Raw genomic sequence first — 120,816 nt, forward strand, 5'->3', positions numbered from 1 at the left:
TTCTTCTTGAGTTTGATCAATTCCGGAACAGTAACAGGTCACTCATTACTCGTTGTTAGGAACATCCGCCTGTAGACATAACACCAAGGAGTGTAACTGCATTAATTGTACATACTGTTCACTAGACTCGGAGAATAATCATTGATACCATTTGTTATGAGCGCCACGGAGATTTGCATGACAAGATCTTATATCACAGTACTAGTAGTGAGCAAAAGATGATACATCTCAATTCGTAGTATGAATACATCAACCGCAGGAGTCAAAGTCAAAGTCGATACAAGCAATTACAGGTACTGAGCCAGCCTAGCTTTGATGCATCTCTTGTAGCTTTCCCATTGCATCTGTAACTTTGGGGAGTTCTTGATCGTCACTTCAATGTAATCATCAGTTTGTTGTACAACTCTGTGGAAGTTGCGCTCGATGATTCAACATCAGCAGATATGTTGTACCTGATCCTCTCCAAGCCACTATAAACTGCAACAGCAGCGGCGCTAGCAAGACTATCGAGTTCTTCTAGGTACCAGAAGAGATTGAGCTCACAAACAGTGCCCAAGATAACATGGAGCACGACCTTGTTTTCAAGGAAGTGCCATTCGTTGTCCGTACCCAGTCCCATGAGACACTTGGGAGGGAAGATCCGATTGTCGAGGAGATCTGTAATTATAACTTCCTGGTACATGTGTTTGGAGGCATCTGACCATATTGAAAGATGTAGGTCGAATCCATCGAGGACTAAATTGCATGCGTATTTTCTGCATATTTGCAGGATGTCTTTGCACGACTCAGACAAGGTCATGTACAGCGAGCCGGAGTTGTGTGATGCCCATGCAATTCCCTGCTCTATTGACACATAAACAAAATGTTAGTCAAGAAAAAAACGATACTTACTTTCACCCATTGCTTCCTTGGCTGCCTCCTGGAGCTTCTCATCAACCAACTTCACTCTATCTGCCTCCTCCGTAAAGGCAGCCAAATTGACCACATGTTTCAGTATCTTTCTCTATGCAGACTTCATAATCCGGTGGTGGACCTTGTTTTTATCGTCAAACCAAAGATCAGGTCGTGCCAAGCGCTTAACACCACGCTGGCATTTTGTTAGTGAGTAATTGTTTGAAAATATGACTATTCACCTTCCTTCCTCGCCGGTCATTTGGTCCCTGATAATAGCGAAACATCAACTCATCTTCAGGGTTTACTGCACCCATGACAGGCTTTTCAAGAGACTTGTCAGTTGAAATCCGATGGTAGAAACACATCTGGAACGGGCTCTCAAGAACCCTCATCTTGAACACCTGGAGGTAATAACACATTGCCCTTGATGGAAAGGGTTGGAGGCTCAAATTGAGGGAGGAAGGTGCTGAGGTTTAATGGAGGATAGCGTGGTTGCACAGATATGATGTGAGAATACGCGAGTGGAGAAGGATCAAACTCTGCAACAACATCGCGTATCTCTGGCGCTAGGTCGCCTGGAGGGTGAATAAACATGGGAGGGCCAATATTTCCATAGAGCCGATGGTTGGCGGGTTGCTGGTCATAGCCAAGGAGATGAGGTGGGATCTGTACTTGAGGGTAACTAGGTATGTGCCACGGCATTGGCTCTACTGCCACAGCTGCATATGGATTGGTGGAGGGATCATAGAAATTGATGTTGTGGTTGATCGGGACATTGGTAGGGGGGAGCAGATGGGTCTGATGCGATGTAGAACTAGAGGCTTGGGCCTGTCCATCATGCTGGTGACCGTAGTACTCGGGCTGTGATAGCGAAGGCTGCAATAGTACAGAGTCATTGTATGCATTTTCTGAACTATTCAAGTTGTGATCAATGTAGATCTCCGAGTCTGCCAGCGGTTGGCTAGTAAAAGTCTGCATGAGAAAACGGTTAGAAAACAAGTTGAGTTACGCCGATGCACGTGAACTAAATCTGAGCAGTAATACTTACTGTGACTAGTAACAATATGATTTGACTGCGATAGGAAAGTTGTCGTTTTACGACATGGGCGAACTCATTTTGCAAAACAACGAGCAGCAATGAGGTGCGTGCTTTAAACCCAATGGGGTGATCTTGAGCAGAATTAAATATTCAACCTTACTGTTAGGGAGGATGTTGTCTGAGAAGCATACCTGTAATGTTGCCGCCAATATCATTCTCCATGCAAGGCAGTCAGATGTAAAACTACCGTTAATTCACATTTGCCAAATAAGGCATTCAGCCATGCTTCTAATAAGAGTGAAGGGTACAAACCAGTAATCACAAAGTGATCGTGGAGCAAGGTTCTAGGTTCGAACCTTCAATGTGGCCTCAGACGTACAAACTAGTACAGTCCGCAAACATGTGCCAATTGATGAGGCTCATTGATATCGATCAGTCATCAGACATCAATCTTTGGGCTTACGAAGGGTCTAAACTTCAGGTAAAACCCAGACTGAATATTGAATAATGAGTGCTAATAGTAATAGTGAGGACTTGGTGAGCATGAATGATGCGATCAGGGCCCGGGAACCAAGAACCGAGTGACTGCAAACTCACTGCAGTAGGTGTCACGTGACATGCTATGTGTCAGTCTCGCAATAATCATATTATTTAATTTCAACATTTCAATTACCTAGGACCAAGCTCTGAGTCCCTAACCCCTACTCAATATCAGTTTATTTCTCCATTTTATTTGCTGTTTGAACAATAATTGATAAGCGATGAAATAAACTGAAATTGTTGGCAAGACATCGGAGTAAACTGAGTCTGATTGTATGCAAGCCGCCGAAGTGCAAAGACTTCTGAGTCACGGTCATTACTGGAATGAAGTCTAAGATGTGACAGCAGAAGTTGTCACTTAAGCTGGAACCACTGCATACATCCCATTGTCAGTGGTCCAAAGCCACCAATGCAGATGAAATGGCAACAAGTTGATCCCTAGAGTCATTCAATACCTCTGCCAGTGAGTCAGCGAATGCAACTTGCAAAAGTTCCTAGGAGGCTCATTGTGAATTGAAGTTCTTGCTGTCCAAGTCAGCACTGACGTTGTCGATGTACTAAGTTATCGCGTGTCATCGAATGATGAGTTATATTACAAGGTGTTCCTTCACAGTAGTGTCATCATAAACATCGCCAGGTTGAGTCCATTGATAAAAAAAGATTCATCCACTGTGATAAAAAGGTAAGTGACAATGAGGAATTTGCTACTAGGTCCATCCTGGCAAAAAGTACATACAAGTACTACTGATTTGAAGTGTCTTGGGTGTGCAAGTGTCTTCATCGATATCTATAGAAATACATCATTGTAATGATGACATGACTCTATGGAAATCAAATACTGACTTGTCATGAGTGGTACTGGGGCTGTCTCTAATACAATGTGATGGACTATCTGAGTCCTCAGCAGACAGCTTGACCGGCAGCCTCTGCATGATGTGATCTCTCATGAGATCAAGTTGAGCATCAGTCTCTCGAAGAGATGTCTTGTTAGATTGGCTCGCTGTATTGAGATATTGAGCATCATCCGCAACATGAGTCAGCGACTGCTTGGTAATAAGTGTTTTCAATAGCGCTTGAGCATGTTGCTCCGCTCTATGGAACTCCATGTTTGTTTCGGCATATAAAGACATAAGGAGAGTGCGCAGCCTGTTCGTTTCCTCGAGTTCCCAGTACGTCATGAAGAGACGCATACATTGGCATTCACGGACTGCTTCCTTGTAATGAACGACATAGCGGCAAGATGTAGGGCTAAGTCCATCCATGTGCCTTAGAAGGACATCATCTGTCTAAAAATTTGATGCATATAATGAAAGTTTTGTACATTTTGAGATCAGAGAGGCCTACCTTGCTGTCGGGAGCTTCTGAACAATGGTCACTGGCAGGTCTGCCCAGTAGGTTATCAAAAGTATGACTGTCTTGAAAGCAGGGTGGCTGGCAGTAAGGGTGGAAAGAATGATGGTGACCATTGCTATGATGTTTTGCACGACTTAAAGACCACAATTCGATCTTTGAAGGTGTGCTAGTAACGTGACAATATGCGCCGCCTGAAGACTTGGAATCAGGAGTTAAAGGAAAGCTGTTGTCAGGATCGGTCTCTGAGACTGTGCTTGTCACTGTCACTGGTGTATTAGTATATTTAACATCTTACTATGAGTAATCATACCTCTGGATGAAAAGGGAGAGCTCGGAGGACTTGAGTTGGAAACGTAACAAGGGTGTTGAGGAGGTGTAGATAGTAGCCCTGGTGTGATACATGTAGTTTGGGACAAGTTCATTTTTCAATCCTGAGGGTGAATACTAGACTATGGGGGGAGTTCACCAGTAAGCGATAAATAACCATTCGGACTTTCAAAGACCTGCACTGGAGTTTTAGGTTCTTTTCCCTGCTTTTCTGGGAACTTCCATCTTGACATGAACTTCAATTAAATCAGCCGGGAACAAAGGAAGTTGTGATACACCCCATACAGGTGATTACCACATTTGGTTTTGGCAGGGATTGAAAACCCACCAGACAAGGCTGTCCCGTGTGAATGGTAACACATGGAAGCAACCCTGGTCCCTGGAGGAGGAGACATTGTCATTGGACCCTCACTAGTATGATACTCACTACTATCAATTTAGGAGGAGTGGATGCTTTTCTCTGGTCTTTTGAACATTGGGGCACTGCTGAGAATACAGGACAGAATACCACCTGCACGTGGGCATGGTTGATGAAACTGAGCCAACAATGATTACACCTGTGCTCTGAGTCTGACTCGCTTCAATTATATAAGCAAAACCTCATGTCTGGGTCAGTTCAATTTGAGTTCAATGCGTGTCAGTTCTTTCTGCAGTCAGGCTCATACTTAGACTTTGAAGTGCGGCGCAATGTGCTGTTGTGAAATCCTTTGGACAGGATTTCTCTTATTTCTTCTGATGGTAGCCTGCAATTCTCTGGGTTGCTCTTGGAAAAGGACAACAGACAACTGCGGACTCACAAGACATCGCACATCCTGTCACTTCTACAAGAGAACTAGTTCTCTTGCAAGCTGGAGGAGACAAGATCATGCAAAAGAGGCTATCATTTCGAATTTGGATCTGAGGCTTTGCAGAACAGTGAGTAGCTTTAGGTTTACTTCGAAATAGAATATTCAATTTGTGTTAAATTTAGGGAATATCTTCTGTTCGATATGTGAGGGACCGGCCGATTTTCAAACCAATTATCTCTCATAGACTTCTCGGGTCAGTGTCCTCATGTAGTACCTTGAGTGTTGCAGAATTGCAACACCATTCTGATGCAGAGAACCAACAAGGTAATGTAATTGCTATGGAGATGGATGGTGATTCAGGAAACATGGGGGAATATACTCATTCAGGTTTGTGTCTCACTTGCAGACTCCCCTTAACTCCAAGCAACTTGAAAGTATTCCTATTGATGTTGACTTGGAGATAGAGAATGTGGAGCCTGAATTGAACACCTCAAATTATCGTAATGGTCTAGGTTGGTATTTCTTGAGTAGCGACCATTTTATCAATGAGTTGATATTTTACAGAGAAAACTAGACTACCAATGAGAAGAATCCCGAGAGCTTTCCGCAACGTTGAGCCTTCACAAGATGACCTCCACTACTTGGATGGTGCTAACATCCCACCAGTTCAAAGCTCAGATTCATTGCCTGCTCAATCTAGGATTCGACGAGTCCTTCTAACATTAAGGGACACTCTACAGACTGCGTACAACTCAGTCAGTCTCTGTCGACTGTATCCTCGTCATCCCTCCTTCGAGCCAGATCATGTGATCTTATCCTCCTTACTTGCAAGGACGTCTCCAATGGTTAGCCAACTTGAAGGAAGCGACGATCAACAAAAGGTTTCTCCACCTCCTTATCCCTTTCCTAATATGACGGTCCATAGACTTATGTCTTGGATGAATTCCGGGAGTGCACTGTTATCCGAAATTAAAGTCTCACACTTGGTCAAGGACGTGATACTGGCGGAAGACTTTGATCCTAAGCACCTTGAAAACTTCTCCATGAAGCGAAGCTTGCGAGAGCTAGATAGAGATGAGAATGGGAAAAAAGTAACCTTTCCTGATGATTGGATTGAGACTGACATTACCATCAACATTCCGACAAAGTCGAAGGAGGACGGCCTTCAGCCCTATATGATTCCTGGATTCCACTACTGCCCTCTTGTTGAAGTGATATGTGCCGCATTCGCAGATGTTCAAGCTCGGGTGTTTCACCTCCTACCTTCCAAACGGCTTTGGAAAGACCCTTTGGATGACCACGAAGAGAGGATATTCGATGAGTTATACACCTCTGATGCATGGTTGGAGGCTCAGGACCACATTAAGAAGCTGCCCAGGGAGCATGGATGCTCACTGGAGCGCATCATCGCCGGCATGATGCTCTTTTCTGACACCACACATCTGGCAAACTTTGGGACCGCTAAAGCTTGGCCATTATACTTGTATTTCGGAAATCTGACCAAGTATGCAAGGTCGTCACCCAAATCAGGGGCTTGCCATCTAGCAGGATTCTTGCTGTCAGTGAGTTTTCCTTGCATTCAACACACTCGTCTTCTGTTGATCAAGTCAGCTTCCCGATAGCGTGAAAGATATTCTTAGTAATCTATCTCGCATATCAAAGACCAGCATAGCATCCCTTCAAGCCTACTGCTGCAGAGAGTTGTTTCATTCCTGCTGGGAAATCCTGTTGGACAAGGACTTCATTCACGCATATCATCATGGCATCGTCCTTAAATGTGCTGACAGAATATGGCAGAGGGTCTTTCCTCGAATCTTCACATATTCTGCAGATTATCCTGAAAAGTATGTTCCTCTGAATACCTATTTTGAGACTGCTCAATCACTGTTGATTTACAGGGTTTTAATTGCAACCATTAAGGACATGGAGTTGTGCCCTTGCCCCCGCTGTCTTGCGCCAAAAAACTCATTTAGTTTTCTCGGGCTTGTGAAAGATATGAAAATTCAAGTGACAAATCTTCGGGTATATACTTTGGCAAAGGTTGTGAAGGCTCATGAATTTATTTACAATGGAAGCACGGTCGACGGCGTAAAGGTAGAACATAGTCTTGGTGAGGGCTCCTGGGTGCCCATCCTGGTGAGTGCAACTGTGCTTCCTTATCTCATATGAATTAACTGCACGTCATATACTGCAGAATCAGTTTGCCGAAAGGCTTGGACCGCTTGGCCTTGATGCATTTGGCATGCTAGTGGTCGATTTCATGCACGAGTGCGAACTCGGCACCTGGAAGGTGCTACTCATACACCTTATCAGGTTGCTCTATGCCATCCCTGGCGGGAGTCAGTTGGTATCAACCCTGGATGGCAGGTATGGAGATTTCATGTAGCGCTACCACCTACTAACTAGTAGTCTAATCCTGATTCTCTATAGATTTTGACAGATCCCCACTTTTGGTAATGGGGTGATCCGCAAGTTCTCAAACAACACCTCTGAGATGAAGAGGTTAGCGGAGCGCGACTTTGAAGATATACTTGATTCCTCAGGAAGAGGTGTAAGTTCGCTTCGCCATGGAAAGTCGCTTGCACGTCCTGGAGGGGAGCTAGATGATTGGGAAGAATACTACATCGGGATGTAAGTGTGAATATTCCTTATCCCTTGTGCCATAATTCTCACGATTTTGAGCCAGATTCATTGATAGAGATATGTTTATGCGCTATACCCCTTTGAGTGTTGGTCATTCAGTCATGCTTCGAAGGATCGCATGGGATGTTTTTGGTACAGATTCACTGACACGGACAGGGACCGAAGCCATGGACGTTGTAGATGAGGAGGACCTGGATGATAACGGTGAGGGTTTTCAGGAATGTGACTATCAACAAGAAGACTGCAGTGACGAGGATGACGCCTCGGAATGTGATGATGAAGTTGGTGATGAGGATGTGGACTCAGATGGAATGGACAGTGAGGAGCATTATGATGACGATGAGGATGAAGAGTTGGAATTTTCTTTCTAAAAAAATGCCTTTCTCAGATTCTATCACTTGAGTTGAATTTATTGTACAAATAATCCGCTCGCAGATTTTAAGAGCAATATACTACGAGAAGCAAATGACCTGATGTAACGACAGGGAAATTAGGACCCTCTCCTTGCGGACTAATGCAGTGGTAAAATGTTCAAATCAGCATGACCCACAGTGACTGAGTCGGACTGGTGGACAGAAGCTCTCCCACGCCCAGCGCCATCAACCTCTTGCAAAATGTCAAAGCTTATCATGATTCTATTCATAGGCCAACTGCGACGTCTAGTTGATTCACATGAAAGGCGTTTTCTGTTGCAAGGTCATAAATAAGCTTCTAGTTAAAACATAAAAAAATCAAAATAAGAACACTCACAAAACATATTAAGTTGATGCTATCAATCCTCACAGGCAGCGATGACAGATGAACTTGCAGTGTTTCAAGAGACTACTTGATATGGGTTTGAATCATAGTATCATGATTTAACACTGACCTCTATACTTGCGGTCTGTAAAGTCAAACAATGTTCACGATTCAAATGTACAACCACATGCGTGTTTCTTCATTGCAGAACACACCAGCCGGGAACAGGCCATTTGGCATGCTGCGCAGGAACAGCACACCCCAAAAGGGCCAGAATGAGTACTTTGCAATGCGGCGCATGACCTGAATGAAGAACAGAATGACATTGGCCATTCAAAATTTAAAGGCAAGGAGGGTAGCGATGTGTGGGAAGAACAAAATAGGAAAGGGATTGAGCCGGCAGAGTCAGGAACTGGCGCGTGAGTGGTGCTACGATGTTATTAACTTGCGTGCTAATTTAGTCTTCATGACCAATGCGAACACCACTTTCCGAGAGAAAGCCTTAAATAGTCATATAATCCATAACATAATTTTTGAAGAATGAGAATGGTCGACAAGGGGGACACACTTATGCTACCATATGTTACCGACCATCACACTACAACATCACAACCTTATCATGAACTGCTAATAATCTGGATTTGCAGACATGAATGGCTATGTACCAACAACTCAGATTTATCTCAGTATATATTGCCATATTTACTAGAAGCAGAATTATATCCTTCTATATTTACCATGGGTACAATATCATGGACTCATCAATTCACTGATGTGGAACTGGGGCGCAGCGGCATTTCTGCTTGGATTATAGGAATGGAAATACCAATCATTTGTACCAGATGAAATCTGTTGATACAGGCATATAAATTGCATCATATGAGTGAGGTGAATTGGTGACACCAGAGTCTAGCAAAGCGCCGTAACTCATCATTGCAAGACAAGAACTTTGTATCACAGGTTCTTAAAGATGGATGTCTAGATTTTTACTATGGAAATGACAAAAAAGCATTGAAGTTGACAGAGGAATTTCAACACTCAATTCCCATCAATGGCCTTCTCATAGCCATGATTGTATGATTATTTTAATTCATTTATTTCCACTGCTGATCAGTTCCCATAGGTGAAGGGCGTTCTGAGTGGTTTCTGCAACACCAGTACAAACAAAGTCCTAGATCTCTCTGCTGATAAATGCAGATCCAATTTCAACTTCCTATGAAAATCCATGGATACATTGATCAATATTCCTGAGCATCATCAAGAGCTGGAAGAGATTTTGGAGGAATGGGCCGAGTTTAGAATGATGAGGGTTCACAATGGTTCAGACAGCAGCTCAGCCGAAGAGGATGTCAACATCATTATATAGTGCTTTAATAATAGTTGTTGAGTTTACCGCAAGTCTCAGACACGTCCATCGAAGTACAACCAAACTCAGGTGTACAGGGAACCCATAGATAATGTGTAGTGTACAAAAAATGTAAACTAATCTTATATACTACTGCGAAATACACTTCAGTCAACCACTTGAAAAGACCTCTTAGGTCTATTTGTTTGTGGATAGCAAATGACCTAGTAGGTGTGTTTTAGGATGGTATTCCCAGTATTTTACCCTATGTACTGGGATGTCCCGGTCCACACTGAAGCAGGTATCTGGGCCATCCCAAGGACCTATTTTTGATCCTTCCTAATCCCAACCGGGATCACTCTAGCATGTCTCTGGGATGTCCTGGGGCATTTATTAGGTGGGCTTTCCCATCATAAATAGGAGTGATTGGGGTCCTTTTTCAAACATTTTGATGGCATAAAAATCCACAATTTGTATATTGATAGAAGGAGTAGTACTAGGTATGTGAGGCCAGTACATGCACTTCAGACAAGATTTTGATATTGGACAAAACCTGCAGGAATTCTGGCCCAAAACATTGTCCTGCATCAAGTGGACTTTATTGTATTTTATTAATTGGAATCAATAGACTTGAGCCTGCTGAGGGAGTGGTGGGCAAACACAAAAGAGTGATAGACACACCAAGTGTAGCACTAGTCATCAAGTAATTGCATTGTCTTGCAGGCAACATGCAACAAAATGTGGGAGCTTTACTTGCGAGTCTATCAGAAGGGGGGGTAACAACAGAGAGAATATGGAATAAAATGTGGAAGTTTTACTTGCAAATCTGTCATAAGATGATGGAGGGGGGGGTGCAATGAAGGGGGGGTGGCACAGGGAATATGATATCAAATGTGGGAGTTTTACTTGCAAGTCTGTCGTAAGATGACGGGGGGTGTGCAATGAAGGGGGGTGGCATGGAGAATACAAAATCAAATGTGGGAGTTTTACTTGCAAGTCTATCATAAGATGATGGGGGGTGACATGCAGAATATGGAATTAAATGTGGGAGTTTTACTTGTGAGTCTGTTGTAAGATGATGGGGGGTGTGCAATGAAGGGGGGGTGGCACGGAGAATACAAAATCAAATGTGGGAGTTTTACTTGCAAGTCTGTCATAAGATGATGGGGGGAGGGGGGGTAGTTTCATGTAACTGTTCCTGGCTGGGAATGTTGATAAAATGATAAGCTATCCTCTTGTTTGTGACAGAGTGTTGCGGGTTCAACTCAAGTAGGCCATTATATACAGCTTGAGAGATGAAGTCTATACTTTGAGGATGCATCCTGTATTGTGTGTTTAGGAAGAGGGCATGGTCCTTGAGATGCTTGACCTCAAAGATACTCTTCAGGTCCTGGTATCATCCTGACCATAGGGTGGCAATTGTTTATCATCGCCAATGAAGCAAACCTTTCTAATGGAGGTATGAGAGGTGAAGAGATACATGTAGGCGCCAATCTCAATTTGAGATGATATCTAGAGAGGGCAGGAATAGATAAATATGACTAGCTAATTACACTGGTTGGGCTCTCTTACCTACCTCTCTGGTGTCATCTGGGCTTTCCCGCTGACCCTAACTACACTGGTCGGGCTCTCCCATCTACCTGTCTACTGTCATCTGGGCCTTCCTGCCAACCCTAGTTGCACTGGTCAGGCACTCCCATCTACCTCTCTACAGTAATCTGGGCCTTCCCACTGACCCTACCAACACCATTTGGGCTCTCCCGCCTACCTCTCTACTGTCACCTGGGCCTTCCTGCCAACCGTACCAACACCATTTGGGCTCTCCCGTCTACCTCTCTACTGTCACCTGGGCCTTCCCGCTGACCCTAACTACACTGGTCAGGCTCTCCCAGCTATCTCTCTACTGTCATCTCGGCTCTCCCACCTGTCATTCTATTAGCAACTGGGCCTTCCCACTGACCCTCAAAATGTCACTTTGTTTATCATGTGAAATTGCTAAGGTATATTTGTAAGGTACACATTACACAAAAAGCATTGAATGTCAAACCATGATGTTTTGTGACAACTGAGCAATTATAAACTAATAACAAATAGGTGAAACAATGGCTACACGAAAAGGGAGAGAAAAATGCAAAATTTCAGTTTTCACGCTTCATTGGATGACCAAAATTGAATATGTTCTACAATTTTATGTGCAAGTCATCTTAATGTCACTGCTAGTCACAGTCACATGACATTCGATGCTTTCACAACCTTATTATTATGATGTACCAAAGGTCTACAGGAGTGTGCGTGATACAAAGAGTCATTTCCAATCTATAGATCAACTAGAGTACTACAACATAAATCCAACACGTCTAGTTGGGCTGTTTATCAATGAGTCGTTGACTGCATAGCCATCCTCAATATAATCTACCTCTTCCCCTCTATACTGATCTGCTAATGCAATATCTTCTAAGACATCCATAAGCTCATCATCACCGCAGCCAATGTCAGACTCCCAATCATCTCGATCCTCCCCTACATCATCTTCGTCATCATGGACATCGGGGCACACCACATGTGTCGCATTAGCAAGTTCATTATGTGACAGCGCCCAGCAGTCAGCCATAGGCCACGCACATGAGATGGGACAAACCTTTGTTTGCCACCCGAGTACAAGGTCAATAAACTGTCGAGCACAAAGATTCATGTGATAGAGGATTACATTGTCATCTCCTTTGAAAGTCAGCATAGAGTGTTAGCGAAGCACAAAAGACTTACTTGCATGTGCACAGGCCCTCTGCAGAGCACAGCGCTCAACCTTTACACGCAACTCTTCTTCGTCACATCAGTCAATCTCGAGCACCAGTCTGATCATAGCGCAAGTGACCTCATCAGCTAACCAATCAGGGGGTTCCAGCATGATATCATCAAGTCCAATGTCCTGCCAAATGTCAGCATCAACATCAAGATTGAAGATACCAGCAGGAGAGATAGGGTTAGGCGCTATAGCATTGGAAGGACTGCAGCATTGTCTGATAAGAGCACTGAGATCCGCACATAGGCTATTGTAGGAGGACACGAGTTTTTGTATTGTAAGATTGTGTCGCTGGATTGCAGTGTCGACATGAGAATTAAGCTTATGTTCTGCGACAAGAAAGTACAATCAGTTGAAGTCCATCTGTACAACTCAGAACATAAGTACCATTTACTGCTTGCCTGTATGAGCATTCAAGCTTCTCAATTTCGAACTTGCGCTGTCGAAGTCGTTCGTGAATACGGGTCTTTAAAGCTTAAGCATCTAAATGGACTTGTAGATATACATTGCGATGTAATTGGTCCAGATGGGTGCACTGATTGATGCCAAGCCTTGCCTTCCAGTGGCTCAAAGTGTCCGCGAGTCTCGATCGGTGAGCACGCTCTTCGATGAGACGAAGGTTGAAGTCGACAAGATTGTCGACATTTCCTGTACAAAGTTACATTTCCATGCGTTGCAATGATCCATCAAGCTCAGTGAGAGATTTCTCGATGGAGAGGATTTTCGAGATTTCCTCATCATTGCTTGTCTTCAATCTTCCTGTCAAGATTACACAAATGAATAATATGATTAAATCACCAACATGACACTTACAAGGCAGGGGTCTCGTCTGATGTTCAACCTGTAATTTCCACTGCTGACGGACAGGAGTTTCATCCACTGAAAGCTCACGTAGAGCTTGCATGGCATTACTCTTCTTCTTAGCACAGTTGTTCCACCTCCGGCTCAACCAGCTGCCAAACAAAACAAGGTTTTTGTCATCGAGGTGCTGGACCTGAGTGTCAAGGACAAAAAGTCTCTGATGAAACTGAAAAAGTGGTCAGTAAGTAGGAAATATATAAATTGTAGTCAGAGGTGAATCTACGGTACAACCATGGCAATTGTAATATGACGAGTGGCTATAACCCATATGAAACCATTCTTGAACCAGAGAACACTCACCCCAGAAACGCGTAGCGGAGCAATAAGATGTTTGAGTGCACTCCATAGACGCTCGCAACCTTCTCCATCAGAAAGGCCAAAGCCTTCACACTTGTGAGGATGGTATATGATTTGACAGGCCCATTGGTGGCCGTAAGCATGAAAGACTGATATTGCGAAAGTTATCCGGCGAAGAACATCGTCATCGAGGAGCCGGTACTTGAGACAACTTTGATGAAGTTGACAGCCAATGTCATACAAGAGGCCGACAGTCATCTTGGGAGGGATGTTATCGAAAAGCTTCTTGATCAGGGTGAGAGCATAATGCTGCTTTTCTCCCGCCAATGTCATCTTAACGAGCCATAATACATGATCATGGCGACATAACATGGCCATCACCCCTGTGTCTGCAAAAAATTGGGTGCTAGCCTTTTCACGTTTTTCATCAGCGGCAAAGAAAGATTCACCGCAGCCATCCAGCGCAGAGGTTGGGACTCTCATGCCATTCTCGTAGCCATCCTCCTCCCCTTCTGTGGCTCGCTTTCTCTTGCGACCCCGAGCAGGGGGTCTGCCACAACAAATTTGCACATGGGCGTCCATTGATGTCACCTCGTCATCCGAAAGAAAAACTGATCTGATTGGGTTTGGGGGATCTGGACCTCCACCGTGTTAATCCGACGAACACTTTTGAGTGAAGCACGCGTCAATGCAAATGTGCACATCAGGTATACTATATGTTTTATAATTTATTTAGTTGCTGTTATTGAAGGAGCTTACCTGAGATTAAGTGTTCCACTTTTTCGCCAATCAACCGAGCCAAAACAAATCAGACAGCGAGACCTTAGATAGTCGCTTGGACGTGTTAATCCCTCATTGGATGATGCAGGAAGTGGGCGATAATTGCCAATGAGATTTGACAAGTGATCTTCAGTGCTCATGCAGAGTAAAGAGTACCAATGATAGGCATTACTGAATTGACGGCGAAGATTATCCTACAATAATATTGATCAAGACGACCAAAATTCAATACAGATGCTTGACTAACCTTGGTGGTAAGTTGATACCCACGGTCAGCCAGAAAGACTTCGAGTGTTTCACACCAAGCAGTCGTGTTGGGAGTGATATGCACAAATAAAGTCTTGACAAACTCCAGCAGCTGAAGGTCCACAGTGAGACAAAGGGCAATGGGAGCACAGGCAAAATAACCGCAAGCCAGGAGCTGAAGGGGAGCAGGCGCACAAGTGCAACAATCAATTCGTAGTGTCTCAATATCTACGAGATTATCAGCCAACCAATAGCCCAGGTAATAAGAGAGACATATGATTGAAAAGTATGCAAGTGATCTTGAGAGCCCTCCGCCGACAAGAGGACCTACACTGAAAGGCAGCAACTTTATCTGGCTGCAGTTCAATTCGATTGCGAAGAGAAGTCGATTTGCGCAAGTATGCAAGGTATGGAGCAATCAAGGAAGGAATGACTTTGTTTGTCCAGCGTCGCCACTGATTAATCTTCTTTTGGTGGTTGTTCGAATGGGAGGGCGTGAGTAAGTCGCCATCGGAGATGTAGTGGAGTGAGTTGTAGAAAGATGAGCCTTCCTCCTGATGCTCTAAAAGATCCCCAGCGGATGGTGTATCATGCTGGTCAGCAGAGCCGGCATCACCCAAAGGCTGTTGCTACTGTGACCTTCCTGTGATATTGGGTGATTGTTGTGTGAGGTATTTTCTTCTGGGAAGTACAAGTAGTGGGGGGGCTATATGAAGGTGAAAATTGCTGCTTTTCTGTGGTCGCCGCCTCCTCTTCACCATTGAAGAAGTGACGAGTCTGTGCTGTCCATTGTGAGGCGGTTGAGTAGACGGCCCAGCGATAGGAATGGATAAGACCATGACGAGACAACCAAAGGCAAGCATGAAGCCTGCACTGAGGTCAGTGTCGACACGAAGTCAACCACCGAATGCTAGGAGGAACTTGAAGTCCCAAACTTGCGTCGAAAAGGAAGATGATAAAGTGGGCGAATAGGTCGATCAACCTTCGGAGTGGATGAGTGCTAGAAAATGTGAAGAAAGGATCTCTATACCTGTTCATGTGCACTCTGTTCTGTGAAACCAAGATGTTAGCTAGTATGCGGAAAATAAACTTCAATCCCTAGGGATAGGGTGTTTGTCCGTGATAAAGTCCACTTATGACCGAAACAACATTGGTAACATATGATGGTATACAAACCGTTGACTGATTGTGGTATATTAATTGCAACAGATAAAGGGTATGCAACACCAAGATCTACGCGACTGAATACAGGAGATGAGGTACAATAGGCGGATGGCCAGTATTGTCGAAATAAGACTGAACGTAAAAGACACAACATTCCTTCATCCTCTTCCATAAATTGTGCTCACGTCCGGTGTGATTGAGAGGCTGCTTGAGGGACTCGGGAAAGTGCTCCCATGTCGACAATACCTTGCGAAAACTTTCGAAGTACGGTAAAGCAGCATCAAAAGATGGTGCATTGAGTCCGTCGTTTTCTTGAGGGAAGTCCTTGTTCCAAACTCTCAACAACTTCGATGGGAAAATGCTACAAAGAAGTTCCATCCTTTCCTTCCTTGCTTCGTTGTCCTTACGTGCATTGCGCCCAAGATGTTCATCAAGGTCGAGAAGTTCATACCAGAAACCTTGTTCACAGATTTCATACATAATTTGGTGCACAAGATCTGCAGGGGGATTGTCGAGAGTGGAAATAGCTATGTCCTTCCCGTGCCAATGAACATTTGATGCTCCTGACAAGGCCCGCAGTGCCGTAACCTCCTTTTGAAAGAGGGCAGCAGTAGCTGCTTTCGACTTGCTAGTCTTGCTGGACATCTGTGTGTCCAGAGGACCCTGATCATGCTGAGAAATTGAGAAATTGCACCAGTTCTGGGCATGAGGAAGAGGTCGAGGGTTTTCTTCATAGACACGTTCTAGCCAGGTTGGACGGCAAGCCAGCCAGTTGGCAAGGTACTTCATTAATGATTGCGGGGAAAGAACATTGACAAACAATCCCAGATCGGGAAGCAAGTAACCGTCATCCATTTTGTCCCTGGGATGCTTGATGCGGATGAATTCTTTCTTCGCTCCCTGAAAAGCTGTCTTGAAGAAAGAATTCATTGGTGGCATGTAAGGGTGATCAATATCAGACCACTTGTCACGGCCGGATACAGCTCTGTTCTGACAGGGAGCAGTGGCATCGTCTGAGGAATGAATGAGAAACAGCGGCCATAAAAGAAGACTGATGAACTTACATGGCGCAAGCTTTGCCTTTGCCTTCCCTTTGTCTATGCGAGCCTTCTCCACCAATGACTCCTTCACGCCAAGTTGTTCAACTTGGGGTTTTGGAACGGGCAGCTTCTCAAAGTCAGAGTACAGCTGATGAATGGCCTCATGGCGCTGGCGGTTGCTAGGACATCTGGCAATGATATCGAATGGTTGGGCAAAATTTTTGACGGGATGGTGGTACATGCCGATGACGAGGTCATTGGGTGGTGTGAATGAAACAACTTTGATGATGTTTATATTGGATTGAATTAGTCTGGCATCGTGAATAAGCCAGACAGGAACTCCAGCAGCGTGCACCTTCGTGGCAATAGCGACATCTTGAGTGAAACAACCCATCCATTTAGAATTAACATTATGTGTGGTGTCGACGAAACGCATGCGGGGCTCAATGATTTTGTAGTAATCTAGAAGTGCCCAGATATTGAGAAAGCGACGCTGATATTCAGCAATGACCATGACAATGTCGCGCCAGGCCATGGCTTGCTGGAAGTGCTCATATACAGCATGCATCGCATGTACCCACCCAATAACATGATCCTCTTTGTGCATCCTTGTGAGCTTGTACCTGCTGACCCGCTTGTTTGCCTTCTCGTACAATCACTTGAGATGGTCAAGGATGTCTGTCTTGAGCTGACCAACAAGATTATCGGGTGCAAGGGGCACAAAGTCACTTGTGAAAGCTGGCCTGAACCATGCATATGTCATGCTCGAGTCGTCCATGTAGGCTTCCTGATGTGGGATTGCGAAACTTCGAGCGTACAAGTCATTGTACATCTGTGGCCACTGAAAGGGATCTATGGCCCAGTATCTGCCATCTGCTCGTGCTTGAATTATGTCAGATTCATTGTCGAAGGATTGGGGAATGAATTTCATGTTGGTAGTGGTGATGACTCGGTGCCCATATGTAGCCACACAGAATGCATCAGTAGCAGTGAGATAACCTGGACGGACATGGTCAGTCAAAGACAGTATAGGTGCAGAGATGACAAAATGCACGGTCACCATTGCACATGAATGGTTTGAAGACAGGGATGGACATAGTGGTGGATCCAGAAATGGAGGCACTGAGAATGAGAAATCACACAGCGACTCGAAGTCACTGACGATTTAAATGCTACCATGAAGGCAGAGTAGGACGGTCTTGAGAGATATTGAAAAGAAATCTGAATGAAGGCATGATGTCAGTAATTATAGCGTAATCTAATAGTGATTACACTTACAGAGTCTTGAGCAAGTGAGTATTGAGCAAATAGAGTCTGGTTAGAGGCTGGATGTCAGTCGCAATAGTGTGATCAGATAGAGTACATATGCTTACCCACAACGGCCAACAGCACAGTCTTGAGCGAGATTGGAAGTTCTTGGAAATGTCAATCTAGCTGGATGCTGAATGTCAGTAATTATAGTGTAATCATACCAATTATGCTTACTGCGAAGGCCTACAACAGTCTTTAGTGCAATTGAGAGAGATCTTGTAGAATGTCTGGGTGTCAGTAACAGTGTGAAAAAGAAACAGTCAAGAAAACTAAAATGGTTGAAGACAATAGTTACGGTTGAAGACGGTTAAGATGATTCTGGCTGTGGGTGACAATGCTGCAGGAAGAAGACAAGATGCTGCTGGCGGATGACAAGATGCAGCCAGTGGAAGGCAAGATACTCAGGCCAGTGGAAGAACTGCCGACCGAAGTCTAAGCAATCAATAGCAGCAAGCAACACAAAGTTGCTGCTCACAGGGCATCTACCATGAAGGCAGACTATAGAGGGCATGAAACGGTGATGGAGGGGGAAGTTGGGTGGTGAGCGATGAGCGAAGCAAGCTGAGGATGAAAGACTGAAGGATAATCTGAAGTCCAGAATTGTGGGAAAGCCCTTACTTAGTCTGGGAGAGCCCATCCTATTTTGGCAATTTTACCAAGTCTCATTGAACTTCACCATCATTCCTTATTCCTTCGGAATCTTTCATGACTCCTCATCATCTGCCCCCATCTCCTAAATCGTTTGGTCTGCCTTTGAGGCAGACAAACTTTGCCTGGGTGACTTCGCGTCATCCAGCACTACCTGGCTGTCTGACTATGAGTCAGATGGTCCTACCTGCCTCATGGCCTCAACACCAAACCTTCAACACAGCATCACTTCGCCCATTAGGGTTTCTGTCCATCTATCCTCTACAAAGGTGCATATCCAGTCATCTTATTCTAATTCATCGTCTGCAGGAATTTTCAATGCCTCAAATATTTCGTATTGTAACTACCAATCAGTACGTCCTCCCCACATTCTACTTCATTACAATTGACATATTCTACTTACAACAGATATAAAACTTGGGTTATGCAAAAGCTGGGATCTGCTAACTAGACTTGTTCGGCAAGTGGGGAAGGAGAACTCAAGTAAGCATGATCTTCTTACTCTCTGCACTTCACACTAGCTAACACGATAATTAGCAGTGAGATCCACAAAGTAGACTGCCGTATGTAATTGTAAGCATACCTTTTTGGACACGCTGGAGGATATCGTTGATGCTGACCATGCGATTACCAGTTCTGCGAGTGGCCTGGAGTCTTATGCCTACTTTGTCCTCTTTGCTGCCGTAGCTATGACGCCATGGCGACAATCTTATGAAGAAGTTTATGCCTTGCCATCCCCATTCATTGAAGATGCACGTATTCGCTCTGTCACTCGTCTGGATCCTAGCTTTGTTAATGTGGACCATCAGACAGTATGTGTTCATTTGCACTGAATATTGCATTATTCTGATGACATTTCAATCTAACTCCTTTTGTGTGTTGATTGGGTGGATTATAGTTGTTAATTTTTTTTTGTATTGGCCCCTTGCATTCAGTTAAAAACCGCAATGTACATGTATTTCTACAAGGAATATTTCTTCTTCTGACTCACAATCAGCTTTATCTTTTTTACACTCTTCCATCGTCCTGTTAAGACTTTGTGTTTTGCGAGCTGCCTGCTTTTAACATTCATCTTAAAAGCACCCCTTTTCTCAGTATATACAGTTCAATGGCACCCTCCACCAGAACCAAAGCCCATCATGGTGCAACTACTACTGGCACTACAGGCCCCACAGTGTCTGACAGCTCTGTCATGTGCACACGCAGTGGTATCGCTATCAACCCCCCTACCGACCAAGATAATGAATGCAAAAGACATACTATCCATCAGCTCTCTCTTGTTCTGGATAACCCTAACTGCCCAAAACCTCATCCTCTGGCCTGACGTACCTCGAGCATGACCTTCGAAGACTATGTCCAGATCCTTGCCCGCCCTTGCAAACCAAAAGTAAAACCTACAGTTGACTCAGTTCTTTCTGATACCCAGTTGAAAAGCAACTGTGCCCCAGGTATTGATCTATGGTATTTGCCAAAACAACCAATGCTAACCCTTTTCATAGCTGCCTCTGCCACCGATGACGAAGATGATGGCATGGGCGACATTGGCAATAATGATGACCACGACAAAAACCCTAACGAAGGCAATGACCAGGCTGATGAAGACAAGGAAAAGGAAGGCGAGGATGAGGAAAACAAGGATAGAGAAAATCAGGACTCCGGATGTGCAAAGACTTCACCAGGTATATCATATTTCATTTAATCTACAGTTGTGAAGGCTGATGGGTGTTTGATCACAAAGACAACTTAGAAAGTGACAACAATGCCAAGGATACCAATGAAGAACCTGACGATGATGAGAATAACGAGGACCGAGGATGCACAAAGACTTTGCCAGGTTTGTACTCTCTAATTTTCCTCTTGGTGGGGAAGGCTGACAGTTACATATTCTACGCAGTCAGGAGACTTTGGGCCCGAAAGGTCAAGATGGTCAACTACAATTTCGATGACAGTTCTCCGACCTTTTCGTCGGACAGCAGCTACACCTCTTCCCATGCAAAACGAGAACACCCCGCAAGATCTAATCAAGTTTCTGCCCATGAGTCAGATGCAGACGAAGACCTCAACCACGACAGTCCATCTTCACCGCCTGCTAAGCGCAGGAAGACATCTTCAGCAGTCAATACTACCTCAGCCAACACCACTCGCTCGACAACCATTGGCAACAAGCATTCAGTTGACGACCACACTCCTGCTGGCATAGTTATTGGCCCTACACCAGACAACGAGCCCACTGAGAATGAAGAAGAACTCCCAGGCAATCTAAAGTGAGGCAGGCTATGTCAGGAGGGCATTGACGAGGCTCAGGAACTTGGACACAAAACAGCAGAAGAAGCTCAGGTCATTGGCGTCAAGTACGGCAAGTCTGCACGTGCTATTCTTATTGAGGCTGGCCTATCTATCAAGCATTCATGATCAGAGTCTGATTGGAATGCCCACCAACGCTGATTCATGGATAATAACCCTCGCAATGATAAAGAATGTCAGTCCCCGTTTCTATTGTGTAAATGGTACTAACTCGAGAGTCTCAGCTATTGTCGACTGGAAAGAACGTCAACGCACACATTATCATGTGATGGGCAAGGATAACGAACAGTGGGACACAATTCGAAAATATAGCATCACTGGCGGCAATATTGATCAATCGCGTGCCAAGACCATCTTGTCAATGAGGGAGGACATCGCAAGAAAGGTACATTTACTCATTTACTTATTCTGCATTGTAACTAATGCCTCAATATAGTTGTCTACTTATTCTCACCTTGAAGGAGTCGAGGCCATTGGTTGTATATTTGACACCACACAAGATGAGGCTGCTCAACAGGTGTCAGGCTTCGTTGCAGGCTCCGACCTCATAGTCAAGTTAATTAATGAGCATCAACTGGACACTCGTGCTATTTTAGATTGGGTCGTGATGGCAACAAAGTGTGTCCTATCCTTCTGGACTTCCTTCCTCCTGACATGTCTACAGAGCGAAAGGCTACAATATATCCATTCCGCAATTTATGGGGGGAGTAGGGGCTTATGAAATCCTACTTTCTAAGCCGAACTGAGGCTCCTTGCGACCGTTACAGGAGGATATGGCCAATCATGGTACTTGAGAAAACCTGTGAGTACTCGAGTTTTTCAACATTAAACAATTTACCGAAGTCTGCTCAGATAGCGAAGTTTGGCTATCGACGCAAAGCAGTCCAGTGGTGAAAGCTTCTTGACTATGCTTTTCAGTACAAGTTCATGATCAAGAACTGGCGTGATGACATTACCCCCATTGGTCCTAAATTCAACCCTCATAACCTCAGTTCACAGCATCTCAAGCTGCTTGTCATCCCTTTCATCAAGTGCAAAGCACATTCCTATTACAAGGCGGAACTCCAGACCGAAGCTGAGAACTTGTTTGAGATAGAGAAAAAGAAGTCAAAGGGCAAGCGCAGAGGCCAGGAGCACACTGTGGAGGATGTCATGAGTGAATTAGATGTTGATGCACCTGAGATCGAGTTCGCAGCTTGGCCAGATGGTATGTAATCTCCAGGTTTTTATCATACTTTCCTTGTCTGATGTGAACTGTTCAAGAATGTCTCAAGCAGCTCAGTGACGAGGTACCAGAGATGTTTGACATCCCCTTGGTGACTAGTACCTTGGATGTTGTGCTGCGCAAGCTGGCTGACTCAGCGAAATTCAAGGCATCTATCCCTGAGGATATGTTGGTGGTTCATGAAGCACATTCACATGGTCCCATTCCCTCGACTGCAGAAATGCTGCCGGGTGGTCATGAATCTTCCTCCCCCACTTTGAGCTCCCCAGCCTTACCCTCGAATCAACATCACACTACAACAGCCATGCCAGTGCGTCACCGAGAGGGAAGTCATCCTACTCAGCTGCCAGATCTCTTAGATCATGAATACCACCCTGTTCGGCCTACAACGAGAGGAGAACTCACCGGTGGTGGACCACGACAGGCTAACATGCCATTTAAGGTGAAGAACACTTTGCAGGTAAATATTGCATTACTCCGCCTTCTATCCAATGTTGATGTTTTACAGGTTGAACCTACATTGGTGCGGCGCATGGAGGAGCATCCCACTCGTTCTCATAATGCCACAGACTTGGAGTATGTCTTAACTTCCACGAGTCGCAACAGGTCACACTAACATAATTACTTAGATACGAGCCCTACCCTCATCATGAGGACAGGAATTTCATTGCCTCAAACCGCCGTCAAGAATATTCGCTTTCACCTCCTGTGTACCCAGAGCGAGCTGAGTCCTCTCATGCAAGGTACTATCGGCCCACCTATAGACCGCGCGAGACAACTCCTTCTGCAGATAATGGGGACTATTCTCACCCTCAACATCATTACTCATGCCATCATAATTGGGATGATGACCAAAGTCAGAGGTTTCAAGTAAGGGGGGCTAGTGACACTCATCGTGAAGATGGGCCTCCGAGGTTTTGCTACTGACATTCTTTAGCCAAGAATCACGCTGCCCACTCGTTCGAAACATGACTTTTGCCTTCCTTTGGTTTTCCATACTAGCGCCACAAGTTGTTGTACTTCGTGTACCTCTTTACATCAGTTGCTGTCTCCTGTGTGGATGAAGCTTTGATGTGTCTTTGTATTGTAACTGCTGGAAAAATGTAGGTCATACGTCTGTCTGCTCTTGTTGAACCCTCTGTAATATTACAATGCTATGTGTTCACTGGACTAATCCTGGTGTGATTATATTGTGAATTATCTCGACAGGGCAGTTGGTCATCTCCCACTTAGACTCTTATTTTTCTGCGCAGACAAGCGGGAATACTAAGGGTGCTACGTATATGGTACTGTAAGGCTATAGTAACTATTATTGATAATATATATCTTAGCTTAATCAACAAAGACTTATTGCCAGCAAAAATATGTGCATCATGTGACTTATGAATGTATGCACTGATTTTGAAGGGGAAAAATCTAACTACCTTACAGAAATAAGTTGGGTGCTGCTCTGTGCAGCTGAATTTTTCAGCTGTAAATTTCAAGTTTAGTATTTGTTGGCTGGAGCTCAGCTTGGCAGTGTGTCCTAGATTTGGAGTTAACTGTCTCTGTTCAAGCTATGTGGGCCCTTTGAAAGTCAACTCAATTCGATACCCCTGTGTGACTGTGACATGCTGGGTCAATTTGACATTCCCACACTTAGGCATATGATGTGCAAAAAACCAAATATTTCAACACATCAAATTACAAATTAGGCTGGAGTGTGATAGTAATTTTGTAAGTAGTCAGAATCACATAGTTAAAACTGCTGTGCAAATCTGGGGTTATCACAGAAGCAAATCTCGATTTTATTGTGAAGTCAAATGGTTTCAACACAAGTGCATGTTACATGTCACGACTACCAAATTTCAACAACAACAACAACACCACTGACTTCATGGGTGACAGAAGATACAACTAAATTTGTGCGATGGTAAAGCTATTGATATAGGAATGCCCAGTTACTAATAGAATGACAAATGGGAGAGCCCAAATGGAGTTGGTAGGGTCGGCGAGAAGGCCCAGATGACACCAGAGAGGTAGGTGAGAGAGCCCAACCAGTGTAATTAGCTAGTCATATTTATCTATTCCTGCCCTCTCTAGATATCATCTCAAATTGAGATTGGCGCCTACATGTATCTCTTCACCTCTCATACCTCCATTAGAAAGGTTTGCTTCATTGGCGATGATAAACAATTGCCACCCTATGGTCAGGATGATACCAGGACCTGAAGAGTATCTTTGAGGTCAAGCATCTCAAGGACCATGCCCTCTTCCTAAACACACAATACAGGATGCATCCTCAAAGTATAGACTTCATCTCTCAAGCTGTATATAATGGCCTACTTGAGTTGAACCCGCAACACTCTGTCACAAACAAGAGGATAGCTTATCATTTTATCAACATTCCCAGCCAGGAACAGTTACATGAAACTACCCCCCCTCCCCCCATCATCTTATGACAGACTTGCAAGTAAAACTCCCACATTTGATTTTGTATTCTCCGTGCCACCCCCCCTTCATTGCACACCCCCCATCATCTTACAACAGACTCACAAGTAAAACTCCCACATTTAATTCCATATTCTGCATGTCACCCCCCATCATCTTATGATAGACTTGCAAGTAAAACTCCCACATTTGATTTTGTATTCTCCATGCCACCCCCCTTCATTGCACACCCCCCGTCATCTTATGACAGACTTGCAAGTAAAACTCCCACATTTGATATCATATTCCCTGTGCCACCCCCCCTTCATTGCACCCCCCCCTCCATCATCTTATGACAGATTTGCAAGTAAAACTTCCACATTTTATTCCATATTCTCTCTGTTGTTACCCCCCCTTCTGATAGACTCGCAAGTAAAGCTCCCACATTTTGTTGCATGTTGCCTGCAAGACAATGCAATTACTTGATGACTAGTGCTACACTTGGTGTGTCTATCACTCTTTTGTGTTTGCCCACCACTCCCTCAGCAGGCTCAAGTCTATTGATTCCAATTAATAAAATACAATAAAGTCCACTTGATGCAGGACAATGTTTTGGGCCAGAATTCCTGCAGGTTTTGTCCAATATCAAAATCTTGTCTGAAGTGCATGTACTGGCCTCACATACCTAGTACTACTCCTTCTATCAATATACAAATTGTGGATTTTTATGCCATCAAAATGTTTGAAAAAGGACCCCAATCACTCCTATTTATGATGGGAAAGCCCACCTAATAAATGCCCCAGGACATCCCAGAGACATGCTAGAGTGATCCCGGTTGGGATTAGGAAGGATCAAAAATAGGTCCTTGAGATGGCCCAGATACCTGCTTCAGTGTGGACCGGGACATCCCAGTACATAGGGTAAAATACTGGGAATACCATCCTAAAACACACCTACTAGGTCATTTGCTATCCACAAACAAATAGACCTAAGAGGTCTTTTCAAGTGGTTGACTGAAGTGCGAAATACCTATGCTTTCAGTTGGATAACTACATTACCAGAACTTTACAAATGTTACATAATGCACTGTGCGCTTTGTCAGTATCAAGCTCTAAGTTGCCAGTAAGCTCTAAATCCAACAATAGTCTTCTGAATTGCATCATTGTTGTATAGTCTATCCAATTGTGTCTCATTTGTCAACACTGTTTAGTTTGTCTAGGTCTGTCTACATTGTCCAATCTGTCCAGCGTGTCCACTCTGTGACTATATTAGTGATGGCCAGGTCCAGTTCTGAACTGCGGTTTGAACCTGGACCGTTTCGAACCTGACCAAAGTTCGGTTCAAGGTTTGAGCAATAGGGAGGACCGAACCATTGGTCTGGTCCACGGTTCGAGGACTTACAAAATTGCGGAACCAGTTCTGAACAGGTTCGAACAGGTGGCAAGTCACTTCGCTATTGCATTGTGCAGGGCTCAGTTTTGAACAAATTGTAAGTGTTGGAGCTTTGTCTCTGATTTCCACTGACTTATTTCAATAGTTTGACAAGTACTACATCCCCACCATCTCAGTGTCTGCGGACCCGAATATGGAACAAGTACTAGTTGGATATGGCCAATATGGCCGTTCATGGGTCCTTGCTACTGTGCAAGCCCATCAAGTGTCTGATCGTTGTCTTAATAACCGAGGGTCTTATATAAAGTCGTGTAAATGTAATGACACCACAATTACACTTTGGATAAGACTGCTTGCCAGTCCTCGATTAACACGGTCTACGACTTTTCCTATTTCGTGGTAGATAACGTGTGAGTTCTTGGGAGGCTCGCTAAACTAATCTTTTTATAAAGATCAACCTAGCCGGAGCTTTACTTTTCTTTATTGAAACTCAAATCTCTTGTCTAGGAATAAGCTTCTAGACACGTAATTCAGTTTCTGGAATGTATTTGCCTAGGAAATCTCCTTCTAGGCTCTGGACTTGGATACTGGAACTAGTGAGACGTGGTCTCAAATATATGAAATATGACCAAGATCGCTTGGTCTATGGACACCTGACTGTGAGACAATGGTCTCAAATATACGATATATGTTCAAGATCGCTTGAACAAAGGGGACTATAACTTGACCAAGATCGCTTGGTCTAAGGGACTACTAGTGAGACGTGGTCTCAACAATATGATAGATGACTAAGATCGCTTAGTCAAAGGGCACAGAGCAATGAGACAAAGGGGTCTCAAAGACTATATATATGACCAAGAACACTTGGTCTATGGCACTAATAAGTTTCTAAGGTAAGAAACTTATAATCTCAAGGGAATTCTTTTCCCTGCACTTGTCTCACTTCAAAGGGACTAACTTTGCAAGTGAAATATCTGAGAGGCAGATTGCTACAAATGGGAGATCATATATTTTTGGGGGAGAATGGGCTCTCCTTATATACATTTTGTGTGGGAAAGTAACCTAGGTTCACAAACAATAAAAAATAAGGAGGACCAATCAAAATATTGGGTCAAACCCAAAAAAAGAATAAAATACAAGTGAAAGATGGAGCTATGACATCATTGTGGAGCAGAACATTCTGGAATGTGGAGTAATGACATCAAGAGTGACATCATTGTGGAGCAAAAGATTCCAGAACCTTCCATGAGTGAGTCAGAGTGAGTCATTGTGGAGCAGAATATTCTAGAAGGAAATGACATCATGAATGATGTCATTGTAGAGTAGAATAATCTAGAGCTTGATGACATAATATCTTTCAACAGAATACCTGCAGGAGTATCTGTGGAGTCCTATGACATCATAATGACATCATACCCTATGGGTACAATTTTATGAAGTGTCAGGTGAGTCAAAGCATCCTAATGAAAAAGTAAAGTAAAGAAACACTAGAGAAAAGTAGGTAGCAAAAATAAGACAGTTGGCAGGAATTGAAACACAGTCAAAAAAATAATGCAGTTGGCAGGAATTGAAACACGGTCTTTTTGGATAGGTTTTTTATTGGCTTTGTACTTTTCTCTATGGTTTTCTCTAGCCAAAGTGAATAAGCCAAAGGCAAGGCTATACCTTAACCTTCATTTCCCTTCTCACATCAATTAGGTCTAAATGTGATTCCCATCTCACATTAGACTTTTTCCGTCAAAACGTATTCAGATCATGAAACTTGGGGAAAACTGGAAATATGGACCATGGTTTGAAACCAAGGTATGGGTTGACTAGTCTGAGGACTAAGCTAGCAGACTTTATCTTTTGAGGGTCACCTAGTATTCATGTCCATGCATGATTCCCACATCATGCAGGACATCGTGTGCAGGCTAAGCCTTGTGCTGAACTTACAGCATACTTCCAGAGTTCCCTCGAGCAAACTGAAGATGTTGTAGGTTGGTGGGGTGTAAGTTTTTGTTATCATTGCAAGTCCATTTGTATCTAACCTAGCTTAATTACCGCAGCATCACCAGTCATTATATCCAACACTTTCGCACATGACCAGGGATTATCTGGCTATCCAGGGTAGTAGTACAGCATCAGAACGGGCTTTCTCGAGTGGTGGGCTAACTGGAACAAAACGACGCAACTGTCTCAAGAAGGATGTGTTTGAGAGTTTGCAGCTGCTAAAGAGTGCATATTGCAATGGTCACATCTCAGCTGCTAGTGATGCTGAACAACATCTAGATTCATTGATTGCTGCACTGCGTGATGAAGATGACAAAGATGACAAAGATGGTAAACTAATGTAGTACAAGTTTACCTGTTTGTTCAACTCTTATTCCTACTATCAAGAATCACATTTTTTGACATTTTTTTGTCTTGGTTTGGTTCTTGGCTTGAACCCTCACTGAACCGGAACCGGACCATTATTGGACCAAACTGATGGTTCGGTCCACAGTTTTGTTTACTGAGAGGACCGAACCATAGGTCCGGTTCTTGGTTCTCTGAATTTCCTAGAGAACTGGACCAAACCGGACTTTTCCATCACTAGACTATATGTACAGATTGCAACCCTCTGTTACAAGCTTGTAAAGAGGGGACTTTGTTGTAAATTTGTGCTGTTTGTACAAGCCTGTATAATTGTGTACAATGACCCCCTAGTTTGCTGATGATAGCTTAGAATATAGAATACTGTAGAGATATGCACTTAGGTTCGATCCGATTTGGGTGTGATCAATTGTTCGAAAGTTTGAAGGAGGGTGTGACGTGTGACATTCTGCGCATAGGTTCATTGTGTGTGATGACCGACTGAGTCTTGGATGGTTACAGCTTCATTAAGCAAACATGTTTCTTTCTTTGTATGAGCACAGAGATGCTTGCGCTCAACCTGGAGACTCAGACACTCACCCCATGGAGCTCCATCTGCAAGTTTACTTCCATTTGGCAACATTGGCACATCTTCTTGCTATGTTGCTGCAGAGTCCTGTTAATGTGGATCCAATGTTTGGTGAGCCACAACCTAGCCTACAATGAGGATGTCATCTGAAACTTTTACACCCCTCCCCCAAGTTCACTTTCTTTATCATGTCCAATCTACATGACTTAGATGTTGCCCCAGCAGCCAAAATTCAAGATATTCTATCTATACCTACACAGTTCTCAATCACTCCTTCCAGCAACCTATCTGTTGCTGCATTTCTTCATCTAGACCTGCCTACAGTGTAAGAAACCAATTCATCAGCTATCAGATTCATCTTTTCCAGAAAGTCCCCGATGCTCCAGCTCCTCATGGGCTTCATCTCACGATCTGTTCTACCTCTTCAAACAGCCTCGTGCCTTCATGATCGTGCTAGTGGTGCACTGCAGAATGGACTTAAATCAGTAATCCACCCTTCATTCCCCAATGACCCACTTCCATTGTGGGTCTTGTCATATTGGGTATCAATGTCATATGCCCTTGAGAATCAGTACAACTGGTGTACATCTTATGACTGGGTCTTAGCTAGATTCAATGTTGTTCCTGCTGATAGACCAGAGTTGGAAATCATCAATGAAGTGCTAGATATCTTAGAGAGCCTTCCCTGGGATACCCCTCTTAAGGGATTTGGTGGTCTGACTGATCTGAGAACCACCAAGCTCCGACTACTGTTAGTATCATCTTCAATTCATGGTTGTGTTTTGGACAGTATGATTGCCATAGTGGTCCAATACATGCAAGCATCTGACGACAAAGATCTCCAGTCAGTTTTCATTGAACCCCTCGACTTTGCAAATATACTTCGTCTCAGTGATAAATGGTAGAAGAACTACAAGACGGACAGTGCTTTCAGTCGCTTTCATACCATAGGGTCTGCATTACACGAAGGTACACTCCAATGTGTTCGTTTTCTCATCAACATTGACAATGTTCATTGGGCTATGATTGAGGTCAATACCATCCATCAGAGTATTTCTTATGCCGATGTAGCGATGGTCGCAGTGTTGGGCTCAAAACCACATATTTTCATACTCACATCAATACCAGAAACATATGCACACATGTCCGACGCACTTTTGCACATATCCGAGCCACTCCGTATTGGATCTGGCACATTGGACCTTCGGACATCGCATCGGCCGATCGCACTTCATGCGCACTTGTCCATCCCGTGTCCTGTCCATCCAAACTAGCCTCACTAGGTGCATAGTTATTCCCGTGCACATTTTCTGACCTTTGTACCACGTTATTACATGTCCACAGCACCTCGTGTCTTATTACATAGGACATCGGACCTGAAATATATCACTACTATCTTCACGATTTACTCTTTACACCGACTTGCTTGGCTGGAGCTAGCCTACTGAAGACATCAATGCCATTCATTGTTGGCTGGGCTATTATGGTTTTTGCCAGATTCAATGAGGCAACCACACTTCTGCATGGCGAACAGCTGGACTCTTTCTTGTGTGGTATTGCAGCCATAAACACAATCAAACATGCACTATTTCATGATCTGTTGTTCACTGATGATTAAGATTTTTCACTCCGCATGGGAGAATTTCTTGATCTTGCTTATGATCATCTTGAGGTATGGATATCTTGTACCAAGGGATGCAAAGTTGAGACTAACCAGTATATTTGATATGCTACAGCTCTCAGATTCTGATGAAACTACTCATATTAAGGTAGTGCTGATGTTGAGATACAAGAAATTCAGCCATCCCCCCCAACTCTGCTCACATGTCCTCCGAAGAATAAACTAAAACTTGACCTCTGTGCCACTGATGCAGATCTTAATACGGTGAAGATGAGGAATCTAAACTGTGGTGAAAGTTGGTGCTAAGCTAAACAAACACAGATAGACCCGGATGCGAGTGAAACATCGACCCAAGGGCAGCTGTCTGGGTAAAGGAAAACCTCTCTTATAAAAAGAGGGACACCAAAATAATAATAGGGTAATAGGACTGTAGGACGCATGAAGTGTGAGGCGAGAACAATGCAAGATGCAGTATATGGACGTGCAAGTGTGAAAGGTGAAATGCAAGATGTGCGACGTGAAGGTAGCGCATGTGAGTGAGAGCAAAATACAGAAGAGCAAGCGAGACTAGAGAGGCAAGGCAAGACAACTAATAACACCCCAACTAAGGTTGGCTGATGCTAGGGCGAAATGCGGACAACTAATGTGTGAGACTTAGATAGTCACTGCAAACAACAAGTAAAATTCTCTAGTATCTAAGGACACAGAGAAAGTGGGCAGAAAATTGACCCAGAATATAAGTAATAGAGGGGTATAAGGAAAATAGCTAAGCACCACTAGGCACACAGGTCCAATGTAACAAGCCAAACAGGCTATAAATAGTATGCGAAGTATGTAACAGGATCTCGGTTATGCGCAAAGCGCAAAGCTGAGCATTAGTGATGGAAAACAATTAAATGAAATGGGAATATGATGGGAAAACACACCAATGGACTTCTAATGACATGGAAAGGACGGACAGACAGGTGTGTGGACAATGTGAGTGCAGATGCACAATGCGAACAAATGCAAGAGGCTGTGCATGAAACCTGCGAAATAAAATATGTGCGCTAAAGCGCTAGAAGTATCCTATGGATTAGAGCTGGAGTTTGTAAGGGAAGTGGGAGAATTCAGAGGGAAGTGTCTGTGGAGACACAAGTCTCTACAATGGGTCTATTCAAATTTTTGCCAAAGGTATCGCATGATGAGCATTTGGCACTTGCCTGGAAGCCTTCTGCTCAGGAGCTCAGGGACCAGGAGCAGGGCTATTACTGGAAAAAGTTTGATATTTTTGAAAAGACTGTGCACAAATGAGAAAGGGCAGCTGAGTGGAAGAGACAACAATGAGCTCATGAAAAGGCTGTCAATCAGGTAAGTTTATTCTCATCATTGTGCTTCATGTCTCACATGGTCTGTTGTCAGAGTGTGACCATAGAATATGTTCTTCATGATAATAACCCCCAACCACCATCAGTTAACATTGCCGAGGCTTTGTGTCCACACCGACAACTGCGAAGGTATGCTTGTAACATGCAGAAACACCACTTGGGCCGAAAGCACAAGCAGGAGGATGTAGATGCTGTGCACGTCAATTGGCAGGGCTCTCTTTTATGGCCGACTATTGAAACAGCTGCCCTTTGTGTTGGCTATAAAATGTCACCAGTTGCAATCGAGTGTGAGCTTAAGCAAATGGATCCCACCCGCTTTTGTGGAATTTCCATACAAGTTATAGGAAGGTGGATAGACAATAGTGGGATGTGCCCAGCATGGCATAGCAATGTCCTTGCCTGCACATGAAGGGGCAACCTTCCATTAAAAACCTTGACACCACCAAGTATCCTTTTGAAGTATCCTGATGTTGTGGATATCATCATTGAAGATCTCTGTGCTCTGCACACAGTCGGTGTGGCATTGGACACAATTCATTGCCATGGTATAATCATTGCTCGTCTCACTGCTTCCTGCTCCAAAATATTTGAGGATGCTGCAAAGAATGGCTCACACATTCAATGCACCAAATCTTGGGTAAAGAAATTTGTAGCTTGTACCCTCAATTGGTCATTTCATTGTGCCACTTATGCTGCACAGAAGACCCCTTCCAATGCCAATCAGCTTTGTCTAGACCAATCTTATCAGTTGACTCTGACTATTTGTGACTGCACAATCTTTTATGCTTTCTTCTACGTCAATATCAACCAGACCAACATTGTGTATCAACCTGCAAATACCACCACATATGAAGAAGTCGGTTCCAATCAAGTCGCACTTATTGGACAGTAGGAAAAATGAGCATTCACTGTGGTTGTTGGTATCTCAGCCTCTGGGGATGCTCTCCCATTCCAAGTCATTTACTGCAGTAAAACTGCACACTCCCTCCCCACGAAAACCACCCCACAATTCAAGGTCACTCAAGGCTTGGGGTTCAAGCTGTGCTTTTCAAATACCGACACCTATTGGTTGACATTCCAACTCATGTGTGACTATGTGGGCGATATTCTAGTTCCTAACTGGACAAGACAAAAGGAGCTTGTTGGTGCTCCAGACAATCAAGAATGTATCCTGCAGCTGGATATTTGGTTCATACAGATCAAGTATTGCTTTGTTCCTCGTGGCTGCACCAGGATTGCACAGCCATGCAATGTTGGTGTCCAGCACCCATTCAAGCTTTCCGTCAAGTGATCCCAACATGCCGATATTGTTGAAGAGTCTTTGTCATTGCTGAAGACAGATGAAGCCACACCTGTCATTCAATTGGACACAAAATTACCCACACTGCGGGATAGATCTTTGTGGTGGCTCATTGATGGTTATCATGCTATCAACAAGCCTAACATGGTTAAACAAGTACATTGTTCACATCATTTTGCTTCAAGTTGCTGACATCAAAACACTCAGGCATTTTTTCAGTGCAAGGCTGGAACAGCATCCAATCTCTCCTTTGAGAGCATGACCAGCCATGAAGCTCTTCATGCACTGCGTGATGTGCAGAAAAATGACACTGTGACTTGGGACCATGTGAAGACTGGTTCAATATAGGGTTGAAACTCCTCAAGTTGATGAAGAAGCTGAGCCGCCCTTTATACATCATGCTGCAGATGTTGAGCTTGATGCTAGTGATGTTTCCATGAATTCTGTTCTACAGCACATTGCACTAGTTGAATTATCGATCCCTGATGGCTACAGCACTGATGGATTGGACAATCTGCTGGCAGACAATGAGTCGGAGAGCTGTGAACGAGCACTAGATGATACAGAGTCTCAATCTACAGCTGTGACCACTGACAGTTTGAAGGAGGTTGATGTTGAGGGTTGCAGCAAGTGCAGACACATTGCAAATACTCAGTACAAGGACTTTTGGCAGCAATAGGACTTTTTTCGTGTTTTTACTGCATGTCACAATATAAGTCCGATGACCTCAATATGGGTGTGACTGTCACACAAAATATATGGTTCAATTCACTGGGCCTGTGATGGTGTGACAAACTTAAGTGCTGTAAGGCGTGCTGAGTTCTGGGAATGCAAGTTTGAGGCTTAGTAATACTGTAGAACAGACAGAAAACGGACAATAATTTGATGGATTTAATATGAAAAGTACATGGCTATATATACAAATATGAGTGGTATCTAAGGGTGGGAAACGTAGTGATAAACAAAGTATATAGATATAAAGGGAAAAGAGTAAAGGTAGAGATAGTAAAATGAAAAGAACAAAGGAAGACAAAAGAAACAAGCGAGAAAGAAGTGCGTACTATGTCACAATGGTTGAGATATTAGTCCTAGTGAGCGTCCAGCGCTAAAGCTGTAGGCTTCCTTACATCCCCCCCCAACTTGAAACATCAACCATCCTTGGTTGATCCCCAAACAAAGGAACTACTTGTCTCCAAAAAGGGTGCCAACCAGATCTGCGGTGTGAATGAACTGCGTGATCTCGAGACTGGAAGTGGAACATGGGTGGTACAGAATGAGTCTAAATGCTGCAAATTTGAGGTTGGACACGGTGCCATCAATTTCTGCAAGTCGGTAAGAACCTCCTTAGGACTGAGAAACAATGAGCATAGGCCCAAAGTACCGAGGTTTGCATTTGGTGTTCAAAGCAGCTTTTAGTACTAAGACTAGTGACCCGGGCTTGAAGTTATAGTCCTGTATCGTGTTGGCATGGCGACGTTCAAAGTCTTTGACTGACGCAACGCAGCTGCGCAACAAGCGGTCATGGGCAAGAGATAAGTCTTCTTCTCGTTTATTGAGCTGCCATGCACAGAGTGCGAGAAGATCGATGGAGGGAATAATGTTGGAAATGTCAGAAAGCATGAATGTTGCCTCAGTGATGTCAAATGGGAGTAAAGGCTCTATGCCATGTGCAAGGAAGAAGGGGGTGTGACCAGTACTTTTGCGAGTGCTTACTCGATTGGCCCAAAAGACATGTGTGGTGAGTGTAGGCCACTTTGTGATGTCACCATCACATGCTTTGATGAGTGAATCCCTGACAGTTCAGTGTGAATGCTCAACGAGTCCATTAGCTTTTGAGTTGTATGCAGAAATCTGAATGTGATTAATGTAATAATTTTTAGAGAGCCATTCTATGGCAGCAATGAACGGGGTATTATTATCGGTGACGATTTCCTCCAAACCTCCCCAGTGGCATAATATTTTTTTGAAGATGAAGGAGCCAATAGTGCGATCAGTTTCGGTTCGTAGCATTCGCTATTCTGGCCAGTTGGAGAGCGAGCAACAAGCCTGGACAATGTAAGTGAAACCATGTGAGGTTGGCATAAACATTGAATCGACGAATGCCTTGTGAAAGAGGGGGGCAGGAACAGTGACAATGAGGGGAATGATGACTTTCTCCACAGATCTGAGCTGGCATTGATGACATTTCTTAGGTACCAGGCGACATCTTTATTGAGCAAAGGCCACCAGAAGCAGTTGGCTATGGTGCAATGAGTAGGGTAGAATCCCTTATGTCCAAGGCGATTGTGTGTGTCTTGCAGGATGTGAGTGTGATCTGGTGCAAATAAAACTAGCTGGTGCCATCCTGCTGAGTCTTTGCGCCAAAGGCGATTGCCACGTATGAAAAATTGGGGAGCTTGCTTCAAGATACAGTTTCATTGGATTTGGAGAGTGCTGGATGGAAGCTGTAGGGTTTTGAGGAAGGTTTTTATGTTGAGGAGTGCATCGTCATGAGTGCGAGAAGCATCATCAGTGGGAATATCAGGATCAGATGTGTGCATGGTTTCTGCAATATGCAGCACTGTAGCTCGGCTCATCACTTCAAGATATCCCTCGTCCAAGTCTTTTGCAACCCATAGTGTGCAACTCAATACTTTGTCAATCCATCTTCCGAAGTTTCGCCCTCTTCATCATTGTCCTCGGGTGTGTCATCTTCGAGACAGACCATCAGGTCCTTGGTGCTTGAGGCCTGGTACATGCTAGAGGGTAAAGTTAAACCTAAGGATACCTGCTATCTAGCGATTCATTGCAGCATTGGGCTGTATGTCTGGGTTGTTTAGCATGCCCTTAATGTACTTAGCGTCTACTTCAATGACGAGTTTCTTGATGCTGATGAGCCAGACTTTGGCAGCTTTGAGAGCACGAAATAGTCCATATAACTTGATTTTGGCCTGAGAGTATCTTGATTCACATTCATTCCACATGATAGAGCCAAATCGCACTGGTCGGTGTTTCCCTTCATTGTCGAGTTGTAGCAGGATCCAGCCGCATGCAAGGTAGGATGAGTCGACAGCAAGGATAACTTCATTAGCCAAGGTGTAGCTGATTGGGCAGATGGTGGAGGAATAAATGATAGCGTGCTTGAGCTCATTCATAGCGTGTTAAGCTTCTTGAGTCCATTCAAAGGGGATGTTGTTGTGGGTGAGATTGGTGAGAGGGTGGGTGATATGTGCATAGTCTTTAATCCAGTTCCGAATGGTGCCAGCAGTCCCTAAAAATCCTCGGACTTTGGTTCAGGATGCACAAGGCGGCCAGTGGTGGATTTTTGAGACTTTGGAGTCGTCAGGAACACGTCCTTCATATGTGCACTTCTGCCCAACTACCATGACTTTGGGGATACAAATAAAGAGCTTCTTTGCTGATACAGTGGCGCCTGCATGTTTGAGGCGGTGAAGAACTCAGTTTGTGTCTACGCAATGCTCCCAGACAAAATGTCAGTATGAGTTTGTTGCTGGGGGAGAGTTCATAAGTGCTGTCAGGAAGTTAGTATTGAGTGCAAGGCCCCAGAACATTGACATCATCTTGAAATTTGGGTGCAATCTCGATCTCGGCCTGCAGAATGAAAGCCATGTCATTTTGAAAGACTGCTGGTGAATCTGTCCAGCCTTGAGGCAAAACTGTGAGATGGAAAGTGCCTAGAGGAGTCTGGAATGTGGTGATGTCGCAGTGATTCTTCTGCAAGAGCTCAATGATTGAAGCCAATGAATAAGTCCATCATCGAATATATGGCTCATCCGACGCACTGTTCTGTGAAGTGCTCCACATAAGGCATGGTGGCTGTGTCCTTGACTGTGATGGAGTTAAGCTGCTGTAAGTCATGAACAATGTGGACGGCTCCGCTTTTCTTTGCCACACAAAACCAGCGAGATTGATATGACAAATTGGATGGTTCATATACTCCTGAAGCTATTTTCAACTGAATCAGCTTGACTACTTCTTCCTCAATGCCTGGTGGAATAGGAGGCTAGCCATGCGCCCATAGGGTGTGTTCAATTTTTGGAATAACAACCGGTGGAAAGTAGTCATCTCGAAATCGTCCCTTCTCTGGTTCTTCCCAGGCAAGTGCCATTTTGTTATTCATCAGGACATGAGCCACTAATTTCCTTTCTTCAGGCCAAAGAAAATGATTCAAAAAGACACCCAGGTCGTCCATTCGGTCCTGTGTGAGATGGCTATCTGGTGTGAATTCAGGAGGTATAGGCTGGAGAGCAGGAAGCGAAATGAGAGGATCTTCTGGGAATCGCCAGACAATATGTGCGTGTGAGGGCATGGTAGTTGCTACTGGCTTGACTTTGTTAGCTACTTTTTTGTAGGCAAATATGTGCCTGATCTCATTGTAATTGAAACAATTCCTTAGCAAATGTTCTGTGAAGGTTGTAGTGGTGAGAGTGGTATGAAAGGGCTGATAAGCAAGTGCTGAGGATAAGGTCTGAGATAAGGAGGGTGTGTTGACCTGAGAATCATGCATAATAGTGTGAGTTGTGCAGAAAGCCGCTGTGGTAGCTGAGAATGAGCCTTGAGGCCATGGTCACGGAGATGTGTGACAGGTTCGTGTGTTGTCAGCGTTGAGAGGGTCGCATATGGTGATGAGGACTTCATCATTGGTTTTGGTTTTTGAGAGCTTGACGAGTCATTGCCATGGCTGCCCAAGAAGGAGCCTGTAAGGTGCGTCAGGTACAACATATGCATGGGCCCATGTCTTGATTCCTGCTATGTCAATCTCCAGCATCTCTAAACATCCCTTCATATCCTGTGATCCTCCGTTAGCTGTTTGCATACACATGTGAATCTGTTCATTCAATGGTGTGTTCGTCTTCCTCCACGTGTCTTCGCAAATCACAACAATTTCTGATCCTTCATCAAGTAAACCCATCTCAGAGTGGACACCATTTATCGTTATGCGGAGCTCTCCTAGTGGGGTAGTGTGTTCAACTTGAGGAGGAAAGTTCAGAGCTGCAGAGATTGTACTTGCTGAGATGGCTATTGAAGGGGTTGCCACTCGTTGAGTGCAGCAGTGATCTACCATTTCATGGCGTAAGTCTGGGCTGATAGCAAGTAAGTCAGATATCGTGAAGTTAGGTACAACCATGTTCAAGATGTTCTGGTAGATGCATTGAATAGCATTGGGTGTCGCTGCTTTGGATTCATAGGTGTAAGCGGGCGTTTTTGCATGGGTTGACAGAGTGTCCAACAGTTTGGGGAGACTTTGACTAGTTGGCAGGATGTTGTCAATGTGTGGGGCGGTTGCTATATTCTGGGGTGGTGCAGAGGCTGTTTTTGGCTTGGAACGGGTGATTGCCAATACCTGCTGTCCTGCATCTTCATCCTTGATGTCCTCAACCATGACTACTACAGCGTGATTCTTGACGACCAGTTCACATTGGAGGAAATAAGTTTCTGAAATGAAAGCAGTGGAGTTTGTGCTGGAGAATGGGTCTTTATTGATGGGAGTAGCTAGATTTGCCCCAGTAGCCAGTGAAGGAGTGGTTGTCATATTGCTAATGTTGTACCACTGATCCACTGCTTGTCAAATAGTTGGGGCCCCGTTGCGATGAATGCGTGATTGATCAGGATAGAAGAGGTAACCATTTCCGCAAATGATGTGTCCCGCTTGTATGTATTCCATAGCTGTTGGGCAGTTCCGAACTAAGTGCGCTGAGCCGCAAAAGAAGCAGTAGTCACCTTGAGATCCATAAGTGCGAGGAGGACTGGATGAGTGTTGTGAAGGTGCCTGGCTGTTTTGATGAGAGTGTGGTGGTGCCCAGGCTTGGGCGGCAACCGGTGCTAGACATACAAGGCAGGTGTAGCATCCCAAGTATGCAATGTCCCCAATGTTGAGGGAGTGCATTCTTTGTGCAATCTCTTCTACTTCATTGATAGTTGACTTGGCAGGGGGGTGTACTGGGGTGTTGAATGCTACTCGCTTAGTCTGTACTTCCCTTTTTACCTCTTTCCTCTCTTCTTTGTCATCTGAGTCCCAGAGTTGTCGAGCAGCAGGTTTGGAGGAGGAGGTAGCAGGGCGAGAGTCCCATATTGAGCGCAACTGGGTGGCAATAGGGTCGTTTAGGTCTGCATCAAAGGCGTCATCTGAGAATACAAACCGTCTAGCCTTGAGTACTTTTTTGAAGTTGGTGGCTTTGGTGCAGGAGTACACTGAGTCCTGGACTTCAAGCCTTCAATCTATGGCTCATTGGGTGGAGGCGGGTAATCCTTGCCAGAAGTATCTGTCATGTTCCTGGGAGGTTATTTTACTGTTTGTTACCAACCAGTGAGCCATCGGGCGAAATTGTCTATAGTACTGTAGCAACTCAGTCTCTGTGGATATGTCACCATCTGCGCTGCTGAGGACTGCCCGTTCCAAGTCTCTAATGGTGTTGTGGACTCCTTTCTCGGCACCTGGGTATTGTTCAAGAATACTTGCTTTGAGAGTCGTAAAGTTCTTGCTTTCATATCCAGCGAGCGTGACCCAGAAGCGTTTCATGGCTTGATTTACGTATCTGATGAGCAACTTGCATTGTTCTGCATTTGTAAGTCTATATGCTTGTGCTAATTCTTCAAAGAGTTCAAAGAAATCTAGAGGGTCAGAGGTTTCACCGCTAAACAATGGGGCTTTGTTAGACGTAGGTGCTGGAATGGCATTGATTCCTTTGGGTGTGGTGGAAATGGCTGAAGTTGGTTGTAATGTGATGATGCGTGTAGGTGATGCTGGAGGAGTGGCTGATGATTGAGTAGGAGTGGCTGCAGTTCTAAGGGCGAATGATCAATCAGTGAACTCTAGGTTGGGGATAAAGGTCGTGAGTTTGATTTGTGGAGTAAGGCTCGACACACTGCTGATAGGCGTTAGAGGGGATACTAGATGTAATGCAGGTTGTTTTCCTTTGATACTGATGTGGTGGTGGATTGGTGAATGAAACACAAGTTCCAGAGATTCTGCAGGGTCCTTGTCTTTAGTAACGGAACAGGTGGTGTGTTTTTTAGCTGTAATGGGAATGCAAGAGCGTCTTGGTGCCAGATTAGATGCTTGAGTAGCATTTTCGGTGGTGAGCTGTGCGTTGGGATGAATATACTTTGAAATTGTTGGAGTGGTGAGGTCTGATGGTTGTGTAGAGTTTTTGATTGATTTTGATTCCCCTCGTGGTGGGCTCCAATATGTAAGGTGTGCTGAGTTCTGGGAATGCAAGTTTGAGGCTTAGTGATACTGTAGAACAGACGGAAAATGGACGATAATTTGATGGATTTAATATGAAAAGTACATGGCTATATATACAAATATGAGTGGCAAGGCAGGGGAGTGGCATCTAAGGGTGGAAAATGTAGTGATAAACAAAGTATATAGACATAAAGGGAAAAGAGTAAAGGTAGAGATAGTGAAATGAAAAGGACAAAGGAAGACAAAAGAAACAAGCAAGAAAGGAGCGCGTACTATGTCACAATGGTTGAGATGTTAGTCCTAGCAAGTGTCCAGCGCTGAAGCTGTAGGCTTCCTTACAGTGCGTATCTCTACAGTAGCACTATGGCACTAGATTAAATTACAGTGTGCGAATTTTGACTACAGTGACTACAAGCACCTCCTGTAGCTCTATACAGTCCTTATTTCAGCTACATATCACTACAGTGACTATGTAGCACTATGTAGTTGTCACTAGGACTACACTGATATTTGTTTTTTCTTGATGGAGATCTAGGCAAGCAAACATGAGATAAAAATGAGATGGAAGATGCGTGTTGGCAAAACACCCTCATACCATACGCGTCTGCTCATTTAGTAAGCACTTGTTTGAGTAAAATGTTTGCAGGCTCAGATAGAGCTCACATCAGTGAACTGATGAGACCTTGATATTGTAGCCATGCGAATTATAGAAGGATATAATTCTGCTCCTGCTAAATATAATCATATATATGGATAAAAATTTGCATTGTAGTTACATAGTCATCAATGCCCGCAAATTCAGAGTAACATGAGCAGTGCACAAAAATGTGATGACATTGCTGTATTACAGCCAACGAGGGGTGGTAGCATATCAGTGGCAATCATTTTGAGCATTGTCATTTTGTCTTACTTTTGCTTTGCATCATACCTGATTTGTGTTTCAATTTAAGAAGACCTTTCCATATGATCTGCCTTTGGGACCAGTCAACAAACCTAAAATAGCATTAGACTTGGTGAAAAGATTATGAATGCTGCTATTCTAGCAGGCCAGCACAACCCTTTGGACTGTTTTGAAGCTGATCAAGCTTTTTCAGGGCCTTTCTAAGCCAACTGTTAATACACAGCCACAAAGTTGAGAATTAAATGCATTTTGCCAGTCATGGTTGATAGAATTGAGTTTTAAAGAATTGTGATCATGATCGAGCCTTTGATTCTCCACCTTCCCATTCACAAACAGTGCCGCAGTGTCATGTCTAATCTTAATAAAAAATTACAGGGCACACAAAGTTGCCATGAGTGTGAGTGCGCACAGGTCTGACTTGAGTACATGATGATATATCATGGTCACCATCCAGAGGTTGTCTGAAAACAGAGTCTGGCACATACTGAGCTTTAAAGATCATGAATTAGAAATACACATGTTCATCATCGGCTTCTATGTCCCAGTCACCTGCGGCATTGTCTACCTTGTCGTCTTCATCAAGTTGACTTGTGTCTTCATCTTCGTCTTGATCCTGATTGGTGTTCAAGTCTTCTTCCCCATCATTATTACCTTCCCCCTCGGCTACGTTGTCATCATTGCCACTACCCTGCTCTCTTTCATCATCATAACACGGAATATGGCTTTCCCAGTCCTTGCTGTAAACAGTCTCATCTTCCTCTGACACTAGGCCATCCCTAGGTCCCTCGTCCGCGCAAGCCCTAGTGATCTCCTGCAAGAACTTAGGATGCCCAATGCCATGGTATGTGTACCACATGAACATGTCTCTGTCCACGAATCTAAGTGGTCCGTATTTTGAGTAAGGACAACAGGATGGTAGGCTATACTTACATGCTAATGTAGTAAGCTTTCCAGTCATCTAATTCGCTGCACTGACATGCAAATGACTTTCCATGGTGAAGGGAGGTGATTCCACAGCCAGAGGCAGAATCTGGGATCAGGTGCATACCCCGGATGACCTGACCAGGATCAAGAAAACTGAAAGCATCACAGTCAGATTCCTCGATGAATGCAACCTTCAGAAGCCAAGCGCAGCTCAACCCTGATCGATGGTTGCTCAAAGGTGCCAACCATCTCACAAAAAGAACCTCAATGTGATGTTCTTTAACTCGACCTTCAATATTTAGCCATGCATTCATGTGATAAACGCCCAGAACTTGGGCATACCAGTATAGCTGCTGAGGCTTTGTTTCACCAGATAACACCATGACATTACAGTGAGTCCAAGGATTGATGGTGTCATACTCCCATCTAAGATCGTAAGTCATGTAATGGACCTATGAGGTGATTAATAGTAAACCAGCAAATATCACTGGTAACTCTAAGGTGGTGAAAGAAGCACAGGTAACATCCCAGAACTTGCATAACTGAGTAAAGAGGTGCTTGAAGGTCTTATCCAAAGTGGACAAAGTTGTTTCTGAATGCATCCTGAGTTTTGCAAGAGCATGCCATTGGGCAAATCTATACAAAAGTGATTGTATGACTGCATTGTGTTCCTCTGGGAATAGCCCTTCGAACACCGGCATAATGCACTGAGATAGAAGTCGACTAAATATGTAAATACATGGCAACGAATGAAGAGGACAAACCTGTAAAATATCATCAAAGTCCCTTGCTGCGAGCCATTTCATTTCCAAGGTATTATTGGCGAATAGCCGGTCACCATTTGGGAGTGCGTAGAGCAGATGCATGAGATGGGTGAACAGCGCTTTCCATGTGCCTAGCTCAATTTCGTGCATGAAATTGACAATGAGCATGCAAAAAGTGTCAAATCCAAGGGGTCCAAGTTTTTCTGCAAACACATTCTAGCCAAATGTCAGGTACTAACGAAGGCAATTGATTCCAAAGGCACTTACTATGGTAGGGAGCCATGACCCTTCTCCAAGCATTGCCTTCACCTTTGAGCCATTGACAGTATGTCCCAACCCGTAGACGAATCCATGGGCTTTTGCCACACTGTCCAGATAGTAAGTCCTGAGGTTAGATATCTGACCTTCTATATCCTTGAATAGGCCCATGAGATCAAATAAAGCTTTTGGCATGGACACGGACAAGAGCCCATGTCCTTTATTGTGGCTATCAAAACCCTGGAAAGTTGATTTGTATTTAAACAATGAAATGAAAAAGAGTGCACTTTTCTGGATAGTCAGTGGAGTAAGTGAATATGCATGGAAATACCCTCCTTAATATACCATCGGGACACTGGAGTACAATCCCATGACGGTATGCTTCAAGGAAGTTGGTATCTAATAGATGTTTCCAACATGAGTGGAACAAGTCCTGCTGACAATGTGTGTGAAGGGCTGACATGCCACTTTTTGATATCCGGGGTAAGCTGGCTATGACATCTTTGACGCTATCTGGAAGCTAAAAATATAATGTGAGAGATGTACAACACTGGAGGTTGTTAACCTACCAAGGGTAAAAATCCGACCAGATAGCACACACCAGATTTGGGTGCTGAGCGCACATACTTGGTTAAATTTCTGAAGTAGAGATAAAGGGGCCAAGCCTTGGCCATTCTGAAGTTCGCAAGATGAGTCGCATCAGAAAAAAACATAAGTACAGTGATGATGTATTCGAGTGAGCAGCCGGGTTCCCTTGGCTGCCTCTGCAGGTCATCCTGGACTGCTAACCAGGAGTCAGAGGTATAGAGCTCATCGAATATGTATTCTTGATGGCTGTCCAAAGGATCTTTCCAAAGGCACTGGAAGGGCAGAAGGTGGAACACATTGCCCTGGATGTCAGCAAATGCAGAACACATCACTCCTACGAGTGGCCTATAATGAAACCCCGGAATGTTGAATGGCCTGAATGGCTCGTCCTTGGACTTCGTAGGTATGTCAAGGGTGATACCTGTCTCTAACCAGTCATCTGGAAAGGTAACGGTCCTCTTTCCACTGTTGTTGTCCCAAGCGTGCAAGCTCTTCTTGAGCGAAAACCCATCCAAGTCCCTTGGATCAAAGTCGTTCGCCTGGATCACATCTTTAACGAGCCGTGATACTTCACCCTCTGACTTATGATGACTGCCAGAGTTCATTCACGCCATAAGGCGGTAGACAGTCATGTTAGGGAAGGGATGTGGTTATCTGGGAGATGATTCGGTTTCACTGTCATACTTAGTTCTTGGACTCGAAGTAGCTAGCAATGAAGAAGGAATGTTTTTATCAGGCTCATATGAGGGGCACCAAGGATATTGTTGACAGAGTCTGATTGTGTTGAAAGTGGTTTGAAGAGAATCATGCAGAGTCAAAAGGACTCTTCAAATCCTGCTGCAAGGTGCACTCTGAGTCTCCGTCACAGAGGACAGACCATTCCCAAAAGAATCTGAGGAGTTGGTGTCTTCATTGGGGGGTAGAAGATCGTGGAAGTCTCTTGGGACTGGCCTAAGCTTGTGTTCCAAAGGGTGTTGACCTGTGACTGCTAGTGATTAATGAGTGCTACGATAACAGGTACAAAGGTGCACACCTGGGGCGTCATTGTCTCACTAGTCAGTATCCTCCTGGGCCATTGCAATATTCAAGATGTAGGAGTCGAAGACTGATGAATAAGTCAGCATACTGGCATGAGCAGTGTTGGCTGGATTAATAGGTTAATGTAGGATGTCAAACACCCTAGGTTCACAATGGGTGATAGGTTTCAGACAGCCTTTCTTGGTAAATCTGATTGGTCCAAGCTAGCATGGGTCAGAAAATAGTAAGTAACATGAGAATATTAGAGCAACCTACAAGATTAGTGACTCACCCTAGGAGCACCACTACTACGAGTTGTGAGTTGTAGAGACCTTTAAAAAGTTTGAGCAGACTCCTGTGCCTGGTTCCTCCTTCTCTCGGCAGCTAATGTGCTTTCCTTGTGGTAATGCTTGCAGGTCAAACAATGCCTGCTAAGTCCATGAAAATCTGTATCTCTCTCCCAAGAGCAATGTGGTGCACCACAGGACACCATTAACAGGATGAAGATGATAAACAAAATCCAATATAGTCGCAAAAGATGCATTGCCCTTCAGTGAAAGTTGTGCTCATAGGTAAGGAAAGTACTAGTGCTTTGGTAGTGTTATCCAATATATATCATACACTACAAACTTATTATGTCTTGTTAGGCAATGCCATATATATCATCATATGATGTCAAGCTACATAGCAGCTAGTTGAAAGAATACAATATAAGATTTGAATTTTTGAATGCAGAGCAGTCAACAGCGAGATATATGTAGTACTGTACTTTAGGTGACATCATGGTCATAATCCCAAGGACAAGATAAGTGAATTGGTAAGATAAAATAATGAGAAACTAAGAAGTCACAGGAAGATACAATGATCTCAAATCACCCCTATGCCACCCATCCCACAGGTTTGTACTCCGGCATGAGACAACTTGCCTTTGTAACTCTCTGTGCCCATGCATCTTCCTCACGCTTCAAGAGTAACAGGAGTTGAGTGTACTAGCGGACGTGAGTCCGCGCCGCAAGATAGCTTGAATACACGCTGTCAATGCTTAACTTGGTGAATAATGTATCCTGCTCATCATCTTCTATGTTGATTCTGTCAAGCACCATCTAAAATAAACTCAGAGCTCGCTGCTAAGCGAAACCATGAGATTCTTGTACCATATATGTATGCATCCCTTGTTTTCACTCAGCACTTTCGATGTTTGAAAATTGAACATGGACTTCAGAAAAGTCATCACTGCTGACATGACTCGGAAAAGAATCTTGGGCGCTTTGGGGTGATAATGATGGCATTGATGATGGCATTTTGATAAGTCTAAGTAGAAAAACTTCAATCAACATCTATTTAAATATTTAAATGAGAATTTGATCAGAGCATTTGGTGTTTTAAAATTCCACTCACAAATGCAATTGACAGTCAATTATCCTGCTGCTGCTGTCTGGGGTCATGTCCTTCTCAGTTGGGTATTGCGTGATATGGTAACAGTGGCAACTTGCATGAACCTACTAAGTTTCTTTTCTGTACATTGTGGAATGAGAATTGAATGCATCATGAGGAAGGTCAACATTGAGCTCAGTTTTGAGCACATATAGAGCCTCTAATGAACTGAGGGAGCCAAGGCTGAGGAATTTGAAGTCAGAATGATCTTGTAGTCAGGAGGCTGAGTACCTATGCAAAGATATGATCTCATGCGGATCTGTATGTCATCTTCAGACACCATAGTTTCCAGTGAAGATGGGCTGAAATTACCAGAGTTACTTTTCTGCACATTACCTGCACTTTGTGTACTGGTTAAATTGGTTCAATTTCGTATCTGTGCAGGGGCAAAGCCTGTTGCACTTACAATGCTAGAGCAAGACCACCCATGTGCACACACTTAGATTGAATGTCTTTCAACACAACAAGGCTCTTGGTCTTGGACAGCATAAACTTGGCAAGAACGATGTTCTCAAAGGACATCCACAACCCATGATAATGAAGAGCGCACAATATTTGTTGTGATCAATGAACTCGGAGAGCATCTGAAATGACTTTGCATTGCTGTAGAGATAAGCATAGCCAATATTGCCTTGCGTATTTGCTAGGAATACAATGAAGTGGAGGAGGGTGTCAGCGAAGATGAGATAGGTGGTGAAGAGGAGTCATGAGGCATCTGGAATGACCCTGCCTTGCTGTAGATATAAGCATAGCTGATATCGCCTTGCATATTTTCGAGGAATTCAATGGAGTAGATGAGGGTGTTGGCAAAGATAGGATGAGCGATGAAGAAGAGTTGCAGGGCATCTGGAAGCTTGACCTGAGCTATACCCAATCGTGCTGGCAGTCTGAGACTGGATTGTGTAATACTTCACAGAGTATTCAACAACAAGAGGGAAGACAGCTTCATATAGTGTTCGACCTCTGCTCAAAATTTCTTCTGTGAACCAATTTCCGAAACACTAAGTTTGGGAATGAGGCTGAATTCATTATCAAGACTAGCAGCAATCACCTTGGTAAATTGAAAACATATTTTCCACTGGCATGAGACAGTTCATTCACAGATTGCAGTCTGGATGCCACAGTAAATAAGCCAGTACTATCTTCCTGAATGGTGGCATGCATACATACAACATAGTTGACTCTAGATGGTTGCCTGCTGTGAGATATCTGCACCCAAATTGGGCACAAACTTAAAGAACCTCCAAGTCGTGGGATAAAGCCAAAAGTAAATGGCCAGGCCATCACGGCGATGGTGGATGAATATCATTACAGCCTGAGAGAGCTTTGTAACAAATGTGTCAATGAAATCAGAGCATAGCTTGAACGAGGCCATTTACCTTAAGCAAGTAGAACAAGGGTGCTCAACAAGTGATATGGATGAACTTGAAAGCCAGTGTGTCTTCCTATGATTACTAGTAGTACATACTACTAACTTGAACCAGGTTAACTTGAACTTGAAGGGTCCAGATGTGATAATGCCCTCACTGTGCTAGTCGCACTGGCAGCAGTATCTAGTGTTTAGAATAGACTTAGAGCTGCTGCCGCATCAGCCTGACTCAGACTCAGAGATGCTGCGGCGGCTGCAAAGTTTGAATGGTAATTGAAACAGTCAGTTGATGATTGAGAAGAAATAGTAGATGATATATTCACATTCTTCAAGTTTTGTGTCCAGCCTGAGGAGATGCTAATCAATGATGGTAAGGACTGTAAGTATCATCCGACTCAGACTCAAAGAGTCCAAAGTCCAACTTGAACCTGATGTGCTGCATTTATGATGATATCCAATGATGGCATGGGAAAATAGCACTCACAAGTGCCCGGTAAACGCTGACCGCTTCTGGTGAGAGTGTAACATCATGAAGTTCAAATTCTACTACCTCACCAAGCAAACCTTTGACAGAATGCTAAGCTTAATGTGAACCACACCTGCCGCAGCCTTTGACAGCATCTGAGTCACCAGTGTTGACTCCTTGCACAACCGTCCGCTGTGACATCATGATTGTCCCTCCCACCCCACTCACTAATTCCCCAACCTTTTACTTTTTGTATTGTTTTTAGTCATAATTGCGGCCATGCCTTGTCATGTAGCCCAGATTTTATGAAACTAGTCCAATCATAAACTCTGTGTGACCTAGTATGTCTATGTGCCAAGTCAATCACTGCCAGTTCGCTCATGCCAGAGGCTCCTGGTGATGTTCTACCCCCTCCATCTTGATCGACATTCTTTACATCATGATGTCCTCTAGCCGCTAGAGCCCATTTGGCAGGTATGCAGGGTCTGTTCAGTCACTATGACCTCAGAGGTCCAGAAAAAATTCAAGATAGAACTTATCATTATCCAATTTAAATAGGGTGCTACAAGGTTCAGACTGTCAAAGATAATATGTAATTTGTACTGCTACTCATGTCAGGCAGGTATAAACATCCTCGAGGCATTCAATGCATTGGCAGTATGGTGTTAATCTTAGCACCTCATTTAGATCACTGTTATCACCTGGACCTTGAAGTCTTCTAAGTAGTTCTAGCTATATCCGAGTTGGAGCCATGCCTCCAGGTAAGTTTTTCCATATCATTCAATACCGACCAAAAATTCAACCTGTACCATGACCACTTTAACTAGAGCACCGCCAAGTCCAACTGACCTTTGTCGAATGCGGCACCCTGAAGGTGTCACATTAATTGAAGATACAGAGGAAGAAGAGACAGTAATACAGTAAGGGCACCTACATGAGCAGCTCGAATGACACTAGCAGCTTTCGCCATTATATTCCGCCTGCCGTGGCCCCACTGTCTCAAAACTCCACCCAACCATCCCTCCTACTGCAACCATTGGACTCACTATCAATACCACCACCCCCCAAATTATCACTGCCACCTCCCAAATTGCCATTGCCACCTCCATCACCACCAATGTCTCTTGAAGTTCTGCCAGTGCCTCTGTCATTTCCAGAATCTTCCGAACTCCTACTCGCACCAATTGTGGCCATGCCACCATCTCCAGTCATGCACGTTGTAACTGCCTCAGCCTTGGTGTCTGTGCCAGACACAAGTCACAATGACTGTGGTCAAGTTGTCCCAACAGTAGAGTCTGAAGATTTGGAGTGGGTAAAGGAGCGACCTGAAGTTGATGCAAAGTGGGACACCACCCACAAGCACCTTTGGGCCAATTGGACTACTTGTCTGGATGATTAGCTTGCATTGGTGATTCACTACAGCTAGTAGTGCTGCATAGATTTATGGAGCCCCAGAGAACTTGCTAGTTACTAATACACCAGACTGTTCTCAGAGCTTTCAATGATGTTCAAAGCTTTTTGACTCCATTCAAATTTGGGAAGTCTGGTCTAGGTTTAGTCAACTGCCTGTGATTTAGTCATGTGACTGTTTGTGCACATCCTCTGCTGCTGGTCCATGTGAGCTGGCAACCGGCACTTGCCATATTTGATTTCCAATTTCCAAAAGATCGATATCATTTAGTTATCTCTTCCGGGGCTTCCACGCCTGACTGACCTCACTGTGCCACACACACAAACCAACGCTCAGCATTCACCACTTAGCATCTTACACCATGCCTAATGCAGTAGTTCAAGCTGACAAGACCTTTTATTACAGCTCTTTTGGTGGAAAATCATCCAAACACTACAAGACTAGTATCATATCATCAAAGGCAGCACCTGTGCTCACTGAATGTGAGCACAAATCAAATATAATCAAACCAGCACCCTTACTTCCACCACCATCCAAGAAATATAGAAATCATGAAGGTGCATGCATCAGAAACCTGAAGGAGGGCATACAAGATACAAATTCAGTCAAGGATATCATTGACAATAGTGCCTGTCCATTGTGTGATAATGTTCTTCGCCAGTCCTTCCATTCTGAACTCCTTACCCCCAGTATGTCCCATGATGAGTGAGGTGTTTTGGGTTATGTTCTGATTGGGTTGAAGCTGCAAGGAAAGTGTTAAGATATTTAATTCTACCAACTCATAGTCAAAGCCTCATGGTAAGTTGTCCTGTGAGCCCAGCACTAACATGCTTACCAAATATGATAGGAATTTCCTAGTGTGGGACCGCGAGAATTCAAATTGATCGAACATGCGGTAGGAGAGACAGACCAAATCATGAGGAAACCCAGGTGAGTCAAACAATCTATCTTGAGTAATGCTTAACTTGGCCAGGCTTTCTTATGACTACCATGAACATCTACTCATCATTGACATGCCCAGCATCCTGCACGAAAGGTTCTTTGATCATTTGAAGGATGCCATGGCTGCATACTTTCTCTTCCTACCCTACGATTGCGAGCTCATCTCTCCCATCCTCTCCATGAACTATTCACTAAAGCTGAGAGATTGAACAGTTACACCTGATCTCACCATGACCCTCACTGTGATGGATGAAGCTCCAAAAGCAGTGCTTGTTCCATCTGTAGGCAAATGTGCCTTATCTGAGAACAGGGTGCATGTATTTGCCAAAGTAGAGGATGAGGTCATTGCGCATCCAGAAGCCATATTAGCAATCATAGTCATTATCCACGAAGCGATTACCTACCAGTGTCCTACAGACATTTCAGTCACATCAATTTCACTCCATAATGGTCACCACAATCCCAAACCGCTTTCTCTCGCTGATTTCCTTCAGTTATTCTCTACACCACAAGGGTTCAACCAGCCAATCAGGGTCGCTGATCATGACTGGACTCACCTGGATTCTGTGGAGTCTTTTGTATGGGTGAAAGGTGACGGGGAGGGGCAACTGTACCAACAATGGTTGAGGGTGGTTTGCTGAAGTAATTTTGAAATCTTGAATAGGCCTTCCTATGCTAGTAAGAAGTGGGCAAATTTCGCTATAGCTCATCAGCAAAATTTCGAAGGTATTAAATAGTGAGGAATGGAGGCTGTGTACAGGTTAGTACTTTCCACCATCTGTCTAACATGGAAATGTTAGTCACAAGTTGTACCACGGGATCCCGAAGGAGACCTGTTTCCTATCACCCATCACAGTTGTAAGAACTGACGGGGCTCTCGCTGCAAGTTCAAGAGGGGTGTGGAGACCGAGACGTGAATATGAATCTGAGATTAATATATGAGAGATAGACTGAAACTAATGAGTGCGAGATGAAGTGACTTGAATGAGTGGATTTTATTGCCTCAACAGTCGCAAATGTGCATGGCCATTATATACCTCAAATACTAAGGGTCCTTGGGTATGAATGATTAGGTGAAAACGGGGCAGAAGGGATGTGGTGTTGCGCCTGACAGGGTAAGGTAGAGCACAGAGACAGAGTAGGAAATATTAAGAGAGTGGCGATATGAATGATTATGTTTTTGACAGAATTGGGAATGGTGAACTGAGAATAGTGACGAAAGGCAGCTGAGGGTCGAGAGTGCCCAAAAATACAGAGTCGAGATCGTTGTTGGCGGCATGCTGATGGTGGTCAAGGTAAGCGTTGAGACGGCTATCTCCATCTTCAGACGATTGGTAATCCTTACACAGTGCATAAATAGGTTAAACACATGTTTCCTATACTTAGAATTGTTTCACATGTCACAAATGACATCGGCTTCCCGCTGTCATGGAATATTCATAGAAGCAATTAGTTGGACTTCCACACTGTCATAGATAAGCTAAATCAAGGTTCCTCTCAGAAGAATTAGGTACTGCATAGACAATAAAGAAAGGCTAACCATCAAACCCATGCTAATTAAAGCATAGGCTTCCTGTGAGACCAACCAGAAGGAATCACCCTTCCAGCCTTCACAGGGACGTACCCAAAGGTCGGTCCAATGGTCTTTATCTCCCAGCTATCTAAACCCTAACCCTAAGGCTCGGGTGCTGGCTCCGAAGGAACATCTTTAGTTTCCCACATCTCTTCGGGTCCCTCCAAAAAAGCTAATCTTAGATGTGACGCATCTGTGAGAACTTGTCATGTGGTCATCACATGATGAATAGTTTCCTGTGAAACATCCCAACACCTCCAAAATATTTCAAAAAAATACCTGTAGGAACAAGTCGACATGGCGAAGCCACTCAAGACTTGTGATGAAAGGGATCTGCAAAAAGTGTTAGTGATCTGCTGCTCACCCTTCAACTAGGGATAAGACTAAGATAGGTACATTTAACATACTTTTTTTAGTTAAAAAAGACTGTATTGATTTTAGGGCACTTTCCCATAACCTGGGAGAATTATATTAATAGAGGGACTTTTATTTATGCATCCTTGTCCGTGAGGATTTCAGCAATTTCATCATCGAAACTGCAAAGGGTATCGGAGAGAACCAACTTTTTCCATGTGTTAGTAAGATTGAACATGTTATGTGTTTGTTTCCTAGAAACCAAGAATCTTCTATCACATAGACCAGCTTTGAAAATATCGAAGGACCTCCCAGTGTAGCGATGGTCGCAGTGTTGGGCTCAAAACCATGTATTTCCATACTCACGCCAACACCCAAAACATATGTGCACATGTCCAACACACTTTCACACATGTCCGAGCCACTCTGTATCGGATCCGGCGCATTGGACCTTCGGACATCGCATTGGCCGATCGCACTTCGTGTGCACTTGTCCATCCTGTGTCCTGTCCATCCGAACTAGCCTCACTAGGTGCGTAGTTATTTTCGTGCACATTTTCTGACATTTGTACCGCGTTATTACATGTCTGCAGCACCTCATGTCTTATTACATAGGACATTGGACCCGAAATATATTGCTACTATCTTTGCCTGTAGTTTTCCGAATTGCTATGTACTTACTTAAATACTCTGTAGTTACCCGTAGCAATCATCATCCAGTAGTTAGGGGCCATTTCCCGACTCTGCGGATCACCCAGAATATTCTCGTAGTTCTTAGTTGCATTGCGAAATATTACCATTCGTTCAGCGTCATACTCCGTCACTTGTTATACTCGCGCATACTGCTCGCAACCCGACACTCGTTATAAAGTTTCCGACTCATTATTGTGAAGTCTGAAAGTCCGAAATCTCGGACATCGCACTTTGGCTTCGGACATTGGATAAGTACCTTCAGACATTGTTTCGCACCATCGGACATGTTATTTGCATTACTGACGCATTCTTACTACTAATACCAATTAGCAATCCCTTTAGGATCGAACACACTTGCTCTGCAAGTATAGCAGCATAGGTCATGCTAAAGATCTACTTAAATATTTGTTGTCTAGGTAGTACAATTTCTGCTGAGCCCAGCAGAGATCAGCTTTCTACACCGGTGAGGAAGTCCGACATCCACTCCTTAGGAGCAGATGAAGGTTCTGGCCGAAGCCACTCCTCAAGGGGTTTTCCCACAGATTTTTGAAGCTCTCTCTGTTGTTTGTATTTCTCGAACAGGTGAGAGCACCAGGTACTAGTAATAGTTTCTCCAAGCTCGTGGACATTGAATAGTGTCCATACTGCATTAAACTCAGATTTAAGGACTAAGACATCTGTTTGGCCTGCATTTCCATTGCTTAGATGGTTGTTCCAACATTTAGTGTAATTGTCCTTAATCCAGTGTTCCAGAAGACTGTTAGGGTAACCCCTGTGAATATACAACAGTTTTAGGCCATGTATAGACTCTGAATATCTGTTGAAAATGGAGTTCAGAGTCGCCAGTCTTGCCATCTCCCCAATAAAGGTACCCTTTTTAATATCTTTTGGGTGGTGAGATGACCATGGTACTTGTTTGAGGTGGTTAAGTTTCTTATGATAAGGCTTATGTTCAACTCGGCCAGTGAAGGTGTCAACATAAATAAGCATGTCCAGAAAAGGTACATTGTACTTAGAAACTTCCCACATGAGTTAGATATGTTCAGAATCCAGATCGTCGAGTGGGATTCATTTAGCGATGCTTAATGCTTCATCAGCAGATGTTGCGTAAACGATCATGAACATGTCGTCTATGTATCTACGATAGAATGCCACTTTATCTCTGAGTATATGGTTGGATTCAAAGCAGTGGTCTTCAAAGTAGGCACCCCATAAATTTGCAATGTCGGAGGAGCAAGCGACTCCCATAGCAAGACCTTGCAATTGGCGGTAGATGACACCATCAAATTCACATAAAAGGTTATAATTAGCCAACCGAATCACATGGTTAAAAACTTCTTTTTCCTCCTTGGATTTGTTCAGGTAACACAAGTCATAGATCTGTATTATTAGATCTATGGTACGATCAAGTGGTAGCAATGGGTAAAATGCTACGACATTGCCTGTAACCAGGAACTTCTTATAGTAGGGGCTAATAGGTGCCTTTGCTAATTCTTGCGCTAATTGCTTGGTTCCTTTGAGAACATGTTTAGCGTGTTTGATAAGCAGTTTAAGGCATTTGATACATATTTAGCAGCAGGTGCTTGGGCATAGGAATGGCACAGTACAATTGGTCTAAATTTAACTGGTTCCTTATGTATTTTAGGAATTCCATAGAACCGAGGAATTAATGGTTTGGCCTCAATATCTTCAGGACATTTAGATATCAAGAATTCGCACAATTGTTCGGTTGCTCCAGTGGTCCCTGCAAGGTTAGCGAGCTTCTGAATTTCTGTTACAGTATCATCAAGAATGAGTTGATGTTCTGCCAGAGAGATTATTTCATAATTATTCTGGTCGTTAAGACATTCTTTGCAACCATCTATGAACCATTGTCTCGTGACTATCACACAGCCAAGATTCTTGTCAGTCATTGTTACAATGTAGTTACATGCAGATAACATGGCTTCGAGGCAGGTCAGATCTAAAAACTGAGACTTATAGGGTTTGAAGATCTTGCTAGAGGGCCTGAAGCAGGACACGTGTTGTTCCACAAACTTCTTCCCTGAAGCAAGACCTGCTTCAATGTACATTCCAAGTAATGCATCTCCATTTTTCAAGGATGATGCAATTCGTAGTCTGAGTCATAGTCGATGGGCACTTCTTCAAGTTGTGCCATTGCCATTTGTTTCATAAAGTAAAATTTCTATCTTAGACATTGACAGAAGTCTTTATATGCATTTACAATTAATGAGTCGTCATAATGACGAAATAGCAGATATTGTAGTCCTACTCCGAGTTGTCTTCTAATAGTGAAGTCCAAAACCATGCTAGGTCCTACATGTACATCCCCATGAATCTTCGCAGCAGAAATAACATCTTTTGGTGCAATGGAGAGTAGTAGTGAAATCGCTAAAGGAACTGGAACTTTTAGTAAGGAATTGGGATACATGGTTGGATTACTGTACTTTACATTATTTGATTATGGGTGAAAGGTGACAACCAAACCCAAATTGACATGTGCAACACTGATCTGCAGTTCATGGCCCACAGCGTAAGTTACTATGATTCTCCTTGTGGCATCAAATCTAACTAATGAAACATTACACAGATGTTGGGGTCGGTCTTGCAGATGGATAGTGTCAGTACTATGCTCCAAAGGGGGATGGATAAGATTAGGGACATGATGGTCTGGTTCTCAAAAAACCTCAATTGGACCAAAGATTTCTCTAAGCTAGAAGAAGCTGATGTTAAGTTACCCTTGAACTGGAGCCTCACTGCAAAGTCTGCCCTGACCGTGGCTGATCTTACTGCTCATGAGTGCCATGAGTCCTGGCATGATGTGCAGTTCAAAGGTGCCAAATGCACCAAGCAGAATCGTGATCCAACTTATTGTCCTTCAGAGTTGGATGATGGCTCATCAGAGTTGGCTACTCCTGCCACTCGTACACGCTCCTGGGCCCATCGTACATGTCTCCTCAAGTGCATGAGCACCTTCCTGCCTCCCCCGCACAAGTCTATGAAAATGAAGAAAGCTCAGAATACTGGTGTGTGACTCAGACTAGAGGTTAGCACTTTGATTAGCATCATATCTGGTAGATGATTTGTTCAGAACACCGAGCAGGCATGGTTGAAATCTTGATTTGTACTACTAGTCTTATGTTTCTCAGATTTTGGTTTTTTACGTGTATGCCGTGTAGCTATAGATAGCATCAACTACTACTACATAGTAGTAGTTGTACTATACATCACTGCATGCAACAAACTGTAACTTTACACAAAGAACAAGCTTCAGCTTGACATCTCAAACCTGAAGGATATTTTCCCACATTCATTTTTCATTGAAGTTTCTACATGACTATGGTAACCTTCCAGGCTGGAATTTGGAAGTAATCTCAAGGGATTAACTTGGGATAAGTACGGTACATGCTTTGTGCACATTGTGAGACAATTCAGTGTGATTATTTAATAGTAATGATAGTCGTACAGTGTCTACTTGGCGTTCCCGGTAGAAATAAGGCTGCTCTCTCAGACTTGACGGACAAGTCGCACCCCCCTACAATGCTGCGTCACAGCACTGCTCAAGAATTCTTCACCACAATAGTCACATTTGAAGGATGTCATATAGCAAAGTGTTGTGATGTGGCGGCCCAACTTCTCTGAGTGCATCGACAATGGATTGGAGCAACCCTTAAACTTACAGGGAGCCTGTGACCTAGCACGTCAACCCTGCAGGGAGGTCTTTTGTAACAGTGGGAGACTGCCACAATGGGAATCGTCAATCACCATTACACCATCGCGTGCATCCAAGTTGCAAACTCTGCCAAAAGCTGTGAGCTCAAGTTAATGTTCTGGATGACGCGAAAATACATACGGTTGCTGCGAGGATAGTGGAAATGCCAGAGGCTCAGGCATATGGTATGGCAGCAATCCATACTGATAGGACCTTGCCAGACAGACTTGGGAGTCGTCTTACTATGTGTGCGGGAGGTTCATTTGATTCAAGAATAGACCCATTAACAAAACCACAGATTGACCTACAACACCTGACTCTTGAACACTGACCTGTTGCTGGAATCTACAGTTGCTTGCCCACTATTGTATGATGGATGAAATATGGAAGATATTGTTAGCATATGAAGTGACTGTGTTGACAAGGGAGTGAACTTACTGAGACATATTCATGAATTCAAGATTAATGTGGATTTAACTTATAACAGTATTGCTGGGAAGACTCCTGAACCGATGATTTGAGAAAGACTTTGAAGTTGAATGAGTTGGCGCAGAGAAATCCAGTTCAACCTGACGTCACTCACCTATCGCTATTTTTGCAGTTTGAGAGAACTAGTCCCCCTCTGGCTGCTTTTGCTTTAAAGTTCTAGAGCATTGTTGATCGTGGTGAAGAAGCTGGTAGTCATCTAATATTTTGATGTGTTGACGTGTTATTTGGTGGGGACGTGACATCTCTGTGTGAATTCATGTCTTAACTGTGTTCCGAGTCTGACTTGGAGTCAACCGGAGGTGCAGCCTGCCAGCCTGCATAATAAGTACATATCATATGAGTCGTGTTCATCAGCGCTGAACGGAGGTGACATCATCTATTTTTTTCCACATCTAACTGTCCTCACTCAAGTCTTGTTGGAATGCAGACAATGAGGATTTCAAGTTAGCCAGCAAAACGAGGCCCCCAGTAGATTATAAACACTGATCTCATCATGCAAGAAAACTTAATGCTCAAGAAATATTGGCCATATTGGCATTTGATTACAGGTGGTTTGAAGGCAACTCCATGGAATTAAGTCCATGGGAGTTCTCTGCTATCCTGTTAGGTACACTTTGGATACCAAACAGTATCCGAATTAGTGGCCATGTCATGGTCCTACCAAGTGGATGAACTTCAAGACGACTCAGACTCTCTAAATATCACACTGATGTCAATTCACCATTATACCATTTGTGCAATGCAACTCACCGAACCTGTAACTGAAGTCTGAGTAGGCAATTTTGTTCTGTTTGCACCTTGGGTAAATTCAGCCTGATAAGTTTGAATTTCTGACTCATCCGAGTCACAGATGAGCCTACTCCAAGTCCAAGTCTGGGTCTGGGAGTCTCAGCAGCTGCCAGTGATCAATGTTGGAATGACTCATGGCAATGACTCTTCAAGGGTAGGATATTCCGATGGTATCATTGTGAGTGCCCAGTGTTCGCTATAGATAATTGTTTTGTGTTCTACTGTATGTCATGGTAGCTCAAGCCCTTATAACCCTTCAATGGGACCGACTTCCTGATCATTTTGACTGCAAGCCAGTGGTTTTGACAGGTCTATTGGCCTCCATGTTCCTGTTTGGACTTTCAAAAAACCTTCACCGGTACTGCCAGTAAGGTTCGGGAATCACACTCTGATTGAAAATTTAATGGTTTTATTGGTTGTTTAGTTATGTATCGTGCAGAGCACCAAACAGCAACAGTGGTATCACCAAGAGTATGATGATAGATACCACAGATTCCAGCAACCGAGCTTAGGTATTCAGTTCTTTGCCTTTTCTGTGGATGACCAGGAATACACTTGCCAACTCAGAGTAGAGTCCCACGTGTTGTTTTGTGTACTCCGTTTTTGTGCACTTCACCGCATCAATATGGTAAGTCAGACAGAACTCACTTTCAATTAATCTAATCAATGTCTACTAGAACACAGACCCAAACTATTGGCAATGGTCTAGTACATCAAGTGAGTTATTGATTGTCCAGACTTCAGTCAATCGCTGATTCTTTACCCAGTTCTATCTGTTGTCCACTATGACAGTTGGTGTCATCTTACCCCTCTTCAGGTTGATTGAGCAATCTGGGCACACTAGTATGTTATGTACCATATTTTTTGAACAGTGAACTCACTTAAAACCACATTGTAGTTGCACCCCCCATCATATCCACATTAGGCATTGCCCTATATGTTTCAACGTTTAGCGAGCAAGTATATAATGGTCTGGGTAAGTTTTCTGAGTCTCCAAATCTCCGAGTCCCCTTCATATTCTTTTTAGTTACCTTCATCATCGCTCACTCATCATTCTCTATTTTTCACTTCTACCATGTCTGTGTCAGGAGCTGATCATCAGGCTGGGTTGCAAGGCCTGCCACTTCCAGACCCTTCTGGGGTAGTCCCTACCTCTACAGAAGCAAGGGCAAAATGTCACATAGCTGCATTGGAAGGGGGACTGGAAAATATGAGGCAAGAGAGATAAATCAAACAGAGGTTTGACACATATCACTTTGCTCGTTTTGTGCTTGTTGCTTACCTTTCTTAAAAGAAAGACAACTTACTATGTTGCTCAAGGTCGAGTGATTCATCGCATGGTCATCCTTTACACCAGCTTGGAAGACTTGATCACTGAGAACAATTGCAGATACGAGGAGGGCCTGGAGGAGAACACTGCAGAGTAAGCCATTTGCTTTTTCGTTCTATAACTGCTAGTTCATTTCTATTTTTCAGACAAGATCGCTTGCAGCATGGTTACATTGTACTCATGCAGGTTCTCCCATGGCTACATGCAAAACTTGGACAACTCGATATCAACAAATGTCAAGATATGCTGAAACAGGTCTGCATTCTCAGTTTCAAAGCTTTTCCTCCTCCGTACTGATGACACTAGCTCAAAAGAGGAGTGGATGCAGCCCATGGTGACGATACATCCACTCTCAAGGATCTCGTCGCTTCATGGATTAATCAAGATTTTCAACCGTCTTCTCTACTGAAATCTGATAATAAGCTGATGTGTGGCTTTGTACACGACATCTGTGGGAAGTTATTGTGCCCTTCAGAGTGGCACTGGGGTGATAACGCATGAGTGTCTGCCTTCATCGGCTATTAGATAACCCTGATGATTTGACAGGGTGAAAGCTGGTATCCGCGACAGAACAGTAGATTACATTGTATCGGAAAACTCCTGGCTGCTATTCTTGTATGAGAAATACACAGTCAGCTATGGCAACCTCGAGCAAGGCCTCTTTAAGTCCAAGATTCTGGTTCAGGTCAGTCGCCTGGGCAATAATGATCATACTAATAATTACTGGGTTAGGCTTTTAAAGCTATTTTCACATCTCCCTCTTCTGCAAGAGAAGCTGATGGAGACAGCGATGGAGCAGACATCCTCAAAAACAATAGGTGTGTCCAGTGACAGTTAAATAAGGCCAAGGTTAAAACCTGTGTGGCTTTCATCATTAACATGAGCAAGGTCACTCCTTGCTCCATAGCCTATGTTGTATGCCAAGTGAGTAGAAATTGTTACCCACCATCAAAGCCTCACATGCAATAAGGTTCATTTCGCGCTGTCCAACATCTCATCTTGGTGCACCATTTATGGCGACTTTGACTATGAAGCATTTTGGAATAATGTGGTGGACTTTTTCAAGGATCTCCCAGGGCCTGTTGCACAAAGTAGGGTGAACCAACTTCTCGAATGGTGGACTAGGTATATTCTGCCTTACGGCGTACATAAGAGATATCTGACATTATTATTTAGGAAAGTTTTTGGAAATAACCATCGTCAAGACCTGACACCAGAGGTCGTATCTCATATGTCTGTCACCACACTCGCCCAACAGAGAAAGGCGCTGGAGGATGCTGTTTTTGACTCAGACTGATTCGATATTCATTTTATCTTTCGCCATTGTAGTATATACCCCATACAATGATGCAATCATAATTTTCATATTCTGGCGCTCTAAATATTCATTGATAATTGTAATACTGATATATGGTACTGTTCAGCGTGTCATCTACTACCAAACTTGTTCTTGGTTCCAATCCAGCTAAGTTATAGGGACCATATCTATGTATCCAACTTTCTTTATGATGGTGACGACAAACATGCAACGTTCAACAAGTAGAAACCCCCTGGTGGAGGAAGTCACTTGCAATCCCTGAGTTGATAGCATTAGTTGACAGTCCCAAATGTCAGGGCACATTGTTTCCATAATGGAGCTGTAGCAGACATGAGAACATCAAAATACATCTCTTGCCGAATAAATTATTAGTGGTACCTCACAAACTCCTTGCAAAATCATTATCTTGTTATTCAGGCCCCAAGGGATGACTTAATATTGCACATCTGATTTGTTGCAACAGGCCGATTGGTGGAACAGAGCAATAATTTTTATCACCATTATTTGTCCATGCCAAATTTGCTGATGCTGACCAGAATGAACCGACCTGCGCCAGGAGGGCAATTCCAGAACCATGCACCTTCTAGTTGATTGCTGGCAGGCTTTCTGGCCAAAGATTTTCCCATTCCTGTTTAGAGCTGGTGCCAATTTGACAGTCTTTAGTTTGAGGTTTAGCATCTGCTGCGTCTTCAAGACGGGCTTGTGTCATATCAATTGTATGAAGCATGTATCAAAGTCACAGTAGTGCATTGCATCTGTTTCACAATCAAATTGCCAAAATTTCTAGATCAGATGTAACGGCTCATAAACTAAAATGCACTCACTAGTTGTGCTGGTGCGTGACAGCTTGAACGACTTTGCAATTAGTGGTGCCAAAGTCCGGTTCGGTTCGGTTCTTAGGCCTCTAAATGCGAACGCTGAACTGGACCATCGGTCGCGTTCAGGCAAGGAGGACGAACGCTGGACCGGACGCTGATGAACGCGTTCACAAGCGTTCGGTTCAAGTTCAGAACGTGTTTGAACACTCGAACGCTACATATAAATTGACAAAAATTGCAAGAAATACATGAACAGTAAATGAGTAGCTAAATTTCGTCCATGGCAGAGTGCTCGTGAGCAGCAGCAAACTCAGCTTGAACCATTGCGGAAATATGGCCTTGACAGTACCCAGTTCTCAACAGCTCACACCACCAGCCGTCTTCGGGTTCTTGGGTGTGCGGATTGATGTGTCCCTTCTCCTGAGTAAATACTACCTTCAAATCCCCACTGCGCTCCTCTTTCTTCTTATGCTTGCGATCCTCACGATCCTTGTCTCCAAATACCTTGGTCTGCTCGTAAGCTTCTTCGGCCTCTTCTTCATCATCTGAGCAATCTTCTAGTGCAGGGGGTTCGTCGTCATCATCATCGTGGGACCCACATTGCACTCGCTTGGGTGCGGGCTGTCCTTGGGGAGGCACTGGAGCCACTCGTTTGGCAGCTTTGGCTGGAGCTGTGTTGCCAGCATTGCGGATTTTTTCTGTCGGTTTAACGGCTCGGCCTGAGCGAGACACGAAGGCAGTTAGCTTGCCATTGGATGCAGGAGGCGGAGGTGGAGCAAGCATGGGGGTGTCATCGTCGGGATCATTGTACCAATCAATGGCGCTAGCGTCTTTGAGTTGGCCATTGGATCCAAGTGCGCAAGACATTCTCGCAGCCAGAAGGGTGAATATTGTACCTGTAGTAGCTCATTTATACCAAAATTTGTGGTTAGAGATTAGAAAAATGCGATGCACCTTGAACATATTGTTGCCATGCAATGACTGCAACAGTTGATTGATCGTTGTAAGCAAAGCAAGTACCTGAACGAGCATCCCAAAGATATGTTCTGAACATAGATTAAATTATAATCCTAATAACGATTAACATAGGGCTTATCAAAACGTTGAATAGATCACAGAGGAAGTCAGACGTCACTAACAGAAATGCATTCAGTCTTTTGGTCGTGAAGTAAGAGCCGTTCTGGAGATCAATGCTCCCAGAACTGCCAATGGCCATATGAGTTTGTTGCCAGGTGATCAGAAAAAATATTAGGATAGATGGATAGCAATAAGCTGAGGACCTCAAGCGGATCATAGACAGAAGGAAAGAACCGTTCGAACGTGTTCGAACGGGTCCAGACGGGTTCACAAATCTGAGGCATCAGCCGAACGCTGAACCTAATAATAGGTTCGGTTCTTACCATAGGCTGAACCTCGGACCGAACGGACAGTCCGGTTCGGAAGGGTTCACGTTCGAACCGAAGTTCCAAACTGGACTCCGGCATCACTATTTGCAATGCTGATCGCTAAATCACATATATTCAAATGAGGAATCTTTTCCGGTGACTGTCATGTTAAGTGACATGTATTTTGATGTTCTAACACCTTCCATGATTCCTGCGCACACCAAATGCACTAGTTGTGTTGAAACTTGCAGAATGCTGCTTTGACGGTGGACGCATGACTTTCGTAATCTATAGTAGAGGATTCAGCAGCATGGCAATATTTGTTCGATTCAGCAATCTATAACCACCAGCTTACTAATATTAATCAACCCTGACTGTGAAAAGCAGAAGTCACCGGCAATATTATCGCCTATTCCCGGTGTTATACATTGACCGCACTCTGAAAAGCAGTACCGGAAGTGCATCATTAACAAGATATATTGGTGATGGAGGTGACGTTAGCTAGACGCAGGACCCCGCGTGAACGCGATCAGTAAGAAGAATTGCAGCTTTTGCGCTAGGCATTTTATATATATTTAATCATCCATTGATGGAAGAACTTCGTGCCAATGATCGGTGGCAACTTGTGCAATATCTTGATACTTATGGACCTCTGTTTTGCTTTGTTGGCTTGAGTTACAGCTTTCCGTTACACGACAATTCAAATAGAAGATAGTACATTCAGCGTAGGAGGACTGGCCCGGGGTTGGCTGGCTTGGAAATTCATCGTTACTATGTAAGGTCAAACATCTCTATGTAACTCCCACCGCCACCTTTATGGAGATTGTTGTGATTTTTAACTATATATAGTCAACTACAGCCTTACAATATGTTCATCGATTCACTGATGCAAACGGCACGCTTCCTTCATCTTCCAGGTGCAAACCCCATATGTAGGTAAGCATGTAATATAGCAGCGGATTTAGTAACGGAGATGACTCTAGTGCTTCTGGTACCAAGACAATGGCTGGTTGGAAATGCGAATGTTCAATAGTTCCACACCAGACCTTGCTGGCAATATGCTGGCGTTGTATATGCGTCATCAGTTTAAAGTCACATCCAGGCAACAGTAGTTCCAAAGAACAATATAAAAGCCAGTCGTCTTTTCACTATCGTCTTCAGAATAACCTGACCCTATATCACGTTGAGTTACAAACAATGCGTTTCTCCTCTGCAACCGTCCTCGTCGTCCTTGCTGCTTTAGCATCATCAATCTCTGCCATGCCTGCTATCATTGACGCGCATTCCGACAAATGTTTCAAGAGTTGCATTTCTGACTCGCAATGCGGCAGCTCAGACTGCCAATATCACTATTGCGTGCGTATCAGCATTTTCCCGGAATTGATAATATAACTTATTTACATGGCAGGTCGATTTTATGTGCACCGTGAGTCGTGTTTTGCTTCACATCGGTGGAGTATGGCCGTCGACGCTGACGCGCGAGTTACTAGTGATTTGCGGAGTTGATCAGCGCGCATCAGAAAAATGTCCGCTTACTACAGCTCTTTGCATGTTGGCGTGATATTTTCGTGAAATACAAGATGTTGTATAAACTTAGATAAAACGTGCGAGGACACATGAAAAATACTAGATGTCATTGAAGGCGCGTACAGACCAGTCCGTAACACAACCTCACACCATCTGACATAGATGGGCTACAATTACAATGTATGCGCCGATGAACTTATAGTAAAAAGACACCTATGTCCTGCATACCGTACATACAGGTTCCTACTCTAAAGTCTTTCAACAACACTCGATAATATCTATAAGATAGATATGCAAATATCTGGACGGAAAAGCTGTTTCAAGCCATGTTTTCCAATCATATCCGAGTCGTGAGCATATTGAATCATGAATCAACAATATATATTAATTCCTTGATAAGATGAGATGGTTGTCCCGGCAGGCTAAGTACATAACAAGTGCAGAATCGCCTTATATTTCAAGTACCTGTAGAATGTACATTCATAAGTATGAGTTTGTCTGTCGATTCCGAAGGATTCAAAGATCAGCTCAATTCCCATTGAAAAATGACATCAACCTCAGTCTTATTAAAGGTAGTCTCTTTGCATACAACATGTATCATCATGTAACCATAAGCCAAAATAACGAACGAAACACGCACACGACACATACATAAAGCACAATGTGACAAGAACATAACAGTCGGTTACAACAGACAGTCCCCAAGGTCCGTCATATCACCTCCAAGAGGGATAATAAAAGAGGGAGTGGTCCCACATACAATAATTACGATGAATGACGAATGGCAAAAAAGGTGCTTCTACATAGGTGCCATCACCACACGACAGGCCGTGCATACATGCCGCTTGGGTAAGGGGGAGCAGTGATAGGGGCCCATGAGGTCGGTGGTGGTGGTGGCGGCGGCGGAGCACTGGCTGGGACATACGGGTATGGATAACCCGGCGCGCGTGGAAGGTGATAGAAGGACCCAGACGGCGCGGGGGGCTGTGTGAGGAAGTGCGCATCTGAAAATGAGGATGATGTAGGGAACGACGGACGTGCAGCGCTGCTGGGCATCACTGCTTTGACGTTGGAAATATGCGATGGGAGCTCCATCCACCCATTTCTGCCTGGTGTGACAGGGTTTTCGGAGCTGAAGGGTGTTGAATCTGGATCAGAGTTGTTGCGGTCTCTGCCTTGCCTGGAGCCGGCACTCTCTTTCTCAACCCCGTCACTGCATGGTGTAGAAGGTCCTGGCGAGCTGTCGGACGATGATTTGGAGTGGTTCCGAGGCCTGCCTTTCTTGCTCGAAACAGGAGTGGATCTCATCTGGTCCACGATGACTCTGGTCTTGGAGGCCTTGCGCAACTGAACATCGGACAAGAACTGCGGGAGACGTGTCGATGACAGCCGCGAGCAAGGTCGAGAAGAATCAAGACGGGCACCAGACGGTGAGTCAGGTGGGGTGATTGAGGTGTAGAACCCTTGGTCATCCTTCTTCAGGCCTGGGGGAAGGTACTGGTAGTTACCGTTGATAGCTGGGAATACAAAGTTAACTGAGGTGGGAGACGAGCTCAAGTGTGAGTTTGAATCTGGTGAGGGGGATACCAAAAATTTGGGCAGCGGGCCTGATTTTGGGGTGAAAGCTCTTGCGAACCCATTAAGAGTCTTGGGTGGAGAAAGACCACGACCATCTAACACCGGGGAGTGCTGATGTACCTCGACATCGGAGAATGCACTCCTTTGTGTAGGTGTGGAAGGGAGCATATCAGAATCGGTAGATGGTTCTGAATCATATTCCAGCGAGGAAAGCGGAGACTGGGGACGGCGGCCTGAGGAGAAGGCATGAAAATGATTTGCAAGAAAAGCGTAAATCTCAAACGCACCGTCAATGTCGGAGGTGGATATGGCCCGGGATAATTGTATATCCCCGACTAGATCCTGAACAAGAGTAGCCCACTGAGACCTCGCAAACTCGACCTCCTCTTCGTCGACATCAACTGACAACTTCGTCCAACCAGTATACAATTCATCCAAGGTAATATCAGGCATGATAGAGTGAGTGAATCCGGAATCCAGTTCGTACGCCTTCAAGACGTCTTCTGCAACTTGAACGCCAATAAAATTGTGATTCAGTGGCTCGGAGAGTGGCCATTCGTTTGCAGGGTTATGAGGTAGGGTCGTCGGATCTTGAGAAGGTCCGAACGGTTTAGCTTTGCAAAGAACTGTATAACGCCGTCTTGGACGTGAGGTCCTAAGGAGGGAACCATGATAATGGGGTGGCTTTGGATGGGATACAGGTTTGACGGGGACACGACAGTATTGTGTGTCAAAAGACCAACTGACGGATCCATACCTGATCTCCCAGCAGGTAGAGGGCAAAACCTCCCAAACGCCTGTAGCTTGCTCGTTGTTGATGATCGTCTGCATAAAATTGAAGCCACAAAGGAAGCTTCAATTGAACTTGATGAAAGTTAGCAGAAGAGACTGAAAATAAAAGAATCGCACGAACAAAAGAACAAACGAGCATCCGGCAAAACGCGCAGCAGAAAAGATGAGCACAAGTCTCAGAACTAACAGCTTGCGGTAAGAGGAATGATTATCGGCTTTTTTATCCAACATGCAAAATCATCAATGGTCATATTGCTTCCGAAACCCCACCAAATCTATGGACTATTTTCCCACCCCGGAATATCTAAACAACCGTAAGTCTTCAATCGAGCTCATCGTCAAAAAAGTACTCACCTCCTGCAGACCAAGCTATCGCTCGTATTGGCGAGCCATCGCAATTGTCTAACTTGAGTGGCAGCAGGCTCACAATCGGATCCTTCAATTCCAGCACTCGTTCTATCCCCCGTAAATTCTCTGCAATCATCCCTCCCGCGCCTAGTATCGCTCTATGCACTTTGCACTCAGGTGAGCATACGTTGTCAGGGCTCAGCGTATCGCATCCAATTACTCTCACTCCCTTCTCAATAAGCTTCTTCGCCGCATCCAAATCCATGAACGGGTGTTCGTCGTAATTCTCCTTGCCCCAGTATTGCGACCACCCAGTGCATATGAGCACAATCACCCCTTCGTGCATCTTTCCCTCCCAATTTTGCATGTCCTCCCAGGTGATAATCTCACGTGCTTTCTTCCCCCTCACATCGATGACCAGCGCACGACCCACGAGTTTAGTCAAGTCGTACTTGTCCACTGTCAATCCGTCCGCAATGAAATGATTGGGCGCATCAATGTGAGTCCCCGTATGAGATCCAAGTGAAATAAGCGTCACGTTGGCATGCTGTTCCGGGATAGTAGAAACTTTTGTCATCTCCAGTGTTGGGTGCCCCGGCCATATCGACATCGGGGCTTCTGTCGATGTTGTCAGCGTGTGGGTGAGGTCAATCATCATCGCGGTTGCACCACACGAACTGTGGGAGCCAGCTGTCTCAGTTATGTATAGAATCCTATCATTTCGATATGACTAATTTACGACCAAGAGTCCACTTTACATATGATGCCAAGTGTGTACGTTAGGAAACATGAATCTCCGGACAGCGGTACGGCCTGCTGGCCAAAGTTCCGTGTGAGTTTTATGTCTTCATCGTGAAATTAGATGGGGAAAGCGGAGGTCACCAGATCCATATTATAATTTGTCTTCACGATAAGAACGTATATCGCTACCTACTTTTCTCCGTCCACCCGAACGCCCGTATAGGAGCCCCATCTGCTCCATGTAAACTCAGAGGTATAAGGCTCACCCATACCTCCTCAGAATCCTCACCTACAAGCTCCCCCAAATTCGTCAAATTCTCGCAAATCAAACAATCACGACCCAGAAGCACCTCATGCATCGCAAATGCATCATCCTTCTCCTTTCCTTCATCATGTACCAGAACAGTCTCATCAGGACTTAGCGTATCGACACCCACAAGCCGCACACCCATCTCCACAAGCTCCTCCGCGACATCTCTCCCAAAATACGGATGGTCGAAGTACTTCCGCTCGCTCCACCATCCATCCCACCCCGTCCGGAACAGTACCATATCGATCTTCCCTTCTGACCGCGGTCCAATCGTTCCACGAGTTCGATCGAAGCTCTCTCGCACATCCCTCCACTGAATGCACCCTCTCGCACGCGCTAGGTGCCTCACATCGATGATTATAGCACGCCCGACGAATCGCGAGAGAGAGAGCTCATGCAACTTCTGGCCGTGCGCGAAAAAGTGGAATGGCGCATCGACGTGTGTCCCTGTGTGCGTTCCGAACGAGACAGCGTGTACGCTGTATCCGTCAGTGGGGATGTTGCACACGCTGTGCATCGCGAAAGGTGGATCTCCGGGGTAGATAGTTGTCTGGGGTGTGAGAGGATGCGAGAGATCGATAAGGGATTCAGGAGGCATTTGTGAGGTCCTAGATGATGTTGCTGGCATGCACGAGAATAGATTGCTTAGATTGCAGTTTGATAAGTATCTCACATGACCTGTCACAGGGGCTATTCCAGAAGTGTTCTTGCACGTAAATAGATACAAGTGGGAGAGAATTATCAGTTGTTGTACTCATAAAATCCTCGACCGCTCTTCTTTCCAAGATACTGAGCATCCACCATACGCTCGAGCAACACCGAAGGGCGATACTTGGAATCCGAGGTACCCTTGTAGAGCGTCTGCTGAATAGAGAGGCAGGTATCAAGACCAATACTATCTCCCGATGAGCGACGCTAATAATCAAATGATTACACTTACAAATCAGCTATTAAAACCAGTGCGTGAGCATTAGAAAGATACAGCGACCTCGCTACAGTAACTCACCAAGTTGTAACGGCCCCATAGGATGTGCCATGCCCAACCTGAACGTCTTGTCGATATCATCACGAGTTGCAACGCCCTGGACACACGACACAAACATCAATAAAACCAAAAACCATCCATTAGTGTTGGATCATCACCTTCTCTAAGCACATGATCGCCTATAGTAAAATTAGATATACGACGTACAAACAACAGATAGAAGTATTCACCTCATTGATAAATGGCATAAGCAACGCGTTTGACACGAACCCAGGCACGTCCTGCGACGTAGCGACCTCTTAACGGTGCGTGAACAATGGAGCACAATGTATCCTGAGAAAAAAAATACCTTTCCCGCATGCCTCAGCGAATGCGCGTGAGCGGTCTAGCGTGTCTTGTGACGTCTGCACTGCAGATATGAGCTCCACGAGTTTCTGACAATCATACATGGCATTAACACGTCACTCAAAGCACAATAAACAATTGCGTCACCATAACAGGTACAGGGTTGAAAAAATGCAGACCTTAGAACGCCTGCCGTCAATCGATCACTGCCATACACCATCCCAAGCACTCACCAACCACCCTCCCAGATGCAGCCCTTGCCACCTCCCCTGCTGCGGATTCCCCCTCGGGAATAACAGCCCCTGCTATCTTCGTAATACTGATCGAAGACGTGTTCGTGGCCAAAATTGCATCCGGACGGATCTTCGCCGCAAATTCACGGAAGATAGCGCGTTTAAGATCTAGGTTCTCAGTTACGGCTTCTACGACCATATCTACATCGCGCATGGCTTCGAGGGAGTCAGCTGTTTGAATGCGTGCGCGCGCATCGGCTGCGTCGGACTGTTGGAGGCGGCCTTTAGACACGTCTTTGGCGAGGAGCTTGTCTATTAGGGAGAGACCTTTGGAGATTTGGTGTGCAGATTTGTCATGGAGGAGGACTGGGACTTTGGCATGGAGGGCGGATACGAAAGCAATGCCGGTGCCCATTTGGCCTGCACCGAGAACGCCTAGTCGTTTGATTCCGTGTGCGATGGACATCGTGGTTGAGGTAAGTGGAAGAGCCGAAATCACGTGTATTGGAGATGGCTAATATTTTGCTGTGACTCCGAAGCCCTGTGACATGCTTGCCGCCGCTGCGTTACATGTCCTGAACTTCTACCCAAACCTCCACTCGACCACACATCCAAAGCGGCGGCCATCATTTCCATCCCGCCCACGAAAAACCTTCAAAAATTTTAGTACAGGCGATGATATATTTATTATCCTGCCAAGTCATGCCTCAATTGCAAACTGCAAGACCACTTGCAATCACGAGGGTTAGCGGTCTACATTTCGACGAGTAACTAAGTATGTTATATCACAACTTCATTGTTCTCGGTATCTCGTATCTGATCCTTGATTTGAGAAGGGTCAAGCAAGGATCAAGTATGAGGTACTCATTAACGAGTTGAATTCAAATTCGAGCAGCGTTTACAGAGTAATGCAGACACCCCCGCAGCCATAGATCCAGTATGGGACTCATATTAGCATGTTTCCCGGAATTCTCGTACATTTGCCTGGACCTAGCCGTGCGATCTCAACGGCGAGTATGACTGGCTATCATATATGCACATACAACTCTCTTTCAAGATGTTTGGAGGTAAGGTTCGACAAGTTTACATTTGGTAAATTAACACCGCTAATACCTCGTAACCTCGTTCCAAGCGATAGCATATCAAAATATTACCAGTTTACCACCGAATCTGAGCCGGGCGGATGGAGGGATCTTCAAGGTACAATCATTGTGACATTCGGGCTCTCTACGAAAAGTATTCATATGGTTCAATCAGTAAATGTTAGTCGCGGAAGCGCGCCTTTTTATCGAGGCCAATATTTGGTGTTTCACTGGCAGCGTGAGGAAATGCACATTCTATAGCCGACACGCACCAAGTAACTTGAAGTATAGCGGCCGCGGTCCTCCTTTAGCTCAAATCACAGTCCCCTGTGTTGCGCTTTCAGACGTGAGTAATATGGCATTGTATAAACATCAGCATTGATCTGGTGTGTTTCTAATGACCACGATCCGTCATTCCTGAAGTGACTCGGACTCTGCCTCATACTTTTTATGGGGTCATGCCCGTGCGGCTCTCCACGGACTACGACGTTGATATCCCACCACCCTCTAATCGCAACCTCTCCCTGTCCCCTTTGTTGTACTGAGTCAAAGCATTTCTTTCCCTCACTCCTCCGCGCTGGAAACCAGCCATATATAATGCTATCATCGGAAATCGTTACATGTGTATCCCCCTGTACCATGACATTTTCTGTCTCCCCCTTGGAGGTTGTGAAAAACCCATATATGTCGAAGCAGATGCTCTGCGTTTCGTCGGCACCTTGCGAGATACTTACCGCGTGTCCAGAAACAAACTTGAGGAAAATACTTGCATCACACACCCTGAGGGCCATGGACACGCAAAGTTGAGTCTACGACACCATTGAGACCCATCGCACACATCCCCGTCGGGTATATAGCATCTCCACGCAGTCCCGGACAGCATCAACAAGGCCTGCTGTCACTCAAACGAGAGAAGTGATGATCAATTTTAGGGTGCGTGCAGTGCACACCGGTGACGGAGGTGGACATGGGCTCTCTGTATGAGATTTGAAGGCAGTACAGATGCCATGAACAAGCACATAAACATCATGCTTGAGTAGAGTAGGATGATAAACAGGTATTCATTTTAGGGTCCATGAGCAGGTTATCCCAAGGATCTGCAGACCTGAGAAAGATGCTTCGGTTCAGTTTGAAATAGAGGACCTTGATTGCTCACTTGTAACAAGATAGTAAATATTTGATATGCCTCTAAAGTATGCCCGAGAAGTGCGTTGTGCGGTGGTACACACGATGAGCTCGATATCAGGCGTGGATCCGTGCCTAAAAGTTGGCGTCCGTCAATATTCAGTAAGTATGTGAGCGCAAGGAACGCTCAATCAAAATTTGAAGCAATTGGGCCATGCCCCACAGTTGATATCGCAGGAGGTCTCGCATGAGAAAGTACGTGGACCGATGCCAGAAAACGAAGAGCGTATGGCGCCGCTAAGCCAGAGGTAATTAATTGGCTAAGGCATACCACAATTGCGTGTGAGACAATTTCCTTGGTCGCGTGCATAAAATGTGGGTCCGACTATGCCCCATCAGATTTGCTCGCAAACTTGATCCTTATTGCAGGTGGGATATTACTAGACTGTCAAAGAGGACCCTGGTGACACACGCGTGGTGACAACTGTCAAATTTGGAGGAGCGAGGACATCATGAGATACGCAGATTCATGTACCTTGTTTGTCTCCTTGCATGCCTTTGGTTGTGTAGAAATCGGGCGAGAAAGAGATGCTGACGTTCATGCTCGGATGGACAAACCTGAAAGCCATACCAGATGTGTGCGCTGTATCCGATCTCAACTAGCCCATTGGCGTCAAGAAGGAGGGAATCAGTGTGTGGAAAGCGCGAGTCTGGTTTGTATTTCTCGGATTTGCGAAACTGGAACACGAGTGATCAAAGGACAAGGAGTGGCCATGGGAGATAAACTACGTGCTTGCTAAGTTAGTGCACAACCAGGATCCATCAATGGCAATTTCCGCCCAATCATCAAAACCAGGTGGTGCACCACATCGCGAGCCGTATGCGCCTGGGATAGTACGGGTCAGATGATGGTCAACCCACGAGAATGCGTTGCAACCCACATCATAGCATTCACAGTAGCGCCTGAAGAATATTAGATGACTCTTTAGTGGTAAGACGCCCACTTACATCCCAAGAACAGTTTGGCTGATAATGGGGAATCAGTGTGGCGTAAGGCAATATTTTTTCTCGAGGCCTGCGTGGTGCTGGGGCTCGGTATATAAAGAATACAGTCCGTTGGGCGCAGAATAGTTGCAAGAACCCAGAGGGATTCATGCTTTCCACATCTTCAAAGATCCCAGACGCTGACCTTTCACCAGCCTCAATAAGTAGAACCCGGATGTTCGAGTCTTGAGAGATGTTGTGCTAGGACACATTCTGCTGTGCCTGGACGAGACAAGGTCCCTGAGACACATTAGCTATGGGAACAGATACATCGCACCTCCTCCAACAATGAAGTCCCAATCATCTAACTCATGTTGTTGAGTTCCTTCGCTATTTTTGGGTAGTCCGTTATGTGCTTCGGTTGTTTCACAGTGAACTGCTTCAGGATGATCGTTAAGGCTACGGCACGAGCTGCTCCAAGAAAAGGTTTTGATTTGGTATGAGTATGAGTATGAACGATATCCACAATGTCGGGCAGCTTGGAGGATACATCATTGTGAATCATGGCTGCTTGGGGATAGAAGGAATGCATGAACAGAGTGTGGACTGAATATGTTTAAAAACCCATTACTTATCGTTCCTATATACAGACAGTGTTTCGCTTCACAAAAGTACTTGTAGAACCTTTCTGATACGGAACCAATGCCATCACAAGAGTGAGGTAGGTGATCGTGTCCAAGTAGAGATCTGTAAAAATTAGATATGGAATCGAGAGTAATAGCCGCATCTTTGAGGGTGCATCTTTTAGGGTGCTTGTATTGTTGCTCATCCAGCTGACGGCCTTGCGACACTAACACTCTTCGGAGAAGCAAAGAGACCACTGGCAGTCACGGTGATGTTTATGTTCTTCGAAGATGAGTAGCTTGTGAGGTGTCAACACTTCGACCGTGGTCGGCAGCGTTATATGGCCAACAAATGGCAAAGAGATATTGTCCTGGACGGGGGACCATTGGGGGTGACTTTACCAACATCATGGTCGTCAAAGGAACAGCTGTCTTCTTTTGATTGATATAACTTGCGCCCAGATCTTGGATCTTAGCTCTGGTGAGCTGAACGCTCAGGCTTTTGGATGCGCATTGCACCGCAATAGAACAAAATCAGGACTGTCGGAAAAGCTTCTGGACTCTGGAAGCTTGTCAGACCTACATGAACATTGAAGTAGTTTGCTTTCATTTGTGACAGCGTGACGAAGTGCAGATCTATTAAGTGACGGTGACGTGACTATAGACCGATATCTCTAACATTAACAACAGCGCGGGCATAGCTAGATAAACGTCTGGTTCAAGCTTCCGCTGGTAGGGTGTGGTATGTCGTACCAAACTTTCAAAAAACACGCAGAATTGTGGGGCACCGGAGGAGCTATACGCACAAAGAGCCTAGATATTAGTAGTAAGGCTTACCACTGGCACCAAGCGTCCGCGACTCCGCGTAGTCTACTACTGGGCCTCAGCGGCTAAGGTGACTAAGTCCCCATGGTTCTCTTTGTCATCATGACGCCATATTGTGCAGTTCACGACCATATAAATATCCATCAAGACCCAATTTGCCAGTTCAGAGCTCAACCGTCATGTCAATATCCGAGAAGACGCACATTTTCATCACAGGTGTTACTGGTAAGTTCTCGTTGACCGTACTTTAACCCACCGCTGACTGTCAATTGCAGGTTACATTGGCGGATCTGTTTTGTCCGAATTGTTGTCCCACCCTAGGGCTAAATCATTTCAGATAACTGCGCTCACTCGCTCTCCTGAAAAGGTCGTACCGCTTCACAGCCTCGGAGTCGTAGCTGTCGTCGGCTCGAACCAAGATCTTGGAACGCTGACAGAACACGCCAGGAACTCGGATGTAGTTTTCGCCTGTGTCCGTTTGGAGTCTAAACTGCCGAGTTAAAGATATAGCTAATCGCCCCTATATGATAGGCTGACTCCGATGACCTTCAGGCGGCCAAAGCAATCCTCCTAGGACTGAAAAAGAGATACGACGAAACTGGCAGGGTCCCTATTCTCATCCATACTGTGTGTCTTTTCCTTGCTCCCTTCACTTGCAATGCGTGTTTAACTTTGTCAGTCTGGGACCGGTGTTCTTATAGACAATGCTGCAGGAGATTATGCTACTGATACAGTCTATTCGGATCTCGACATCCCGCTGATCGAGACGCTACCCAAGACGCAACCTCATCGTGAAGTTGACATCGAAGTCGTCGCTGCTGATGAAAAAGGTAGCATCGATTCTTACCCTACTTGCTTATGGTTCATGAACAAACGCTCGATACAGGTTACGTGCGGACATATATCGTTTTGCCTTCGATGATTTATGGAATCGCGAATACGCCGTTGGTCAAACTCGGCATTCAGAATCCGTACTCTATACAAATCCCTAAACTCATCAAAGCCGGCATTGACAGAAAACAGGGCGGAGTCGTCGGGAAAGGGTTGAATCTATGGCCTAACGTTCACATCAATGACATAGCAACTTTGTACTCCACCATTTTCGATGCCGCCATCAAGGGGCCAGGTGAAGCAGGTCATGGTCGCGAGGGCTTCTATTTCGGCGCAAATGGAGAGCATCGTCTGGGTAGAATATCCGAAATTGTCGCAGAGTTGTTGTTTGAGATAAAGCTGGGAAAAAGTCCGGAGCCTACGGTTTTCACGGAGGATGAGTTGCAGAAGTATTTCGGGGTAAGCCCTTGGTTTTGGTGGTTGTTTATGGACTACTGACAAACCAACGATTGATAGGGCCCACTGAGTCTTGGATCGAACTCCCGTGTGCGTGCAGAACGAGCTAAATTGATTGGCTGGAAGCCAGTGCACACTGTCGACAGTCTTTGGGCGAGTCTCAAGCCGGAGATCGAAGCGGCGGCGAAGATCCAAAATATCTAAGTTGTGTATCATAGAAATTTAGTGAAGTATGAACTCAATTCTCGTCGTCCAGGGATAGTTACAGCCGCTGTGTACCAAAACTCTTGTACTCTGTATTAAGCTTTGTATGAAGATGTATTCAGAAATCATGATATGACAGTGCAATTTATGCAACCCTGAACGGGCCAGTTCAATGTTCAACCACGGAAAGAGATGAGTGGCAATCGATAATCACTCAGCCTATACTCGATTGGATCCCAAACGTCATATACACACGTCCTTTGGGACAACGCAGATCAGCCATGGGGGCCTGCGGTGTTTAAGCCTACCACTATGGTTATTATTACCGGAGAAATCACTCGAGATATGTGACTCTATATGCTCGTCCTTGATAGATGTATGATGGATTTAGATATATGGTACAACTGCAACTACGCAAGTAAGGTTATGCCATTCATGCAATATGACAGCGAATTACGCGCTGGTTATATATATTTATCACGCTTAAGCGGTAGCGTTGTTGAAGATAAGCAAGTTCACTGTCTTCGGGGGCAGATCAGTAAGCATGTTTGATGATGCGAGCTTGCGAAGGGCCGTCTTGAGCTCCAAGGGGGAGATCAAGACTGGACCACCAGGAACGGGCGCATTGACGAAAAATTGTGGTGATGGCATGAAGTCGGTCATCCAGCGCGGGAGGGCAGCATGGCATAGAGAGTAGAATGAAGAATAAGGGTGCTCGATGTTGTATGCAGGAGGCAGCGTCGAGCTCAAGGTAGGGTCGAAGGTAGCAGAGGGGTAAATCGACAAAAGGTATGCAAGCAGGCCGGCGGTATGGGGAGAAGCCATCGAGGTACCAGAGAGGGTAGCGATAGCATCCCTGCTGCCAATGTACGTGGACAGGATGTTAAGACCTACGAGAAAACAGTGCGTATGAGGAGCCGATCTCTCAACAAATGGAGACACGTACCTGGAGCGAAGATATCCACACACTCGCCATGGTTGGAGAAGTATGCACGTTCATCGCCGAGCGTGGAGGCACCAACTGTGACAGCCTTCTCGGCTGCTGCGGGCGAGTACTTGCAAGCGTCCTTGTTGTCGTTACCTGATACTGTTGTTAGATATGATTTTAACAACTAGCTGGTGCGATATACCGGCAGCAACGGCAAAATGGAGGCCGGCGTCAACAGCGCGGTTGACAGCAAGGTCAAGAGCAGGAGATTTTCCGCCACCAAGACTCATGTTTGCGACCGATCCCTTGTGCTTGGTCTTACCAGTGGCGGCAAACTCGGCGCGAGCAGCTGCAAACTTCTCCACAGCTGACTGAGTTGCCCATGCGACTCCTGCAACAACATCGGCCATGGTGCCACTGCCATTGGAACCCAGCACCTTGACGGCGGTGACTTTTGCCTTCTTGGCGACACCATACTTGCGGGAAGCAATGGTACCAGCACAGTGCGTACCATGGCCATTGCCGTCCTCATCAACGTCATTGGTTGGAATGGTCTTGCCCCAAGAAGCGCGACCCTCGAATTCGGAGTGGGCAACATTGATACCGGTGTCAATAACATACACGTCGACACCTTCACCACCTTGCGAGTCATAGAGATACTTCGTGAAAGTGCTGAACCCAAGTTTGTTGCGGTGGCTGATACGGGCAAGACCCTTGGATGTGGAGTCAACTCCACTGAAGGCCACAGCATTCAGTGGAAGAACTTACCCAAGGCGAGCCCTTCTGGGTGCTGATATCCATGGTATGTACGATTTGGTCCTTCTCTACGAACTCAACCTCAGGCATCCGCCGTACCTGGTCGATGACGTTCTCAGTGAACTCTCCAGCGTAACCTTTGACGTGTCCTTCATAGAAGTGACGGACACCCTTTGCAAACCCGTCACCGAGGAGCGAGTCAGAGGCATGAGCCATCTGGAGGAAGTTGAAGTGGTTCTGCATGACAGCCTGGGGAAGGTCATCGCGAAGAACAACGATATACGAGTTGTTCACGGTTCCATATGGATGCTCAGAGGCCATTAACGGCGCAACCTTGAGTTGCGGCCGACTGGGAACATTGTAAGGATTGGTAGAAAGTGGGGTTGCAAGTATCGCTGGGGCCAGCGCCGCCGCCAGTAATGACCAAGTTGCGAGACGATAAGACATGACGGGCGGAATGAGAACAGTTGTAGGGATGACGACCAACTACTTAAACAGCTTGCGTGGCCTTATTTGGCAATGTTTATATTGTGGCATAGCAGCGTGTCTGTTCTAGCTCTTTTTGGCCAGGCTCTTTCCAGACTCCATGTTCCGGGCCAGGTTTGTGCCAGGGCGTTGCGGTAGGAGATAGATAGTCTCAGTCTTATCTTACTTCGAATTCCAACTGTGAGAGACCAACCGAATTTTTCGCGTGCACGGACATGTGTGTCTTCTATTTATCTGATGCGCTTCCGCTTCGTCAACGACTTGGATGCCGAAGTTGGTCGGTCCACTTTCCTATCAATTCGGAACGGCCAGTTTAGACTCAGATACTCCGTATATAAGGTTATTTTTAGAATTTGTTATTTTAGCGTGAGATACTTTTCTTTGACTCACCAGGGTCAGATAGAATTACTGTAAATAAATAATTGTGGGATGACAATGAAAATTCCAAGTGAAACCTGATGTGTTTACCGTCCACTGAGGTAGCATAGTAAGTAGGTCTCTCCGTTGATGGTTTATTCCATGGGACTCCGCAAAAACTGCATTGTTAACTAAACTCGAGGGTAAGTGCAAGATAAATAACTAATGTCTGTCCAGTGTGAGTGTGATTAACAATAAAATACATAAAGTATATGATGATATTTGCCCGAGATGTAATCACCTACCATCATTGACGACGTCCTGCAAGATGGGCCGGCCCTTCAGGATCCCCTCTTCGACTTTTGGAGTTTTCATTTTCTTCAAGAGCGGTTCATTGTCACCAGCCGCTGATCCAATCTCCTTACTTCGTTTCGCAGGACTGCGAATACCACACCGTTCGCTTTGGAGCGCCGGGTGCTTGACATCCGCATTGGCAGGCAGCGTCAACATCCAGCCCCGCTCGTCCATGAGCGATAAGAATACTGATAAAAGCTGAGTCGAATTCAAGGTCTTTCGGGAGCCAATGATGATCAACTTCGACCGCGCACGCGTGAACGATACGTTGACTCGCCGCCAGTCCTTGAGCAAGTCTCCGATCTGCGCAAGGAGCGTTAGCTCGTGCTGCAGTTGTATAGCTGCATCTGATAGAACGTACCTGCCCCTGGTCGTTGGACCTGACCATAGAGATGATGATACAGTCCTTGTCGCGTCCTTGACTTCTGTCAGCTGTGAGGATCTCTATATCTTTCCGGTCTTGAAGAAGGTGCGACAGAAGCTTTATCTGCTGACGATAAAGAGACATGATTCCAATTTGATCTTCCTGGACTCCCGATCTTAAGAACGCTTCGGTAATCTGGTACACAAGCTTGGCCTCGGCATCATTTTGGACGAGGTCCCCAACTCTTGAATCACGGGCAGGCAAGTGATCTGTGTCAACGAATACGACTTTGCAGCTAGTGGGAAAAACGGTAAGTCAACTTGCCGCACCACATGGCGCGAACCGACCTTTCCGATAATAGACGCTGCAACCAACAAGATTCCTCGCACAGGCATATTCCCAGATCCTGCGTAGTGATATGCTTTTTAGGAAGAACGAGTGTGCTCTTGGCCACTTCCTCTGATCCACATCGCAGACGATCTCCGTATATTAGCTTGTTCGACAACTCCATAATGTCCTCGTTCATGCGATATTGATAAGTGAGATCGACCACCGCATGCGGGTGCGCTTCAGAAAGGCGACGGAAGAGAGACGTTTCTAGACCACCTTTTCGCGCAGCAGGATTGCGGACCTAGACATGCATAAAGGGGAGAGCATGATATGCAACAAAAGAAACTCACCAGTGGCGGAAGCTGGAAATGATCTCCAACCAAAACAAATTTATCAGCAAATCGAAGCGGACCTAGACATGTGGGCAGAGTAATCTGAGAAGCTTCATCGACGATGCAAAAATCGAATGTCCTGCGAGAGAATAGGGCACTGATGGGAGACTAAAATGAGCACAAGCAAAGATATCGACAAACAGACGTACTGATCAATTGACAGGCAAGTAGTAGCAACAACTGGTGGTGTAATGACCTGGTTCTCCAACTCCTCGACCGTTGTAGGCAACCTACGCTCAGAAAGCGCAAATTTGCGAACGCCAGGATGCATCTAAACATCGAGTATGAGCCAATCTACGAAAACTCGTGGTTTTACAGATGCATACCTTATCTGCATTGCCGATTCTTAAAATGCCGAAATCTGCATCCTGTAGCTTGAGCAATATCGTGTCCACAGCCGAGTGAGTATATGACGTCACAAGGACTGTCTTCCCCATGGCCACAATAGTCCGGATTAGCGCAGCAATTACGGTTGTCTTGCCTGAGCCAGGCATACCGAGGATGAGCGCGTAGTCGTGTGCGCTCAAGGCCCGCTTCACCGCAAGAAGTTGACCGGGATTCATACCTGAGCTTGTGAGGACATACTCCGGAACATGTTGCAGGTTGTCAGCGATGGTCTCCTCGTTATTGAATAAAGGGCGTCGCAGGTCCACGACAAGCTCTAGACGTTTGTGGTCCCCTTCCACATAGAATAGCTGGGCTAAATTATCCCTAATCCGTGCCATGCTGCCTGATAACTCGTCCTTGTCAACTCGAAAGAGTACAGCTGTCCTCGCTCCTCGAAGCGTCTCCAGTCTGGCTTCTATCTTGTCCACATTTAACTCGTGATCTACACCCACGATTACTGCCTCTGGTGTGAGTTCTACAATGAACCCTCGTGCAAGAGCAAGAAGATCAGGTTCAACGGAGATTGTAATAGCATCTCCACGGCTCATGTGCCCATTCAGGAACGAACCGCCATGAGCAGCAGAAGCACGAACGAAGCAATAAGTGTACTGGTGAATCTTGCCACTGTTAGAAACTTTTTCCGATTGGAAAGATGCGTCTATGACCATCGAGTTGAAACATCTGCCTTTATCCTCGCGTTCTTGAGCAGTCATGCACCATAACTCTTTTCTAAATCGATTGCCGTCCTGTTCCTCGAGCGAAATGAGCTCTTCCCATTGTTTAAAAAACGCAAGATGGGAAGGCTTCAAATGCGAGGTTTTGAGGTCATACACGTCTGCAATCGGTGAAGACGTATCAACAACGTTCTCAACAGCCTGTAGCCATGATATCAGCAGAACCCATGGAACAAGATCAGAACCGAACCTTGCGAAATAGCATACAAGTATCCAGCGCATAGCACTTCTTGCACATCCTTTCGTCGTCAATCGTAGGAGGAAGAAAAGGCTCTTCGAGCTCCTTTTCCTTGCCATGTGTATTCCTGCGCATCATATATGACGCCATTTCGTTTCTTGCGCCTATCAGTGCTCGAAGCTCGTTGCGACTTTGCGGGACACGGACGACCTCCTCGCTCTGGGTGTAGTACAATAGTCCACTGGGAACGTGAACCCCATACCGTTCTGCTATCAGGAGGGTGTAAAGCATAGTCTGAGCGCGATGCTCCATCCCTGCGACAGTCCTACCAGTCTTAATCTCGAAAGGCATTATGTGCGTGCTCAGCAAGGATTCACTCTTAACGCGCTTGTCGATCGTGCTCTCAGCAATGACCGCCTGGACGGTAGCATCGAGCTTGCCTTTAAGTCCATAGGTTGGAGACCAAATGTCTTCTTCCACGTCATGCAGTTGGGATATAGCAAGAAGGGAGCTTTGGTTAGCAGTCGCGCGGGTATTAGTGAGAACTGCATCAGCCTATAACATCAACTTTAGTGGTCAAATAAGCACAGTTACTAGCAACAATCACCTTTGGCGTGTGAGCGATATAACGCTCAGAGAACACTCGGAGACCTTTTGAACGGGCCTTGACTTCACGCTTTGCTTCGTCGACGCTGAAGTTGATCTTGACGAGTTCTGCTAGATTCTTCTTGATGATCTCCTCGATGTGTTCTTCAATGAAACGGTCATCCCATCGTTGTTCAGCCATGCATATTTGCATAACCTCGTGAACCATGTTACCCCATATAAGCGACGGGGTGACATCTAGGCTCGAACGGACAAGCGCGGAGAGAAGTGGCTTTCGCCTGCACTGTGGCGCATTAGAAAGCGCAGTAGCTGTGATCAAGAGATCTGGATGATTAATCAGAAAATTGATTTTGGAAGTTATCTTAATCATTCCAAAGGAATCGAAATCGCCCAGGACGTTGATGATATTTCCTGGGCCAAGTTAGCATAGAAAACAAGGACGCAAGGGCGGTTTACCTTTGCGAACATCTGCATCTACCCAGTCATCGCAGAGAATCACTGTTCGGGGATCTCTACTTGGCTGGACACGCACAGAAAGGACCTGTAATACTTTCATGACATAGTGTAATCCATGCAGCTTTGTGTCTCCAAACCTTTTGAATCATCCCTGACCTATCAACTCGAACGTCATCAACCACACATCGAGTACACGTCTCTTTGGCGTGTCGCTTTGCAGGCATTGCTATCGTCTGTAGAGGTTCAATAGGAGTACCGTGGCCAGTAGAATGCTCAACTCACCCCGGACTTCACGTGAGGTTTCTTCGGAGTCATGAAATCATCTTCCATGTCTGCCCAATCCCAGTTTTCAGCGCCTTCAAGAAGCGCGTTCACATCCAGAGCAGTCCCATTGACAGGAAGAGCAGTGGCAGACAAAGACGCAGATCTCCTTGCAACAGGAGAACGCTTGACAGAAAGCGGCCGACGACCTGGTGTTTTCTTCCGCTGAGTCAGAGAGATAAGTATATCTGCCGAGTAAAAACTCACCTTCATTGGCGTCGTCCCACACTTAGATTTCTTTGGCGTAAGAAAGTCCAGCTCCATATCATTCCAGTCCCAATTTTCTGCACCATTGAGAAGCATGGCAATGTCGAGGTTATTACTATTACTGTGAGAGCCAGGACGGCCACCCGCATGTGCAGAGGGTGTTTGTGGGGCGATGGAAGAGCAAGAAGCTGTTCGTTTGAGCTTCGACGGACGTTCTAGTTGACATGCTGAGTCGAGACCTGAAAGTAGGTTCTTCATGAAATCATCTTCGTCGGAAGTGTTCTGTGTTGCTTGGGACATGACAGACTAACTAGAAAGATGTGAAGTTTCAGAACACGATGAATGAGTTCTTCGACAATTAATTGCCACAACAAGGCGCGGTAACGTGATTGCATCCGCGACGCGTTTGTTGCTATCTATGTGGTTTGTCGCGAGTTTAAACTCCGCGAATATCTCTTGGCAGTCATTGTTCTCGCAACTGAACAAAACTTACAGGCGGGCGCTCGCTTCTGCAATGAGAATCAAGCTCAGGAAGTGCCAGTCAATATTTCCGCAAACTCACCGCCAAGCATGTTGCACTATATCTGGCCTCCCCATTCAGCCTCGGGTAGGAACGTAACTCTCGCAAGTGTTCGGTACTGCTAACGACCCTTGGTATAGCTTTTGAGTGTTACCTAACTTGCAGAAACCCATCCAGACATCCTGTGGTAGCATTACGATGTGGTCTATATGGGTTAAAGCAAGTCATCTTAATGCCCTCATTGGCTGTTTCTCCGCAAATTACGTCCAACCACTCATATAAGCCATGGCTGTCCATACGATGATACCATTAATGTGCGTAAACAAATATATAACCACGGTAACAGGTAATATCGATTTTCAGACATACAAATATCATTGATGCACGAGGATGGCACGGTCGGGCTACTTCTCATAGCCGTGTCCACCGTAAATGCGCATGGCCCTTATCTTGGCACGTAGCTCAGGGATGGGCGCGCAGTCATTTCATTTCTCAACCTTAGGCGCCCCTGATCACAATTAACATTTAACATCAAGAGATTCATGTAGGTATGAGGAAGGACTTTCCAAGTAGGCCGTACGTCCAATAGTGGCCTGGCCCCTCGAAAGAAGTGGTCCGAGAATGGACATCAACGATATTTCATCGACTTCCTCTTTTGATCGCCATCATGGGACTCTTACCTCGGTCCTCCGTCACCTCGTGTTTCCCATGTGTTCGGGCCTACAGCAACTTCGTTTACATACTTGGATTTCCCTCGGTATCAGGCGCAACATAGCATACGCACGCCTTTCAATCAGTCCCTCGCAAGCCCTGTAACAAAGACTTATCCACAAGAATAGCAAAACGCTCGCATCGCATCAACCAACACTACGACTTTTATCATGTTCAGCAGCCTTTCTAGCACCCTCGCAGCAGCAGCAAAAGCTAGCGGGGCCAAGGGAGATTCCAAAAAGACCATCTCCCCCACACTTCGCGCAGATATCTATAGCGCCATCGATCAGGCGAAACCCTGGCTTATCGGGGGTACCGTGGGTAGGCAAGCCGGTGATGGCGTCGCCTACCAACCCATTATCGCGAGAATCCACGAACACTTCCCTGATGTGAAAGTGGGATTAGATGCAGCACGAAACACAGAGCATGAAGTGGCAGTTATCGTCGCTGGGATCACGAACATGATCTTGGAGATGAGCAAGTGGGATGGGATGGCGGGAGCTATGGCCATGCGCACGTGGGTCGATGCACTTGGAGAGGCACACAGCAAGATAAGCAGCGCCCCTACCGAAGCAAAAAGTGGTCCTCGGAAGGATCAAGTTGGACGAGGAATTACCAGGGGCATCAATCAGTTGACCGACGTTACCCTGATGACCAGAGAGTTCGCGGCAAGAATACAGATAATCTCGCTGTTAAAGAGCGGTGAGTCGGAATTCTAGTGTTTATTCAAAGCGGACGATTTAGGCCCTTTGATGTGCTTCTTCTATTTCTAGTAAACACGAAGATTCATGGCGCGGGGAGCGATGAAGCGAGACAGGGCGAGGCGCTGTGGAGCTCAAAGTTCATCTGATGCTCTATTCGCATTTTTAGATTATCGACGAGTCGGGATGCCTCGTAGTTTTGTTGTCAGCCGAACGTGCTTGCCTTGCGCCTTGCAGATATGCACTAGTCTAGACTTTAGAATCATGGGCCATCGGGTAGTCGTGATTAAATGGGGTTGCAATGCGCAATGCATCCGACATATTGAAATATCCATCAGAAGAGTTTGAATTTGAAGAGTTCTGTGTCGGCGTAGTAATACATATCGGACCTACTTAACATCAGATGACCGGCACGACAAGAAGCGCGGCGTAAATTGCCCGTACGTAGAAGTCAACAAAACGCAAACCTCAGTCGAGCCATTGATACGAAACTACATGAACGAAACTCCATCTGGGCTCATCGCGGAGGACCCATTATGTAGAATAAATATTAATACGTGCTGATATTACGATTAAATGCACAATAGTTTTTTACATGATCTGATGGCAATGTGAGCAGCGGGCATCCGGATTGGGGTAAGCGTACTCACATAATTCCGGATATCCTTCGGGAAGCTTGATGATGATGACTGAACCATTATGTCATTTGATATCGCCTCAGGCGAGTCAATATTGATCATGAAGTCATCGAGGGAAAAGTTATCCATGTTGACGTCCAATCTGAATGGTTCATCCAGCCGATATTGCGTGCCGTAGTCGTACGATTGAAACATCCCTTGGTCCGCGAAACCCGGAGACATGTGAGATGGGTGGGGGCGTGTGGGGTTGAGCATGTCGGGATAAGGATAAGTGTTGTAAGAGAGAGATGCAGGGTTGGGTTGATATGCCAAGTGCTGTGGGATGGAAGGTGGGGGCGCACGTGCAGATGCTGAGTATCTAAAGTGGTATACAGCAGAGAATATGAGAACTGGGCGTGGACGACCCGAGTTCCTTGAAGAAGTTGTTGAATCTGGAGAACGGTACACATCCTGAATGATGGTGTATACAGTAGGGTCTGGGCAATATATTAAATCCTCGTTTTCATGTCAAGTTGAGACATGATCGTACCTGGTGACTTGCACAGGGTTTCCCAATACTTGGGAACTAGAGCTGTGCTATAGAGCAACGGACCGTCACCAGGAGCACCGGTAAAATAAGGACCGACGCATTCGAGCTTTGTGTCCTCGCTGTGTATGGGTGCGCCATCTAATAAGACTATGTAGGATGATTTGCCGATGACAGTGGAGGGTGAGACGAAGGTTACGGTGGGATCGATGTCTCTCATGCAACGGGGTGTGTTGGAGGAAGGTTGGGATGGAGTTACACCTTTGTATGAAGTACGTGAACGTGAGGAGGATGGGTTGGTGTCGGGTAAGATGTCGATGTAGACTGGGGTACGGTTGTCAGGAAGGTTGTTGCGTCTAGAGGAAGGCATTGCTGGAGAGGATGTGGGGGAGGCTGAGGCAGATGAAGAATCTGTTCTGAGAGATAAATAGTGGATGGATTCACCCTCAAAAACATGGTTATGAGTGGAAAACGTCCGTGACGAGCCGACTTCAGTTCGCGTAGTGAGATAAGATCGGGTGAGGGAATCGATCACTGCCAAAAATAAATAAAATAGAAGGGCATATAATTAATGATGCCGTCTGAATGAACGCACAAACAAATCGGACGGGACGGATACTCACATTCCCGCCCCTCGGATGTGTCCCTAAATTGCTGTAGTCGGCTGCCTATTTGTTTTGATGATCTGTGTTTTCCCGTTTTGTGATAAATGTACTCTGAGATGAAACGATTGCGCATAGGAAATCGTCCCAATATTTGAGTTTCCCGCGAGTCAACGGGCTTGTATTCTTGAAGACCTGAAGCGAATCATATGAACTAAATGCTGTGATCAGCATATGTGATCCGCACCTTTCAGCATCATGGCTTCGAGATAAGGTGGCCATACAGGCTCAGAATTGCCCTTGAGCGTTTTCCAACCTTTTCTGATGTTCAAGATCGTCCGAAAAAGATTTTCCGTGTTTTGAATCGGCGACATTAGCCGTGGATGACCGGAACCACATGATGAATCTGTGGTGCTTGGCGATGAGGAGCGATCAGAACTTGAATGCGCCGTATGAGCGTGCACTTGGGTGCTATGATTGCACGACGAGGCATGTGTGATTGGCAACATTGAGGGTGATATGATCGTGATTCAGAAAGAGAGGCGGGCTAATATAGGGGGTTGGAGGTGGGGGGACGGCAAACATGGCTGTAAGTTTACCGGATGATGCGCATGACCAGGTGTTGATATCGGAACCAGGGCAGTGTAACTAGCGCGTCCAAAAACAATGCATTTACCGAGCGACAGCTGTACTAATCCATGCAGGTTAATAATTAAATTTCGAGGGGACGCCGTCTGCTTGGTAGGGTTCAAACGTTCATTGTCCCAGAATCACGGCGGCACTCACGCTGATTTAGACAAAGCCTCAGATCCTTCACCAACCGGCGATGCAAACTCCCCGAGTTCGGAGAATTCCGTTCATCTTCCCAACTTGGGTTTGACTTTGAATCTATGCCATAATACCGACGACTTATTAGGAATAGGTAACCTTGCGCCAGTGGTTTGTCCATGTACTTGTTATACATGAGGCATCGAAAAGATTTTAAACGAGACTATGTATCGAGGGTTGATCAGGACCCGACATATGGCGTTACCCATCACAAGTACCTTGCGCCCACAATGATCCCTACTAGTACCGTCGCTTCTCAGATGTTCAGGAGGTCAGCCTCATACTAGGCCATGGCCCAACATCTCTATGTGCGGCGAATCACGGATCTCGTAGACGCTTTCCGGCTTGTTGTGAGGGCCTGTCGCCGGTACACATAAACGGAAAGCACATCATATCCTGCTATCAAGTTTTGAATAAAATCACGGAGTTAGTGATATCATTCAACATAGACGTAATTGCCGTATCGGAACTTTGTATCATATTTCGCCTTAGCCCTCGACCACGTTAAGGGCTAGAAGAACTACTCAAAGTTCGACGGGGACAACAGTCTTCATTTGCTGAATTTCGAGAAGACTTGCATCATGAAAGTTTAAATTATATGACGCTGTTCGGCCTCGTCCAATCGAGACAATCCACCAGCGACATTGCAATTATGTAATTTCAGAAATCGAGAACAGGCCGAATTTTCGATTAAAATCACTCGATATTACTAAACGTCATATAGTTCGAACGCTTAAGTGCCCTGACATCAGCTCTGCCCAGCATGCTTGATGAGGCCCTTCCAGGTGCGCATCAACTTTGTACAAGACATCCATGGGCCGTACTGTGCGCGTACACCGCACCAGGCACGTGACAAGAACTACTCCACGACGTCAAATCGGTGAGAAAATGTGATAATGACTTTTGCAAGATCGTTTTAAAGACTATACGCGCGATGGGCTCCTCGAATCGATAAACTTAAATAAGTTCATTTGGATAGCTCGCAGAGGTCAACTAGCTCTGATCAGATGCCTCGCGCCAGAAACGGATTAGATCGTCAGCCACAGCTGTCCCAGCCACGTCTAGTCCTGTCTATAAAAATTCCAACGTGGGCATGTCACGAGCACCGTAGATCTCGGCTATGATGCGCCCCTGCGTGGGACATGGATGGGAGTCATTGCAATTTCTTTCTCGTTCTGATTCTCTGCCACTGTCCGCCCGCAATGTCGTCCTCAAGACCCAACAGTCTTGCGGATCCATTCTCGACGGCGCCCAACACTCCTTTGAACACTAGTCCATCTCTCGAACCTCCTAGAGCCTCTTATCTGTCCTCCACACCAGATACTGCCATCAGCCCGCGCGATTCGTACGCTGAAACACCAGATAATGTCTCTCCATTGGTCCCAGAGAACGAAAAACACGATGCCTTAGGCTATAGCCAAGAGTCGAGAGAAGAACCTACCTTTACAAAACGATCCATCCTTAAACGGCCTCTATTTTGGCTCATCGCTTTCGCCGCCGTTACTGTCGTCGTTCTCGCTGTCGTTCTCCCAGTATACTTTGTTGTTATCAAACATCACAATTACAGTACTGTTGCAACTTCTGCCGGCGGGTCAGGCGCCGGCAATCCAGCTCCGCCTGGAACCACGACGACCGGAGGAAACGGCTCCTCTATCACCACAGCTGATGGCACAACCTTCACTTACTTGAATCCCTTTGGAGGCATCTGTAAGTTCTATCATCCATCGATGGCTTTCAGCTATGAGTCGTTTGTGGTCTGCCTTTCTCTGCGCCATCTATGGAGGCTACACAATTGAGAAATATATTTCGCGCGCAGTTAAAGGGTCTATGGTTTGCTGACGTAAATGCCAGAAGGGCTGCCTAGCGTTGTCCTTGTCTATTACTCTTTGGCTGAACGTTTTGATCTTACTGATTCCTTGCAGGGGTGGACAACCCAAACGACCCTTTCAACAATGGCGCTTATCCTAACTCGTGGACCCCTCCTCTTAACTCCAGCTGGACTTGGGGAGTAGACAAGATTTATGGGTCAGTGTCACGCATCTGAGGCACATTCGTGCGTTGAACGCGGATCATGTACAGTGTCAATCTTGGTGGACTTTTTGTCCTAGAACCCTTCATCACACCGGCCCTTTACCAGAAATATCCGGGTGCAGTTGATGAGTGGACCCTGAGCACGCTCATGGCGGCGGATACAGCCAGTGGCGGACTACAACAACTAGAGACCCATTACAGTACCTTTGTTGTAAGTACATCTCGCTTGGCTTATTTGCGCTTAAATCACGCTCGTAGACCGAGCAGGATATCGCGGAAATGGCTGGAGCTGGACTGAATTGGATACGCTTGCCCATTCCTTTCTGGGCAATTGAAAAATGGGACTTTGAACCCTTCCTCGAGAAAGTGTGTTGGCCGTGAGTTCTGCGCCTCCGAATCATTATGTGAACGTTTTCTTATCTTCTGATTGCGGTGACGTCAGCTACATCCTGCGTGTTCTTCAATGGGCAAGAAAATACGGGATTAGAGTGAATCTCGATCTACATACTATCCCCGGATCTCAGAACGGTACGTGGCAGGGTATGCAGCATTGTTCATGCTGTACGAACTTACGATCGGTATGCAGGATACAATCACTCCGGCAAATCTGGTTCTGTCAACTTTTTGAATGGAGTCATGGGACTTGCCAACGCCCAGCGTGCGCTCGATTATATTAGGATCATTACCGAGTTCATATCCCAGCCTGAGTGGGTTGATGTCGTCCCTGTGTTCAGCATTGTCAACGAGGCCCTGGTTTCCACCATCGGAACAGACCAAATCATCTCATTGTACGTTTTGATGTGCTCACATGCGTTTTAGTGTGTCCTGACCGCCAACTTATCGTTTAAGTTATCTCCTTGTGCATGACATGATCCGCAATATCACCGGTTACGGAGAAGGGCACGGACCCTACATTGCCATTCATGATGGATTCTTAGGGACGGCAGCATGGGCAGATTTTTTACAAGGCTCTGATAGAATCATACTTGACACCCATCCTTACTTTGCGTTCGACGGTGGAGATAGTTGGTCGCCCATTGCAACTGGTACTGGGTTAAGCGCTGGAGGCATTTGGCCACAACAGGCGTGTAGTGCATGGGGCCCTGGCATTAACACCAGGTATGCATGTTCCCCGCCGCGTGCCAGCGTTCTCACTTTATCATAGTCAGACCGCATTCGGTATAACCATCGCAGGCGAATTTAGCGATGGTTATAATGATTGTGGGCTGTACCTCACAGGTGTTGGGAATACTGCAAGCTATGGAACATCGTGTTCTTTCTTCTTAGACTCTTCGCAATGGAACGAAACCGTGATAGCTGGTCTTAATGAATTCACCCTGGCTAGTATGGACGCTTTGCAGAATTGGTTTTTCTGGACCTGGAAGGTTTGAATTTGTGCTGGTCAATGCGAGCCTCACTCGAACTTACCGGTAACTCTTGCAGGTCGGAAACTCGTCTACGACCAATAGTGTTCAGTCTCCTCTGTGGTCTTATCAGTTGGGTCTCCAGCATGGATGGATCCCTACTGATCCCCGTACTGCTGTAGGCACCTGCGCAGCGTTGGGAGTCACTGGCCCACAGTTTAATGGGGTTTACCAAGCCTATCAAACAGGAGGTCCTGGAGCTGGTACCATCGTCGCGTCCTCAATCTCATCTTATGGCCAATATCCACCAACATCCATCAACGGTCTTACACCTGGAGCAATCCAAACCCTCCTCCCCACCTACACGTCCACTAGTGCAGTTCCAACTCTTCCGCCTCCCACCCTCACTCCCACTCCTTCTCCATCTGTCAACGTCGGGAACGGCTGGTTTGATTCGGGAGATGCGGGTCTAGCGCCAACGCAAGTACAGGGTTGCACCTACCCAAGCGCATGGGATGCCGTTAGTTCACCCATGCCCACGGCGCTTTGTCCTGCTACAGGCGGTGCCACTCCTGTCACCACGTCAATTTCGTCTACTGCTAGTGTCGCTCCTGTCATCACGTCAGTTTCGTCTACCGCCGGTGTCGCTCCCGTCACCGCATCACTTTCGTCTACCACCCGTTGAATGTCACCGAACGCCGAATGAGGAAGCCTTGGCATTACGACGCCGAGTTTCTGCGTATTCAAGCGTTTTATAGAGGCGCCGTTGAGCATGCGAAGGTAATCTAAATGTAGTCGGCTGCCGGCAGATGATGTTACTCAGATACTATTTCTTGGACATATTATATGACAAACTGACATTGACAAACTGTTATTTATATGGTATTCTGGTCATCGCGTTGCGCTTATTGTTGCCACAGTTAAAGTTTTGTATTGCTGGGAATTAACTGAGAATTCTAACCATTGACTATGTATTTTCAGCCCGTGATCTAGATTGAGCAGGGCGACTCCAATCTCCGTGTCTTCCTGGTTTCGGGTTTCTGTTTCGAAGGTACCCTTTGCATTTTTCTACTCCAAATTCAACTTGACGAATCGGAGGCTGGCAAATGCTCAAGAACACACTGGTGATGTCGCATCAGTATGCCGTTGTTTTGCCGTGATATATTATAAATATGTCCGTTCTATTCGACGCACTTCGTCTGGTTTTATGTCAAATCAAGCGATTCTACAATGGGGGGTTACAGCGGTCGCGGTAAGTTTCGTGGCTGGCCACAGCGCTACTCAGTGTGGTGATTTCAAAATCGTATTTCTGTATTGCGTCGCACTGATTTCTAGTCTGGGAGCCCTGGGTGAATATTTCTATTGAAAACTGGAAAAAGAAAACACCCTCCTGCCGCGTGACATCGAATTTCAGGGTTATGTGGCGAAGAGCCATACAAATAATCAGGCGTTAGCAAAACGCCGGAGCTCTGAACCCCTTCCGCCTGGCTGATTAATTACCGGTGTTGTTCGTTTTTTTTTCCTTCACCACTTTTGTCCGCGTATCAATCTGTGGAGGAAAACAAGCGCATGGTGTGAGTTTATAGTCTTTCGATTTGTTTGCTGCTCAGTTGACCTTGAATCTAGACGATAGCGCCGCGGGTTGACTGGAGCCTTGGCGCGTTTCCTGGGCAAGATTACACGGCTTCAAGCGCACTACCCTAAACTTTTCCTTCATTCACTTGGCGGTCAGGCTTGAATCTTTTTTTTTTAAATTGCGCTGTTCCTCGGTAAACGTGGGCTCGTGGTCGTTCCGACAGGTATTGAAAATGGCAACATCAAACACCCTCGAAATACCTCCGTCCCACTAGTCCATATGTTCCCTTATTCTGGGATGATCCTACCTCTCGTCAGATGGATCATCGATGCCCCTCTTTTTTTACTGAGACCGGGCGATACCCAATATCAAATAGGCCTCCGAGACACTCATGGCATTCGACTTTGATCTGAAACTCCAACGTCGTCTCGTGCTGCTGGACCGCCAAGTCGAGCTAGTCTCCTGATGCAGTTTTAGAGCAGCCCTTGCCCACGACAGATATAAGTCTAGTCGTGCTACTTCTGGATGGTGTGAGATCGTGACGAGTTTTCAATTCGGAATGACGTGAAAATAACTGATCAAGGCCTAGTACATCGCGGCTATCACCTCCCCCCGGTGCGAGATCCACATCAGAAATACTTTTGTCGCACAGTGGCACAAGAAATGGATTCAGCACCGGAGATTTTCGTCAACAACGTCGAGATGGCTGCTGTTAGCATGTTCATGCGAAGCGCATGACTCGTGTTCCCCCGTAACTGACTCGAGTGGAAGTCTCCAGAACACCCAGGCGGAATACCCGACTTCAAGTTCCTGATCTTAGATTGCCAGGGGATCCATTACTGATATTTTGATCATCACACGGGTCAAGCTCCGTATTTCGACAGCTATGTCTATATTATGGGAAATCTGGAGCCCGAAATGTGCGGTGGGTATTGTTGGTGTGATATCTCCGTTCCAGACGGTCAGTCCATGGCACTGCGTATGGAATGAAAAAAAATAAAATTGATGCCCCTTTTTCTACTAGCTGCGAGGTTGCGTTTGTTGGCGCAGACCAGCTATATGCGAGCCGCGTCTCACAAATCACGATCCGAGGGTCCCGGCTACTGTGAGCCCAGCTAGACGTTTGTGGGTATGCGTCTAAATATACAATGTCTTGTGTGGATGATGGTAATTATGTCGAAGGAGGCGAGCGAAATTTAAACCAAACGAAAGGAACACTATGCGCTGTATTAACGGGTTGAGTCTTCAATATCATACATGAATAGACCTGGCTGCCTGTTGGCGCTGCATTTTTACATAGGCAAATCTCAAGTATACTGCGTGAGTTCTGGTGTCCGCATGCCTGGAGGCAAAAACAATGAATTCAGGGCTTGAAGGGGGGATTTTCAAAAGTCGGCCCCCTCTTGTAAGCACGAAGATATGCTGCATATTCATGCACGAATTTTTTGATAATGTGGGTGACCAATTCTGGCCGGCGCGCAGAATAATCAACCGAAATTATTTTACGATGCTTCGTGAATCGTCAGACTACATATCCGGCTCGATTTCTGGACCGCTAGAAATGCGCCGTTGTTCTTCGGATCCCGTGCAGGCACGGTGCAGCAGAGCATCCACGAGAAGCGCAGTGGAATTATTAAAGCCTATCACTATTCCCCGAGTCCGTGTTGTAGCAGATACTCGCGCCGATGTTGCAATCATGAGCCATCAACACATAAAGAGCTTAGAGCGTGCCGTATTTCATTGACTCGGAAGTTAGTCACATCAAGCAATCATGTATATTGCCAAAAAGGGAGGGGGCGGGGTTGTGCTTCGCGTCAAATGATTATCGGGTCGTTCTGCGCAAGGGGCTCAGTATAGAAGGTAATCTGAACGACTGCTCCAGGCATGACGATGCTGACTCCTAGCTAGCTTGCTGAAAAATTTGAGTAACATCTGCAATGCATAACCATAAGTTACTTAGGAGGTATTACTAGTCAGAGAACCGATGAGTCCTTAAGGGCGAGTTACGTTGATTTGCCCGTGGCGCCTTTACGTCGTTATATATGACTTTATTTATGTCGCTTTTAGCGATGAAGATAACAAGACTGGCGGGATGAGCAAAGCCCAAGCTAGAACGTCAGGACTCGGAGGCAGACAATTTCTTAGCCCGCTGCTGGCACCCGTCCCCTAGGATAAGGCTCTGTTAGCTAGGGCAAGAGGAACACTAGGATAGAGGGGATGGCAACGGTTTCAAAACTACGAAAGTTCTCGTCAGGGGGGGCTAGCACGTGTACTTCTCGTTCTGCTTAGGTTTATACTGCTGAACCAACATACCCAGTGGGAGTAAAGGTTCCCTCGCATGGGTCCGATGTGACCGGCCAGCTGCATACGGTAACCGTGACTCACTGGGAAGGTAGCTTACGTTTGAGGGTGGGGAGTACTGGAAGCTTCGGACTCCAGGTTTCGTGGTCTTTAGCACACTGAGACCTAAACCCACAGGAATCCTTTCGGCCGTTTCCGAACCGATTGTGAATATGAGAGACGATGCTAGGACATACTCTGTCACCTAATGAAATCAAAATGAAATATAAGACAACATAACTTTCTTACTAGTCCTCTGACAGCGCGGCGGCCTGACCGTGGCCCTGGATGGACGCATGAACAAACCATACCCACCAGATATTGTATAGTGCGGACTGAGGTAACGATGTATTACGAGAAAAGTTGTAGCAGGTAATATCTCCAAATCACCAGAGGAAGCAGCAGCGAATATTTCGGCAAGCTGACTAGTGCTCACGGTACTATATCAGACAGTTGATTTTCATGAGTCCGCAATAACAGTAGAAGGTTGATTTCAACCTCCGACCCAGGCCACGTCTCACGGTATCATCATTGATATCATTATACTTGAAGTGCTTCGAAATGTAAGTAGTCTGCATCAACTATAATAGGCAGAAGACACTGACATCTTGGATTATGGATATTCTTCCTTGTTGAACTTTTCGCCATGAAACGGCACGACGAAAAAATTCATCGTTGCTAGTAGAAGGAACCTTGGCTCGGAAGGTCACGGTCGATTTAAAGTTATGCCAGTGCATTCTAAAGCGAGGGCCTCCGAGTCGGCCCTATCAGCGGGACAGACAGCGTCTAGGATCACACATGGTCTTATCAATTAACCTCTAACAAGGATGGATACCTTCACTGGCTGCCTGTGCAACTTTCAAGTCGGGATTGACTGGCCCACGTTCCGAAACCGTATCGTCGCATCCTCGGTCATATCTCACGGCTAATATCCACCAACCACATCTGGAACTTAGAAAAATACCATTATAATCCCATTATATCACTAGTGCAGTTCCAACTTGCCCCTCTCTCTGAGTCCTTCTCTATCAACAGGTACCGGGAACAGCCGATTTGATTTTTTTTTCCTGTGTGGCGCCCACAGAACCAGGGTCACATATGTCTAGACTGGCACGGGATGCTGTTATTGATTCAGCGGAACTTTGTCTTTCAGCGTGGAGTGCCGCGGGGTGCGGCTTCCGTCGGTATTCCCTTTTTGTCTCAGCATTGACCATTGGCACCGAACCGACAAGGTTAGAAACCTGACATCACGATCCGGACTTCTGCACGCTTGATCAAGGCGCTGCGGAAGACATATTTCAATGCAGTTGGCCGCCAGATTTCTCACGTAGCCTTGCTTTAGACATCTAGAGCGCCAACAGACTGCTGTTCATGTTGTACTCCAGTTCTAGATCGCTTTTGTTGTTGCCAACCGCTGAGGATTGGCTGAAGACTTTAGCCATTGGCAATTGGTTCGGATTCATGATCTAAGCAAGCGCGCAACCACCTCCTTATCCCCCTCGATTCTCAAAGGTACCCATTGTATTTTTCACCTGAAAATCGCACACTTAACACCATGTCCGGATTGTTCCGCTGATCAAGGCGATTTGAAAGGCTAGCACGAGAAGTCAGTAGCACGGCATCGCATGTGGCTGTCTTGCCGTGATGTGTGGTATATCCGTGTGTGCGGTTCTGAGCTTCGCATGATGCGACATTTGATGTATCATCCGACGGACTGTTATGGTAAGGCAAACAGTTTTGGATACAACGGTCTGCCAGATAACCGGTAAGCTTTGACGGGTCTGATACACATGGTATTCGTATTCATTTGTCCTGCGACGCTCCTGCTGCGTAACAAATATTAGGGTTTGCGATCTAATTATTAGGCGTTTGTAGAACCCCGGAACCCTTTTCCTTCCAGATTAGCTTCAGGGAAGGTTCAATCTATACTGTTTGACAACTTGTGTCTACGAAAAAGATACTCCACGCTTGCGCATCACACAAAATTCCGCGGATGACCACAATTGCGTGCATGGTGCCCGGCCTCATGTCCTTTACCGCTGATTTAAACCTTCTGCCCTTCTTTTTAGGTGGGAAAGACTTTTCTTTTGCGATCTTGCGATCCGAAGGTCTCGCGCATTGTGGCCAATTTTCCCGAGTCAAAGTACTTTAATCGCTTTGCTAAACGCACTCCTGTTGATATACTTATCTGACAATTGGCTCCGTGGGCTGGCGTGGATCTACATCATGAAAATTTGCTTTTTCCGTCATGGACGTGGAACTGCGATCGTTGCGACAAGTTACACGGCGTCTGTATCGACAACAAGTCGCTTTCAAGTTGCCCGTGGTATGCAGTCTTATATTCAACTCTCCTAGGCTTTAGCTGGTGTCCATATCCATAACCATTTAATCAGAAGACAGAACACTCGGCGACAGCGTCTTACGCGCAATTGTCCAGGGACACACTCGGATCTTATAGATAACAAACGTCTTTAACTTCCGCCTAGAACCGGATTCTTGTATTCTAGGAACGTGGACGGTAAACGCCGTATCGAAGGGCAAAACACTCGCAGCATTTTCTGCGTAATCGTCGAAGAGTCCATTCGTAGAGAACAAACTTCTTTCACTCACGCCTGGAATTGTACACCGGGAAGGCGTGACTCCAGGCGGGACTAAGGGGTTTGAGTCCAAAGTAGGCATTTTGACTCAGCGAGAACACGCCGCTGACGCATGGGTTCCTCGTGCTCAGCACTTTAGTGTGCAAGTTCTTCTAGCCGTGGCTCAAAGATAATTGATCAATCAAGAGCTATCTCGCCGTCTACTGGACACTTGACTCCGGATTACTCAGTGTATCTGTACTTGAGAATGAATGTCAAGCTCGACGAACTTCTTACGAGCACCATGGGCCATGTGAGTTTTCATACCCTTGTAGTATGCTGCCAGGCTGGAGGCACACCTCTACTAGAAACCTCATCCATGGCATCCAATTCTCGCATGCAATTTAGAACGGGCTTCATTGGTGTAGCAAATATTTTCATGCTATGGCTGATGCGATTTTAGTGCAAGAAAAATGGCTCATCATTTCGAAGTAAGCGGGATCCTAGGTGTAAAATGATTTACATCCTCACAACCAAACAATGTGAAGCTTCATCACAGTGGCACATGAAAGCAACTCGTCAGATTGAAGTGCACTGTTGGGATGCCTGTAGTGATGACCCCTACCTCCTGTATGTAATGTGATATTCAAGACCCTCCAATGTAGGATTGAGGAGTGACAGCACAGTCCAAATTGCGACCTAATTATGCAAACTGGAGCTGCTTCATTGCGCATCAGCACAGTGGCTCCACTGGTGATGTTTCTGAGGACCTCAAAAGTTGATATGGCAAAGTAAGTCACTCATCCTAAGTGCATCTTGCTTGTCATGCACACAAGTGAAGATTCCAAGAAGGCATAGCTGGAGACAAAGGTGCTCATGCCAAGTAGTGCTGTCGTGGTCTGATTTGGTCTGGTTCATTGAGGGTTGAGCAAGAACTAAGAACCGAACCTTGGACTGGACCTTCGCGAATGGTTCAAAACAGTCAGGTTCAGTTTTTTTTCGGTCTGAATGCGAACCGAACACAAATTTTTTTACAGCTAGTGACAAAAAACATAGACAGTGTAGCTACTTGTCCAATGAAGCTGCATGACCCTCAGCCTCTACTGCTGCAGAAAGGCGCCCATTCCTATATGCTCCCTTCAGCAATTGTAATGCAGTGAATGTGGAAGTCGCGAGTGCATTGCATCGGATAGTCAAAGTGATGCCTCCATTTGAGAATGCTTGTTCAGAGGGAACAGAGCTGCCTTGAATGGGTAGGTAGTCTCACGCAATGTGCGCAAGTGTAGGGTATTGCAGTGAATGAAGCTATCAAGTAGATTTAATAGCGAAAAAAAAAGTCAAAGAGATAACTTACCCCCCACCAGGCCACAATGTCATCAGTCTCCTCTAGTGGCGAAGACAAGTACATGTTGAGCTCCTGCCGAGGATTGTGAGTAAGATGGTCTGATGTTTGATGTGTCCTAATAGCCTCATGCATCCAATCATCACCATAGTGCTTGCATTGTCTTAATAACCGAGGGTCTTATATAAATTCGTGTAAGAATGTAATGACACCACAATTACACTTGGATAAGACTTCTTGCCAGTCCTCGATTAACACGGTCTATGACTTTTCCTATTTCGTGGTAGATAATGTGTGAGTTCTTGAGAGGCTTGCTAAACTAATCTTTTATTAAGATCAACCTAGCCGGAGCTTAACTTTTCTTTATTGAAACTCAAATCTCTTGTCTAGGAATAAACTTCTAGACTTGTAACTCGGTTTCATAAAAGTAGGGTTCTCTGTGGAGACGTGGTCTCAGATATACGACGATATTGACCAAAACTCATAGTTGGTCAATTTGTAACACACAGTGAGAAGCTGGTCTCAAATATACGATAAACTAGCCTAGGATAATCCATCTAGGCTCTGGACTGTGAACTTGAATATATGTTACTCGGTTGAGATATGGTCTCAATAATACAAAGATATTGACCAAAACTCGTAGTTGGTCAATTTGTTACACATGGTGAGAAGCTGGTCTCAAATGTCACAAGTCTCTATGTAATCTCAAGGGATTCAGTGTCCCTGCACTTGTTTCACTTCAAAGGCACTTGCTTTGTAAGCAGAATATCTGACAGACAGATTTTCACAAATGGGAGATCTCAAACAAGTGAGATGTCTTGTTCTAATAATATAGGAGATCTATTTTTTTGGGGGAGAATTGGCTGTCCTTGTCTACATTTAGCATGGGAAAGTAACCTAGGTTCACAAACAACAAAAAATAAGGAGGACCAATCAAAATATTGGGTCAAACCCTAATAAAAGAATAAAATAGGGAGCTATGACATCATTGTGGAGCAGAACATTCTGGAATGTGGAGTAATGATATCATAATGACATCATAATGACATCATAATGACATCATTGTGGAGCAAAAGATTCCAGAACTTTCCATAAGTGAGTCAGAGTGAGTCATTGTGGAGCAGAACTTTCTAGAATGTGTTACAAGAACATCTAGACGCTTGGGCCCCTACCATTTTTCTCCTTATTCTCAGCTCTTGCATCACACCCTTACCCCACCTTGCTCTTGTTATCCTCATCATCCTTGCATTTCCCTTTGCTCTCTACCTGTCGCTTCAGTAGAGCCAGTACATCTGGCCAGACCCTTTCTCTGATGAAGCATACCCATGCTCTGTTTCACCCGATGACTGATCCTGTGGACAGTCCCCATTACCCTGTTTCCTTTCTTGATCTATGACTCGGTGTGCAGTCACACATTGTACTTATACTTAGATCTGCAGTTGCACGATCATGTCCCTGCTTGTTTCACTTCCTGTTTCTGTTCTTTGACTCATTTCTTATCTGCACGTTCCAGTTCATTTATGACTCACCTTGAACGTGCCTTCCTTTTCTAGTATCACCCTTTGACCAGTTTCTCTTCCGGTAGTATGAGTTATTATCCACTAATACGCTTCCTCTCTTCTATATAAACTCGCTACCATGTATCTAGTTCCTTAACTTGAATCTACTTGGTTCTTGACCTCTGTCTCCTAACAAGAGTGATTCCTTCAGCCTAGCCAGCTGCCTATATTCTACTTTCTTATCTGCTCATCGTGGATAAGTCTCTAGTCTCGATCTTTACTCATTGTTACAAGAACATCTAGATGCTTGGGCCCCTACCATTTTTCTCCTTATTCTCTGCCCTTGCATCACACCCTTACCCCGATCTTGCTCTTGTTATCCTCATCATCCTCACATTCCCCTTCGCTCTCTACCTGTCGCTCCAGCAGAGCCAGTACATCTGGCTGGACCCTTTCTCTGACGAAGCATACCCATGCTCCGTTCTACCCCATGACTGACCCTGTGGGCAGTCCCCCTTACCCTTACTGTCTGGACGGTAACCTATATTACAATGCACACCACATCCCCTTTGCCCTGTTTTCTTTCTTGATCTCTGACTCAGTGCACAGTCGCACATTTGACCTATACTTAGCTCCACAGTTGCATGATCGTGCCCCTGCTTGTTTCACTTCCTGTTTCTGCTCTTTGACTCATTTCTTATCTGCACATTCCGGTTCACCTCTGACTCACCTTGCATGTGCCTTTATTTTCTAGTATCACTGTTACAACCCAATGACAAATTAACACTGGGCAGAGACTAGGACTCAGACTAAGGTTATCACAACAGAAAGGATGATGAGCAAGGACATCTTGGATTGCTACAATGTAGATACAAGAGGTTTGAACTAGGGAACTATCGATCAAGACGTGCTACCTATATACAACTATTGAAACTGAGATTGAAACTGAGATACAACTACTAGCCAATCATAAAATAGAAAAGGGAATCGTACTATAGAACATTGTAGAATATTAAAGAAGCATCACATGATCAGATCTTATCTTATCGTATCCAATCTAATCTATTCACAATCAAAGAACTTGTCTTCTTCATCTTTCACATTGAAGACACGCGTTGTGGGCACTAAAGGGATTTCTTCATTGATAGACACTTTCATGGTAGGGTTAAGGTTTGACTTAGACGCTGTGTATTGGCGTTTAGGAAGATTTAGGAAAGAATAATGGTTTGTTAAAGGTACTCATGACATTACCCCCTCTTTAAGGTGAGTGTCATCACGAATGAATGAAGGTTGGATATTTTTTTCTCTCCATTGTTTGAAGTCTTCCGTAAAAAGTACTGAACCTTTGATTCTTCAGTATTTTCCAGCTGCAGCCGTGGGATTCTTTTTGTGGAACTCTGCTAAAGGGATTGGAGTGTTCTTTAAAGTTTCTTCTGGCTCCCAAGATGACTCTTCCTTCAGGTATCCTTCCCATTTTACTAGGTATTGCAGCTTCCCTCGGAATAATCGGCTATCTAGTACTTCTTCTACAGCAAATTCTTCCTGATTATAAATTAGTTCTGGAGGTGGTCGGTTTGGAGGAGGATGAGGAATCAATTGAGATGTGTGATATGGGGGCTAGCAATTCTACATGGAAAACTAGGTGGATCTGATATTTTTCCGGCAATTTCAATTTGTAGTTCACTTCGCCAATCTTCTCTAGTATTTCGAAGGGACCTAGACGACGATCTGACAGTTTTTGACTTGGATGACATTGTTTGAGATTCTTTGCGTCAAGCCAAACTTTGTCTCCTTTCTTATACTGAGGTGCGTCTTTTACTCCTTTGTCATAGAATCACTTCATGTGTTCATTAACCATCTTTAGAGTATTTTCTGCATCATCTTGTGCTTCTTTCATCTGATCAATTCTCTCATCGGCAGCGGGAATTATGGACATAGAGTTTGGATGGATCGTGAAATCTGGGTTATACCCATAGAGAACTTTAAACGGACTGTGACCGGTTACTGTGACTGCATTGTTATGTGAAAACTCTGCTATTGGCAGCCAAGATACCCAATCATTCTGTCTATATGATGTGAACATCTGCAAGTACTGTTCGACTTCTTGATCTATGTGTTTGGTCTGTCCATCAGTTCTGGGATGATAGGAGGTCGATGCAGACCATTTTGTTCCTAATCTTTTTAACATTTGTCCCATGAACTTCAATATAAACTGAGTTCCTCTATCTGAAATCACTTTCTTTGGTGTTCCATGGTGTTTCCATACGTTCTTCAGAAATAGCTTGGCAATACCCTTTGAGTCTACATCTTTAGTGGTGGGAATGAAGTGTGCTTGTTTCGAAAATCGATCAACGACCACAAAAATGCTATCACACCCTTCACTCTTTGGCAGGTCCACTATCAGGTCACAGGTGATCATTTGCCAAGGTCCTTCTGGTACTTCATTTGGCTGTAAAGGCCCCGTTGGTTTACTCGGAAGCACTTTCGTCTGTTTGCACCTATCGCAACCATCTACATAATCGTGGACATACTTCATCATTGAAGGCCACCAATAGTTTCTGGAAATCAATTCCAAGGTCTTAGCTCGTCTGGGATGTCCAGCCAGTGGAGAGTCATGAAACAACTCTAATATCTCTCGGCGGATCTCTTTGTCATTGGGAACGTAAACTAATCCTCGGAATAACACCAATCCATCTTCCACATTCCACTCTTCGACTCCTCTACACAATTGAACTGGTGCTGCTTTTAACATTTCTAACGCTCTAGCGACTTCAGGCTCTCGTTCTGTGCATTTTCGTATCTTTTGGAGTAAATGTTTCTCTCCATGCACTAAAACTTGACCTCTTTTAGCAGCTTTTACAGTAAAGAATTCTGGTTTCAAAAGAATGCGATCTAAGTTATCGTTTTCTACCCCCCCTCTATGGTCTGATCTCCGAGAAAGACGGTCTACTTTGTCATTAACCATGCCAGGCTTATGTTGGAGTGTAAATTCGTACTCCGCTAGGAAAAGACTCCATCTAGCTTGCCTTCTGGTCAACTTTTGACTCATCATGAAATATTCAAGGTTTTTATGATCTGTCCATATTTCAACTGGGTGAGGTGCTCCCTGCACATAGTGCCTCCACTCTTCCAACACTCTAATGATCACTAATAACTCCTTATCATGAATGTCGTAATTTCTTTCTGCATCATTCATTGATTTGGAGTAATATGCTACTGGATGCCATAATCCATCTTCCATCAGTTGAGAGAGAACTGCTCCTGTTGCATAATTGGAAGCATTGGTCTCTATTTTCTTTTTCTTCTCAACATCTGGCATGACTAGAACGGGAGCTTCTGTGAAACATTTCTTTAATTCATCAAAAGCTTTCTGTTGTTTCTCCGTCCAATCCCATTTGACATCTTTTTTTAGCAGATCATTCATTGGTCTGGCTATATCCGAGAACCCAAGTATGAATCTTCGATAGAAGTTGGCAAAGCCCATGAATGCTTGTATATCTTTTACGCATTTGGGAACAGGCCATTTTAATACTCCTTCTACTTTCACAGGGTCCATCGATACATTGCCTTCCTCCACAATTAACCCGAGGAACTTGACTTTAGACTGTTCGAAGCTACATTTCTCAGGCTCCAAGAACAGGTCATTCTCCTTCAACCGTTTCAGGACTTCTCATACCACTTTTCGGTGCTGCTCCCTATTTCCATTCGTGAAGACCATTATATCATCAATGTAGACGACTGCTGTTTTGCCATCTATCAGGTCTCTCAGAATTTCATTCATCATAGTTTGGAAGGTTGCAGACGAGTTTGTGAGTCCAAAATACATGATGGTTGGTTTGTGGTGACCAAATGGCATTTTGAAGGCCGCTTTCCACTCATCTCCTTCTTTCATGCGAATATTATTATACCCCCATTGTACATCCATCTTAGAGTACATCGTGGCACTGGTTAAAGCATCAATCAAATCTTGAGATCTCGGTAGTGGTGTCTTAATAACCGAGGGTCTTATATAAAGTTGTGTAAATGTAATGACACCACAATTACACTTTGGATAAGACTTCTTGGTTATTAAGACATCACTGGAGCCCAACCGCGAGGGAGGCTTCTTTTTGATTTCTTATTGAAATTCACCCATATCCATTGTATTATTCCCATCCAACTATTCATTCCACACACACAAAGCAACCATATCATCCATATCAATTATCCCAAAGTCTAGCATAGTACCTCAACCTACTATGTCACCATCTACCATTCCTACTATGGCACTGTCCATACTTACTATGCCTATCCCAGGTAGTAAGGCTGCACCCAAAAAGTTCAAAGGAGACTTCACTGAAGTCAAAAAGTTTATCAAGCATTACAAAAAGTTATGTGACTATAACCAAGTCACCGCTGACAAGGACAGATGTGAAACTATTAGTCAATATACTTCATGTCATGTCACCGAGTTCATTGAAGGATTGGACTCATATGAAAATTCAGATTGGAATGCACTCAAGGCAGACATTCTGAAATATTATGACACAGATTTGGACACAAAGTGTTATAAGAGACAAGACTTAGTCTCATATGTCAAAGCTATGAGGGGACAGCGTATTCCTACTCTAGCTGCATGGAAGAAATATGTACAAGGATTTATTAGGATTTCAGGTTGGCTTCAATCTGCAAAGAAGATTACAAAAGATGAGTATGCAGGTTATTTTTGGAAGGGAATTTATAAGAGTTTACGTGCAAAGATTGAAAGTAGACTCATGGCTAAGGATCCTGACAAGGATTTGTCTAAGGCATTTGCGGTAGATAAGGTTATCTCAGCTGAAGAAAAGCTACTTCACAGGGATCAGTTTGATTCAGACTTGCTTATCTCCGAGGAAAAGAATAATTTCTCATCTTTGGACTCCGAGGACTCTGACTCAACTGAATCATCCTTGACTTCAAGTGAGGAGTTGTCTGATTCAGAAGAAGGGGAAGAGATTAAACCTTGCAAGTCTACACGAAAAGGTTCAAAGAAGCGTTATGTGGCTAAGGAAACTCCTAGACATAAGGACAGACATTCTGGCACAGTAACACTCATGGATTCTTCCAAGAAAGTCAGAGATAGCAAGGAAGCTACAAGCATGGAACCACGTGATGAGATTGAGGACCTGATCAAGCAACTCAATACTATGTCACTCAAGGATCCTCAATATGCACTTTTGTATTATCGAGCTACCAAGTTAGACCCAAGAGTTATGCAGATTATTTCTTCACCACCTCCTAGGTTTGGTGCAAGAATGTCTCCTGACTCAAAGGTCCCAAGAATGAATGTTAATTCCAGTAATGGTACTGGAAGAGGTTATGGTCAAGGACGACCACCGGTGCAACCTGGTTCTAGATTCTATCAAGCACCAGGAACATTATATCACAATAGGATTTGTTTCACATGTGGTGAAGTAGGACACACCATTCCCACTTGTCCGAAGCTCGCTAAGTTGGAAGCTGAAGGAAGAGTTAAAAGGAATGAGTGGGGACAGATTCAACATCCTAATGAGATTGCAATCAGATGTATGCCAGAGGAAACAGTCATTGAAGCACTTAAAAGGGAAGAAAAAATTCCTGTTTCCCACTTTGTTAGTGTCAAACCTGATAAGCCAAATCAGGAAGTTTTGACTAGCAAAGTGAAAAGGAACACAAAAGCTAGAGTTTACGAAGACACTAGCAATGAAGGAGAAGACGAAGAAAGTGACAGTGATATTAATGCTTTTATGATCCCTGCATATGGCAAAGAAGAAACTGACAAAGAAGAATACTATGTCTATCCAGCAGAAAGGACTATAAAGACTGGCGTCAAAGCCAGATGAGAGCGCTTTGACGGAGTCTATCCTCCTGTTAGGAAGAATAATATTGACCAGGAGATTGGATCAAAGGGTAAGGAAAATGTGATAGGGAATAAACCTATGACTGCCCCACAAACAAAGCTAGCTCCTGTGTCAAAGAAGGAACCCGTGATTAAAGAGAAGCCTTGAGTGGGAAAGGCAACGAGGATATGAAGAAGACACGAAATGAACCAGCTTATGACGAAGAAAATGATGATATCATTATGGAAGATGTCTCTTTTCCTAAGCCAGTTATAGCTAAGGAAGATAAGAAGAAAGGAGAAACAGGAGAAAACGCGGATTCCAATCCAAATCAAAAAGTTACACATCATTGTATCTCAGATTTGGTAGTACGAGTCAAACCCGAGAAGGTTTTGGAGTCAGTCCTTAGGACTCCAGTCTCTTTGGAAGTTGGAGAAATTCTTGGTACATCACGGGAATTATCAGGAATTTTGGCCAATGTTATTAAACCAAAACCATTTATCACAGAGAAAGACCAGGCTCACTCTATTTGGAGTAAGACCCATGGCTTATTGATAAAGATGACTATGTATTGCAATGGCGAACCTATCAGTGCCATTATCGATACTGGAAGTCAGCTCAATATCATGAGCAGACAAGTTTGGAAGTCACAGATTAACCGCCCCATTGACATAGGAAGAAGCATCTCTATGAATGATGCCAACGGAGGTGAAAGAAAGTTACAGGGATTAGTTGAGAATGTTTCACTCAGCTGTGGAGCAGTCCAAACCAAAGCTAATCTCTATGTTGGCGATCATGTTCCATTTAATTTGCTACTAGGAAGACCGTGGCAACATGGAAACTATGTTAGCATTGACAAACAGCAAGATGGAACATGGCTCGTATTCAATGATCCATGAAATCTTCAAGTAACACACAAGTTATTATGTACCCCTGATGGTATTAGTCCTGAGTGGGTATTTGAACCATCAACTTGGTTTGGTTCAAAATTCCCTAGCACTCACTTAATTTTTGGTGATGAAATGGCTATTGATAATGAGTCAGAAATATTTAATTTTGACTTATCTTCACTTAGCACAGCTGAAAATATGGGAAATTTCGTCGCAAATCAAAATAATGATATTTTGGTTAATTTACTTGGTTTACATAATCAACCCTCTGCAAATCCATTGAAAATTCTAGAATATAATGACATCATGGGTGATGTCGGAGTTCTAGACCCACAATTTGAATATATACCTACTCTCTATGGTATAAATGAACCCAGGATCCGGGGTATGAAAGATAACCCCCAATATTCTCCCTCCAAAATGCTGCCACTTGAATTACCTAATTCAGAAACTCAGGCAACCGGCACACAAAACTTTTCCAAGGCCGTTGGTACCATTTTAGGTACATCCGGCAATTTCCGACTGAGTTTCAATCCCCAAAACAATGATGAATTCCTACTACACCTACATCCGCTATCAAATTCTACCTCTCCCCTAGTCCAAGCTACACTTCCCTCTCCTCCATTCTCTCCCATCCAGCTGGCGGATGCCGAAACTGGATGGGTAGAGCCCTCTACTACTGGCGACCCTCCCACTCCCAACCTGGTATATCCGGATGACGCCGGAGTTGAAGGAACAGCCGCCACTGAAGGAAGTGAAGTAGGTCTATTGGGAGAAGGTATGTCTTTGAACGCTACTGAATTTACTCAGCATCTAACGGATATATTGCGCCACGCGCTAGAAAATAACACTATTCTACAGCAAATACTGGACGTCTCTACCATTATCCCCCCAGTCCCACAAGTACCTGTCCCAGCACTTCAGGTACAGTCCCATCCATCTACTCCTACCTCTACCCCCATTCTGGGAGCTGACCCTATCATTTTGCCGGGTCATCCTGCTCTCAGCGCTGCCGCTTTTCCCAGTGAGCTGGCAGCTCAGGTCTTTTCAGTCTTTGGCGCCACTGCACAGCCACCTCAAGTACTTAGCGCCCCAGACCTTTTATATACCGCTACTCCTACTTCTACTCAGAGTGCCGCTACTACTGTCAACAACTCTTTACCATTTATCCCAGCATCTACCTACTTCTCTACCCCTCCTCCTTCCATTGAGGATTGGGGCCTCATTTCAGCACATCCTACCTACAGTCCATCCCAAGTACCTTCTATCCCTCAGCCTTATGTTGAATCTCGTGTCCGCACTTCTGTACACTCACCTAGTAATGAACTCTGGGCCGACACACGTCGTGTCATCCATGTTTCTACCACCACCAATAGTCCATCCGAGCCGCCATTCATTAATCGCATCCACTTTTTGGAGGCACTGGCTAATGTTCCTACTAACAGCCCTTGTCCCTCCGAACCTTACCATTATAGTTCGCCGCCGCCGTATGCTTTGCATGGCTCTGATGTGAATGCGCCAGACTCTACCACTATTCTACCTGTTCCCGACAGTCACCAATATCTGTTGGATTACTTTGCAATGGACCTTCCTATGACATCGGACTGTCATACACCGGCGCTACGTGATGTTACAGAGGCCTACAAAAAATATTGCAAGTGCCAGGACAATCTATGTGCTACTGATTGGGACACTGCTACCTTTACGAAACATCTGTTTGTTAATGAGGTGCGAGAGCCCTTCCCTTCTGCAGGACTGAGATCCGAGCGAGATTGGGAGGACTGTGTTCTCGACCTTATTGATCACCATCTGCACAGCCATGCACTTATCGCCATGCTTGAAGACAATATTTTGTGCCGCATGTTAGAAGAAGGGCTTCGACGTCCGGGAGTCCTTGCATGCGATCCCAATCAGCATATTGGCATGCATATTCCACCGACGCATTACAAAGCAAAACACCCACCTATCAATCCTTTTTTCATGTTTGACAAAACTGATTATTTGTATTCACTTGCAGCTGTTGCCGAGTTTCATGGGGAACATAGCCTTGCGTCTTCCATTGAAGTGGCCTTGTTAATGCCGTACCCCGATCCAGACATTATTCACGCAATGGTCCAGGAGGGAGTGCTCAACGAGCAAAGCAAGTGTCAAGTAATTTCATTTGCTCATGACCGAGACCGTGTTCTCAGAATCAAATGAGTCCATGTGTTCATAGTTGCTTATCATTCCTTTCGGTCCTCGACTCTATCTGACATCCCACAGCTCCGTTTTTGCATGTGTCTCAACAGAGACAAGTTCAACAAATATTCCGATAGCGATGATGACGAGCCAGGACCGGACAAGTCCCATATATTCTTTTTGGCTTGAAATTGAGGTGAACCCTCAATGTGTCTATGACAGATGTACACTGATGTCATCATCTAGACAAAGCACTTGTATTTGTATCTGAATTTCTTCTATTTGTCTATATTTCTATTCGAGCTCCTATTCTATTGGTCTTTCTATATTTTTATTCATAACCCCCCAAAAAATCATCTCTTATTCTTTTACGTGTATTTTTAGTCTCAAATTTCCTTTTGTTTGCGCTGCCGTATGTGCTTGTTGTATTTGTATTGCGCTTGCACCCATTCTTCCTATTTCGTTCTTGTTGTTTTTGATTCTCGTCTTGTTTGTGCTATTATTGGCCTTTGCCTGTATGTATTTTTATCCCAAAAGTTCCAGGTTCAAAAATCCGGGACACCCTTTTCCTTATATCTACCAGAGTCAAGTATGGTAGCATATGTTAGCAATGTTCCTAATGCTACATATGATTATCCTTATGATGGATCTGAGTTAATAAAGGAAACAACAAGTGATAGTATATTCTGTCTAGTAATGTTCAGTGAAAATTTCACTGAAACTTCCAATGATATACCTTAACTTGTATATCCTGAAGACTTAGCAGAAGATCAAACAATTGAAGAATATTGTTTGAAGTTTACCTCCGAAGAAGAACGTCAAGCATGCCTCGAGGAGCTGTTTGACAACATATCTGTTGATTCCGATTGGGAACCACCTAGTTCAGACAAGGAAATTGATGATGATTTTCTGGACTATGATGATGATGACTTGTACCTCAGTTATCAAGCATCTACCCTTTCTGATCCATCCTATAACCCAATCCTTACTATGTATAAACGAGTTGATAAGAAAGTCAAGCCCGTTTCCGGTACTTTCCCTCAAGATGCTCGAGTCTTGAGACGATTTCCACACGATCCACTAGAAACTATGATTCCCTTGACTCATCCACCAGAATTTATCCCTGATGGAAGACTTACTGTTGAATGTATGAAAACTATTGATTTCAATCCCACCGGCTTTTTATGGCCTGAGGAAATCAAACCTTTCAAACACATTCTGCACCTAAATCAACAAGCACTAGCATTTGAAGAAACAGACAGAGGAACCCTCAAGGAATCATATTTCTCACCATATATTATTCCTACTATTCCCCATGTGCCTTGGGAATACAAAAATATTCCTATACCACCCGGTATTAGAGAAAAGGTCATTGATCTATTACATACCAAGATCAATGCAGGAGTTTATGAACCCAGTCAATCAGCCTATTGTTCATGCTGGTTCTGTGTATTGAAGAAGAATGGAAAACTCTGTCTAGTCCATGATTTGCAACCCCTCAACAAAGTTTCTATACGAGATGCAGGCCTTATTCCTATTGTTGATGACTTCATAGAGTTATTTGCAGGCCAGCAATGCTACACTGTATTTGATTTATTCTGGGGATTTGATGCCAGAAAAATGCACCCAGACAGTAGAGACTTGACAGCTTTTCTTACACCCCTAGGATTGCTCAGGTTGACAGCACTACCTATGGGATGTACGAATGCACCTGCAGAATTCCAAAAGTGTACCAACTTTGTATTATAAGATGAAATTCCCCACATTGCAAATGTTTTTATTGATGACTTACCGGTCAAAGGACCTAAGTCTATCTACCCTGACAAAGAAGGCAACCCAGAGGTGTTAGAAGAAAACCTTGGGATCAGAAGATTTATTTGGGAACATGCTGTTGATGTGCATAGGATTATGCACCACATTAAAGATGTTGGAGCAACTTTCTCTGCTACAAAAATACAACTATGTTTGCCAGATGTCCTAATAGTTGGACAACGATGCACACCAGAAGGAAGATTACCAGACACAGAAAAAGTCTCTAAAATCCTCAATTGGCCTATTCCTATCACAGTTAAAGAAGCACGAGGCTTCATGGGCCTTTGTGGAACAGTTCGTATTTGGATTCTGGGTTTCTCAGAGCTAGCAAAACCTATTACCTAACTATGGAGAAAAGATCAACCCTTTGTTTGGGGAGAAGAACAAGATGAAGCATTCGGAAAGTTGAAAGAAAGAGTATGTTCTGCCTCAGCAATGAGAAGTATCAATTATACTTCAGCCAACCCTGTGATTTTATCAGTGGATTCTAGTTTTATGGCTGTGGGAATTATATTGTCACAGATAGATGATGAAGGAAAAAGAAGACCAGCCCGTTATGGATCTTTACCAATGGGTGATACAGAGTCAAGGTATTTCCAGCCCAAATTAGAACTCTATGGACTCTACTGTGCACTTAGGCATTTTTGTTTATACATTATTGGAGTGCAGGCTCTAATTGTGGAATTTGATGCAAAGTACATCAAGGGAATGCTTAATGAACCAGATTTACAACCCAATGCCACTATCAATCGTTGGATTCAAGGAATACTCCTATTTAATTTTATCCTAGTTCATGTTCCTGCTATATATTTCAAAGGTCCTGATGCATTATCCAGGAGACCTTTAGCAGAAGATGAAGAGATAGAACCTGATGAAGATTCCTGGCTAGATGATATAGCCCTATTTTCTGGAATTTCTCAGGAACACTATCGACCCTATTCCATCCAATATCTCAAATATTCCTATAATCCAACCAGTTCTACCATCCATCCTTGCTTCTACAACTAGTCAAGAAAAGACGTTGAAGGACATCTACAAGTTTCTCACCACCCTTGAATCACCTCATTTTGAACGAAGTGCCCAGCATAGAAAATTTGTTAACCGGGCAACACAGTTTTTTGTTCGTGGTGACCAGATGTTCAAACGATTAGTTGGACGACCTCCACTTCTTGTAGTATTTGATGAAAAGAAAAGACTCTCAATTCTTCATAATGCTTATGAAGAATTAGGACATAAAGGTGTACAAGGCACATTTGAGACCATTTGTTATCGTTTCTATTGGCCTCACTTGTACACGGATGTTAAGCATCATGTACAGTCTTGTCATGATTACCAGGTCAGAAGTGTAAAAAGATGCACATCCCTATTACCGTTTCTACCCCTGCCACTATATTTGTCAAGATTTATATGGATATTATGAAGATGCCTTCAGCTGCAGGCCACAAAAATCTAGTACTCGCTAGGGATGATTTATCTTGTTATGTTGAAGGAAGAGCATTACGAACCCCATCTGCCAAAGCTATGGCAAAGTTTTTCTGGGAAGATTTGTATTGCAGATATGGAGCCATTGGACAAGTAGTGACTGATAATGGATCTGAAGTTAGAGGAGCATTCAAACAACTCCTCATGCATGTTGATATCCCTCATGTTTAGATTTCATCTTACAATTCCCAAGCCAATGGAGTTGTTGAATGAGGGCATTTCAATATCAGGGAAGCTATAGTAAAAAGTTGTAAAAAGAATATTATGAAATGGCCTGAAAAGATTAGACAGGCCCTATTTGCAGAAAACATTACCACCAGTCGGACTACTGGATGGTCTCCCTTCTATCTATTACATGGTGTCCATCCTGTTCTACCATTCGATCTAGCAGAAGCCACCTTCATGGTAGAAGGATTCCATGCTAATATGGATCCAGCCGAATTCTTATCCTTACGTATTTGTCAAATTGAATGAAGACAAGAAGACTTAGACCATGCAGCAAAGACTTTAAAGAAGGCTAGGTTCAAGTCTAAAGCTCAATTTGAACACAAATTCTGTCTATGAATGCATCATGATACTTTCCAAAAAGGAGACTTGGTTCTTGTACGCAATACAAGAATTGAGAAAGAACTCAATAGAAAAACAAAAACCACGATATCTAGGACCTTTCATTGTAGAAAGACAAACCAAGGGCGGTTCATATGTTCTCGGAGAAATGAATGGTGTCTTATCTAAACGCGGTGTAGCTGCATTTAGACTTGTACCTTATATCTCTAGAGACTCATCAGTTCTATCATCACTATCAGACCCCCTTGAGGATGAAAAAGAACAATCATCACCACCAAGTGCCAATATTTCCAGTGAAGATGAGCCAATCTCAGAAAGTGATTGACTCATATAACCCATCCCAAACCCACCCTCATCCTGTGGACATAAAGAATTATGTTTGCACAGAGATAGGAAACAAAAATAAAAACAAAAGTCATTACCACTGAAGAAGACCAATCTATTGAGTATGCATCATATCAGAAGATAGGATTGCACAATCATAGAGACCAATATTTATCAAAAGCACTTCCAAATCCATTGACCACATCCATCCTCACTACATGACAAGAGAGTCCAGCAGGTGGGCTCCAGTGATGTCTTAATAACCGAGGGTCTTATATAAATTTGTGTAAGAATGTAATGACACCACAATTACACTTGGATAAGACTTCTTGCCAGTCCTCGATTAACACGGTCTACGACTTTTCCTATTTCGTGGTAGATAATGTGTGAGTTCTTGGGAGGCTCGCTAAACTAATCTTTTTTATAAAGATCAACCTAGCCGGAGCTTTTCTTTTCTTTATTGAAACTCAAATCTCTTGTCTAGGAATAAGCTTCTAGACATGTAATTCGGTTTCTGGGACATATTTGCCTAGGAAATCTCCTTCTAGGCTCTGGACTTGGATACTGGAACTAGTGAGACGTGGTCTCAAATATATGAAATATGACCAAGATCACTTGGCCTATGGGCACTGGAACTATGAGACAATGGTCTTGAATATACGATATATGTTCAAGATCGCTTGGTCTATGGGACAACTAGTGAGACGTGGTCTCAACAATATGATAGATGACTAAGATCGCTTGGTCGAAGGGCACAGAGCAATGAGACAAAGGGGTCTCAAAGACAATATACATGACCAAGAATGCTTGGTCTATAGCACTAAATAAGTTTCTAAGGTAAGAAACTTATAATCTCAAGGGAATTCTTTTCCCTGCACTTGTCTCACTTCAAAGGGACTAACTTTGCAAGTGAAATATCTGATAGGCAGATTGCTACAAATGGGAGATCATTTTTTGGGGGGGAGAATGGGCTCTCCTTATATACATTTTGTGTGGGAAAGTAACCTAGGTTCACAAACAATAAAAAATAAGAAGGACCAATCAAAATATTGGGTCAAACCCAATAAAAGAATAAAATACAAGTGAAAGATGGAGCTATGACATCATTGTGGAGCAAAAGATTCCAGAACCTTCCATGAGTGAGTCAGAGTGAGTCATTGTGGAGCAGAATATTCTAGAAGGAAATGACATCATGAATGATGTCATTGCAGAGTAGAATAATCTAGAGCTTGATGACATAACATCTTTCAATAGAATACCTGCAGGAGTATCTGTGGAGTCTTATGACATCATAATGACATCATACCCTATGGGTACAATTTTATGAAGTGTCAGGTGAGTCAAAGCATCCTAATGAAAAAGTAAAGTAAAGAAACACTAGAGAAAAGTAGGTAGCAAAAATAAGACAGTTGGCAGGAATTGAAACACAGTCAAAAAAATAATGCAGTTGGCAGGAATTGAAACACAGTCAAAATAATACAGTTGGCAGGAATTGAAACATGGTCTTTTTGGATAGGTTTTTTATAGGCTTTGTACTTTTCTCTATGGTTTTCTCTAGCCAAAGTGAATATGCCAAAGGCAAGGCTATACCTTAACCTTCATTTCTCTTCTCACATCAACTAGGTCTAAATGTGATTCCCATCTCACATTAGACTTTTCTGTCAAAACATATTCAGATCATGAAACTTGGGGAAAACTGGAAATATGGACCATGGTTTGAAACCAAGGTATGGGTTGACTAGTCTGAGAACTAAGCTAACAGACTTTGTCTTTTGAGAGTCATCTAGTATTCATGTCCATGCATGATTCCCACATCATGCAGGACATTAGCCACAGCTGTTTGGAACACATGTCCTAGGACCCAGTGTAATTGGGCAACAGTGAGTTTTGTTTTCGCAACATTCACATGGTGCGACTTCTGATGTCCCGAAACAACACTATACAGGCCCTCCACTGGTGGGATTTCTGCAAGAACCTTTTGCTCTGGTTCCTTCGATAGGATCTGGCACATGCGCCCTTTGAAAAGAATAGCCATTCTGGTCGCTGTGATGTGGTTGGTAGATATGAGTGTAAAGGCCATCTTAGGTGCATATAGCATGTTTCTCAGAACAACAGTAGTGCATTGCTGACCTAGAGGCAGTTCTAGCTTCACATCTCCTCGACCAATTACACTCAGGGTGGACCCATTAGCTGTATGGATAGTCTGGGGGGCTATGGTGATGAAGTTGGAGAATTTTGCTCAGTCCAGGCAAAAATGGGAGGTGGCGCCTGAATCAATGATGGTGCCTCTCTTATCTGCAGGTATGTTCAAGCCTTTTGCTATATTGGCCAAGTCTGACATTATGAATGTGTACTGGTCCTGGGACTCTGTCTCAGTGGTGACATTCACAGTTTGCTTCTGCGTCTTTTCAGCCTTCCTCCTCTGCTGGTTGGGACCCTGTCCCTCCTTACCACCACCTGACCTCCAGCAATCAGCCTTTGAATGACCCTTGCAGGTTGCAGTTCTCGCAGGTGAGGTCCAGGTTATGCTTTGGGGTACTTGCTGATGATCTGGGCTTTCCTCTACCTTCCCTAGCATTAAGTGCAGTGCTTTTCTTAGTGGGACAGCACTTGGTGAGTTTCCAGTGCTTGTACTCCTCCATTATGATACTGATGAGTTCATAGAAGGATAAAGGACTCTTGGTGATTTTAGCGGCTGCCATTATGAATGATAGGAGCAGGCGGTATGATTCAGGGAGGGAACCAAGAATTATGGCATGGAAGTCCATATCGATGATGAAGATACCCATACCTGCAAGTGACTCTTGCAGCTTCAAGAGCTTGGCAAAGTGAGCTTTAATGTCTCCAAATTCCTTGCACCTTGTCTCCTGCATTCGGTGTCATAAATTGATCTGCATGAGTTCCGTCTTACCCTTGTCTATCTGGCAAATTTCTGCCCAGACTTCAGACATGAGGTGGAATTTCTGGACCTGCAGCAACAGGCAATCTGTAATGGTACTGAAGACCTATTGCTTTACAAGTGAGTTCTTTTGGAGAAGTTCATCCATTTTCTTATCCAGCTCCTCGATTTCCATTTCAAAGGGCATCAAGCCATCTGGCTTCTCTGTCTGGCCCATAGTTTCATTTACTACATAGGGCAATGGCTCGACTGCACAACCATCAGTATATCACATCAAACCTCGGGCACCTATAGCTGTCAATGTCCTCTCCTTGTAGGTAATCCAATTTGAGCTGTCTTTAGCTAGTTTGGGGACATTGAACAGCAAGGAAGTTGTGCCAGGGAGCATAGTATCTGTGGCCATGGCAGGGCTCATAACCTCTAGAAATCAGAGGTAGAGCGGGATAGGAATGGTCTATAAAACCAGAATGGTACGATCTCAGCTTTGTTCAAAGACTCTTTATTAATAGTGTTATGTACCTAGAAAACCAGAATGGTACACTACACTTTTGTCAGTCAAGGCTGACACACATGAACATGGTAAGTACTTACTGTTACGACTTGGATGGTATCTGTTGGCGACGCTCAAACAGAGCGTGTGTCGTCAACGGTCGAGGATGTCCTTGGGCTGGCCCAAGGTTAGGGGTCTTACTTGGCGAGGCTTCGGCAAGTAAGATTTGACGCCTATGTCCAAATCGGGTAGCTTATGTCACGCGGACGCGAGACGATAAGCTATATCGGCCTAGGCTTACAACACCCAAAGGTTAATCGTAAGATTGTCGTTAATTAGAAGGACAGAAGTCCGACTAGTTAACAGGGGCTTTGCTCGTCGACGAAGTCGATGAGTAAAGATCGAGACTATAGGCTTATCCACGAGGAGCAGATAAGAAGATAGAATATAGACTGCTGGCAAGGCAGAAAGGATCACTCTGGTGAGAGTAGGAGGTCAAGAACCAACTAGATTCAAGTTAAGGAATATGTTACATGGTAGCGAGTTTATATAGAGGATAGGACACATATTAGTGGATGATAACTCGTACTACCAAGAGAAGTAAACAGTAAAGGGTATGACCATAAAAGGAAGGCATGTTCGAGGTGAGACACGAGTGAGCTCTGAACGTGCGGATAAGAAAGTAAGTAAAAGATCGGAATAAGAAGTGAAACACGTAGGGGCACGATCGTGCAGCTGCGGAGCTAAGTATAAGTTGCATGTGCGACTGCGCATCGAGTCAGAGATCAAGAAAGGAAACAGGGCAAAGGGGATGCGTCGTGCATCATATCATAGGTTACCGTCCAGACGGTAAGGGCAAGGGGACTGTCCACATGATCAGTCAGGTGGTGTTACGACTGGGATAGTTCTGCTGTTGCCGGTCAAGATAGACCTGTCGGGCGAACAGTTTGTCGGCCTTCCTAATACAAGGAAGGTTTCTGGTGGTTCCTACTGCACGAGCCGCGGCTTCTATGCAGGATCAGCGGCGAGTGGTTTTAGCACTTCTGCCTAGGCGGTGAGTGGTTTTAGCACTTCTACCGCAATCAAGGGTTTCAGGCTAAGACAGTGAGTGACTGTCTTAGAATCAGAGTTCAGGCTACTAAGGGTGGAGACCTTAGTAGATCAGGTTTCAAGGGGAAAACCCAGTAGATTAAGTTAAGGAATACAGCTATGGTACATGGGGTTTATATAGGTAAAAGGAAGCGGCGTAGCCGCGACAAGAAAGGTAACAGAGATAGGAAAAGAGTACAACCTATCAGGATAGCAAAGATAGGTGAAACCGCCATGTGGCGCAAGATAGTATCTATGTTACAATCAAGAAAGAAGAAGTGCGGACAGCCCGCTTGATAAGAGAATAGCCGAGTCTAGATGAGTCTAGAGTCGGCGGCATGGTTACAAGAAAAGAAAAATGAAATAGGAGTAAATGTTATTGTAACAGGTGGTGGGACGGAGCATGGATATGCTTCGTCAGCGAAAGGATCCGGCCAGATGTACTGGCTCTGCTGAAGCGACAGGTAGAGAGCGAAAGGGAATGCGAGAATGACAAGGATGACCAGGGTAAGGTCGGGGTAAGGGTATGATGCGAGGGCTGATACGAGGAGGATCAGGAGAAAAATGGTAGGGGCCCAAGTGTCTAGATGTTCTTGTAACACTTACATCTCAGCTTTGTTCAAAGACTGAGATGTTTGGACACTATCAGGCGTAACTTTATAGTAAGTAAAAATAAGGAACAAAAAATAAACCTTTTGATGTATATTTCAGGGTGCAGTGCAATGCACTGGCATTTTGAGTTATCAGCTTGTGCTCAGACTACTATTCCCCTCCTGTGCCTAGCTTGGCACATTCATTCTCCTTCATCTCAGACTTCTCGACTTCCACTACTTCCAACAGTATTGTCTGTATAATCTGTCTGCATTATGATGAGATGTACAGATTGTAGGAGTATGTGCATCAGGAAATCATGAGATCACTTTTTACCCACTTATATAATACTTTTCACACAACTTAGTGAGTCAAGTAGCACAAAGTCGTAAAAGTAGAACCAACTTTTTTCAGTAGATCTCATTGCTTCGAGTCTATTCGGACAGCAAAATTTCGCTGAAATTTCAAAGATGGAATTTGCTTGATAATCATCCTGAATATCCCAAATCAGTGTGACCGATGTGACAGACTTTATCAATATCCCATCATGCCAGTCAGTTGAAGGACTTGTTCTTCCTGCCCCCACAACATACCTTTCTGCTACAAAAAACACAGCAAGAAGGATCAGGAAAGCATGCCTGATATCAAAGAATGATGTGTCTGGACCTTAGACGATGAATTATGGCTGATTCAGTACATCGCCACGCACTGTGCCAAGGGTGGAGAAGGACTCAATTTTGACAAGACATTTTGGGCTGCTGTTGCTGCCACAATGACTGCACAAGGCCCCCTAAAGTCTTCTGATGCATGCCAGTCCAAGTGGTCTCGAGTAAGTTCAGTTATGGTTATGTCTGATGATTATGTACTTGCTGATGACCCTTCAGATCTGTTCAACCTTCAACATTGTTAATAGATTGGCCAACTATTCTGGCTTGGAGTTCAGTGCAGAGCTTGGACCCAACATCACAGATGCATCTGAGTCTGTCTGGACAAAACTTGTGAAGGTATGCCAATGGTCATTGCACTGACTACAATAACTAATTTCTGAGTCTAGAGTATGCCTCAAGCAAAGCAATTCAAGAATAAGGGTTGGCTGCACTACGATACATTGAAGGAACTTTTACCATCAAAGGGAAGGGGGGATATTGCTCACCATGCTACCGCTTGGCCTGCAGCGCCAACCAGAGACCGCAGCTGCAGTACCACCATGACTGGTACTACTGTTGCACCAAACTTTGTGAGTGCCGGTTCTTGTGACCTTCATGCTTGAACTGACTTGGAGCCTGTTAGGAATTGGAGAAAATGCTTGACACTATTGAGCATCCCAACCCTCATGTCCCACCGGTGCCAGATGAACCACCCCTTCCAATCAGATTCATTCCTTCGGACCAACCAATGTTATTTACCAGAAATAACCAAGTTCCAGAGGCTTCCACCACCTCCACATACTCCACACCAAGTTCATCGAAGACACTGGGCAAATACAGGGCTGTAGTTGATGACGATGACTCACAGGTCATAGGCTGCCCTCCTAACTCCACCAAGATGGCTGTCACCAGTACTTCAACTTCAAAATCAGTGAAATCACAGCGCCGCAGCATCTCAGATGCCTTTGACCATATGAGTGACAAAATTCATGGTCTCAAGACATCCTTTGACAATGCAACAAGTATTATGCATGAACGCATGATGCATATGCATGCACACTCTGTAGAACCTATCCCGTACGCAAACAAAGGGCGATTGTACGTGTGCAGCAGGAGGAGGGTTTGACTGATGTGCAGATGGTAGCAGTTATGATGCACATTCAAGCTGATGTTGCGATAGCTGACACTTACCTTTCCATCAAGAAGGATGAGCTCTGCAGGTTGTTTTTGTCAAAGTACTTCAATTAGTCAGTAGCACAAAACTTTGCACATTGTCGCTTTTAAATGTGTCAATGTATTTGTGTTCAGCAGACCGCGCACACCAGTACAAGAACAAAAAGCCCCTGCTCGTTTCACTTCCTGTTTCTGTTCTTTGACTCATTTCCTATCTGCACGTTCCAGTTCCTCTATGACTCACCTCGAACATGCCTTCCTTTCTAGTATCACCCTTTGACCAGTTCCTCTTCTGGTAGTACAAGTTATCACCCACTAATATGATTCCTCTCCTCTATATAAACTCACTACCATGTATCTAGTTCCTTAACTTGAATCTACTTGGTTCTTGACCTCCTACTCTTAACAAGAGTGATTCCTTCTGCCTAGCCAGCAGTCTATATTCTACTTTCTTATCTGCTCATTGCAGATAAGTCTCTAGTCTCGATCTTTACTCATCAACGAAGTCGATGAGCAAAGCCCCTGTTAACTAGCTGGACTTCTGTCCTTCTATTAATGCAGATCTTATGATTAACCTTCGGGTGTCGTAAGCCTTGGCAGATATGCTTATTGTCGAGCCCCGCTTGACATAAGCTACCTGATTTGGACATAGGCATTA

The 120,816-nt window shown here is 44.7% G+C and overlaps 29 protein-coding genes across 29 annotated transcripts; 15 read left to right on the forward strand and 14 right to left on the reverse strand.

Annotated features, from left to right (window-relative positions):
• Window positions 1-2,976: 2,976 nt before the first annotated feature.
• EDB93DRAFT_1100217 (uncharacterized protein) lies at window positions 2,977-3,939 on the reverse strand (the record flags this gene model as incomplete). Its single annotated transcript, XM_041446976.1, has 4 exons — window positions 2,977-3,030; window positions 3,210-3,260; window positions 3,313-3,739; window positions 3,818-3,939. 4 exons carry the CDS (start codon window positions 3,937-3,939, stop codon window positions 2,977-2,979), a joined length of 654 nt encoding a protein of 217 aa, XP_041312268.1.
• A 1,583-nt stretch (window positions 3,940-5,522) lies between these two features.
• Window positions 5,523-6,563, forward strand: EDB93DRAFT_1076521 (uncharacterized protein; the record flags this gene model as incomplete). The annotated part of the gene is made up of 1 exon (XM_041445244.1): window positions 5,523-6,563. The coding sequence occupies one exon, from the start codon at window positions 5,523-5,525 to the stop codon at window positions 6,561-6,563; it is 1,041 nt and encodes a 346-aa protein (XP_041312269.1).
• A 572-nt stretch (window positions 6,564-7,135) lies between these two features.
• On the forward strand, window positions 7,136-7,474 carry EDB93DRAFT_1059288 (uncharacterized protein; the record flags this gene model as incomplete). The annotated part of the gene is made up of 2 exons (XM_041444796.1): window positions 7,136-7,288; window positions 7,382-7,474. Coding segments are annotated over 2 exons (246 nt in total), but the record flags the coding sequence as incomplete, so codon positions are not given.
• Window positions 7,475-12,497: 5,023 nt separating this feature from the next.
• Window positions 12,498-15,490, reverse strand: EDB93DRAFT_1237909 (uncharacterized protein; the record flags this gene model as incomplete). Its single annotated transcript, XM_041451477.1, has 10 exons — window positions 12,498-12,796; window positions 12,855-12,933; window positions 12,973-13,115; window positions 13,266-13,494; window positions 13,629-14,260; window positions 14,291-14,337; window positions 14,385-14,599; window positions 14,653-14,871; window positions 14,900-15,118; window positions 15,410-15,490. 10 exons carry the CDS (start codon window positions 15,488-15,490, stop codon window positions 12,498-12,500), a joined length of 2,163 nt encoding a protein of 720 aa, XP_041312271.1.
• Window positions 15,491-17,117: 1,627 nt separating this feature from the next.
• EDB93DRAFT_1076436 (uncharacterized protein) lies at window positions 17,118-17,390 on the reverse strand (the record flags this gene model as incomplete). Its single annotated transcript, XM_041445237.1, has 1 exon — window positions 17,118-17,390. A coding segment is annotated over one exon (273 nt), but the record flags the coding sequence as incomplete, so codon positions are not given.
• A 120-nt stretch (window positions 17,391-17,510) lies between these two features.
• EDB93DRAFT_1245767 (uncharacterized protein) lies at window positions 17,511-18,655 on the reverse strand (the record flags this gene model as incomplete). Its single annotated transcript, XM_041452346.1, has 8 exons — window positions 17,511-17,854; window positions 17,910-17,977; window positions 18,018-18,076; window positions 18,134-18,180; window positions 18,229-18,270; window positions 18,341-18,393; window positions 18,462-18,584; window positions 18,642-18,655. The coding sequence occupies 8 exons, from the start codon at window positions 18,653-18,655 to the stop codon at window positions 17,511-17,513; spliced, it is 750 nt and encodes a 249-aa protein (XP_041312273.1).
• Window positions 18,656-20,150: 1,495 nt separating this feature from the next.
• EDB93DRAFT_1100220 (uncharacterized protein) lies at window positions 20,151-24,567 on the forward strand (the record flags this gene model as incomplete). The annotated part of the gene is made up of 20 exons (XM_041446977.1): window positions 20,151-20,262; window positions 20,314-20,493; window positions 20,553-20,648; window positions 20,709-21,078; window positions 21,299-21,503; window positions 21,555-21,736; window positions 21,886-21,920; window positions 21,971-22,008; window positions 22,037-22,325; window positions 22,382-22,803; window positions 22,852-22,919; window positions 22,973-23,086; window positions 23,108-23,213; window positions 23,451-23,522; window positions 23,597-23,634; window positions 23,834-23,861; window positions 23,986-24,059; window positions 24,329-24,361; window positions 24,426-24,491; window positions 24,537-24,567. 20 exons carry the CDS (start codon window positions 20,151-20,153, stop codon window positions 24,565-24,567), a joined length of 2,559 nt encoding a protein of 852 aa, XP_041312274.1.
• A 4,689-nt stretch (window positions 24,568-29,256) lies between these two features.
• EDB93DRAFT_1245770 (uncharacterized protein) lies at window positions 29,257-29,973 on the forward strand (the record flags this gene model as incomplete). Its single annotated transcript, XM_041452347.1, has 2 exons — window positions 29,257-29,393; window positions 29,436-29,973. The coding sequence occupies 2 exons, from the start codon at window positions 29,257-29,259 to the stop codon at window positions 29,971-29,973; spliced, it is 675 nt and encodes a 224-aa protein (XP_041312275.1).
• A 3,374-nt stretch (window positions 29,974-33,347) lies between these two features.
• On the forward strand, window positions 33,348-33,704 carry EDB93DRAFT_1076614 (uncharacterized protein; the record flags this gene model as incomplete). The annotated part of the gene is made up of 2 exons (XM_041445252.1): window positions 33,348-33,512; window positions 33,564-33,704. Coding segments are annotated over 2 exons (306 nt in total), but the record flags the coding sequence as incomplete, so codon positions are not given.
• An 8,367-nt stretch (window positions 33,705-42,071) lies between these two features.
• Window positions 42,072-42,822, reverse strand: EDB93DRAFT_1058038 (uncharacterized protein; the record flags this gene model as incomplete). The annotated part of the gene is made up of 2 exons (XM_041444777.1): window positions 42,072-42,324; window positions 42,377-42,822. Coding segments are annotated over 2 exons (699 nt in total), but the record flags the coding sequence as incomplete, so codon positions are not given.
• Window positions 42,823-43,131: 309 nt separating this feature from the next.
• EDB93DRAFT_1061424 (uncharacterized protein) lies at window positions 43,132-43,482 on the reverse strand (the record flags this gene model as incomplete). Its single annotated transcript, XM_041444833.1, has 2 exons — window positions 43,132-43,350; window positions 43,402-43,482. Coding segments are annotated over 2 exons (300 nt in total), but the record flags the coding sequence as incomplete, so codon positions are not given.
• A 470-nt stretch (window positions 43,483-43,952) lies between these two features.
• Window positions 43,953-44,585, reverse strand: EDB93DRAFT_1076593 (uncharacterized protein; the record flags this gene model as incomplete). Its single annotated transcript, XM_041445250.1, has 1 exon — window positions 43,953-44,585. The coding sequence occupies one exon, from the start codon at window positions 44,583-44,585 to the stop codon at window positions 43,953-43,955; it is 633 nt and encodes a 210-aa protein (XP_041312279.1).
• Window positions 44,586-49,200: 4,615 nt separating this feature from the next.
• EDB93DRAFT_1245775 (uncharacterized protein) lies at window positions 49,201-49,665 on the forward strand (the record flags this gene model as incomplete). Its single annotated transcript, XM_041452348.1, has 1 exon — window positions 49,201-49,665. The coding sequence occupies one exon, from the start codon at window positions 49,201-49,203 to the stop codon at window positions 49,663-49,665; it is 465 nt and encodes a 154-aa protein (XP_041312280.1).
• A 373-nt stretch (window positions 49,666-50,038) lies between these two features.
• On the forward strand, window positions 50,039-50,922 carry EDB93DRAFT_1290270 (uncharacterized protein; the record flags this gene model as incomplete). The annotated part of the gene is made up of 5 exons (XM_041454547.1): window positions 50,039-50,159; window positions 50,190-50,366; window positions 50,420-50,475; window positions 50,525-50,607; window positions 50,651-50,922. 5 exons carry the CDS (start codon window positions 50,039-50,041, stop codon window positions 50,826-50,828), a joined length of 615 nt encoding a protein of 204 aa, XP_041312281.1. The 3' UTR covers window positions 50,829-50,922.
• Window positions 50,850-51,260, forward strand: EDB93DRAFT_1245776 (uncharacterized protein; the record flags this gene model as incomplete). Its single annotated transcript, XM_041452349.1, has 1 exon — window positions 50,850-51,260. One exon carries the CDS (start codon window positions 50,850-50,852, stop codon window positions 51,258-51,260), a length of 411 nt encoding a protein of 136 aa, XP_041312282.1.
• A 4,476-nt stretch (window positions 51,261-55,736) lies between these two features.
• EDB93DRAFT_1100225 (uncharacterized protein) lies at window positions 55,737-56,881 on the forward strand (the record flags this gene model as incomplete). The annotated part of the gene is made up of 5 exons (XM_041446978.1): window positions 55,737-55,772; window positions 55,830-56,265; window positions 56,419-56,485; window positions 56,594-56,660; window positions 56,708-56,881. 5 exons carry the CDS (start codon window positions 55,737-55,739, stop codon window positions 56,879-56,881), a joined length of 780 nt encoding a protein of 259 aa, XP_041312283.1.
• Window positions 56,882-58,459: 1,578 nt separating this feature from the next.
• EDB93DRAFT_1076405 (uncharacterized protein) lies at window positions 58,460-58,741 on the forward strand (the record flags this gene model as incomplete). Its single annotated transcript, XM_041445231.1, has 2 exons — window positions 58,460-58,587; window positions 58,654-58,741. 2 exons carry the CDS (start codon window positions 58,460-58,462, stop codon window positions 58,739-58,741), a joined length of 216 nt encoding a protein of 71 aa, XP_041312284.1.
• A 154-nt stretch (window positions 58,742-58,895) lies between these two features.
• Window positions 58,896-60,856, forward strand: EDB93DRAFT_1245778 (uncharacterized protein; the record flags this gene model as incomplete). The annotated part of the gene is made up of 11 exons (XM_041452350.1): window positions 58,896-58,946; window positions 58,997-59,072; window positions 59,128-59,205; window positions 59,550-59,652; window positions 59,706-59,814; window positions 59,866-59,987; window positions 60,106-60,244; window positions 60,292-60,377; window positions 60,444-60,483; window positions 60,530-60,684; window positions 60,736-60,856. 11 exons carry the CDS (start codon window positions 58,896-58,898, stop codon window positions 60,854-60,856), a joined length of 1,080 nt encoding a protein of 359 aa, XP_041312285.1.
• A 4,121-nt stretch (window positions 60,857-64,977) lies between these two features.
• Window positions 64,978-67,201, reverse strand: EDB93DRAFT_1219126 (uncharacterized protein). The gene is made up of 3 exons (XM_041451117.1): window positions 67,099-67,201; window positions 66,473-67,049; window positions 64,978-66,418 (listed from the first exon to the last, which is right to left on the reverse strand). Exons 2-3 carry the CDS (start codon window positions 67,014-67,016, stop codon window positions 65,421-65,423), a joined length of 1,542 nt encoding a protein of 513 aa, XP_041312286.1. The 5' UTR covers window positions 67,017-67,049; window positions 67,099-67,201; the 3' UTR covers window positions 64,978-65,420.
• On the reverse strand, window positions 67,159-68,352 carry EDB93DRAFT_552935 (uncharacterized protein). Its single transcript, XM_041456699.1, has 3 exons — window positions 68,260-68,352; window positions 67,332-68,170; window positions 67,159-67,281 (listed from the first exon to the last, which is right to left on the reverse strand). The coding sequence occupies exons 2-3, from the start codon at window positions 67,981-67,983 to the stop codon at window positions 67,253-67,255; spliced, it is 681 nt and encodes a 226-aa protein (XP_041312287.1). The 5' UTR covers window positions 67,984-68,170; window positions 68,260-68,352; the 3' UTR covers window positions 67,159-67,252.
• EDB93DRAFT_1237911 (putative cyclase) lies at window positions 68,252-68,974 on the reverse strand (the record flags this gene model as incomplete). The annotated part of the gene is made up of 1 exon (XM_041451478.1): window positions 68,252-68,974. One exon carries the CDS (start codon window positions 68,972-68,974, stop codon window positions 68,252-68,254), a length of 723 nt encoding a protein of 240 aa, XP_041312288.1.
• Window positions 68,975-69,017: 43 nt separating this feature from the next.
• Window positions 69,018-70,420, reverse strand: EDB93DRAFT_552810 (3-hydroxyacyl-CoA dehydrogenase). Its single transcript, XM_041456698.1, has 8 exons — window positions 69,940-70,420; window positions 69,854-69,885; window positions 69,711-69,795; window positions 69,592-69,659; window positions 69,520-69,540; window positions 69,383-69,458; window positions 69,317-69,323; window positions 69,018-69,271 (listed from the first exon to the last, which is right to left on the reverse strand). The coding sequence occupies exons 1-8, from the start codon at window positions 70,403-70,405 to the stop codon at window positions 69,118-69,120; spliced, it is 909 nt and encodes a 302-aa protein (XP_041312289.1). The 5' UTR covers window positions 70,406-70,420; the 3' UTR covers window positions 69,018-69,117.
• Window positions 70,421-74,757: 4,337 nt separating this feature from the next.
• Window positions 74,758-76,069, forward strand: EDB93DRAFT_1245782 (uncharacterized protein; the record flags this gene model as incomplete). The annotated part of the gene is made up of 6 exons (XM_041452351.1): window positions 74,758-74,803; window positions 74,854-75,050; window positions 75,110-75,205; window positions 75,258-75,408; window positions 75,465-75,868; window positions 75,926-76,069. The coding sequence occupies 6 exons, from the start codon at window positions 74,758-74,760 to the stop codon at window positions 76,067-76,069; spliced, it is 1,038 nt and encodes a 345-aa protein (XP_041312290.1).
• A 457-nt stretch (window positions 76,070-76,526) lies between these two features.
• On the reverse strand, window positions 76,527-78,206 carry EDB93DRAFT_1118902 (peptidase S8/S53 domain-containing protein). The gene is made up of 4 exons (XM_041448433.1): window positions 77,766-78,206; window positions 77,200-77,710; window positions 77,016-77,150; window positions 76,527-76,959 (listed from the first exon to the last, which is right to left on the reverse strand). Exons 1-4 carry the CDS (start codon window positions 78,198-78,200, stop codon window positions 76,553-76,555), a joined length of 1,488 nt encoding a protein of 495 aa, XP_041312291.1. The 5' UTR covers window positions 78,201-78,206; the 3' UTR covers window positions 76,527-76,552.
• Window positions 78,207-78,893: 687 nt separating this feature from the next.
• Window positions 78,894-83,225, reverse strand: EDB93DRAFT_1237915 (Dna2-domain-containing protein; the record flags this gene model as incomplete). The annotated part of the gene is made up of 11 exons (XM_041451479.1): window positions 78,894-79,003; window positions 79,046-79,253; window positions 79,312-79,609; window positions 79,662-79,945; window positions 80,182-80,307; window positions 80,363-81,298; window positions 81,348-81,890; window positions 81,943-82,352; window positions 82,398-82,482; window positions 82,562-82,630; window positions 82,926-83,225. The coding sequence occupies 11 exons, from the start codon at window positions 83,223-83,225 to the stop codon at window positions 78,894-78,896; spliced, it is 3,369 nt and encodes a 1,122-aa protein (XP_041312292.1).
• Window positions 83,226-84,326: 1,101 nt separating this feature from the next.
• EDB93DRAFT_1325240 (uncharacterized protein) lies at window positions 84,327-85,006 on the forward strand (the record flags this gene model as incomplete). The annotated part of the gene is made up of 2 exons (XM_041455031.1): window positions 84,327-84,858; window positions 84,930-85,006. The coding sequence occupies 2 exons, from the start codon at window positions 84,327-84,329 to the stop codon at window positions 85,004-85,006; spliced, it is 609 nt and encodes a 202-aa protein (XP_041312293.1).
• A 172-nt stretch (window positions 85,007-85,178) lies between these two features.
• EDB93DRAFT_1118910 (uncharacterized protein) lies at window positions 85,179-87,413 on the reverse strand. The gene is made up of 5 exons (XM_041448434.1): window positions 86,871-87,413; window positions 86,645-86,818; window positions 86,025-86,555; window positions 85,508-85,971; window positions 85,179-85,457 (listed from the first exon to the last, which is right to left on the reverse strand). Exons 1-5 carry the CDS (start codon window positions 87,130-87,132, stop codon window positions 85,449-85,451), a joined length of 1,440 nt encoding a protein of 479 aa, XP_041312294.1. The 5' UTR covers window positions 87,133-87,413; the 3' UTR covers window positions 85,179-85,448.
• A 777-nt stretch (window positions 87,414-88,190) lies between these two features.
• EDB93DRAFT_1118915 (glycoside hydrolase family 5 protein) lies at window positions 88,191-91,820 on the forward strand. The gene is made up of 9 exons (XM_041448435.1): window positions 88,191-89,158; window positions 89,374-89,476; window positions 89,531-89,693; window positions 89,741-89,859; window positions 89,925-90,010; window positions 90,069-90,270; window positions 90,332-90,601; window positions 90,648-90,867; window positions 90,926-91,820. Exons 1-9 carry the CDS (start codon window positions 88,594-88,596, stop codon window positions 91,529-91,531), a joined length of 2,334 nt encoding a protein of 777 aa, XP_041312295.1. The 5' UTR covers window positions 88,191-88,593; the 3' UTR covers window positions 91,532-91,820.
• Window positions 91,821-119,110: 27,290 nt separating this feature from the next.
• Window positions 119,111-120,154, forward strand: EDB93DRAFT_1245793 (uncharacterized protein; the record flags this gene model as incomplete). The annotated part of the gene is made up of 5 exons (XM_041452352.1): window positions 119,111-119,167; window positions 119,223-119,342; window positions 119,393-119,575; window positions 119,629-120,083; window positions 120,130-120,154. The coding sequence occupies 5 exons, from the start codon at window positions 119,111-119,113 to the stop codon at window positions 120,152-120,154; spliced, it is 840 nt and encodes a 279-aa protein (XP_041312296.1).
• Window positions 120,155-120,816: the final 662 nt, after the last annotated feature.

The sequence above is a fragment of the Suillus bovinus genome (assembly GCF_016758785.1).
Source record: "Suillus bovinus strain UH-Sbo-P2 chromosome Unknown EDB93scaffold_4, whole genome shotgun sequence".
NCBI lineage: Eukaryota > Fungi > Basidiomycota > Agaricomycetes > Boletales > Suillaceae > Suillus > Suillus bovinus.

Excerpts from the sequence above, each read along its gene's own strand:
- EDB93DRAFT_1118902 (XM_041448433.1), bottom strand. The coding sequence starts at position 78,200 with ATGTCTTATCGTCTCGCAACTTGGTCATTACTGGCGGCGGCGCTGGCC. Across the intron at positions 77,711-77,765 it reads CCCAGAAGGGCTCGCCTTGG|GGTCTTGCCCGTATCAGCCA; the intron begins GTAAGTTCTTCC and ends TCCACATCCAAG. Across the intron at positions 76,960-77,015 it reads TGTGGATATCTTCGCTCCAG|GTCTTAACATCCTGTCCACG; the intron begins GTACGTGTCTCC and ends GTTTTCTCGTAG.
- EDB93DRAFT_552810 (XM_041456698.1), bottom strand. The coding sequence starts at position 70,405 with ATGTCCATCGCACACGGAATCAAACGACTAGGCGTTCTCGGTGCAGGC. Across the intron at positions 69,796-69,853 it reads TCAACCCTGTACCTGTTATG|AAACTCGTGGAGCTCATATC; the intron begins GTGACGCAATTG and ends TATGATTGTCAG. Across the intron at positions 69,459-69,519 it reads CGATCATGTGCTTAGAGAAG|GGCGTTGCAACTCGTGATGA; the intron begins GTGATGATCCAA and ends TCGTGTGTCCAG.
- EDB93DRAFT_552935 (XM_041456699.1), bottom strand. The coding sequence starts at position 67,983 with ATGATGATTGACCTCACCCACACGCTGACAACATCGACAGAAGCCCCG. Across the intron at positions 67,282-67,331 it reads GATAGCTTGGTCTGCAGGAG|ATATTCCGGGGTGGGAAAAT; the intron begins GTGAGTACTTTT and ends ACGGTTGTTTAG.
- EDB93DRAFT_1118910 (XM_041448434.1), bottom strand. The coding sequence starts at position 87,132 with ATGTTGCCAATCACACATGCCTCGTCGTGCAATCATAGCACCCAAGTG. Across the intron at positions 86,556-86,644 it reads CACATCCGAGGGGCGGGAAT|TGATCGATTCCCTCACCCGA; the intron begins GTGAGTATCCGT and ends TATTTTTGGCAG. Across the intron at positions 85,972-86,024 it reads AACCCTGTGCAAGTCACCAG|ACCCTACTGTATACACCATC; the intron begins GTACGATCATGT and ends TATATTGCCCAG.
- EDB93DRAFT_1219126 (XM_041451117.1), bottom strand. The coding sequence starts at position 67,016 with ATGCAGACGATCATCAACAACGAGCAAGCTACAGGCGTTTGGGAGGTT. Across the intron at positions 66,419-66,472 it reads ATCCACCTCCGACATTGACG|GCCGCCGTCCCCAGTCTCCG; the intron begins GTGCGTTTGAGA and ends CCTTCTCCTCAG.
- EDB93DRAFT_1118915 (XM_041448435.1), top strand. The coding sequence starts at position 88,594 with ATGGATGGGAGTCATTGCAATTTCTTTCTCGTTCTGATTCTCTGCCAC. Across the intron at positions 89,694-89,740 it reads CCCATTACAGTACCTTTGTT|ACCGAGCAGGATATCGCGGA; the intron begins GTAAGTACATCT and ends TCACGCTCGTAG. Across the intron at positions 89,860-89,924 it reads CTCGAGAAAGTGTGTTGGCC|CTACATCCTGCGTGTTCTTC; the intron begins GTGAGTTCTGCG and ends CGGTGACGTCAG.